The 113,583-nt window shown below is 35.4% G+C and overlaps 24 non-coding genes across 24 annotated transcripts; all 24 read left to right on the top strand.

The window, feature by feature from the left end:
* Positions 1-6,970: 6,970 nt before the first annotated feature.
* TRNAL-CAG (transfer RNA leucine (anticodon CAG)) lies at positions 6,971-7,053 on the top strand. Its single transcript has one exon. It is a non-coding gene; the product is annotated as a tRNA-Leu (tRNA).
* Positions 7,054-13,818: 6,765 nt separating this feature from the next.
* On the top strand, positions 13,819-13,891 carry TRNAF-GAA (transfer RNA phenylalanine (anticodon GAA)). The gene has a single exon. It is a non-coding gene; the product is annotated as a tRNA-Phe (tRNA).
* A 1,919-nt stretch (positions 13,892-15,810) lies between these two features.
* Positions 15,811-15,883, top strand: TRNAF-GAA (transfer RNA phenylalanine (anticodon GAA)). Its single transcript has one exon. It is a non-coding gene; the product is annotated as a tRNA-Phe (tRNA).
* Positions 15,884-29,911: 14,028 nt separating this feature from the next.
* Positions 29,912-29,994, top strand: TRNAL-UAG (transfer RNA leucine (anticodon UAG)). Its single transcript has one exon. It is a non-coding gene; the product is annotated as a tRNA-Leu (tRNA).
* Positions 29,995-31,897: 1,903 nt separating this feature from the next.
* Positions 31,898-31,980, top strand: TRNAL-UAG (transfer RNA leucine (anticodon UAG)). The gene has a single exon. It is a non-coding gene; the product is annotated as a tRNA-Leu (tRNA).
* Positions 31,981-33,882: 1,902 nt separating this feature from the next.
* TRNAL-UAG (transfer RNA leucine (anticodon UAG)) lies at positions 33,883-33,965 on the top strand. Its single transcript has one exon. It is a non-coding gene; the product is annotated as a tRNA-Leu (tRNA).
* A 1,901-nt stretch (positions 33,966-35,866) lies between these two features.
* Positions 35,867-35,949, top strand: TRNAL-UAG (transfer RNA leucine (anticodon UAG)). The gene has a single exon. It is a non-coding gene; the product is annotated as a tRNA-Leu (tRNA).
* Positions 35,950-39,871: 3,922 nt separating this feature from the next.
* On the top strand, positions 39,872-39,954 carry TRNAL-UAG (transfer RNA leucine (anticodon UAG)). The gene has a single exon. It is a non-coding gene; the product is annotated as a tRNA-Leu (tRNA).
* Positions 39,955-40,789: 835 nt separating this feature from the next.
* On the top strand, positions 40,790-40,862 carry TRNAF-GAA (transfer RNA phenylalanine (anticodon GAA)). The gene has a single exon. It is a non-coding gene; the product is annotated as a tRNA-Phe (tRNA).
* A 995-nt stretch (positions 40,863-41,857) lies between these two features.
* Positions 41,858-41,940, top strand: TRNAL-UAG (transfer RNA leucine (anticodon UAG)). Its single transcript has one exon. It is a non-coding gene; the product is annotated as a tRNA-Leu (tRNA).
* Positions 41,941-43,830: 1,890 nt separating this feature from the next.
* TRNAL-UAG (transfer RNA leucine (anticodon UAG)) lies at positions 43,831-43,913 on the top strand. Its single transcript has one exon. It is a non-coding gene; the product is annotated as a tRNA-Leu (tRNA).
* Positions 43,914-45,816: 1,903 nt separating this feature from the next.
* Positions 45,817-45,899, top strand: TRNAL-UAG (transfer RNA leucine (anticodon UAG)). The gene has a single exon. It is a non-coding gene; the product is annotated as a tRNA-Leu (tRNA).
* A 1,901-nt stretch (positions 45,900-47,800) lies between these two features.
* Positions 47,801-47,883, top strand: TRNAL-UAG (transfer RNA leucine (anticodon UAG)). The gene has a single exon. It is a non-coding gene; the product is annotated as a tRNA-Leu (tRNA).
* A 1,901-nt stretch (positions 47,884-49,784) lies between these two features.
* On the top strand, positions 49,785-49,867 carry TRNAL-UAG (transfer RNA leucine (anticodon UAG)). The gene has a single exon. It is a non-coding gene; the product is annotated as a tRNA-Leu (tRNA).
* Positions 49,868-53,802: 3,935 nt separating this feature from the next.
* Positions 53,803-53,885, top strand: TRNAL-UAG (transfer RNA leucine (anticodon UAG)). The gene has a single exon. It is a non-coding gene; the product is annotated as a tRNA-Leu (tRNA).
* An 835-nt stretch (positions 53,886-54,720) lies between these two features.
* TRNAF-GAA (transfer RNA phenylalanine (anticodon GAA)) lies at positions 54,721-54,793 on the top strand. Its single transcript has one exon. It is a non-coding gene; the product is annotated as a tRNA-Phe (tRNA).
* A 993-nt stretch (positions 54,794-55,786) lies between these two features.
* On the top strand, positions 55,787-55,869 carry TRNAL-UAG (transfer RNA leucine (anticodon UAG)). The gene has a single exon. It is a non-coding gene; the product is annotated as a tRNA-Leu (tRNA).
* A 1,902-nt stretch (positions 55,870-57,771) lies between these two features.
* TRNAL-UAG (transfer RNA leucine (anticodon UAG)) lies at positions 57,772-57,854 on the top strand. The gene has a single exon. It is a non-coding gene; the product is annotated as a tRNA-Leu (tRNA).
* A 4,875-nt stretch (positions 57,855-62,729) lies between these two features.
* On the top strand, positions 62,730-62,802 carry TRNAF-GAA (transfer RNA phenylalanine (anticodon GAA)). The gene has a single exon. It is a non-coding gene; the product is annotated as a tRNA-Phe (tRNA).
* Positions 62,803-88,552: 25,750 nt separating this feature from the next.
* On the top strand, positions 88,553-88,625 carry TRNAF-GAA (transfer RNA phenylalanine (anticodon GAA)). Its single transcript has one exon. It is a non-coding gene; the product is annotated as a tRNA-Phe (tRNA).
* A 2,915-nt stretch (positions 88,626-91,540) lies between these two features.
* On the top strand, positions 91,541-91,613 carry TRNAF-GAA (transfer RNA phenylalanine (anticodon GAA)). The gene has a single exon. It is a non-coding gene; the product is annotated as a tRNA-Phe (tRNA).
* A 3,849-nt stretch (positions 91,614-95,462) lies between these two features.
* On the top strand, positions 95,463-95,535 carry TRNAF-GAA (transfer RNA phenylalanine (anticodon GAA)). The gene has a single exon. It is a non-coding gene; the product is annotated as a tRNA-Phe (tRNA).
* A 2,915-nt stretch (positions 95,536-98,450) lies between these two features.
* TRNAF-GAA (transfer RNA phenylalanine (anticodon GAA)) lies at positions 98,451-98,523 on the top strand. Its single transcript has one exon. It is a non-coding gene; the product is annotated as a tRNA-Phe (tRNA).
* A 2,915-nt stretch (positions 98,524-101,438) lies between these two features.
* TRNAF-GAA (transfer RNA phenylalanine (anticodon GAA)) lies at positions 101,439-101,511 on the top strand. Its single transcript has one exon. It is a non-coding gene; the product is annotated as a tRNA-Phe (tRNA).
* The last annotated feature ends 12,072 nt before the right edge of the window (positions 101,512-113,583 follow it).

Raw genomic sequence — 113,583 nt, 5'->3', positions numbered from 1 at the left:
AGATATTAAACAAAGCAAATGGACTGATCATGATCAAAAAGCCTAAAAATCTTAACTATCTACAGAAAACAAAATGTTAAAAATTTGAGAAACGGTAACTTTTTCCTATTGAACACATGAATGTTTTTTAGTAATTTTTCCTCTATTTTGTTTTATTTCAGATTGACTTAGCTGTAAGAGGATTAAAAGGTAACCTGATAGCTGAAACAGACAGCACTTATCAGACACTAGCTGAATGATTATAGTCAGCTTGTTTGACTTTGAAACACTGAGGCATTACTGAGACAAATGTCCTTAAAAAATATGCTGTGGACAAAGTCAAAAAGGCAAAAAACACAAGCTCCACACAGGTCCGTCATCTTTAATTTGAAATATAGGAGGTTTCTACTTTTAGGGTGAGACAAAGCATCTACATATTTGACATTGCTCCAGTGAGTAGAGCCCACTTAAAAATGTATGGGTTGCTTGTCTCTGCAAGCAAAAGCTGGGCACTAAACTGGCATACTTGCAATGCTGGATGGTTCAGAGTGAAAACACCTATAGGCTGACAATAGTAATTGCAGGTGTTGATTAACTCATTGTGCAAAATAATTTCTAAAATGTGGTCACTTTGGGAGGTTTTCTGCTGTTTTGGTACTCTGCAAATTTCATCTGCAAGGTATTCCTGCAAAATCTGCATTGCAAAACCCAAATAGGGCTCTTCCTTTCAAAGCCCTGCTGAGTGGCCAAACAGTAGTTTCTGAAGAAATGTGGTGCATCACCGCATTTGTGAGAAATCTAACATTTCTAATATCCAAACAAAATAAATGGAGGTTTAAAAATTAATGCAGACGAAAAGTACGCATATAAAAAATGTTATTTATTGAATTTTTTGGGGTGGTGTGACAAGTTTTTAATCACAAGGAATGGTAACATTTCTGCTGACTAGCATGGAAGGACTAGCATATTGAAGTTAGGATGGCAGAGCGGTCTAAGGCGCTGCGTTCAGGTCGCAGTCTCCCCTGGAGGCGTGGGTTCAAATCCCACTTCTGACATCAACATTTAATTTCAAGAAACTTTATCTTCATTTATTGATGAGATGAGGTCAAACAAAACTTAGTAATGTGGTTTTGAAAAATTTCCTGTGAGTCTTTGGAGTCAATCTGAATTTGTCCTCTCAAAAAAGAACATCAAACAGATTTTTTGTGCATATGTCTGTTGTTCTTTTGGCACTAGAAAAATCCTTTGGACAGTCAATGAGGAGGGACTAATTTCACCTCTTTGTGTTCTCTGTCCCTATTAGGGTAGGGAATCAACCTTCTACAGTGCTGTCATGAAATATATCTAGAAACGGATTTGCTGGTGAGTCTACTTTCATAGTTTTCACCTCATACATCAATAGACCATAACGATACTTAATTAACAAAAACTTAACAAGTAGGTAATCATAGTTTAAAAAATGTGAAATGCCCATGTCCTTCTGACATGTTTCATCACATTTTGGGACAAATGGTCTCACTTTTAACAATCAATAAAATATTTTCTCTAAATTTTTGTCTCTTCTTTGCTCCAATTGTTTGCATCTCATAAAAAATAAAACTTGATGTAACATTATGCATGCAAATTGTGTTTTATGTGCGACCATGACCTATTCTAGAAGCACAGGGTCAGAATTATACTGGTGCATGGAGACAAACTGAAAATGTAAAAATTCAATGGCAAAATTGCTGTCTTTTTCTACTCATTCACAAATAGTTAATGAATGTTATTAAATATGTACAGCAAAATGGAAGGCGTTTCAAATAGAAATCATGCTTCAAAAAACAGTCAAATGAAAAATTATAATATATCCCTCCAGGTGTGACACTTGACATTTGCAGAGTGTCAAACCCCCCAGAAAATGTATAGATATGGCTGAAATAGCTCAGTTGGGAGAGCGTTAGACTGAAGATCTAAAGGTCCCGGGTTTCGGCAAAATGCTTTTTCTTCACCGTTTACATTTTAAGGAGATATTAAACAAAGCACATGGACTGATCATGATCAAAAGGCCTAAAAATCTTAACTATCTACAGAAAACAAAATGTTAAAAATTTGAGAAACGGTAACTTTCCTTTTGAACACATGAATGTTTTTTAGTAATTTTTCCTCTATTTTGTTTTATTTCAGATTGACTTAGCTGTAAGAGGATTAAAAGGTAACCTGATAGCTGAAACAGACAGCACTTATCAGACACTAGCTGAATGATTATAGTCAGCTTGTTTGACTTTGAAACACTGAGGCATTACTGAGACAAATGTCCTTAAAAAATATGCTGTGGACAAAGTCAAAAAGGCAAAAAACACAAGCTCCACACAGGTCCGTCATCTTAAATTTTAAATATAGGAGGTTTCTACTTTAATGGTGAGACAAAGCATCTACATATTTGACATTGCTCCAGTGAGTAGAGCCCACTTAAAAATGTATGGGTTGCTTGTCTCTGCAAGCAAAAGCTGGGCACTAAACTGGCATACTTGCAATGCTGGATGGTTCAGAGTGAAAACACCTATAGGCTGACAATAGTAATTGCAGGTGTTGATTAACTCATTGTGCAAAATAATTTCTAAAATGTGGTCACTTTGGGAGGTTTTCTGCTGTTTTGGTACTCTGCAAATTTCATCTGCAAGGTATTCCTGCAAAATCTGCATTGCAAAACCCAAATAGGGCTCTTCCTTTCAAAGCCCTGCTGTGTGGCCAAACAGTAGTTTCTGAAGAAATGTGGTGCATCACCGCATTTGTGAGAAATCTAACATTTCTAATATCCAAACAAAATAAATGGAGGTTTAAAAATTAATGCAGACGAAAAGTACGCATATAAAAAATGTTATTTATTGACTTTTTTGGGGTGGTGTGACAAGTTTTTAATCACAAGGAATGGTAACATTTCTGCTGACTAGCATGGAAGGAGTTAAGTTCCAATTGCATATCGAAGTCAGGATGGCCGAGCGGTCTAAGGTGCTGCGTTCAGGTAGCAGTCTCCCCTGGAGACGTGGGTTCAAATCCCACTTCTGACATCAACATTTCATTTCAAGAAACTTTATCTTCATTTATTGATTAGATGAGGTCAAACAAAACTTAGTAATGTGGTTTTGAAAAATTTCCTGAGAGTCTTTGGAGTGAATCTGAATTTGTCCTCTCAAAAAACATCAAACAGATTTTTTTGTGCATATGTCTGTTGTTCTTTTGGCACTAGAAAAATCCTTTGGACAGTCAATGAGGAGGGACTATTTCACCTCTTTGTGCTCTCTGTCCCTATTAGGGTAGGGAATCAACCTTCTACAGTGCTGTCATGAAATATATCTAGAAACGGATTTGCTGGTAAGTCTACCTTCATAGTTTTCACCTCATACATCAATAGACCATAACGATACTTAATAAACAAAAACTTAACAAGTAGGTAATCATAGTTTAAAAAATGTGAAATGCCCATGTCCTTCTGACATGTTTCAGCACATTTTGGGACAAATGGTCTCACTTTTAACATTAACAATCAATAAAATATTTTCTCTAAATTTTTGTCTCTTTTTTGCTCCAATTGTTTGCATCTCATAAAAAATAAAACTTGATGTAACATTATGCATGCAAATTGTGTTTTATGTGCGACCATGACCTATTCTAGAAGCACAGGGTCAGAATTATACTGGTGCATGGAGACAAACTGAAAATGTAAAAATTCAATGGCAAAATTGCTGTCTTTTTCTACTCATTCACAAATAGTTAATGAATGTTATTAAATATGTACAACAAAATGGAAGGCGTTTCAAATAGAAATCATGCTTCAAAAAACAGTCAAATGAAAAATTATAATATATCCCTCCAGGTGTGACACTTGACATTTGCAGAGTGTCAAACCCCCCAAAAAATGTATAGATATGGCTGAAATAGCTCAGTTGGGAGAGCGTTAGACTGAAGATCTAAAGGTCCCGGGTTTCGGCAAAATGCTTTTTCTTCATCGTTTACATTTTAAGGAGATATTAAACAAAGCACATGGACTGATCATGATCAAAAGGCCTAAAAATCTTAACTATCTACAGAAAACAAAATGTTAAAAATTTGAGAAACGGTAACTTTTTCCTTTTGAACACATGAATGTTTTTTAGTAATTTTTCCTCTATTTTGTTTTATTTCAGATTGACTTAGCTGTAAGAGGATTAAAAGGTAACCTGATAGCTGAAACAGACAGCACTTATCAGACACTAGCTGAATGATTATAGTCAGCTTGTTTGACTTTGAAACACTGAGGCATTACTGAGACAAATGTCCTTAAAAAATATGCTGTGGACAAAATCAAAAAGGCAAAAAACACAAGCTCCACACAGGTCTGTCATCTTTAATTTGAAATATAGGAGGTTTCTACTTTAATGGTGAGACAAAGCATCTACATATTTGACATTGCTCCAGTGAGTAGAGCCCACTTAAAAATGTATGGGTTGCTTGTCTCTGCAAGCAAAAGCTGGGCACTAAACTGGCATACTTGCAATGCTGGATGGTTCAGAGTGAAAACACCTATAGGCTGACAATAGTAATTGCAGGTGTTGATTAACTCATTGTGCAAAATAATTTCTAAAATGTGGTCACTTTGGGAGGTTTTCTGCTGTTTTGGTACTCTGCAAATTTCATCTGCAAGGTATTCCTGCAAAATCTGCATTGCAAAACCCAAATAGGGCTCTTCCTTTCAAAGCCCTGCTGTGTGGCCAAACAGTAGTTTCTGAAGAAATGTGGTGCATCACCGCATTTGTGAGAAATCTAACATTTCTAATATCCAAACAAAATAAATGGAGGTTTAAAAATTAATGCAGACGAAAAGTACGCATATAAAAAATGTTATTAATTGACTTTTTTGGGGTGGTGTGTCAAGTTTTTAATCACAAGGAATGGTAACATTTCTGCTGACTAGCATGGAAGGAGTTAAGTTCCAATTGCATATCGAAGTCAGGATGGCCGAGCGGTCTAAGGTGCTGCGTTCAGGTCGCAGTCTCCCCTGAAGACCTGGGTTCAAATCCCACTTCTGACATCAACATTTAATTTCAAGAAACTTTTTTCTTCATTTATTGATTAGATGAGGTCAAACAAAACTTAGTAATGTGGTTTTGAAAAATTTCCTGAGAGTCTTTGGAGTGAATCTGAATTTGTCCTCTCAAAAAAGAACTCTAGGAACATCAAACAGATTTTTTGTGCATATGTCTGTTGTTCTTTTAGCACTAGAAAAATCCTTTGGACAGACAATGAGGAGGGACTATTTCACCTCTTTGTGTTCTCTGTCCCTATTAGGGTAGGGAATCAACCTTCTACAGTGCTGTCATGAAATATATCTAGAAACGGATTTGCTGGTAAGTCTACTTTCATAGTTTTCACCTCATACATCAATAGACCATAACGATACTTAATAAACAAAAACTTAACAAGTAGGTAATCATAGTTTAAAAAATGTGAAATGCCCATGTCATTCTGACATGTTTCAGCACATTTTGGGACAAATGGTCTCACTTTTAACATTAACAATCAATAAAATATTTTCTCTAAATTTTTGTCTCTTTTTTGCTCCAATTGTTTGCATCTCATAAAAAATAAAACTTGATGTAACATTATGCATGCAAATTGTGTTTTATGTGCGACCATGACCTATTCTAGAAGCACAGGGTCAGAATTATACTGGTGCATGCAGACAAACTGAAAATGTAAAAATTCAATGGCAAAATTGCTGTCTTTTTCTACTCATTCACAAATAGTTAATGAATGTTATTAAATATGTACAGCAAAATGGAAGGCGTTTCAAATAGAAATCATGCTTCAAAAAACAGTCAAATGAAAAATTATAATATATCCCTCCAGGTGTGACACTTGACATTTGCAGAGTGTCAAACCCCCCAGAAAATGTATAGATATGGCCGAAATAGCTCAGTTGGGAGAGCGTTAGACTGAATATCTAAAGGTCCCTGGTCCAATCCCGGGTTTTGGCAAAATGCTTTTTCTTCACCGTTTACATTTTAAGGAGATATTAAACAGAGCACATGGACTGATCATGATCAAAAGGCCTAAAAATCTTAACTATCTACAGAAAACAAAATGTTAAAAATTTGAGAAACGGTAACTTTTTCCTTTTGAACACATGAATGTTTTTTAGTAATTTTTCCTCTATTTTGTTTTATTTCAGATTGACTTAGCTGTAAGAGGATTAAAAGGTAACCTGATAGCTGAAACAGACAGCACTTATCAGACACTAGCTGAATGATTATAGTCAGCTTGTTTGACTTTGAAACACTGAGGCATTACTGAGACAAATGTCCTTAAAAAATATGCTGTGGACAAAGTCAAAAAGGCAAAAAACACAAGCTCCACACAGGTCCGTCATCTTTAATTTGAAATATAGGAGGTTTCTACTTTAATGGTGAGACAAAGCATCTACATATTTGACATTGCTCCAGTGAGTAGAGCCCACTTAAAACTGTATGGGTTGCTTGTCTCTGCAAGCAAAAGCTGGGCACTAAACTGGCATACTTGCAATGCTGGATGGTTCAGAGTGAAAACACCTATAGGCTGACAATAGTAATTGCAGGTGTTGATTAACTCATTGTGCAAAATAATTTCTAAAATGTGGTCACTTTGGGAGATTTTCCGCTGTTTTGGTACTCTGCAAATTTCATCTGCAAGGTATTCCTGCAAAATCTGCATTGCAAAACCCAAATAGGGCTCTTCCTTTCAAAGCCCTGCTGTGTGGCCAAACAGTAGTTTCTGAAGAAATGTGGTGCATCACCGCATTTGTGAGAAATCTAACATTTCTAATATCCAAACAAAATAAATGGAGGTTTAAAAATTAATGCAGACGAAAAGTACGCATATAAAAAATGTTATTAATTGACTTTTTTGGGGTGGTGTGACAAGTTTTTAATCACAAGGAATGGTAACATTTCTGCTGACTAGCATGGAAGGAGTTAAGTTCTAATTGCATATCGAAGTCAGGATGGCCGAGTGGTCTAAGGCGCTGCGTTCAGGTCGCAGTCTCCCCTGGAGGCGTGGGTTCAAATCCCACTTCTGACATCAACATTTAATTTCAAGAAACTTTATCTTCATGTTTTGAAAAATTTCCTGAGAGTCTTTGGAGTGAATCTGAATTTGTCCTCTCAAAAAAGAACTCTAGGAACATCAAACAGATTTTTTGTGCATATGTCTGTTGTTCTTTTGGCACTAGAAAAATCCTTTGGACAGTCAATGAGGAGGGACTATTTCACCTCTTTGTGTTCTCTGTCCCTATTAGGGTAGGGAATCAACCTTCTACAGTGCTGTCATGAAATATATCTAGAAACGGATTTGCTGGTAAGTCTACTTTCATAGTTATCACCTCATACATCAATAGACCATAACGATACTTAATAAACAAAAACGTAACAAGTAGGTAATCATAGTTTAAAAAATGTGAAATGCCCATGTCATTCTGACATGTTTCAGCACATTTTGGGACAAATGGTCTCACTTTTAACATTAAAAATCAATAAAATATTTTCTCTAAATTTTTGTCTCTTTTTTGCTCCAATTGTTTGCATCTCATAAAAAATAAAACTTGATGTAACATTATGCATGCAAATTGTGTTTTATGTGCGACCATGACCTATTCTAGAAGCACAGGGTCAGAATTATACTGGTGCATGGAGACAAACTGAAAATGTAAAACTTCAATGGCAAAATTGCTGTCTTTTTCTACTCATTCACAAATAGTTAATGAATGTTATTAAATATGTACAGCAAAATGGAAGGCGTTTCAAATAGAAATCATGCTTCAAAAAACAGTCAAATGAAAAATTATAATATATCCCTCCAGGTGTCACACTTGACATTTGCAGAGTGTCAAACCCCCCAGAAATTGTATAGATATGGCCGAAATAGCTCAGTTGGGAGAGCGTTAGACTGAAGATCTAAAGGTCCCGGGTTTCGGCAAAATGCTTTTTCTTCACCGTTTACAAGTGGTTCAAATCCCACCTCTGACATCAACTTTTAATTTCAAGAAACCTTTTTCTTCATTTATTGATTAGATGAGGTCAAACAAAACTTAGTAATGTGGTTTTGAAAAATTTCCTGAGAGTCTTTGGAGTGAATCTGAATTTGTCCTCTCAAAAAAGAACTGTAGGAACATCAAACAGATTTTTTGTGCATATGTCTGTTGTTCTTTTGGCACTAGAAAAATCCTTTGGACAGTCAATGAGGAGGGACTATTTCACCTCTTTGTGTTCTCTGTCCCTATTAGGGTAGGGAATCAACCTTCTACAGTGCTGTCATGAAATATATCTAGAAACGGATTTGCTGGTAAGTCTACTTTCATAGTTTTCACCTCATACATCAATAGACCATAACGATACTTAATAAACAAAAACGTAACAAGTAGGTAATCATAGTTTAAAAAATGTGAAATGCCCATGTCATTCTGACATGTTTCAGCACATTTTGGGACAAATGGTCTCACTTTTAACATTAAAAATCAATAAAATATTTTCTCTAAATTTTTGTCTCTTTTTTGCTCCAATTGTTTGCATCTCATAAAAAATAAAACTTGATGTAACATTATGCATGCAAATTGTGTTTTATGTGCGACCATGACCTATTCTAGAAGCACAGGGTCAGAATTATACTGGTGCATGGAGACAAACTGAAAATGTAAAAATTCAATGGCAAAATTGCTGTCTTTTTCTACTCATTCACAAATAGTTAATGAATGTTATTAAATATGTACAGCAAAATGGAAGGTGTTTCAAATAGAAATCATGCTTCAAAAAACAGTCAAATGAAAAATTATAATATATCCCTCCAGGTGTGACACTTGACATTTGCAGAGTGTCAAACCCCCCAGAAAATGTATAGATATGGCTGAAATAGCTCAGTTGGGAGAGCGTTAGACTGAAGATCTAAAGGTCCTTGGTCCAATCCCGGGTTTCAGCAAAATGCTTTTTCTTCACCGTTTACAAGTGGTTCAAATCCCACCTCTGACATCAACTTTTAATTTCAAGAAACTTTTTTCTTCATTTATTGATTAGATGAGGTCAAACAAAACTTAGTAATGTGGTTTTGAAAAATTTCCTGAGAGTCTTTGGAGTGAATCTGAATTTGTCCTCTCAAAAAAGAACTGTAGGAACATTAAACAGATTTTTTGTGCATATGTCTGTTGTTCTTTTGGCACTAGAAAAATCCTTTGGACAGTCAATGAGGAGGGACTATTTCACCTCTTTGTGTTCTCTGTCCCTATTAGGGTAGGGAATCAACCTTCTACAGTGCTGTCATGAAATATATCTAGAAACGGATTTGCTGGTAAGTCTACTTTCATAGTTTTCACCTCATACATCAATAGACCATAACGATACTTAATAAACAAAAACGTAACAAGTAGGTAATCATAGTTTAAAAAATGTGAAATGCCCATGTCATTCTGACATGTTTCAGCACATTTTGGGACAAATGGTCTCACTTTTAACATTAAAAATCAATAAAATATTTTCTCTAAATTTTTGTCTCTTTTTTGCTCCAATTGTTTGCATCTCATAAAAAATAAAACTTGATGTAACATTATGCATGCAAATTGTGTTTTATGTGCGACCATGACCTATTCTAGAAGCACAGGGTCAGAATTATACTGGTGCATGGAGACAAACTGAAAATGTAAAAATTCAATGGCAAAATTGCTGTCTTTTTCTACTCATTCACAAAGTTAATGAATGTTATTAAATATGTACAGCAAAATGGAAGGTGTTTCAAATAGAAATCATGCTTCAAAACACAGTCAAATGAAAAATTATAATATATCCCTCCAGGTGTGACACTTGACATTTGCAGAGTGTCAAACCCCCCAGAAAATGTATAGATATGGCTGAAATAGCTCAGTTGGGAGAGCGTTAGACTGAAGATCTAAAGGTCCTTGGTCCAATCCCGGGTTTCGGCAAAATGCTTTTTCTTCACCGTTTACAAGTGGTTCAAATCCCACCTCTGACATCAACTTTTAATTTCAAGAAACTTTTTTCTTCATTTATTGATTAGATGAGGTCAAACAAAACTTAGTAATGTGGTTTTGAAAAATTTCCTGAGAGTCTTTGGAGTGAATCTGAATTTGTCCTCTCAAAAAAGAACTCTAGGAACATCAAACAGATTTTTTGTGCATATGTCTGTTGTTCTTTTGGCACTAGAAAAATCCTTTGGACAGTCAATGAGGAGGGACTATTTCACCTCTTTGTGTTCTCTGTCCCTATTAGGGTAGGGAATCAACCTTCTACAGTGCTGTCATGAAATATATCTAGAAACGGATTTGCTGGTAAGTCTACTTTCATAGTTTTCACCTCATACATCAATAGACCATAACGATACTTAATAAACAAAAACGTAACAAGTAGCTAATCATATTTTAAAAAATGTGAAATGCCCATGTCATTCTGACATGTTTCAGCACATTTTGGGACAAATGGTCTCACTTTTAACATTAACAATCAATAAAATATTTTCTCTAAATTTTTGTCTCTTTTTTGCTCCAATTGTTTGCATCTCATAAAAAATAAAACTTGATGTAACATTATGCATGCAAATTGTGTTTTATGTGCGACCATGACCTATTCTAGAAGCACGGGGTCAGAATTATACTGGTGCATGGAGACAAACTGAAAATGTAAAAATTCAATGGCAAAATTGCTGTCTTTTTCTACTCATTCACAAATAGTTAATGAATGTTATTAAATATGTGCAGCAAAATGGAAGGCGTTTCAAATAGAAATCATGCTTCAAAAAACAGTCAAATGAAAAATTATAATATATCCCTCCAGGTGTGACACTTGACATTTGCAGAGTGTCAAACCCCCCAGAAAATGTATACAAATGGCCGAAATAGCTCAGTTGGGAGAGCGTTAGACTGAATATCTAAAGGTCCCGGGTTTCGGCAAAATGCTTTTACTTCACCGTTTACATTTTAAGGAGATATTAAACAAAGCACATGGACTGATCATGATCAAAAGGCCTAAAAATCTTAACTATCTACAGAAAACAAAATGTTAAAAATTTGAGAAACGGTAACTTTTTCCTTTTGAACACATGAATGTTTTTTAGTAATTTTTCCTCTATTTTGTTTTATTTCAGATTGACTTAGCTGTAAGAGGATTAAAAGGTAACCTGATAGCTGAAACAGACAGCACTTATCAGACACTAGCTGAATGATTATAGTCAGCTTGTTTGACTTTGAAACACTGAGGCATTACTGAGACAAATGTCCTTAAAAAATATGCTGTGGACAAAGTCAAAAAGGCAAAAAACACAAGCTCCACACAGGTCCGTCATCTTTAATTTGAAATATAGGAGGTTTCTACTTTAATGGTGAGACAAAGCATCTACATATTTGACATTGCTCCAGTGAGTAGAGCCCACTTAAAACTGTATGGGTTGCTTGTCTCTGCAAGCAAAAGCTGGGCACTAAACTGGCATACTTGCAATGCTGGATGGTTCAGAGTGAAAACACCTATAGGCTGACAATAGTAATTGCAGGTGTTGATTAACTCATTGTGCAAAATAATTTCTAAAATGTGGTCACTTTGGGAGATTTTCCGCTGTTTTGGTACTCTGCAAATTTCATCTGCAAGGTATTCCTGCAAAATCTGCATTGCAAAACCCAAATAGGGCTCTTCCTTTCAAAGCCCTGCTGTGTGGCCAAACAGTAGTTTCTGAAGAAATGTGGTGCATCACCGCATTTGTGAGAAATCTAACATTTCTAATATCCAAACAAAATAAATGGAGGTTTAAAAATTAATGCAGACGAAAAGTACGCATATAAAAAATGTTATTTATTGACTTTTTTGGGGTGGTGTGACAAGTTAAGTTCCAGTTGCATATCGAAGTCAGGACGGCCGAGAGGTCTAAGGCGCTGCGTTCAGGTCGCAGTCTCCCCTGGAGGCGTGGGTTCAAATCCCACTTCTGACATCAACATTTAATTTCAAGAAACTTTTTTCTTCATTTATTGATTAGATGAGGTCAAACAAAACTTAGTAATGTGGTTTTGAAAAATTTCCTGAGAGTCTTTGGAGTGAATCTGAATTTGTCCTCTCAAAAAAGAACTCTAGGAACATCAAACAGATTTTTTGTGCATATGTCTGTTGTTCTTTTGGCACTAGAAAAATCCTTTGAACAGTCAATGAGGAGGGACTATTTCACCTCTTTGTGTTCTCTGTCCCTATTAGGGTAGGGAATCAACCTTCTACAGTGCTGTCATGAAATATATCTAGAAACGGATTTGCTGGTAAGTCTACTTTCATAGTTTTCACCTCATACATCAATAGACCATAACGATACTTAATAAACAAAAACGTAACAAGTAGGTAATCATAGTTTAAAAAATGTGAAATGCCCATGTCATTCTGACATGTTTCAGCACATTTTGGGACAAATGGTCTCACTTTTAACATTAAAAATCAATAAAATATTTTCTCTAAATTTTTGTCTCTTTTTTGCTCCAATTGTTTGCATCTCATAAAAAATAAAACTTGATGTAACATTATGCATGCAAATTGTGTTTTATGTGCGACCATGACCTATTCTAGAAGCACAGGGTCAGAATTATACTGGTGCATGGAGACAAACTGAAAATGTAAAAATTCAATGGCAAAATTGCTGTCTTTTTCTACTCATTCACAAATAGTTAATGAATGTTATTAAATATGTACAGCAAAATGGAAGGTGTTTCAAATAGAAATCATGCTTCAAAAAACAGTCAAATGAAAAATTATAATATATCCCTCCAGGTGTGACACTTGACATTTGCAGAGTGTCAAACCCCCCAGAAAATGTATAGATATGGCTGAAATAGCTCAGTTGGGAGAGCGTTAGACTGAAGATCTAAAGGTCCTTGGTCCAATCCCGGGTTTCGGCAAAATGCTTTTTCTTCACCGTTTACAAGTGGTTCAAATCCCACCTCTGACATCAACTTTTAATTTCAAGAAACTTTTTTCTTCATTTATTGATTAGATGAGGTCAAACAAAACTTAGTAATGTGGTTTTGAAAAATTTCCTGAGAGTCTTTGGAGTGAATCTGAATTTGTCCTCTCAAAAAAGAACTCTAGGAACATCAAACAGATTTTTTGTGCATATGTCTGTTGTTCTTTTGGCACTAGAAAAATCCTTTGGACAGTCAATGAGGAGGGACTATTTCACCTCTTTGTGTTCTCTGTCCCTATTAGGGTAGGGAATCAACCTTCTACAGTGCTGTCATGAAATATATCTAGAAACGGATTTGCTGGTAAGTCTACTTTCATAGTTTTCACCTCATACATCAATAGACCATAACGATACTTAATAAACAAAAACGTAACAAGTAGGTAATCATAGTTTAAAAAATGTGAAATGCCCATGTCATTCTGACATGTTTCAGCACATTTTGGGACAAATGGTCTCACTTTTAACATTAAAAATCAATAAAATATTTTCTCTAAATTTTTGTCTCTTTTTTGCTCCAATTGTTTGCATCTCATAAAAAATAAAACTTGATGTAACATTATGCATGCAAATTGTGTTTTATGTGCGACCATGACCTATTCTAGAAGCACAGGGTCAGAATTATACTGGTGCATGGAGACAAACTGAAAATGTAAAACTTCAATGGCAAAATTGCTGTCTTTTTCTACTCATTCACAAATAGTTAATGAATGTTATTAAATATGTACAGCAAAATGGAAGGCGTTTCAAATAGAAATCATGCTTCAAAAAACAGTCAAATGAAAAATTATAATATATCCCTCCAGGTGTCACACTTGACATTTGCAGAGTGTCAAACCCCCCAGAAATTGTATAGATATGGCCGAAATAGCTCAGTTGGGAGAGCGTTAGACTGAAGATCTAAAGGTCCCTGGTCCAATCCCGGGTTTCGGCAAAATGCTTTTTCTTCACCGTTTACAAGTGGTTCAAATCCCACCTCTGACATCAACTTTTAATTTCAAGAAACTTTTTTCTTCATTTATTGATTAGATGAGGTCAAACAAAACTTAGTAATGTGGTTTTGAAAAATTTCCTGAGAGTCTTTGGAGTGAATCTGAATTTGTCCTCTCAAAAAAGAACTGTAGGAACATCAAACAGATTTTTTGTGCATATGTCTGTTGTTCTTTTGGCACTAGAAAAATCCTTTGGACAGTCAATGAGGAGGGACTATTTCACCTCTTTGTGTTCTCTGTCCCTATTAGGGTAGGGAATCAACCTTCTACAGTGCTGTCATGAAATATATCTAGAAACGGATTTGCTGGTAAGTCTACTTTCATAGTTTTCACCTCATACATCAATAGACCATAACGATACTTAATAAACAAAAACGTAACAAGTAGGTAATCATAGTTTAAAAAATGTGAAATGCCCATGTCATTCTGACATGTTTCAGCACATTTTGGGACAAATGGTCTCACTTTTAACATTAAAAATCAATAAAATATTTTCTCTAAATTTTTGTCTCTTTTTTGCTCCAATTGTTTGCATCTCATAAAAAATAAAACTTGATGTAACATTATGCATGCAAATTGTGTTTTATGTGCGACCATGACCTATTCTAGAAGCACAGGGTCAGAATTATACTGGTGCATGGAGACAAACTGAAAATGTAAAAATTCAATGGCAAAATTGCTGTCTTTTTCTACTCATTCACAAATAGTTAATGAATGTTATTAAATATGTACAGCAAAATGGAAGGTGTTTCAAATAGAAATCATGCTTCAAAAAACAGTCAAATGAAAAATTATAATATATCCCTCCAGGTGTGACACTTGACATTTGCAGAGTGTCAAACCCCCCAGAAAATGTATAGATATGGCTGAAATAGCTCAGTTGGGAGAGCGTTAGACTGAAGATCTAAAGGTTCTTGGTCCAATCCCGGGTTTCGGCAAAATGCTTTTTCTTCACCGTTTACAAGTGGTTCAAATCCCACCTCTGACATCAACTTTTAATTGCAAGAAACTTTTTTCTTCATTTATTGATTAGATGAGGTCAAACAAAACTTAGTAATGTGGTTTTGAAAAATTTCCTGAGAGTCTTTGGAGTGAATCTGAATTTGTCCTCTCAAAAAAGAACTGTAGGAACATCAAACAGATTTTTTGTGCATATGTCTGTTGTTCTTTTGGCACTAGAAAAATCCTTTGGACAGTCAATGAGGAGGGACTATTTCACCTCTTTGTGTTCTCTGTCCCTATTAGGGTAGGGAATCAACCTTCTACAGTGCTGTCATGAAATATATCTAGAAACGGATTTGCTGGTAAGTCTACTTTCATAGTTTTCACCTCATACATCAATAGACCATAACGATACTTAATAAACAAAAACGTAACAAGTAGCTAATCATATTTTAAAAAATGTGAAATGCCCATGTCATTCTGACATGTTTCAGCACATTTTGGGACAAATGGTCTCACTTTTAACATTAACAATCAATAAAATATTTTCTCTAAATTTTTGTCTCTTTTTTGCTCCAATTGTTTGCATCTCATAAAAAATAAAACTTGATGTAACATTATGCATGCAAATTGTGTTTTATGTGCGACCATGACCTATTCTAGAAGCACGGGGTCAGAATTATACTGGTGCATGGAGACAAACTGAAAATGTAAAAATTCAATGGCAAAATTGCTGTCTTTTTCTACTCATTCACAAATAGTTAATGAATGTTATTAAATATGTGCAGCAAAATGGAAGGCGTTTCAAATAGAAATCATGCTTCAAAAAACAGTCAAATGAAAAATTATAATATATCCCTCCAGATGTGACACTTGACATTTGCAGAGTGTCAAACCCACCAGAAAATGTATAGATATGGCCGAAATAGCTCAGTTGGGAGAGCGTTAGACTGAAGATCTAAAGGTCCCTGGTCCAATCCCGGGTTTCGGCAAAATGCTTTTTCTTCACCGTTTACATTTTAAAGAGATATTAAACAAAGCACATGGACTGATCATGATCAAAAGGCCTAAAAATCTTAACTATCTACAGAAAACAAAATGTTAAAAATTTGAGAAACGGTAACTTTTTCCTTTTGAACACATGAATGTTTTTTAGTAATTTTTCCTCTATTTTGTTTTATTTCAGATTGACTTAGCTGTAAGAGGATTAAAAGGTAACCTGATAGCTGAAACAGTCAGCACTTATCAGACACTAGCTGAATGATTATAGTCAGCTTGTTTGACTTTGAAACACTGAGGCATTACTGAGACAAATGTCCTTAAAAAATATGCTGTGGACAAAGTCAAAAAGGCAAAAAACACAAGCTCCACAAAGGTCCGTCATCTTTAATTTGAAATATAGGAGGTTTGTACTTTAATGGTGAGACAAAGCATCTACATATTTGACATTGCTCCAGTGAGTAGAGCCCACTTAAAAATGTATGGGTTGCTTGTCTCTGCAAGCAAAAGCTGGGCACTAAACTGGCATACTTGCAATGCTGGATGGTTCAGAGTGAAAACACCTATAGGCTGACAATAGTAATTGCAGGTGTTGATTAACTCATTGTGCAAAATAATTTCTAAAATGTGGTCACTTTGGGAGGTTTTCTGCTGTTTTGGTACTCTGCAAATTTCATCTGCAAGGTATTCCTGCAAAATCTGCATTGCAAAACCCAAATAGGGCTCTTCCTTTCAAAGCCCTGCTGTGTGGCCAAACAGTAGTTTCTGAAGAAATGTGGCGCATCACCGCATTTGTGAGAAATCTAACATTTCTAATATCCAAACAAAATAAATGGAGATTTAAAAATTAATGCAGACGAAAAGTACGCATATAAAAAATGTTATTTATTGACTTTTTTGGGGTGGTGTGACAAGTTTTTAATCACAAGAAATGGTAACATTTCTGCTGACTAGCATGGAAGGAGTTAAGTTCCAATTGCATATCGAAGTCAGGATGGCCGAGCGGTCTAAGGCGCTGCGTTCAGGTCGCAGACTCCCACTTCTGACATCAACATTTAATTTCAAGAAACTTTATCTTCATTTATTGATTAGATGAGTCAAACAAAACTTAGTAATGTGGTTTTGAAAAATTTCCTGAGAGTCTTTGGAGTGAATCTGAATTTGTCCTCTCAAAAAAGAACTCTAGGAACATCAAACAGATTTTTTGTGCATATGTCTGTTGTTCTTTTGGCACTAGAAAAATCCTTTGGACAGTCAATGAGGAGGGACTATTTCACCTCTTTGTGTTCTCTGTCCCTATTAGGGTAGGGAATCAACCTTCTACAGTGCTGTCATGAAATATATCTAGAAACGGATTTGCTGGTAAGTCTACTTTCATAGTTTTCACCTCATACATCAATAGACCATAACGATACTTAATAAACAAAAACTTAACAAGTAGGTAATCATAGTTTAAAAAATGTGAAATGCCCATGTCATTCTGACATGTTTCAGCACATTTTGGGACAAATGGTCTCACTTTTAACATTAACAATCAATAAAATATTTTCTCTAAAATTTTGTCTCTTTTTTGCTCCAATTGTTTGCATCTCATAAAAAATAAAATTTGATGTAACATTATGCATGCAAATTGTGTTTTATGTGCGACCATGACCTATTCTAGAAGCACAGGGTCAGAATTATACTGGTGCATGGAGACAAACTGAAAATGTAAAAATTCAATGGCAAAATTGCTGTCTTTTTCTACTCATTCACAAATAGTTAATGAATGTTATTAAATATGTACAGCAAAATGGAAGGCGTTTCAAATAGAAATCATGCTTCAAAAAACAGTCAAATGAAAAATTATAATATATCCCTCCAGGTGTGACACTTGACATTTGCAGAGTGTCAAACCCCCCAGAAAATGTATAGATATGGCTGAAATAGCTCAGTTGGGAGAGCGTTAGACTGAAGATCTAAAGGTCCCGGGTTTCGGCAAAATGCTTTTTCTTCACCGTTTACATTTTAAGGAGATATTAAACAAAGCACATGGACTGATCTTGATCAAAAGGCCTAAAAATCTTAACTATCTACAGAAAACAAAATGTTAAAAATTTGAGAAACGGTAACTTTCCTTTTGAACACATGAATGTTTTTTAGTAATTTTTCCTCTATTTTGTTTTATTTCAGATTGACTTAGCTGTAAGAGGATTAAAAGGTAACCTGATAGCTGAAACAGACAGCACTTATCAGACACTAGCTGAATGATTATAGTCAGCTTGTTTGACTTTGAAACACTGAGGCATTACTGAGACAAATGTCCTTAAAAAATATGCTGTGGACAAAGTCAAAAAGGCAAAAAACACAAGCTCCACACAGGTCCGTCATCTTTAATTTGAAATATAGGAGGTTTCTACTTTAATGGTGAGACAAAGCATCTACATATTTGACATTGCTCCAGTGAGTAGAGCCCACTTAAAAATGTATGGGTTGCTTGCCTCTGCAAGCAAAAGCTGGGCACTAAACTGGCATACTTGCAATGCTGGATGGTTCAGAGTGAAAACACCTATAGGCTGACAATAGTAATTGCAGGTGTTGATTAACTCATTGTGCAAAATAATTTCTAAAATGTGGTCACTTTGGGAGGTTTTCTGCTATTTTGGTACTCTGCAAATTTCATCTGCAAGGTATTCCTGCAAAATCTGCATTGCAAAACCCAAATAGGGCTCTTCCTTTCAAAGCCCTGCTGTGTGGCCAAACAGTAGTTTCTGAAGAAATGTGGTGCATCACCGTATTTGTGAGAAATCTAACATTTCTAATATCCAAACAAAATAAATGGAGGTTTAAAAATTAATGCAGACGAAAAGTACGCATATAAAAAATGTTATTTATTGACTTTTTTGGGGTGGTGTGACAAGTTTGTAATCACAAGGAATGGTAACATTTCTGCTGACTAGCATGGAAGGAGTTAAGTTCCAATTGCATATCAAAGTCAGGATGGCCGAGCGGTCTAAGGCGCAGCGTTCAGGTCGCAGTCTCCCCTGGAGGCGTGGGTTCAAATCCCACTTCTGACATCAACATTTAATTTCAAGAAACTTTATCTTCATTTATTGATTAGATGAGGTCAAACAAAACTTAGTAATGTGGTTTTGAAAAATTTCCTGAGAGTCTTTGGAGTGAATCTGAATTTGTCCTCTCAAAAAAGAACTCTAGGAACATCAAACACATTTTTTGTGCATATGTCTGTTGTTCTTTTGGCACTAGAAAAATCCTTTGGACAGTCAATGAGGAGGGACTATTTCACCTCTTTGTGTTCTCTGTCCCTATTAGGGTAGGGAATCAACCTTCTACAGTGCTGTCATGAAATATATCTAGAAACGGATTTGCTGGTAAGTCTACTTTCATAGTTTTCACCTCATACATCAATAGACCATAACGATACTTAATAAACAAAAACTTAACAAGTAGGTAATCATAGTTTAAAAAATGTGAAATGCCCATGTCATTCTGACATGTTTCAGCACATTTTGGGACAAATGGTCTCACTTTTAACAATCAATAAAATATTTTCTCTAAATTTTTGTCTCTTTTTTGCTCCAATTGTTTGCATCTCATAAAAAATAAAACTTGATGTAACATTATGCATGCAAATTGTGTTTTATGTGCGACCATGACCTATTCTAGAAGCACAGGGTCAGAATTATACTGGTGCATGGAGACAAACTGAAAATGTAAAAATTCAATGGCAAAATTGCTGTCTTTTTCTACTCATTCACAAATAGTTAATGAATGTTATTAAATATGTACAGCAAAATGGAAGGCGTTTCAAATAGAAATCATGCTTCAAAAAACAGTCAAATGAAAAATTATAATATATCCCTCCAGGTGTGACACTTGACATTTGCAGAGTGTCATACCCCCCAGAAAATGTATAGATATGGCCGAAATAGCTCAGTTGGGAGAGCATTAGACTGAAGATCTAAAGGTCCCGGGTTTTGGCAAAATGCTTTTTCTTCACCATTTACATTTTAAGGAGATGTGCATCACCGCATTTGTGAGAAATCTAACATTTCTAATATCCAAACAAAATAAATGGAGGTTTAAAAATTAATGCAGACGAAAAGTACGCATATAAAAAATGTTATTTATTGACTTTTTTGGGGTGGTGTGACAAGTTTTTAATCACAAGGAATGGTAACATTTCTGCTGACTAGCATGGAAGGAGTTAAGTTCCAATTGCATATCGAAGTCAGGATGGCCGAGCGGTCTAAGGCGCTGCGTTCAGGTCGCAGTCTCCCCTGGAGGCATGTAATGTGGTTTTGAAAAATTTCCTGAGAGTCTTTGGAGTGAATCTGAATTTGTCCTCTCAAAAAAGAACTCTAGGAACATCAAACAGATTTTTTGTGCATATGTCTGTTGTTCTTTTGGCACTAGAAAAATCCTTTGGACAGTCAATGAGGAGGGACTATTTCACCTCTTTGTGTTCTCTGTCCCTATTAGGGTAGGGAATCAACCTTCTACAGTGCTGTCATGAAATATATCTAGAAACGGATTTGCTGGTAAGTCTACTTTCATAGTTTTCACCTCATACATCAATAGACCATAACGATACTTAATTAACAAAAACTTAACAAGTAGGTAATCATAGTTTAAAAAATGTGAAATGCCCATGTCATTCTGACATGTTTCAGCACATTTTGGGACAAATGGTCTCACTTTTAACAATCAATAAAATATTTTCTCTAAATTTTTGTCTCTTTTTTGCTCCAATTGTTTGCATCTCATAAAAAATAAAACTTGATGTAACATTATGCATGCAAATTGTGTTTTATGTGCGACCATGACCTATTCTAGAAGCACAGGGTCAGAATTATACTGGTGCATGGAGACAAACTGAAAATGTAAAAATTCAATGGCAAAATTGCTGTCTTTTTCTACTCATTCACAAATAGTCAATGAATGTTATTAAATATGTACAGCAAAATGGAAGGCGTTTCAAATAGAAATCATGCTTCAAAAAACAGTCAAATGAAAAATTATAATATATCCCTCCAGGTGTGACACTTGACATTTGCAGAGTGTCAAACCCCCCAGAAAATGTATAGATATGGCCGAAATAGCTCAGTTGGGAGAGCGTTAGACTGAACATCTAAAGGTCCCTAGTCCAATCCCGGGTTTCGGCAAAATGCTTTTTCTTCACCGTTTACATTTTAAGGAGATATTAAACAAAGCACATGGACTGATCATGATCAAAAGGCCTAAAAATCTTAACTATCTACAGAAAACAAAATGTTAAAAATTTGAGAAACGGTAACTTTTTCCTTTTGAACACATGAATGTTTTTTAGTAATTTTTCCTCTATTTTGTTTTATTTCAGATTGACTTAGCTGTAAGAGGATTAAAAGGTAACCTGATAGCTGAAACAGACAGCACTTATCAGACACTAGCTGAATGATTATAGTCAGCTTGTTTGACTTTGAAACACTGAGGCATTACTGAGACAAATGTCCTTAAAAAATATGCTGTGGACAAAGTCAAAAAGGCAAAAAACACAAGCTCCACACAGGTCCGTCATCTTTAATTTGAAATATAGGAGGTTTCTACTTTAATGGTGAGACAAAGCATCTACATATTTGACATTGCTCCAGTGAGTAGAGCCCACTTAAAAATGTATGGGTTGCTTGTCTCTGCAAGCAAAAGCTGGGCACTAAACTGGCATACTTGCAATGCTGGATGGTTCAGAGTGAAATCACCTATAGGCTGACAATAGTAATTGCAGGTGTTGATTAACTCATTGTGCAAAATAATTTCTAAAATGTGGTCACTTTGGGAGGTTTTCTGCTGTTTTGGTACTCTGCAAATTTCATCTGCAAGGTATTCCTGCAAAATCTGCATTGCAAAACCCAAATAGGGCTCTTCCTTTCAAAGCCCTGCTGTGTGGCCAAACAGTAGTTTCTGAAGAAATGTGGTGCATCACCGCATTTGTGAGAAATCTAACATTTCTAATATCCAAACAAAATAAATGGAGGTTTAAAAATTAATGCAGACGAAAAGTACGCATATAAAAAATGTTATTTATTGACTTTTTTGGGGTGGTGTGACAAGTTTTTAATCACAAGGAATGGTAACATTTCTGCTGACTAGCATGGAAGGAGTTAAGTTCCAATTGCATATCGAAGTCAAGATGGCTGAGTGGTCTAATGCGCTGCGTTTAGGTTGCAGTTTCCCCTGGAGGCGTGTGTTCAAATCCCACTTCTGACATCAACATTTAATTTCAAGAAACTTTATCTTCATGTAATGTGGTTTTGAAAAATTTCCCGAGAGTCTTTGGAGTGAATCTGAATTTGTCCTCTCAAAAAAGAACTCTAGGAACATCAAACAGATTTTTTGTGCATATGTCTGTTGTTCTTTTGGCACTAGAAAAATCCTTTGGACAGTCAATGAGGAGGGACTATTTCACCTCTTTGTGTTCTCTGTCCCTATTAGGGTAGGGAATCAACCTTCTACAGTGCTGTCATGAAATATATCTAGAAACGGATTTTCTGGTAAGTCTACTTTCATAGTTTTCACCTCACACATCAATAGACCATAACGATATTTAATAAACAAAAACTTAACAAGTAGGTAATCATAGTTTAAAAAATGTGAAATGCCCATGTCATTCTGACATGTTTCAGCACATTTTGGGACAAATGGTCTCACTTTTAACAATCAATAAAATATTTTCTCTAAATTTTTGTCTCTTTTTTGCTCCAATTGTTTGCATCTCATAAAAAATAAAACTTGATGTAACATTATGCATGCAAATTGTGTTTTATGTGCGACCATGACCTATTCTAGAAGCACAGGGTCAGAATTATACTGGTGCATGGAGACAAACTGAAAATGTAAAAATTCAATGGCAAAATTGCTGTCTTTTTCTACTCATTCACAAATAGTTAATGAATGTTATTAAATATGTACAGCAAAATGGAAGGCGTTTCAAATAGAAATCATGCTTCAAAAAACAGTCAAATGAAAAATTATAATATATCCCTCCAGGTGTGACACTTGACATTTGCAGAGTGTCAAACCCCCCAGAAAATGTATAGATATGGCCGAAATAGCTCAGTTGGGAGAGCGTTAGACTGAAGATCTAAAGGTCCCTGGTCCAATCCTGGGTTTTGGCAAAATGCTTTTTCTTCACCGTTTACATTTTAAGGAGATATTAAACAAAGCACATGGACTGATCATGATCAAAAGGCCTAAAAATCTTAACTATCTACAGAAAACAAAATGTTAAAAATTTGAGAAACGGTAACTTTTTCCTTTTGAACACATGAATGTTTTTTAGTAATTTTTCCTCTATTTTGTTTTATTTCAGATTGACTTAGCTGTAAGAGGATTAAAAGGTAACCTGATAGCAGAAACAGACAGCACTTATCAGACACTAGCTGAATGATTAGTCAGCTTGTTTGACTTTGAAACACTGAGGCATTACTGAGACAAATGTCCTTAAAAAATATACTGTGGACAAAGTCAAAAAGGCAAAAAACACAAGCTCCACACAGGTCCGTCATCTTTAATTTGAAATATAGGAGGTTTCTACTTTAATGGTGAGACAAAGCATCTACATATTTGACATTGCTCCAGTGAGTAGAGCCCACTTAAAAATGTATGGGTTGCTTGTCTCTGCAAGCAAAAGCTGGGCACTAAACTGGCATACTTGCAATGCTGGATGGTTCAGAGTGAAAACACCTATAGGCTGACAATAGTAATTGCAGGTGTTGATTAACTCATTGTGCAAAATAATTTCTAAAATGTGGTCACTTTGGGAGGTTTTCTGCTGTTTTGGTACTCTGCAAATTTCATCTGCAAGGTATTCCTGCAAAATCTGCATTGCAAAACCCAAATAGGGCTCTTCCTTTCAAAGCCCTGCTGTGTGGCCAAACAGTAGTTTCTGAAGAAATGTGGTGCATCACCGCATTTGTGAGAAATCTAACATTTCTAATATCCAAACAAAATAAATGGAGGTTTAAAAATTAATGCAGACGAAAAGTACGCATATAAAAAATGTTATTTATTGACTTTTTTGGGGTGGTGTGACAAGTTTTTAATCACAAGGAATGGTAACATTTCTGCTGACTAGCATGGAAGGAGTTAAGTTCCAATTACATATCGAAGTCAAGATGGCAGAGTGGTCTAAGGCGCTGCGTTTAGGTTGCAGTTTCCCCTTGAGGCGTGGGTTCAAATCCCACTTCTGACATCAACATTTAATTTCAAGAAATTTTATCTTCATGTAATGTGGTTTTGAAAAATTTCCTGAGAGTCTTTGGAGTGAATCTGAATTTGTCCTCTCAAAAAAGAACTCTAGGAACATCAAACAGATTTTTGTCCATATGTCTGTTGTTCTTTTGGCACTAGAAAAATCCTTTGGACAGTCAATGAGGAGGGACTATTTCACCTCTTTGTGTTCTCTGTCCCTATTAGGGTAGGGAATCAACCTTCTACAGTGCTGTCATGAAATATATCTAGAAACGGATTTGCTGGTAAGTCTACTTTCATAGTTTTCACCTCATACATCAATAGACCATAACGATATTTAATAAACAAAAACTTAACAAGTAGGTAATCATAGTTTAAAAAATGTGAAATGCCCATGTCATTCTGACATGTTTCAGCACATTTTGGGACAAATGGTCTCACTTTTAACAATCAATAAAATATTTTCTCTAAATTTTTGTCTCTTTTTTGCTCCAATTGTTTGCATCTCATAAAAAATAAAACTTGATGTAACATTATGCATGCAAATTGTGTTTTATGTGCGACCATGACCTATTCTAGAAGCACAGGGTCAGAATTATACTGGTGCATGGAGACAAACTGAAAATGTAAAAATTCAATGGCAAAATTGCTGTCTTTTTCTACTCATTCACAAATAGTTAATGAATGTTATTAAATATGTACAGCAAAATGGAAGGCGTTTCAAATAGAAATCATGCTTCAAAAAACAGTCAAATGAAAAATTATAATATATCCCTCCAGGTGTGACACTTGACATTTGCAGAGTGTCAAACCCCCCAGAAAATGTATAGATATGGCCGAAATAGCAAAGTTGGGAGAGCGTTAGACTGAAGATCTAAAGGTCCCGGGTTTCGGCAAAATGCTTTTTCTTCACCGTTTACATTTTAAGGAGATATTAAACAAAGCACATGGACTGATCATGATCAAAAGGCCTAAAAATCTTAACTATCTACAGAAAACAAAATGTTAAAAATTTGAGAAACGGTAACTTTTTCCTTTTGAACACATGAATGTTTTTTAGTAATTTTTCCTCTATTTTGTTTTATTTCAGATTGACTTAGCTGTAAGAGGATTAAAAGGTAACCTGATAGCTGAAACAGACAGCACTTATCAGACACTAGCTGAATGATTATAGTCAGCTTGTTTGACTTTGAAACACTGAGGCATTACTGAGACAAATGTCCTTAAAAAATATGCTGTGGACAAAGTCAAAAAGGCAAAAAACACAAGCTCCACACAGGTCCGTCATCTTTAATTTGAAATATAGGAGGTTTCTACTTTAATGGTGAGACAAAGCATCTACATATTTGACATTGCTCCAGTGAGTAGAGCCCACTTAAAAATGTATGGGTTGCTTGTCTCTGCAAGCAAAAGCTGGGCACTAAACTGGCATACTTGCAATGCTGGATGGTTCAGAGTGAAAACACCTATAGGCTGACAATAGTAATTGCAGGTGTTGATTAACTCATTGTGCAAAATAATTTCTAAAATGTGGTCACTTTGGGAGGTTTTCTGCTGTTTTGGTACTCTGCAAATTTCATCTGCAAGGTATTCCTGCAAAATCTGCATTGCAAAACCCAAATAGGGCTCTTCCTTTCAAAGCCCTGCTGTGTGGCCAAACAGTAGTTTCTGAAGAAATGTGGTGCATCACCGCATTTGTGAGAAATCTAACATTTCTAATATCCAAACAAAATAAATGGAGGTTTAAAAATTAATGCAGACGAAAAGTACGCATATAAAAAATGTTATTTATTGACTTTTTTGGGGTGGTGTGACAAGTTTTTAATCACAAGGAATGGTAACATTTCTGCTGACTAGCATGGAAGGAGTTAAGTTCCAATTGCATATCGAAGTCAGGATGGCCGAGTGGTCTAAGGCGCTGCGTTTAGGTCGCAGTCTCCCCTGGAGGCATGTAATGTGGTTTTGAAAAATTTCCTGAGAGTCTTTGGAGTGAATCTGAATTTGTCCTCTCAAAAAAGAACTCTAGGAACATCAAACAGATTTTTTGTGCATATGTCTGTTGTTCTTTTGGCACTAGAAAAATCCTTTGGACAGTCAATGAGGAGGGACTATTTCACCTCTTTGTGTTCTCTGTCCCTATTAGGGTAGGGAATCAACCTTCTACAGTGCTGTCATGAAATATATCTAGAAACGGATTTGCTGGTAAGTCTACTTTCATAGTTTTCACCTCACACATCAATAGACCATAACGATATTTAATAAACAAAAACTTAACAAGTAGGTAATCATAGTTTAAAAAATGTGAAATGCCCATGTCATTCTGACATGTTTCAGCACATTTTGGGACAAATGGTCTCACTTTTAACAATCAATAAAATATTTTCTCTAAATTTTTGTCTCTTTTTTGCTCCAATTGTTTGCATCTCATAAAAAATAAAACTTGATGTAACATTATGCATGCAAATTGTGTTTTATGTGCGACCATGACCTATTCTAGAAGCACAGGGTCAGAATTATACTGGTGCATGGAGACAAACTGAAAATGTAAAAATTCAATGGCAAAATTGCTGTCTTTTTCTACTCATTCACAAATAGTTAATGAATGTTATTAAATATGTACAGCAAAATGGAAGGCGTTTCAAATAGAAATCATGCTTCAAAAAACAGTCAAATGAAAAATTATAATATATCCCTCCAGGTGTGACACTTGACATTTGCAGAGTGTCAAACCCCCCAGAAAATGTATAGATATGGCCGAAATAGCTCAGTTGGGAGAGCGTTAGACTGAAGATCTAAAGGTCCCTGGTCCAATCCTGGGTTTTGGCAAAATGCTTTTTCTTCACCGTTTACATTTTAAGGAGATATTAAACAAAGCACATGGACTGATCATGATCAAAAGGCCTAAAAATCTTAACTATCTACAGAAAACAAAATGTTAAAAATTTGAGAAACGGTAACTTTTTCCTTTTGAACACATGAATGTTTTTTAGTAATTTTTCCTCTATTTTGTTTTATTTCAGATTGACTTAGCTGTAAGAGGATTAAAAGGTAACCTGATAGCTGAAACAGACAGCACTTATCAGACACTAGCTGAATGATTATAGTCAGCTTGTTTGACTTTGAAACACTGAGGCATTACTGAGACAAATGTCCTTAAAAAATATGCTGTGGACAAAGTCAAAAAGGCAAAAAACACAAGCTCCACACAGGTCCGTCATCTTTAATTTGAAATATAGGAGGTTTCTACTTTAATGGTGAGACAAAGCATCTACATATTTGACATTGCTCCAGTGAGTAGAGCCCACTTAAAAATGTATGGGTTGCTTGTCTCTGCAAGCAAAAGCTGGGCACTAAACTGGCATACTTGCAATGCTGGATGGTTCAGAGTGAAAACACCTATAGGCTGACAATAGTAATTGCAGGTGTTGATTAACTCATTGTGCAAAATAATTTCTAAAATGTGGTCACTTTGGGAGGTTTTCTGCTGTTTTGGTACTCTGCAAATTTCATCTGCAAGGTATTCCTGCAAAATCTGCATTGCAAAACCCAAATAGGGCTCTTCCTTTCAAAACCCTGCTGTGTGGCCAAACAGTAGTTTCTGAAGAAATGTGGTGCATCACCGCATTTGTGAGAAATCTAACATTTCTAATATCCAAACAAAATAAATGGAGGTTTAAAAATTAATGCAGACGAAAAGTACGCATATAAAAAATGTTATTTATTGACTTTTTTGGGGTGGTGTGACAAGTTTTTAATCACAAGGAATGGTAACATTTCTGCTGACTAGCATGGAAGGAGTTAAGTTCCAATTGCATATCGAAGTCAAGATGGCTGAGTGGTCTAATGCGCTGCGTTTAGGTTGCAGTTTCCCCTGGAGGTGTGGGTTCAAATCCCACTTCTGACAGCAACATTTAATTTCAAGAAACTTTATCTTCATGTAATGTGGTTTTGAAAAATTTCCTGAGAGTCTTTGGAGTGAATCTGAATTTGTCCTCTCAAAAAAGAACTCTAGGAACATCAAACAGATTTTTTGTGCATATGTCTGTTGTTCTTTTGGCACTAGAAAAATCCTTTGGACAGTCAATGAGGAGGGACTATTTCACCTCTTTGTGTTCTCTGTCCCTATTAGGGTAGGGAATCAACCTTCTACAGTGCTGTCATGAAATATATCTAGAAACGGATTTGCTGGTAAGTCTACTTTCATAGTTTTCACCTCATACATCAATAGACCATAACGATATTTAATAAACAAAAACTTAACAAGTAGGTAATCATAGTTTAAAAAATGTGAAATGCCCATGTCATTCTGACATGTTTCAGCACATTTTGGGACAAATGGTCTCACTTTTAACAATCAATAAAATATTTTCTCTAAAATTTTGTCTCTTTTTTGCTCCAATTGTTTGCATCTCATAAAAAATAAAACTTGATGTAACATTATGCATGCAAATTGTGTTTTATGTGCGACCATGACCTATTCTAGAAGCACAGGGTCAGAATTATACTGGTGCATGGAGACAAACTGAAAATGTAAAAATTCAATGGCAAAATTGCTGTCTTTTTCTACTCATTCACAAATAGTTAATGAATGTTATTAAATATGTACAGCAAAATGGAAGGCGTTTCAAATAGAAATCATGCTTCAAAAAACAGTCAAATGAAAAATTATAATATATCCCTCCAGGTGTGACACTTGACATTTGCAGAGTGTCAAACCCCCCAGAAAATGTATAGATATGGCCGAAATAGCTCAGTTGGGAGAGCGTTAGACTGAAGATCTAAAGGTCCCGGGTTTCAGCAAAATGCTTTTTCTTCACCGTTTACATTTTAAGGAGATATTAAACAAAGCACATGGACTGATCATGATCAAAAGGCCTAAAAATCTTAACTATCTACAGAAAACAAAATGTTAAAAATTTGAGAAACGGTAACTTTTTCCTTTTGAACACATGAATGTTTTTTAGTAATTTTTCCTCTATTTTGTTTTATTTCAGATTGACTTAGCTGTAAGAGGATTAAAAGGTAACCTGATAGCTGAAACAGACAGCACTTATCAGACACTAGCTGAATGATTATAGTCAGCTTGTTTGACTTTGAAACACTGAGGCATTACTGAGACAAATGTCCTTAAAAAATATGCTGTGGACAAAGTCAAAAAGGCAAAAAACACAAGCTCCACACAGGTCCGTCATCTTTAATTTGAAATATAGGAGGTTTCTACTTTAATGGTGAGACAAAGCATCTACATATTTGACATTGCTCCAGTGAGTAGAGCCCACTTAAAAATGTATGGGTTGCTTGTCTCTGCAAGCAAAAGCTGGGCACTAAACTGGCATACTTGCAATGCTGGATGGTTCAGAGTGAAAACACCTATAGGCTGACAATAGTAATTGCAGGTGTTGATTAACTCATTGTGCAAAATAATTTCTAAAATGTGGTCACTTTGGGAGGTTTTCTGCTGTTTTGGTACTCTGCAAATTTCATCTGCAAGGTATTCCTGCAAAATCTGCATTGCAAAACCCAAATAGGGCTCTTCCTTTCAAAGCCCTGCTGTGTGGCCAAACAGTAGTTTCTGAAGAAATGTGGTGCATCACCGCTTTTGTGAGAAATCTAACATTTCTAATATCCAAACAAAATAAATGGAGGTTTAAAAATTAATGCAGACGAAAAGTACGCATATAAAAAATGTTATTTATTGACTTTTTTGGGGTGGTGTGACAAGTTTTTAATCACAAGGAATGGTAACATTTCTGCTGACTAGCATGGAAGGAGTTAAGTTCCAATTGCATATCGAAGTCAAGATGGCAGAGTGGTCTAAGGCGCTGCGTTTAGGTTGCAGTTTCCCCTGGAGGCGTGGGTTCAAATCCCACTTCTGACATCAACATTTAATTTCAAGAAACTTTATCTTCATGTAATGTGGTTTTGAAAAATTTCCTGAGAGTCTTTGGAGTGAATCTGAATTTGTCCTCTCAAAAAAGAACTCTAGGAACATCAAACAGATTTTTTGTGCATATGTCTGTTGTTCTTTTGGCACTAGAAAAATCCTTTGGACAGTCAATGAGGAGGGACTATTTCACCTCTTTGTGTTCTCTGTCCCTATTAGGGTAGGGAATCAACCTTCTACAGTGCTGTCATGAAATATATCTAGAAACGGATTTGCTGGTAAGTCTACTTTCATAGTTTTCACCTCACACATCAATAGACCATAACGATATTTAATAAACAAAAACTTAACAAGTAGGTAATCATAGTTTAAAAAATGTGAAATGCCCATGTCATTCTGACATGTTTCAGCACATTTTGGGACAAATGGTCTCACTTTTAACAATCAATAAAATATTTTCTCTAAATTTTTGTCTCTTTTTTGCTCCAATTGTTTGCATCTCATAAAAAATAAAACTTGATGTAACATTATGCATGCAAATTGTGTTTTATGTGCGACCATGACCTATTCTAGAAGCACAGGGTCAGAATTATACTGGTGCATGGAGACAAACTGAAAATGTAAAAATTCAATGGCAAAATTGCTGTCTTTTTCTACTCATTCACAAATAGTTAATGAATGTTATTAAATATGTACAGCAAAATGGAAGGCGTTTCAAATAGAAATCATGCTTCAAAAAACAGTCAAATGAAAAATTATAATATATCCCTCCAGGTGTGACACTTGACATTTGCAGAGTGTCAAACCCCCCAGAAAATATATAGATATGGCCGAAATAGCTCAGTTGGGAGAGTGTTAGACTGAAGATCTAAAGGTCCCTAGTCCAATCCCGGGTTTCGGCAAAATGCTTTTTCTTCACCGCTTACATTTTAAGGAGATATTAAACAAAGCACATGGACTGATCATGATCAAAAGGCCTAAAAATCTTAACTATCTACAGAAAACAAAATGTTAAAAATTTGAGAAACGGTAACTTTTTCCTTTTGAACACATGAATGTTTTTTAGTAATTTTTCCTCTATTTTGTTTTATTTCAGATTGACTTAGCTGTAAGAGGATTAAAAGGTAACCTGATAGCTGAAACAGACAGCACTTATCAGACACTAGCTGAATGATTATAGTCAGCTTGTTTGACTTTGAAACACTGAGGCATTACTGAGACAAATGTCCTTAAAAAATATGCTGTGGACAAAGTCAAAAAGGCAAAAAACACAAGCTCCACACAGGTCCGTCATCTTTAATTTGAAATATAGGAGGTTTCTACTTTAATGGTGAGACAAAGCATCTACATATTTGACATTGCTCCAGTGAGTAGAGCCCACTTAAAAATGTATGGGTTGCTTGTCTCTGCAAGCAAAAGCTGGGCACTAAACTGGCATACTTGCAATGCTGGATGGTTCAGAGTGAAAACACCTATAGGCTGACAATAGTAATTGCAGGTGTTGATTAACTCATTGTGCAAAATAATTTCTAAAATGTGGTCACTTTGGGAGGTTTTCTGCTGTTTTGGTACTCTGCAAATTTCATCTGCAAGGTATTCCTGCAAAATCTGCATTGCAAAACCCAAATAGGGCTCTTCCTTTCAAAGCCCTGCTGTGTGGCCAAACAGTAGTTTCTGAAGAAATGTGGTGCATCACCGCATTTGTGAGAAATCTAACATTTCTAATATCCAAACAAAATAAATGGAGGTTTAAAAATTAATGCAGACGAAAAGTACGCATATAAAAAATGTTATTTATTGACTTTTTTGGGGTGGTGTGACAAGTTTTTAATCACAAGGAATGGTAACATTTCTGCTGACTAGCATGGAAGGAGTTAAGTTCCAATTGGATATCGAAGTCAAGATGGCCGAGTGGTCTAAGGCGCTGCGTTTAGGTTGCAGTTTCCCCTGGAGGCGTGGGTTCAAATCCCACTTCTGACATCAACATTTAATTTCAACAAACTTTATCTTCATGTAATGTGGTTTTGAAAAATTTCCTGAGAGTCTTTGGAGTGAATCTGAATTTGTCCTCTCAAAAAAGAACTCTAGGAACATCAAACAGATTTTTTGTGCATATGTCTGTTGTTCTTTTGGCACTAGAAAAATCCTTTGGACAGTCAATGAGGAGGGACTATTTCACCTCTTTGTGTTCTCTGTCCCTATTAGGGTAGGGAATCAACCTTCTACAGTGCTGTCATGAAATATATCTAGAAACGGATTTGCTGGTAAGTCTACTTTCATAGTTTTCACCTCACACATCAATAGACCATAACGATATTTAATAAACAAAAACTTAACAAGTAGGTAATCATAGTTTAAAAAATGTGAAATGCCCATGTCATTCTGACATGTTTCAGCACATTTTGGGACAAATGGTCTCACTTTTAACAATCAATAAAATATTTTCTCTAAATTTTTGTCTCTTTTTTGCTCCAATTGTTTGCATCTCATAAAAAATAAAACTTGATGTAACATTATGCATGCAAATTGTGTTTTATGTGCGACCATGACCTATTCTAGAAGCACAGGGTCAGAATTATACTGGTGCATGGAGACAAACTGAAAATGTAAAAATTCAATGGCAAAATTGCTGTCTTTTTCTACTCATTCACAAATAGTTAATGAATGTTATTAAATATGTACAGCAAAATGGAAGGCGTTTCAAATAGAAATCATGCTTCAAAAAACAGTCAAATGAAAAATTATAATATATCCCTCCAGGTGTGACACTTGACATTTGCAGAGTGTCAAACCCCCCAGAAAATGTATAGATATGGCCGAAATAGCTCAGTTGGGAGAGCGTTAGACTGAAGATCTAAAGGTCCCTAGTCCAATCCCGGGTTTCGGCAAAATGCTTTTTCTTCACCGTTTACATTTTAAGGAGATATTAAACAAAGCACATGGACTGATCATGATCAAAAGGCCTAAAAATCTTAACTATCTACAGAAAACAAAATGTTAAAAATTTGAGAAACGGTAACTTTTTCCTTTTGAACACATGAATGTTTTTTAGTAATTTTTCCTCTATTTTGTTTTATTTCAGATTGACTTAGCTGTAAGAGGATTAAAAGGTAACCTGATAGCTGAAACAGACAGCACTTATCAGACACTAGCTGAATGATTATAGTCAGCTTGTTTGACTTTGAAACACTGAGGCATTACTGAGACAAATGTCCTTAAAAAATATGCTGTGGACAAAGTCAAAAAGGCAAAAAACACAAGCTCCACACAGGTCCGTCATCTTTAATTTGAAATATAGGAGGTTTCTACTTTAATGGTGAGACAAAGCATCTACATATTTGACATTGCTCCAGTGAGTAGAGCCCACTTAAAAATGTATGGGTTGCTTGTCTCTGCAAGCAAAAGCTGGGCACTAAACTGGCATACTTGCAATGCTGGATGGTTCAGAGTGAAAACACCTATAGGCTGACAATAGTAATTGCAGGTGTTGATTAACTCATTGTGCAAAATAATTTCTAAAATGTGGTCACTTTGGGAGGTTTTCTGCTGTTTTGGTACTCTGCAAATTTCATCTGCAAGGTATTCCTGCAAAATCTGCATTGCAAAACCCAAATAGGGCTCTTCCTTTCAAAGCCCTGCTGTGTGGCCAAACAGTAGTTTCTGAAGAAATGTGGTGCATCACCGCATTTGTGAGAAATCTAACATTTCTATATCCAAACAAAATAAATGGAGGTTTAAAAATTAATGCAGACGAAAAGTACGCATATAAAAAATGTTATTTATTGACTTTTTTGGGGTGGTGTGACAAGTTTTTAATCACAAGGAATGGTAACATTTCTGCTGACTAGCATGGAAGGAGTTAAGTTCCAATTGCATATCGAAGTCAAGATGGCCGAGTGGTCTAAGGCGCTGCGTTTAGGTTGCAGTTTCCCCTGGAGGCGTGGGTTCAAATCCCACTTCTGACATCAACATTTAATTTCAAGAAACTTTATCATCATGTAATGTGGTTTTGAAAAATTTCCTGAGAGTCTTTGGAGTGAATCTGAATTTGTCCTCTCAAAAAAGAACTCTAGGAACATCAAACAGATTTTTTGTGCATATGTCTGTTGTTCTTTTGGCACTAGAAAAATCCTTTGGACAGTCAATGAGGAGGGACTATTTCACCTCTTTGTGTTCTCTGTCCCTATTAGGGTAGGGAATCAACCTTCTACAGTGCTGTCATGAAATATATCTAGAAACGGATTTGCTGGTAAGTCTACTTTCATAGTTTTCACCTCATACATCAATAGACCATAACGATATTTAATAAACAAAAACTTAACAAGTAGGTAATCATAGTTTAAAAAATGTGAAATGCCCATGTCATTCTGACATGTTTCAGCACATTTTGGGACAAATGGTCTCACTTTTAACAATCAATAAAATATTTTCTCTAAATTTTTGTCTCTTTTTTGCTCCAATTGTTTGCATCTCATAAAAAATAAAACTTGATGTAACATTATGCATGCAAATTGTGTTTTATGTGCGACCATGACCTATTCTAGAAGCACAGGGTCAGAATTATACTGGTGCATGGAGACAAACTGAAAATGTAAAAATTCAATGGCAAAATTGCTGTCTTTTTCTACTCATTCACAAATAGTTAATGAATGTTATTAAATATGTACAGCAAAATGGAAGGCGTTTCAAATAGAAATCATGCTTCAAAAAACAGTCAAATGAAAAATTATAATATATCCCTCCAGGTGTGACACTTGACATTTGCAGAGTGTCAAACCCCCCAGAAAATGTATAGATATGGCCGAAATAGCTCAGTTGGGAGAGCGTTTGACTGAAGATCTAAAGGTCCCTGGTCCAATCCCGGGTTTCGGCAAAATGCTTTTTCTTCACCGTTTACATTTTAAGGAGATATTAAACAAAGCACATGGACTGATCATGATCAAAAGGCCTAAAAATCTTAACTATCTACAGAAAACAAAATGTTAAAAATTTGAGAAACGGTAACTTTTTCCTTTTGAACACATGAATGTTTTTTAGTAATTTTTCCTCTATTTTGTTTTATTTCAGATTGACTTAGCTGTAAGAGGATTAAAAGGTAACCTGATAGCAGAAACAGACAGCACTTATCAGACACTAGCTGAATGATTAGTCAGCTTGTTTGACTTTGAAACACTGAGGCATTACTGAGACAAATGTCCTTAAAAAATATACTGTGGACAAAGTCAAAAAGGCAAAAAACACAAGCTCCACACAGGTCCGTCATCTTTAATTTGAAATATAGGAGGTTTCTACTTTAATGGTGAGACAAAGCATCTACATATTTGACATTGCTCCAGTGAGTAGAGCCCACTTAAAAATGTATGGGTTGCTTGTCTCTGCAAGCAAAAGCTGGGCACTAAACTGGCATACTTGCAATGCTGGATGGTTCAGAGTGAAAACACCTATAGGCTGACAATAGTAATTGCAGGTGTTGATTAACTCATTGTGCAAAATAATTTCTAAAATGTGGTCACTTTGGGAGGTTTTCTGCTGTTTTGGTACTCTGCAAATTTCATCTGCAAGGTATTCCTGCAAAATCTGCATTGCAAAACCCAAATAGGGCTCTTCCTTTCAAAGCCCTGCTGTGTGGCCAAACAGTAGTTTCTGAAGAAATGTGGTGCATCACCGCATTTGTGAGAAATCTAACATTTCTAATATCCAAACAAAATAAATGGAGGTTTAAAAATTAATGCAGACGAAAAGTACGCATATAAAAAATGTTATTTATTGACTTTTTTGGGGTGGTGTGACAAGTTTTTAATCACAAGGAATGGTAACATTTCTGCTGACTAGCATGGAAGGAGTTAAGTTCCAATTACATATCGAAGTCAAGATGGCAGAGTGGTCTAAGGCGCTGCGTTTAGGTTGCAGTTTCCCCTGGAGGCGTGGGTTCAAATCCCACTTCTGACATCAACATTTAATTTCAAGAAATTTTATCTTCATGTAATGTGGTTTTGAAAAATTTCCTGAGAGTCTTTGGAGTGAATCTGAATTTGTCCTCTCAAAAAAGAACTCTAGGAACATCAAACAGATTTTTGTCCATATGTCTGTTGTTCTTTTGGCACTAGAAAAATCCTTTGGACAGTCAATGAGGAGGGACTATTTCACCTCTTTGTGTTCTCTGTCCCTATTAGGGTAGGGAATCAACCTTCTACAGTGCTGTCATGAAATATATCTAGAAACGGATTTGCTGGTAAGTCTACTTTCATAGTTTTCACCTCATACATCAATAGACCATAACGATATTTAATAAACAAAAACTTAACAAGTAGGTAATCATAGTTTAAAAAATGTGAAATGCCCATGTCATTCTGACATGTTTCAGCACATTTTGGGACAAATGGTCTCACTTTTAACAATCAATAAAATATTTTCTCTAAATTTTTGTCTCTTTTTTGCTCCAATTGTTTGCATCTCATAAAAAATAAAACTTGATGTAACATTATGCATGCAAATTGTGTTTTATGTGCGACCATGACCTATTCTAGAAGCACAGGGTCAGAATTATACTGGTGCATGGAGACAAACTGAAAATGTAAAAATTCAATGGCAAAATTGCTGTCTTTTTCTACTCATTCACAAATAGTTAATGAATGTTATTAAATATGTACAGCAAAATGGAAGGCGTTTCAAATAGAAATCATGCTTCAAAAAACAGTCAAATGAAAAATTATAATATATCCCTCCAGGTGTGACACTTGACATTTGCAGAGTGTCAAACCCCCCAGAAAATGTATAGATATGGCCGAAATAGCAAAGTTGGGAGAGCGTTAGACTGAAGATCTAAAGGTCCCGGGTTTCGGCAAAATGCTTTTTCTTCACCGTTTACATTTTAAGGAGATATTAAACAAAGCACATGGACTGATCATGATCAAAAGGCCTAAAAATCTTAACTATCTACAGAAAACAAAATGTTAAAAATTTGAGAAACGGTAACTTTTTCCTTTTGAACACATGAATGTTTTTTAGTAATTTTTCCTCTATTTTGTTTTATTTCAGATTGACTTAGCTGTAAGAGGATTAAAAGGTAACCTGATAGCTGAAACAGACAGCACTTATCAGACACTAGCTGAATGATTATAGTCAGCTTGTTTGACTTTGAAACACTGAGGCATTACTGAGACAAATGTCCTTAAAAAATATGCTGTGGACAAAGTCAAAAAGGCAAAAAACACAAGCTCCACACAGGTCCGTCATCTTTAATTTGAAATATAGGAGGTTTCTACTTTAATGGTGAGACAAAGCATCTACATATTTGACATTGCTCCAGTGAGTAGAGCCCACTTAAAAATGTATGGGTTGCTTGTCTCTGCAAGCAAAAGCTGGGCACTAAACTGGCATACTTGCAATGCTGGATGGTTCAGAGTGAAAACACCTATAGGCTGACAATAGTAATTGCAGGTGTTGATTAACTCATTGTGCAAAATAATTTCTAAAATGTGGTCACTTTGGGAGGTTTTCTGCTGTTTTGGTACTCTGCAAATTTCATCTGCAAGGTATTCCTGCAAAATCTGCATTGCAAAACCCAAATAGGGCTCTTCCTTTCAAAGCCCTGCTGTGTGGCCAAACAGTAGTTTCTGAAGAAATGTGGTGCATCACCGCATTTGTGAGAAATCTAACATTTCTAATATCCAAACAAAATAAATGGAGGTTTAAAAATTAATGCAGACGAAAAGTACGCATATAAAAAATGTTATTTATTGACTTTTTTGGGGTGGTGTGACAAGTTTTTAATCACAAGGAATGGTAACATTTCTGCTGACTAGCATGGAAGGAGTTAAGTTCCAATTGCATATCGAAGCTGTCTAAGGCGAGCGGTCTAATACCGAGCGTTCTAAGGCGCTGCGTTCAGGTCGCAGTCTCCCCTGGAGGCGTGGGTTCAAATCCCACTTCTGACATCAATATTTAATTTCAAGAAACTTTATCTTCATTTATTGATTAGATGAGGTCAAACAAAACTTAGTAATGTGGTTTAGAAAAATTTCCTGAGAGTCTTTGGAGTGAATCTGAATTTGTCCTCTCAAAAAAGAACTCTAGGAACATCAAACAGATTTTTTGTGCATATGTCTGTTGTTCTTTTGGCACTAGAAAAATCCTTTGGACAGTCAATGAGGAGGGACTATTTCACCTCTTTGTGTTCTCTGTCCCTATTAGGGTAGGGAATCAACCTTCTACAGTGCTGTCATGAAATATATCTAGAAACGGATTTGCTGGTAAGTCTACTTTCATAGTTTTCACCTCACACATCAATAGACCATAACGATATTTAATAAACAAAAACTTAACAAGTAGGTAATCATAGTTTAAAAAATGTGAAATGCCCATGTCATTCTGACATGTTTCAGCACATTTTGGGACAAATGGTCTCACTTTTAACAATCAATAAAATATTTTCTCTAAATTTTTGTCTCTTTTTTGCTCCAATTGTTTGCATCTCATAAAAAATAAAACTTGATGTAACATTATGCATGCAAATTGTGTTTTATGTGCGACCATGACCTATTCTAGAAGCACAGGGTCAGAATTATACTGGTGCATGGAGACAAACTGAAAATGTAAAAATTCAATGGCAAAATTGCTGTCTTTTTCTACTCATTCACAAATAGTTAATGAATGTTATTAAATATGTACAGCAAAATGGAAGGCGTTTCAAATAGAAATCATGCTTCAAAAAACAGTCAAATGAAAAATTATAATATATCCCTCCAGGTGTGACACTTGACATTTGCAGAGTGTCAAACCCCCCAGAAAATGTATAGATATGGCCGAAATAGCTCAGTTGGGAGAGCGTTAGACTGAAGATCTAAAGGTCCCTAGTCCAATCCCGGGTTTCGGCAAAATGCTTTTTCTTCACCGTTTACATTTTAAGGAGATATTAAACAAAGCACATGGACTGATCATGATCAAAAGGCCTAAAAATCTTAACTATCTACAGAAAACAAAATGTTAAAAATTTGAGAAACGGTAACTTTTTCCTTTTGAACACATGAATGTTTTTTAGTAATTTTTCCTCTATTTTGTTTTATTTCAGATTGACTTAGCTGTAAGAGGATTAAAAGGTAACCTGATAGCTGAAACAGACAGCACTTATCAGACACTAGCTGAATGATTATAGTCAGCTTGTTTGACTTTGAAACACTGAGGCATTACTGAGACAAATGTCCTTAAAAAATATGCTGTGGACAAAGTCAAAAAGGCAAAAAACACAAGCTCCACACAGGTCCGTCATCTTTAATTTGAAATATAGGAGGTTTCTACTTTAATGGTGAGACAAAGCATCTACATATTTGACATTGCTCCAGTGAGTAGAGCCCACTTAAAAATGTATGGGTTGCTTGTCTCTGCAAGCAAAAGCTGGGCACTAAACTGGCATACTTGCAATGCTGGATGGTTCAGAGTGAAAACACCTATAGGCTGACAATAGTAATTGCAGGTGTTGATTAACTCATTGTGCAAAATAATTTCTAAAATGTGGTCACTTTGGGAGGTTTTCTGCTGTTTTGGTACTCTGCAAATTTCATCTGCAAGGTATTCCTGCAAAATCTGCATTGCAAAACCCAAATAGGGCTCTTCCTTTCAAAGCCCTGCTGTGTGGCCAAACAGTAGTTTCTGAAGAAATGTGGTGCATCACCGCATTTGTGAGAAATCTAACATTTCTAATATCCAAACAAAATAAATGGAGGTTTAAAAATTAATGCAGACGAAAAGTACGCATATAAAAAATGTTATTTATTGACTTTTTTGGGGTGGTGTGACAAGTTTTTAATCACAAGGAATGGTAACATTTCTGCTGACTAGCATGGAAGGAGTTAAGTTCCAATTGCATATCGAAGTCAAGATGGCCGAGTGGTCTAAGGCGCTGCGTTTAGGTTGCAGTTTCCCCTGGAGGCGTGGGTTCAAATCCCACTTCTGACATCAACATTTAATTTCAAGAAACTTTATCATCATGTAATGTGGTTTTGAAAAATTTCCTTAGAGTCTTTGGAGTGAATCTGAATTTGTCCTCTCAAAAAAGAACTCTAGGAACATCAAACAGATTTTTTGTGCATATGTCTGTTGTTCTTTTGGCACTAGAAAAATCCTTTGGACAGTCAATGAGGAGGGACTATTTCACCTCTTTGTGTTCTCTGTCCCTATTAGGGTAGGGAATCAACCTTCTACAGTGCTGTCATGAAATATATCTAGAAACGGATTTGCTGGTAAGTCTACTTTCATAGTTTTCACCTCATACATCAATAGACCATAACGATATTTAATAAACAAAAACTTAACAAGTAGGTAATCATAGTTTAAAAAATGTGAAATGCCCATGTCATTCTGACATGTTTCAGCACATTTTGGGACAAATGGTCTCACTTTTAACAATCAATAAAATATTTTCTCTAAATTTTTGTCTCTTTTTTGCTCCAATTGTTTGCATCTCATAAAAAATAAAACTTGATGTAACATTATGCATGCAAATTGTGTTTTATGTGCGACCATGACCTATTCTAGAAGCACAGGGTCAGAATTATACTGGTGCATGGAGACAAACTGAAAATGTAAAAATTCAATGGCAAAATTGCTGTCTTTTTCTACTCATTCACAAATAGTTAATGAATGTTATTAAATATGTACAGCAAAATGGAAGGCGTTTCAAATAGAAATCATGCTTCAAAAAACAGTCAAATGAAAAATTATAATATATCCCTCCAGGTGTGACACTTGACATTTGCAGAGTGTCAAACCCCCCAGAAAATGTATAGATATGGCCGAAATAGCTCAGTTGGGAGAGCGTTAGACTGAAGATCTAAAGGTCCCTGGTCCAATCCCGGGTTTCGGCAAAATGCTTTTTCTTCACCGTTTACATTTTAAGGAGATATTAAACAAAGCACATGGACTGATCATGATCAAAAGGCCTAAAAATCTTAACTATCTACAGAAAACAAAATGTTAAAAATTTGAGAAACGGTAACTTTTTCCTTTTGAACACATGAATGTTTTTTAGTAATTTTTCCTCTATTTTGTTTTATTTCAGATTGACTTAGCTGTAAGAGGATTAAAAGGTAACCTGATAGCTGAAACAGACAGCACTTATCAGACACTAGCTGAATGATTATAGTCAGCTTGTTTGACTTTGAAACACTGAGGCATTACTGAGACAAATGTCCTTAAAAAATATGCTGTGGACAAAGTCAAAAAGGCAAAAAACACAAGCTCCACACAGGTCCGTCATCTTTAATTTGAAATATAGGAGGTTTCTACTTTAATGGTGAGACAAAGCATCTACATATTTGACATTGCTCCAGTGAGTAGAGCCCACTTAAAAATGTATGGGTTGCTTGTCTCTGCAAGCAAAAGCTGGGCACTAAACTGGCATACTTGCAATGCTGGATGGTTCAGAGTGAAAACACCTATAGGCTGACAATAGTAATTGCAGGTGTTGATTAACTCATTGTGCAAAATAATTTCTAAAATGTGGTCACTTTGGGAGGTTTTCTGCTGTTTTGGTACTCTGCAAATTTCATCTGCAAGGTATTCCTGCAAAATCTGCATTGCAAAACCCAAATAGGGCTCTTCCTTTCAAAGCCCTGCTGTGTGGCCAAACAGTAGTTTCTGAAGAAATGTGGTGCATCACCGCATTTGTGAGAAATCTAACATTTCTAATATCCAAACAAAATAAATGGAGGTTTAAAAATTAATGCAGACGAAAAGTACGCATATAAAAAATGTTATTTATTGACTTTTTTGGGGTGGTGTGACAAGTTTTTAATCACAAGGAATGGTAACATTTCTGCTGACTAGCATGGAAGGAGTTAAGTTCCAATTACATATCGAAGTCAAGATGGCAGAGTGGTCTAAGGCGCTGCGTTTAGGTTGCAGTTTCCCCTGGAGGCGTGGGTTCAAATCCCACTTCTGACATCAACATTTAATTTCAAGAAATTTTATCTTCATGTAATGTGGTTTTGAAAAATTTCCTGAGAGTCTTTGGAGTGAATCTGAATTTGTCCTCTCAAAAAAGAACTCTAGGAACATCAAACAGATTTTTGTCCATATGTCTGTTGTTCTTTTGGCACTAGAAAAATCCTTTGGACAGTCAATGAGGAGGGACTATTTCACCTCTTTGTGTTCTCTGTCCCTATTAGGGTAGGGAATCAACCTTCTACAGTGCTGTCATGAAATATATCTAGAAACGGATTTGCTGGTAAGTCTACTTTCATAGTTTTCACCTCATACATCAATAGACCATAACGATATTTAATAAACAAAAACTTAACAAGTAGGTAATCATAGTTTAAAAAATGTGAAATGCCCATGTCATTCTGACATGTTTCAGCACATTTTGGGACAAATGGTCTCACTTTTAACAATCAATAAAATATTTTCTCTAAATTTTTGTCTCTTTTTTGCTCCAATTGTTTGCATCTCATAAAAAATAAAACTTGATGTAACATTATGCATGCAAATTGTGTTTTATGTGCGACCATGACCTATTCTAGAAGCACAGGGTCAGAATTATACTGGTGCATGGAGACAAACTGAAAATGTAAAAATTCAATGGCAAAATTGCTGTCTTTTTCTACTCATTCACAAATAGTTAATGAATGTTATTAAATATGTACAGCAAAATGGAAGGCGTTTCAAATAGAAATCATGCTTCAAAAAACAGTCAAATGAAAAATTATAATATATCCCTCCAGGTGTGACACTTGACATTTGCAGAGTGTCAAACCCCCCAGAAAATGTATAGATATGGCCGAAATAGCAAAGTTGGGAGAGCGTTAGACTGAAGATCTAAAGGTCCCGGGTTTCGGCAAAATGCTTTTTCTTCACCGTTTACATTTTAAGGAGATATTAAACAAAGCACATGGACTGATCATGATCAAAAGGCCTAAAAATCTTAACTATCTACAGAAAACAAAATGTTAAAAATTTGAGAAACGGTAACTTTTTCCTTTTGAACACATGAATGTTTTTTAGTAATTTTTCCTCTATTTTGTTTTATTTCAGATTGACTTAGCTGTAAGAGGATTAAAAGGTAACCTGATAGCTGAAACAGACAGCACTTATCAGACACTAGCTGAATGATTATAGTCAGCTTGTTTGACTTTGAAACACTGAGGCATTACTGAGACAAATGTCCTTAAAAAATATGCTGTGGACAAAGTCAAAAAGGCAAAAAACACAAGCTCCACACAGGTCCGTCATCTTTAATTTGAAATATAGGAGGTTTCTACTTTAATGGTGAGACAAAGCATCTACATATTTGACATTGCTCCAGTGAGTAGAGCCCACTTAAAAATGTATGGGTTGCTTGTCTCTGCAAGCAAAAGCTGGGCACTAAACTGGCATACTTGCAATGCTGGATGGTTCAGAGTGAAAACACCTATAGGCTGACAATAGTAATTGCAGGTGTTGATTAACTCATTGTGCAAAATAATTTCTAAAATGTGGTCACTTTGGGAGGTTTTCTGCTGTTTTGGTACTCTGCAAATTTCATCTGCAAGGTATTCCTGCAAAATCTGCATTGCAAAACCCAAATAGGGCTCTTCCTTTCAAAGCCCTGCTGTGTGGCCAAACAGTAGTTTCTGAAGAAATGTGGTGCATCACCGCATTTGTGAGAAATCTAACATTTCTAATATCCAAACAAAATAAATGGAGGTTTAAAAATTAATGCAGACGAAAAGTACGCATATAAAAAATGTTATTTATTGACTTTTTTGGGGTGGTGTGACAAGTTTTTAATCACAAGGAATGGTAACATTTCTGCTGACTAGCATGGAAGGAGTTAAGTTCCAATTGCATATCGAAGTCAAGATGGCCGAGTGGTCTAAGGCGCTGCGTTTAGGTTGCAGTTTCCCCTGGAGGCGTGGGTTCAAATCCCACTTCTGACATCAACATTTAATTTCAAGAAACTTTATCTTCATGTAATGTGGTTTTGAAAAATTTCCTGAGAGTCTTTGGAGTGAATCTGAATTTGTCCTCTCAAAAAAGAACTCTAGGAACATCAAACAGATTTTTTGTGCATATGTCTGTTGTTCTTTTGGCACTAGAAAAATCCTTTGGACAGTCAATGAGGAGGGACTATTTCACCTCTTTGTGTTCTCTGTCCCTATTAGGGTAGGGAATCAACCTTCTACAGTGCTGTCATGAAATATATCTAGAAACGGATTTGCTGGTAAGTCTACTTTCATAGTTTTCACCTCACACATCAATAGACCATAACGATATTTAATAAACAAAAACTTAACAAGTAGGTAATCATAGTTTAAAAAATGTGAAATGCCCATGTCATTCTGACATGTTTCAGCACATTTTGGGACAAATGGTCTCACTTTTAACAATCAATAAAATATTTTCTCTAAATTTTTGTCTCTTTTTTGCTCCAATTGTTTGCATCTCATAAAAAATAAAACTTGATGTAACATTATGCATGCAAATTGTGTTTTATGTGCGACCATGACCTATTCTAGAAGCACAGGGTCAGAATTATACTGGTGCATGGAGACAAACTGAAAATGTAAAAATTCAATGGCAAAATTGCTGTCTTTTTCTACTCATTCACAAATAGTTAATGAATGTTATTAAATATGTACAGCAAAATGGAAGGCGTTTCAAATAGAAATCATGCTTCAAAAAACAGTCAAATGAAAAATTATAATATATCCCTCCAGGTGTGACACTTGACATTTGCAGAGTGTCAAACCCCCCAGAAAATGTATAGATATGGCCGAAATAGCTCAGTTGGGAGAGCGTTAGACTGAAGATCTAAAGGTCCCTAGTCCAATCCCGGGTTTCGGCAAAATGCTTTTTCTTCACCGCTTACATTTTAAGGAGATATTAAACAAAGCACATGGACTGATCATGATCAAAAGGCCTAAAAATCTTAACTATCTACAGAAAACAAAATGTTAAAAATTTGAGAAACGGTAACTTTTTCCTTTTGAACACATGAATGTTTTTTAGTAATTTTTCCTCTATTTTGTTTTATTTCAGATTGACTTAGCTGTAAGAGGATTAAAAGGTAACCTGATAGCTGAAACAGACAGCACTTATCAGACACTAGCTGAATGATTATAGTCAGCTTGTTTGACTTTGAAACACTGAGGCATTACTGAGACAAATGTCCTTAAAAAATATGCTGTGGACAAAGTCAAAAAGGCAAAAAACACAAGCTCCACACAGGTCCGTCATCTTTAATTTGAAATATAGGAGGTTTCTACTTTAATGGTGAGACAAAGCATCTACATATTTGACATTGCTCCAGTGAGTAGAGCCCACTTAAAAATGTATGGGTTGCTTGTCTCTGCAAGCAAAAGCTGGGCACTAAACTGGCATACTTGCAATGCTGGATGGTTCAGAGTGAAAACACCTATAGGCTGACAATAGTAATTGCAGGTGTTGATTAACTCATTGTGCAAAATAATTTCTAAAATGTGGTCACTTTGGGAGGTTTTCTGCTGTTTTGGTACTCTGCAAATTTCATCTGCAAGGTATTCCTGCAAAATCTGCATTGCAAAACCCAAATAGGGCTCTTCCTTTCAAAGCCCTGCTGTGTGGCCAAACAGTAGTTTCTGAAGAAATGTGGTGCATCACCGCATTTGTGAGAAATCTAACATTTCTAATATCCAAACAAAATAAATGGAGGTTTAAAAATTAATGCAGACGAAAAGTACGCATATAAAAAATGTTATTTATTGACTTTTTTGGGGTGGTGTGACAAGTTTTTAATCACAAGGAATGGTAACATTTCTGCTGACTAGCATGGAAGGAGTTAAGTTCCAGTTGCATATCGAAGTCAAGATGGCCGAGTGGTCTAAGGCGCTGCGTTTAGGTTGCAGTTTCCCCTGGAGGCGTGGGTTCAAATCCCACTTCTGACATCAACATTTAATTTCAAGAAACTTTATCTTCATGTAATGTGGTTTTGAAAAATTTCCTGAGAGTCTTTGGAGTGAATCTGAATTTGTCCTCTCAAAAAAGAACTCTAGGAACATCAAACAGATTTTTTGTGCATATGTCTGTTGTTCTTTTGGCACTAGAAAAATCCTTTGGACAGTCAATGAGGAGGGACTATTTCACCTCTTTGTGTTCTCTGTCCCTATTAGGGTAGGGAATCAACCTTCTACAGTGCTGTCATGAAATATATCTAGAAACGGATTTGCTGGTAAGTCTACTTTCATAGTTTTCACCTCACACATCAATAGACCATAACGATATTTAATAAACAAAAACTTAACAAGTAGGTAATCATAGTTTAAAAAATGTGAAATGCCCATGTCATTCTGACATGTTTCAGCACATTTTGGGACAAATGGTCTCACTTTTAACAATCAATAAAATATTTTCTCTAAATTTTTGTCTCTTTTTTGCTCCAATTGTTTGCATCTCATAAAAAATAAAACTTGATGTAACATTATGCATGCAAATTGTGTTTTATGTGCGACCATGACCTATTCTAGAAGCACAGGGTCAGAATTATACTGGTGCATGGAGACAAACTGAAAATGTAAAAATTCAATGGCAAAATTGCTGTCTTTTTCTACTCATTCACAAATAGTTAATGAATGTTATTAAATATGTACAGCAAAATGGAAGGCGTTTCAAATAGAAATCATGCTTCAAAAAACAGTCAAATGAAAAATTATAATATATCCCTCCAGGTGTGACACTTGACATTTGCAGAGTGTCAAACCCCCCAGAAAATGTATAGATATGGCCGAAATATCTCAGTTGGGAGAGCGTTAGACTGAAGATCTAAAGGTCCCTGGTCCAATCCCGGGTTTCGGCAAAATGCTTTTTCTTCACCGTTTACATTTTAAGGAGATATTAAACAAAGCACATGGACTGATCATGATCAAAAGGCCTAAAAATCTTAACTATCTACAGAAAACAAAATGTTAAAAATTTGAGAAACGGTAACTTTTTCCTTTTGAACACATGAATGTTTTTTAGTAATTTTTCCTCTATTTTGTTTTATTTCAGATTGACTTAGCTGTAAGAGGATTAAAAGGTAACCTGATAGCTGAAACAGACAGCACTTATCAGACACTAGCTGAATGATTAGTCAGCTTGTTTGACTTTGAAACACTGAGGCATTACTGAGACAAATGTCCTTAAAAAATATACTGTGGACAAAGTCAAAAAGGCAAAAAACACAAGCTCCACACAGGTCCGTCATCTTTAATTTGAAATATAGGAGGTTTCTACTTTAATGGTGAGACAAAGCATCTACATATTTGACATTGCTCCAGTGAGTAGAGCCCACTTAAAAATGTATGGGTTGCTTGTCTCTGCAAGCAAAAGCTGGGCACTAAACTGGCATACTTGCAATGCTGGATGGTTCAGAGTGAAAACACCTATAGGCTGACAATAGTAATTGCAGGTGTTGATTAACTCATTGTGCAAAATAATTTCTAAAATGTGGTCACTTTGGGAGGTTTTCTGCTGTTTTGGTACTCTGCAAATTTCATCTGCAAGGTATTCCTGCAAAATCTGCATTGCAAAACCCAAATAGGGCTCTTCCTTTCAAAGCCCTGCTGTGTGGCCAAACAGTAGTTTCTGAAGAAATGTGGTGCATCACCGCATTTGTGAGAAATCTAACATTTCTAATATCCAAACAAAATAAATGGAGGTTTAAAAATTAATGCAGACGAAAAGTACGCATATAAAAAATGTTATTTATTGACTTTTTTGGGGTGGTGTGACAAGTTTTTAATCACAAGGAATGGTAACATTTCTGCTGACTAGCATGGAAGGAGTTAAGTTCCAATTGCATATCGAAGTCAAGATGGCAGAGTGGTCTAAGGCGCTGCGTTTAGGTTGCAGTTTCCCCTGGAGGCGTGGGTTCAAATCCCACTTCTGACATCAACATTTAATTTCAAGAAATTTTATCTTCATGTAATGTGGTTTTGAAAAATTTCCTGAGAGTCTTTGGAGTGAATCTGAATTTGTCCTCTCAAAAAAGAACTCTAGGAACATCAAACAGATTTTTGTCCATATGTCTGTTGTTCTTTTGGCACTAGAAAAATCCTTTGGACAGTCAATGAGGAGGGACTATTTCACCTCTTTGTGTTCTCTGTCCCTATTAGGGTAGGGAATCAACCTTCTACAGTGCTGTCATGAAATATATCTAGAAACGGATTTGCTGGTAAGTCTACTTTCATAGTTTTCACCTCATACATCAATAGACCATAACGATATTTAATAAACAAAAACTTAACAAGTAGGTAATCATAGTTTAAAAAATGTGAAATGCCCATGTCATTCTGACATGTTTCAGCACATTTTGGGACAAATGGTCTCACTTTTAACAATCAATAAAATATTTTCTCTAAATTTTTGTCTCTTTTTTGCTCCAATTGTTTGCATCTCATAAAAAATAAAACTTGATGTAACATTATGCATGCAAATTGTGTTTTATGTGCGACCATGACCTATTCTAGAAGCACAGGGTCAGAATTATACTGGTGCATGGAGACAAACTGAAAATGTAAAAATTCAATGGCAAAATTGCTGTCTTTTTCTACTCATTCACAAATAGTTAATGAATGTTATTAAATATGTACAGCAAAATGGAAGGCGTTTCAAATAGAAATCATGCTTCAAAAAACAGTCAAATGAAAAATTATAATATATCCCTCCAGGTGTGACACTTGACATTTGCAGAGTGTCAAACCCCCAGAAAATGTATAGATATGGCCGAAATAGCAAAGTTGGGAGAGCGTTAGACTGAAGATCTAAAGGTCCCTGGTCTAATCCCGGGTTTCGGCAAAATGCTTTTTCTTCACCGTTTACATTTTAAGGAGATATTAAACAAAGCACATGGACTGATCATGATCAAAAGGCCTAAAAATCTTAACTATCTACAGAAAACAAAATGTTAAAAATTTGAGAAACGGTAACTTTTTCCTTTTGAACACATGAATGTTTTTTAGTAATTTTTCCTCTATTTTGTTTTATTTCAGATTGACTTAGCTGTAAGAGGATTAAAAGGTAACCTGATAGCTGAAACAGACAGCACTTATCAGACACTAGCTGAATGATTATAGTCAGCTTGTTTGACTTTGAAACACTGAGGCATTACTGAGACAAATGTCCTTAAAAAATATGCTGTGGACAAAGTCAAAAAGGCAAAAAACACAAGCTCCACACAGGTCCGTCATCTTTAATTTGAAATATAGGAGGTTTCTACTTTAATGGTGAGACAAAGCATCTACATATTTGACATTGCTCCAGTGAGTAGAGCCCACTTAAAAATGTATGGGTTGCTTGTCTCTGCAAGCAAAAGCTGGGCACTAAACTGGCATACTTGCAATGCTGGATGGTTCAGAGTGAAAACACCTATAGGCTGACAATAGTAATTGCAGGTGTTGATTAACTCATTGTGCAAAATAATTTCTAAAATGTGGTCACTTTGGGAGGTTTTCTGCTGTTTTGGTACTCTGCAAATTTCATCTGCAAGGTATTCCTGCAAAATCTGCATTGCAAAACCCAAATAGGGCTCTTCCTTTCAAAGCCCTGCTGTGTGGCCAAACAGTAGTTTCTGAAGAAATGTGGTGCATCACCGCATTTGTGAGAAATCTAACATTTCTAATATCCAAACAAAATAAATGGAGGTTTAAAAATTAATGCAGACGAAAAGTACGCATATAAAAAATGTTATTTATTGACTTTTTTGGGGTGGTGTGACAAGTTTTTAATCACAAGGAATGGTAACATTTCTGCTGACTAGCATGGAAGGAGTTAAGTTCCAATTGCATTTCGAAGTCAGGATGGCCGAGTGGTCTAAGGCGCTGCGTTTAGGTTGCAGTTTCCCCTGGAGGCGTGGGTTCAAATCCCACTTCTGAAATCAACATTTAATTTCAAGAAACTTTATCTTCATGTAATGTGGTTTTGAAAAATTTCCTGAGAGTCTTTGTAGTGAATCTGAATTTGTCCTCTCAAAAAAGAACTCTAGGAACATCAAACAGATTTTTTGTGCATATGTCTGTTGTTCTTTTGGCACTAGAAAAATCCTTTGGACAGTCAATGAGGAGGGACTATTTCACCTCTTTGTGTTCTCTGTCCCTATTAGGGTAGGGAATCAACCTTCTACAGTGCTGTCATGAAATATATCTAGAAACGGATTTGCTGGTAAGTCTACTTTCATAGTTTTCACCTCATACATCAATAGACCATAATGATACTTAATTAACAAAAACTTAACAAGTAGGTAATCATAGTTTAAAAAATGTGAAATGCCCATGTCCTTCTGACATGTTTCAGCACATTTTGGGACAAATGGTCTCACTTTTAACAATCAATAAAATATTTTCTCTAAATTTTTGTCTCTTTTTTGCTCCAATTGTTTGCATCTCATAAAAAATAAAACTTGATGTAACATTATGCATGCAAATTGTGTTTTATGTGCGACCATGACCTATTCTAGAAGCACAGGGTCAGAATTATACTGGTGCATGGAGACAAACTGAAAATGTAAAAATTCAATGGCAAAATTGCTGTCTTTTTCTACTCATTCACAAATAGTTAATGAATGTTATTAAATATGTACAGCAAAATGGAAGGCGTTTCAAATAGAAATCATGCTTCAAAAAACAGTCAAATGAAAAATTATAATATATCCCTCCAGGTATGACACTTGACATTTGCAGAGTGTCAAACCCCCGAGAAAATGTATAGATATGGCAGAAATATCTCAGTTGGGAGAGCGTTAGACTGAAGATCTAAAGGTCCCTGGTCCAATCCCGGGTTTCGGCAAAATGCTTTTTCTTCACCGTTTACATTTTAAGGAGATATTAAACAAAGTACATGGACTGATCATGATCAAAAGGCCTAAAAATCTTAACTATCTACAGAAAACAAAATGTTAAAAATTTGAGAAACGGTAACTTTTTCCTTTTGAACACATGAATGTTTTTTAGTAATTTTTCCTCTATTTTGTTTTATTTCAGATTGACTTAGCTGTAAGAGGATTAAAAGGTAACCTGATAGCTGAAACAGACAGCACTTATCAGACACTAGCTGAATGATTATAGTCAGCTTGTTTGACTTTGAAACACTGAGGCATTACTGAGACAAATGTCCTTAAAAAATATGCTGTGGACAAAGTCAAAAAGGCAAAAAACACAAGTTGAACACAGGTCCGTCATCTTTAATTTGAAATATAGGAGGTTTCTACTTTAATGGTGAGACAAAGTATCTACATATTTGACATTGCTCCAGTGAGTAGAGCCCACTTAAAAATGTATGGGTTGCTTGTCTCTGCAAGCAAAAGCTGGGCACTAAACTGGCATACTTGCAATGCTGGATGGTTCAGAGTGAAAACACCTATAGGCTGACAATAGTAATTGCAGGTGTTGATTAACTCATTGTGCAAAATAATTTCTAAAATGTGGTCACTTTGGGAGGTTTTCTGCTGTTTTGGTACTCTGCAAATTTCATCTGCAAGGTATTCCTGCAAAATCTGCATTGCAAAACCCAAATAGGGCTCTTCCTTTCAAAGCCCTGCTGTGTGGCCAAACAGTAGTTTCTGAAGAAATGTGGTGCATCACCGCATTTGTGAGAAATCTAACATTTCTAATATCCAAACAAAATAAATGGAGGTTTAAAAATTAATGCAGACGAAAAGTACGCATATAAAAAATGTTATTTATTGACTTTTTTGGGGTGGTGTGACAAGTTTTTAATCACAAGGAATGGTAACATTTCTGCTGACTAGCATGGAAGGAGTTAAGTTCCAATTGCATATCGAAGCTGTCTAAGGCGAGCGGTCTAATACCGAGCGTTCTAAGGCGCTGCGTTCAGGTCGCAGTCTCCCCTGGAGGCGTGGGTTCAAATCCCACTTCTGACATCAATATTTAATTTCAAGAAACTTTATCTTCATTTATTGATTAGATGAGGTCAAACAAAACTTAGTAATGTGGTTTAGAAAAATTTCCTGAGAGTCTTTGGAGTGAATCTGAATTTGTCCTCTCAAAAAAGAACTCTAGGAACATCAAACAGATTTTTTGTGCATATGTCTGTTGTTCTTTTGGCACTAGAAAAATCCTTTGGACAGTCAATGAGGAGGGACTATTTCACCTCTTTGTGTTCTCTGTCCCTATTAGGGTAGGGAATCAACCTTCTACAGTGCTGTCATGAAATATATCTAGAAACGGATTTGCTGGTAAGTCTACTTTCATAGTTTTCACCTCACACATCAATAGACCATAACGATATTTAATAAACAAAAACTTAACAAGTAGGTAATCATAGTTTAAAAAATGTGAAATGCCCATGTCATTCTGACATGTTTCAGCACATTTTGGGACAAATGGTCTCACTTTTAACAATCAATAAAATATTTTCTCTAAATTTTTGTCTCTTTTTTGCTCCAATTGTTTGCATCTCATAAAAAATAAAACTTGATGTAACATTATGCATGCAAATTGTGTTTTATGTGCGACCATGACCTATTCTAGAAGCACAGGGTCAGAATTATACTGGTGCATGGAGACAAACTGAAAATGTAAAAATTCAATGGCAAAATTGCTGTCTTTTTCTACTCATTCACAAATAGTTAATGAATGTTATTAAATATGTACAGCAAAATGGAAGGCGTTTCAAATAGAAATCATGCTTCAAAAAACAGTCAAATGAAAAATTATAATATATCCCTCCAGGTGTGACACTTGACATTTGCAGAGTGTCAAACCCCCCAGAAAATGTATAGATATGGCCGAAATAGCTCAGTTGGGAGAGCGTTAGACTGAAGATCTAAAGGTCCCTAGTCCAATCCCGGGTTTCGGCAAAATGCTTTTTCTTCACCGTTTACATTTTAAGGAGATATTAAACAAAGCACATGGACTGATCATGATCAAAAGGCCTAAAAATCTTAACTATCTACAGAAAACAAAATGTTAAAAATTTGAGAAACGGTAACTTTTTCCTTTTGAACACATGAATGTTTTTTAGTAATTTTTCCTCTATTTTGTTTTATTTCAGATTGACTTAGCTGTAAGAGGATTAAAAGGTAACCTGATAGCTGAAACAGACAGCACTTATCAGACACTAGCTGAATGATTATAGTCAGCTTGTTTGACTTTGAAACACTGAGGCATTACTGAGACAAATGTCCTTAAAAAATATGCTGTGGACAAAGTCAAAAAGGCAAAAAACACAAGCTCCACACAGGTCCGTCATCTTTAATTTGAAATATAGGAGGTTTCTACTTTAATGGTGAGACAAAGCATCTACATATTTGACATTGCTCCAGTGAGTAGAGCCCACTTAAAAATGTATGGGTTGCTTGTCTCTGCAAGCAAAAGCTGGGCACTAAACTGGCATACTTGCAATGCTGGATGGTTCAGAGTGAAAACACCTATAGGCTGACAATAGTAATTGCAGGTGTTGATTAACTCATTGTGCAAAATAATTTCTAAAATGTGGTCACTTTGGGAGGTTTTCTGCTGTTTTGGTACTCTGCAAATTTCATCTGCAAGGTATTCCTGCAAAATCTGCATTGCAAAACCCAAATAGGGCTCTTCCTTTCAAAGCCCTGCTGTGTGGCCAAACAGTAGTTTCTGAAAAAATGTGGTGCATCACCGCATTTGTGAGAAATCTAACATTTCTAATATCCAAACAAAATAAATGGAGGTTTAAAAATTAATGCAGACGAAAAGTACGCATATAAAAAATGTTATTTATTGACTTTTTTGGGGTGGTGTGACAAGTTTTTAATCACAAGGAATGGTAACATTTCTGCTGACTAGCATGGAAGGAGTTAAGTTCCAATTGCATATCGAAGTCAAGATGGCCGAGTGGTCTAAGGCGCTGCGTTTAGGTTGCAGTTTCCCCTGGAGGCGTGGGTTCAAATCCCACTTCTGACATCAACATTTAATTTCAAGAAACTTTATCATCATGTAATGTGGTTTTGAAAAATTTCCTGAGAGTCTTTGGAGTGAATCTGAATTTGTCCTCTCAAAAAAGAACTCTAGGAACATCAAACAGATTTTTTGTGCATATGTCTGTTGTTCTTTTGGCACTAGAAAAATCCTTTGGACAGTCAATGAGGAGGGACTATTTCACCTCTTTGTGTTCTCTGTCCCTATTAGGGTAGGGAATCAACCTTCTACAGTGCTGTCATGAAATATATCTAGAAACGGATTTGCTGGTAAGTCTACTTTCATAGTTTTCACCTCATACATCAATAGACCATAACGATATTTAATAAACAAAAACTTAACAAGTAGGTAATCATAGTTTAAAAAATGTGAAATGCCCATGTCATTCTGACATGTTTCAGCACATTTTGGGACAAATGGTCTCACTTTTAACAATCAATAAAATATTTTCTCTAAATTTTTGTCTCTTTTTTGCTCCAATTGTTTGCATCTCATAAAAAATAAAACTTGATGTAACATTATGCATGCAAATTGTGTTTTATGTGCGACCATGACCTATTCTAGAAGCACAGGGTCAGAATTATACTGGTGCATGGAGACAAACTGAAAATGTAAAAATTCAATGGCAAAATTGCTGTCTTTTTCTACTCATTCACAAATAGTTAATGAATGTTATTAAATATGTACAGCAAAATGGAAGGCGTTTCAAATAGAAATCATGCTTCAAAAAACAGTCAAATGAAAAATTATAATATATCCCTCCAGGTGTGACACTTGACATTTGCAGAGTGTCAAACCCCCCAGAAAATGTATAGATATGGCCGAAATAGCTCAGTTGGGAGAGCGTTAGACTGAAGATCTAAAGGTCCCTGGTCCAATCCCGGGTTTCGGCAAAATGCTTTTTCTTCACCGTTTACATTTTAAGGAGATATTAAACAAAGCACATGGACTGATCATGATCAAAAGGCCTAAAAATCTTAACTATCTACAGAAAACAAAATGTTAAAAATTTGAGAAACGGTAACTTTTTCCTTTTGAACACATGAATGTTTTTTAGTAATTTTTCCTCTATTTTGTTTTATTTCAGATTGACTTAGCTGTAAGAGGATTAAAAGGTAACCTGATAGCTGAAACAGACAGCACTTATCAGACACTAGCTGAATGATTAGTCAGCTTGTTTGACTTTGAAACACTGAGGCATTACTGAGACAAATGTCCTTAAAAAATATACTGTGGACAAAGTCAAAAAGGCAAAAAACACAAGCTCCACACAGGTCCGTCATCTTTAATTTGAAATATAGGAGGTTTCTACTTTAATGGTGAGACAAAGCATCTACATATTTGACATTGCTCCAGTGAGTAGAGCCCACTTAAAAATGTATGGGTTGCTTGTCTCTGCAAGCAAAAGCTGGGCACTAAACTGGCATACTTGCAATGCTGGATGGTTCAGAGTGAAAACACCTATAGGCTGACAATAGTAATTGCAGGTGTTGATTAACTCATTGTGCAAAATAATTTCTAAAATGTGGTCACTTTGGGAGGTTTTCTGCTGTTTTGGTACTCTGCAAATTTCATCTGCAAGGTATTCCTGCAAAATCTGCATTGCAAAACCCAAATAGGGCTCTTCCTTTCAAAGCCCTGCTGTGTGGCCAAACAGTAGTTTCTGAAGAAATGTGGTGCATCACCGCATTTGTGAGAAATCTAACATTCCTAATATTCAAAAAAAATAAATGGAGGTTTAAAAATTAATGCAGACGAAAAGTACGCATATAAAAAATGTTATTTATTGACTTTTTTGGGGTGGTGTGACAAGTTTTTAATCACAAGGAATGGTAACATTTCTGCTGACTAGCATGGAAGGAGTTAAGTTCCAATTGCATATCGAAGTCAAGATGGCAGAGTGGTCTAAGGCGCTGCGTTTAGGTTGCAGTTTCCCCTGGAGGCGTGGGTTCAAATCCCACTTCTGACATCAACATTTAATTTCAAGAAATTTTATCTTCATGTAATGTGGTTTTGAAAAATTTCCTGAGAGTCTTTGGAGTGAATCTGAATTTGTCCTCTCAAAAAAGAACTCTAGGAACATCAAACAGATTTTTGTCCATATGTCTGTTGTTCTTTTGGCACTAGAAAAATCCTTTGGACAGTCAATGAGGAGGGACTATTTCACCTCTTTGTGTTCTCTGTCCCTATTAGGGTAGGGAATCAACCTTCTACAGTGCTGTCATGAAATATATCTAGAAACGGATTTGCTGGTAAGTCTACTTTCATAGTTTTCACCTCATACATCAATAGACCATAACGATATTTAATAAACAAAAACTTAACAAGTAGGTAATCATAGTTTAAAAAATGTGAAATGCCCATGTCATTCTGACATGTTTCAGCACATTTTGGGACAAATGGTCTCACTTTTAACAATCAATAAAATATTTTCTCTAAATTTTTGTCTCTTTTTTGCTCCAATTGTTTGCATCTCATAAAAAATAAAACTTGATGTAACATTATGCATGCAAATTGTGTTTTATGTGCGACCATGACCTATTCTAGAAGCACAGGGTCAGAATTATACTGGTGCATGGAGACAAACTGAAAATGTAAAAATTCAATGGCAAAATTGCTGTCTTTTTCTACTCATTCACAAATAGTTAATGAATGTTATTAAATATGTACAGCAAAATGGAAGGCGTTTCAAATAGAAATCATGCTTCAAAAAACAGTCAAATGAAAAATTATAATATATCCCTCCAGGTGTGACACTTGACATTTGCAGAGTGTCAAACCCCCCAGAAAATGTATAGATATGGCCGAAATAGCAAAGTTGGGAGAGCGTTAGACTGAAGATCTAAAGGTCCCTGGTCTAATCCCGGGTTTCGGCAAAATGCTTTTTCTTCACCGTTTACATTTTAAGGAGATATTAAACAAAGCACATGGACTGATCATGATCAAAAGGCCTAAAAATCTTAACTATCTACAGAAAACAAAATGTTAAAAATTTGAGAAACGGTAACTTTTTCCTTTTGAACACATGAATGTTTTTTAGTAATTTTTCCTCTATTTTGTTTTATTTCAGATTGACTTAGCTGTAAGAGGATTAAAAGGTAACCTGATAGCTGAAACAGACAGCACTTATCAGACACTAGCTGAATGATTATAGTCAGCTTGTTTGACTTTGAAACACTGAGGCATTACTGAGACAAATGTCCTTAAAAAATATGCTGTGGACAAAGTCAAAAAGGCAAAAAACACAAGCTCCACACAGGTCCGTCATCTTTAATTTGAAATATAGGAGGTTTCTACTTTAATGGTGAGACAAAGCATCTACATATTTGACATTGCTCCAGTGAGTAGAGCCCACTTAAAAATGTATGGGTTGCTTGTCTCTGCAAGCAAAAGCTGGGCACTAAACTGGCATACTTGCAATGCTGGATGGTTCAGAGTGAAAACACCTATAGGCTGACAATAGTAATTGCAGGTGTTGATTAACTCATTGTGCAAAATAATTTCTAAAATGTGGTCACTTTGGGAGGTTTTCTGCTGTTTTGGTACTCTGCAAATTTCATCTGCAAGGTATTCCTGCAAAATCTGCATTGCAAAACCCAAATAGGGCTCTTCCTTTCAAAGCCCTGCTGTGTGGCCAAACAGTAGTTTCTGAAGAAATGTGGTGCATCACCGCATTTGTGAGAAATCTAACATTTCTAATATCCAAACAAAATAAATGGAGGTTTAAAAATTAATGCAGACGAAAAGTACGCATATAAAAAATGTTATTTATTGACTTTTTTGGGGTGGTGTGACAAGTTTTTAATCACAAGGAATGGTAACATTTCTGCTGACTAGCATGGAAGGAGTTAAGTTCCAATTGCATTTCGAAGTCAGGATGGCCGAGTGGTCTAAGGCGCTGCGTTTAGGTTGCAGTTTCCCCTGGAGGCGTGGGTTCAAATCCCACTTCTGAAATCAACATTTAATTTCAAGAAACTTTATCTTCATGTAATGTGGTTTTGAAAAATTTCCTGAGAGTCTTTGTAGTGAATCTGAATTTGTCCTCTCAAAAAAGAACTCTAGGAACATCAAACAGATTTTTTGTGCATATGTCTGTTGTTCTTTTGGCACTAGAAAAATCCTTTGGACAGTCAATGAGGAGGGACTATTTCACCTCTTTGTGTTCTCTGTCCCTATTAGGGTAGGGAATCAACCTTCTACAGTGCTGTCATGAAATATATCTAGAAACGGATTTGCTGGTAAGTCTACTTTCATAGTTTTCACCTCATACATCAATAGACCATAATGATACTTAATTAACAAAAACTTAACAAGTAGGTAATCATAGTTTAAAAAATGTGAAATGCCCATGTCCTTCTGACATGTTTCAGCACATTTTGGGACAAATGGTCTCACTTTTAACAATCAATAAAATATTTTCTCTAAATTTTTGTCTCTTTTTTGCTCCAATTGTTTGCATCTCATAAAAAATAAAACTTGATGTAACATTATGCATGCAAATTGTGTTTTATGTGCGACCATGACCTATTCTAGAAGCACAGGGTCAGAATTATACTGGTGCATGGAGACAAACTGAAAATGTAAAAATTCAATGGCAAAATTGCTGTCTTTTTCTACTCATTCACAAATAGTTAATGAATGTTATTAAATATGTACAGCAAAATGGAAGGCGTTTCAAATAGAAATCATGCTTCAAAAAACAGTCAAATGAAAAATTATAATATATCCCTCCAGGTATGACACTTGACATTTGCAGAGTGTCAAACCCCCGAGAAAATGTATAGATATGGCAGAAATATCTCAGTTGGGAGAGCGTTAGACTGAAGATCTAAAGGTCCCTGGTCCAATCCCGGGTTTCGGCAAAATGCTTTTTCTTCACCGTTTACATTTTAAGGAGATATTAAACAAAGTACATGGACTGATCATGATCAAAAGGCCTAAAAATCTTAACTATCTACAGAAAACAAAATGTTAAAAATTTGAGAAACGGTAACTTTTTCCTTTTGAACACATGAATGTTTTTTAGTAATTTTTCCTCTATTTTGTTTTATTTCAGATTGACTTAGCTGTAAGAGGATTAAAAGGTAACCTGATAGCTGAAACAGACAGCACTTATCAGACACTAGCTGAATGATTATAGTCAGCTTGTTTGACTTTGAAACACTGAGGCATTACTGAGACAAATGTCCTTAAAAAATATGCTGTGGACAAAGTCAAAAAGGCAAAAAACACAAGTTGAACACAGGTCCGTCATCTTTAATTTGAAATATAGGAGGTTTCTACTTTAATGGTGAGACAAAGTATCTACATATTTGACATTGCTCCAGTGAGTAGAGCCCACTTAAAAATGTATGGGTTGCTTGTCTCTGCAAGCAAAAGCTGGGCACTAAACTGGCATACTTGCAATGCTGGATGGTTCAGAGTGAAAACACCTATAGGCTGACAATAGTAATTGCAGGTGTTGATTAACTCATTGTGCAAAATAATTTCTAAAATGTGGTCACTTTGGGAGGTTTTCTGCTGTTTTGGTACTCTGCAAATTTCATCTGCAAGGTATTCCTGCAAAATCTGCATTGCAAAACCCAAATAGGGCTCTTCCTTTCAAAGCCCTGCTGTGTGGCCAAACAGTAGTTTCTGAAGAAATGTGGTGCATCACCGCATTTGTGAGAAATCTAACATTTCTAATATCCAAATAAAATAAATGGAGGTTTAAAAATTAATGCAGACGAAAAGTACGCATATAAAAAATGTTATTTATTGACTTTTTTGGGGTGGTGTGACAAGTTTTTAATCACAAGGAATGGTAACATTTCTGCTGACTAGCATGGAAGGAGTTAAGTTCCAATTGCATATCGAAGCTGTCTAAGGCGAGCGGTCTAATACCGAGCGTTCTAAGGTGCTGCGTTCAGGTCGCAGTCTCCCCTGGAGGCGTGGGTTCAAATCCCACTTCTGACATCAATATTTAATTTCAAGAAACTTTATCTTCATTTATTGATTAGATGAGGTCAAACAAAACTTAGTAATGTGGTTTTGAAAAATTTCCTGAGAGTCTTTGGAGTGAATCTGAATTTGTCCTCTCAAAAAAGAACTCTAGGAACATCAAACAGATTTTTTGTGCATATGTCTGTTGTTCTTTTGGCACTAGAAAAATCCTTTGGACAGTCAATGAGGAGGGACTATTTCACCTCTTTGTGTTCTCTGTCCCTATTAGGGTAGGGAATCAACCTTCTACAGCGCTGTCATGAAATATATCTAGAAACGGATTTGCTGGTAAGTCTACTTTCATAGTTTTCACCTCATACATCAATAGACCATAACGATACTTAATAAACAAAAACTTAACAAGTAGGTAATCATAGTTTAAAAAATGTGAAATGCCCATGTCATTCTGACATGTTTCAGCACATTTTGGGACAAATGGTCTCACTTTTAACATTAACAATCAATAAAATATTTTCTCTAAATTTTTGTCTCTTTTTTGCTCCAATTGTTTGCATCTCATAAAAAATAAAACTTGATGTAACATTATGCATGCAAATTGTGTTTTATGTGCGACCATGACCTATTCTAGAAGCACAGGGTCAGAATTATACTGGTGCATGGAGACAAACTGAAAATGTAAAAATTCAATGGCAAAATTGCTGTCTTTTTCTACTCATTCACAAATAGTTAATGAATGTTATTAAATATGTACAGCAAAATGGAAGGCGTTTCAAATAGAAATCATGCTTCAAAAAACAGTCAAATGAAAAATTATAATATATCCCTCCAGGTGTGACACTTGACATTTGCAGAGTGTCAAACCCCCCAGAAAATGTATAGATAAGGCCGAACTAGCTCAGTTGGGAGAGCGTTAGACTGAAGATCTAAAGGTCCCTGGTCCAATCCCGGGTTTCGGCAAAATGCTTTTTCTTCACCGTTTACATTTTAAGGAGATATTAAACAAAGCACATGGACTGATCATGATCAAAAGGCCTAAAAATCTTAACTATCTACAGAAAACAAAATGTTAAAAATTTGAGAAACGGTAACTTTTTCCTTTTGAACACATGAATGTTTTTTAGTAATTTTTCCTCTATTTTGTTTTATTTCAGATTGACTTAGCTGTAAGAGGATTAAAAGGTAACCTGATAGCTGAAACAGACAGCACTTATTAGACACTAGCTGAATGATTATAGTCAGCTTGTTTGACTTTGAAACACTGAGGCATTACTGAGACAAATGTCCTTAAAAAATATGCTGTGGACAAAGTCAAAAAGGCAAAAAACACAAGCTCCACACAGGTCCGTCATCTTTAATTTGAAATATAGGAGGTTTCTACTTTAATGGTGAGACAAAGCATCTACATATTTGACATTGCTCCAGTGAGTAGAGCCCACTTAAAAATGTATGGGTTGCTTGTCTCTGCAAGCAAAAGCTGGGCACTAAACTGGCATACTTGCAATGCTGGATGGTTCAGAGTGAAAACACCTATAGGCTGACAATAGTAATTGCAGGTGTTGATTAACTCATTGGGCAAAATAATTTCTAAAATGTGGTCACTTTGGGAGGTTTTCTGCTGTTTTGGTACTCTGCAAATTTCATCTGCAAGGTATTCCTGCAAAATCTGCATTGCAAAACCCAAATAGGGCTCTTCCTTTCAAAGCCCTGCTGTGTGGCCAAACAGTAGTTTCTGAAGAAATGTGGTGCATCACTGCATTTGTGAGAAATATAACATTTCTAATATCCAAACAAAATAAATGGAGGTTTAAAAATTAATGCAGACGAAAAGTACGCATATAAAAAATGTTATTTATTGACTTTTTTGGGGTGGTGTGACAAGTTTTTAATCACAAGGAATGGTAACATTTCTGCTGACTAGCATGGAAGGAGTTAAGTTCCAATTGCATATCCAAGTCAGGATGGCCGAGCGGTCTAAGGCGCTGCGTTCAGGTCGCAGTCTCCCCTGGAGGTGACATCAACATTTAATTTCAAGAAACTTTATCTTCATTTATTGATTAGATGAGGTCAAACAAAACTTAGTAATGTGGTTTTGAAAAATTTCCTGAGAGTCTTTGGAGTGAATCTGAATTTGTCCTCTCAAAAAAGAACTCTAGGAACATCAAACAGATTTTTTGTGCATATGTCTGTTGTTCTTTTGGCACTAGAAAAATCCTTTGGACAGTCAATGAGGAGGGACTATTTCACCTCTTTGTGTTCTCTGTCCCTATTAGGGTAGGGAATCAACCTTCTACAGTGCTGTCATGAAATATATCTAGAAACGGATTTGCTGGTAAGTCTACTTTCATAGTTTTCACCTCATACATCAATAGACCATAACGATACTTAATAAACAAAAATTTAACAAGTAGGTAATCATAGTTTAAAAAATGTGAAATGCCCATGTCATTCTGACATGTTTCAGCACATTTTGGGACAAATGGTCTCACTTTTAACATTAACAATCAATATAATATTTTCTCTAAATTTTTGTCTCTTTTTTGCTCCAATTGTTTGCATCTCATAAAAAATAAAACTTGATGTAACATTATGCATGCAAATTGTGTTTTATGTGCGACCATGACCTATTCTAGAAGCACAGGGTCAGAATTATACTGGTGCATGGAGACAAACTGAAAATGTAAAAATTCAATGGCAAAATTGCTGTCTTTTTCTACTCATTCACAAATAGTTAATGAATGTTATTAAATATGTACAGCAAAATGGAAGGCGTTTCAAATAGAAATCATGCTTCAAAAAACAGTCAAATGAAAAATTATAATATATCCCTCCAGGTGTGACACTTGACATTTGCAGAGTGTCAAACCCCTCAGAAAATGTATAGATATGGCCGAAATAGCTCAGTTGGGAGAGCGTTAGACTGAAGATCTAAAGGTCCCTGGTCCAATCCCGGGTTTTGGCAAAATGCTTTTTCTTCACCGTTTACAAGTGGTTCAAATCCCACCTCTGACATCAACTTTTAATTTCAAGAAACTTTTTTCTTCATTTATTGATTAGATGAGGTCAAACAAAACTTAGTAATGTGGTTTTGAAAAATTTCCTGAGAGTCTTTGGAGTGAATCTGAATTTGTCCTCTCAAAAAAGAACTCTAGGAACATCAAACAGATTTTTTGTGCATATGTCTGTTGTTCTTTTGGCACTAGAAAAATCCTTTGGACAGTCAATGAGGAGGGACTATTTCACCTCTTTGTGTTCTCTGTCCCTATTAGGGTAGGGAATCAACCTTCTACAGTGCTGTCATGAAATATATCTAGAAACGGATTTGCTGGTAAGTCTACTTTCATAGTTTTCACCTCATACATCAATAGACCATAACGATACTTAATAAACAAAAACGTAACAAGTAGCTAATCATAGTTTAAAAAATGTGAAATGCCCATGTCATTCTGACATGTTTCAGCACATTTTGGGACAAATGGTCTCACTTTTAACATTAACAATCAATAAAATATTTTCTCTAAATTTTTGTCTCTTTTTTGCTCCAATTGTTTGCATCTCATAAAAAATAAAACTTGATGTAACATTATGCATGCAAATTGTGTTTTATGTGCGACCATGACCTATTCTAGAAGCAGGGGGTCAGAATTATACTGGTGCATGGAGACAAACTGAAAATGTAAAAATTCAATGGCAAAATTGCTGTCTTTTTCTACTCATTCACAAATAGTTAATGAATGTTATTAAATATGTGCAGCAAAATGGAAGGCATTTCAAATAGAAATCATGCTTCAAAAAACAGTCAAATGAAAAATTATAATATATCCCTCCAGGTGTGACACTTGACATTTGCAGAGTGTCAAACCCACCAGAAAATGTATAGATATGGCCAAAATAGCTCAGTTGGGAGAGCGTTAGACTGAAGATCTAAAGGTCCTTGGTCCAATCCCGCGTTTCGGCAAAATGCTTTTTCTTCACCGTTTACATTTTAAGGAGATATTAAACAAAGCACATGGACTGATCATGATCAAAAGGCCTAAAAATCTTAACTATCTACAGAAAACAAAATGTTAAAAATTTGAGAAACGGTAACTTTTTCCTTTTGAACACATGAATGTTTTTTAGTAATTTTTCCTCTATTTTGTTTTATTTCAGATTGACTTAGCTGTAAGAGGATTAAAAGGTAACCTGATAGCTGAAACAGACAGCACTTATCAGACACTAGCTGAATGATTATAGTCAGCTTGTTTGACTTTGAAACACTGAGGCATTACTGAGACAAATGTCCTTAAAAAAATATGCTGTGGACAAAGTCAAAAAGGCAAAAAACACAAGCTCCACGCAGGACCGTCATCTTTAATTTGAAATATAGGAGGTTTCTACTTTAATGGTGAGACAAAGCATCTACATATTTGACATTGCTCCAGTGAGTAGAGCCCACTTAAAACTGTATGGGTTGCTTGTCTCTGCAAGCAAAAGCTGGGCACTAAACTGGCATACTTGCAATGCTGGATGGTTCAGAGTGAAAACACCTATAGGCTGACAATAGTAATTGCAGGTGTTGATTAACTCATTGTGCAAAATAATTTCTAAAATGTGGTCACTTTGGGAGGTTTTCTGCTGTTTTGGTACTCTGCAAATTTCATCTGCAAGGTATTCCTGCAAAATCTGCATTGCAAAACCCAAATAGGGCTCTTCCTTTCAAAGCCCTGCTGTGTGGCCAAACAGTAGTTTCTGAAGAAATGTGGTGCATCACCGCATTTGTGAGAAATCTAACATTTCTAATATCAAAACAAAATAAATGGAGGTTTAAAAATTAATGCAGACGAAAAGTACGCATATAAAAAATGTTGTTTATTAACTTTTTTAGGGTGGTGTGACAAGTTTTTAATCACAAGAAATGATAACATTTCTGCTGACTACCATGGAAGTAGTTAAGTTCCATTTGCATATCGAAGTCAGGATGGCCGAGCGGTCTTAGGCGCTGCCTTTAAGTCGCAGTCTTCCCTTGAGGTGTGGGCTCAAATCCCACTTCTGACATCAACATTTAATTTCAAGAAACTTTACCTTCATTTATTGATTAGATGAGGTCAAACAAAACTTAGTAATGTGGTTTTGAAAAATTTCCTGAGAGTCTTTGGAGTGAATCTGAATTTGTCCTCTCAAAAAAGAACTCTAGGAACATCAAACAGATTTTTTGTGCATATGTCTGTTGTTCTTTTGGCACTAGAAAAATCCTTTGGACAGTCAATGAGGAGGGACTATTTCACCTCTTTGTGTTCTCTGTCCCTATTAGGGTAGGGAATCAACCTTCTACAGTGCTGTCATGAAATATATCTAGAAACGGATTTGCTGGTAAGTCTACTTTCATAGTTTTCACCTCATACATCAATAGACCATAACGATACTTAATAAACAAAAATTTAACAAGTAGGTAATCATAGTTTAAAAAATGTGAAATGCCCATGTCATTCTGACATGTTTCAGCACATTTTGGGACAAATGGTCTCACTTTTAACATTAACAATCAATATAATATTTTCTCTAAATTTTTGTCTCTTTTTTGCTCCAATTGTTTGCATCTCATAAAAAATAAAACTTGATGTAACATTATGCATGCAAATTGTGTTTTATGTGCGACCATGACCTATTCTAGAAGCACAGGGTCAGAATTATACTGGTGCATGGAGACAAACTGAAAATGTAAAAATTCAATGGCAAAATTGCTGTCTTTTTCTACTCATTCACAAATAGTTAATGAATGTTATTAAATATGTACAGCAAAATGGAAGGCGTTTCAAATAGAAATCATGCTTCAAAAAACAGTCAAATGAAAAATTATAATATATCCCTCCAGGTGTGACACTTGACATTTGCAGAGTGTCAAACCCCCCAGAAAATGTATAGATATGGCCGAAATAGCTCAGTTGGGAGAGCGTTAGACTGAATATCTAAAGGTCCCGGGTTTCGGCAAAATGCTTTTTCTTCACCGTTTACATTTTAAGGAGATATTAAACAAAGCACATGGACTGATCATGATCAAAAGGCCTAAAAATCTTAACTATCTACAGAAAACAAAATGTTAAAAATTTGAGAAACGGTAACTTTTTCCTTTTGAACACATGAATGTTTTTTAGTAATTTTTCCTCTATTTTGTTTTATTTCAGATTGACTTAGCTGTAAGAGGATTAAAAGGTAACCTGATAGCTGAAACAGACAGCACTTATTAGACACTAGCTGAATGATTATAGTCAGCTTGTTTGACTTTGAAACACTGAGGCATTACTGAGACAAATGTCCTTAAAAAATATGCTGTGGACAAAGTCAAAAAGGCAAAAAACACAAGCTCCACACAGGTCCGTCATCTTTAATTTGAAATATAGGAGGTTTCTACTTTAATGGTGAGACAAAGCATCTACATATTTGACATTGCTCCAGTGAGTAGAGCCCACTTAAAAATGTATGGGTTGCTTGTCTCTGCAAGCAAAAGCTGGGCACTAAACTGGCATACTTGCAATGCTGGATGGTTCAGAGTGAAAACACCTATAGGCTGACAATAGTAATTGCAGGTGTTGATTAACTCATTGGGCAAAATAATTTCTAAAATGTGGTCACTTTGGGAGGTTTTCTGCTGTTTTGGTACTCTGCAAATTTCATCTGCAAGGTATTCCTGCAAAATCTGCATTGCAAAACCCAAATAGGGCTCTTCCTTTCAAAGCCCTGCTGTGTGGCCAAACAGTAGTTTCTGAAGAAATGTGGTGCATCACTGCATTTGTGAGAAATATAACATTTCTAATATCCAAACAAAATAAATGGAGGTTTAAAAATTAATGCAGACGAAAAGTACGCATATAAAAAATGTTATTTATTGACTTTTTTGGGGTGGTGTGACAAGTTTTTAATCACAAGGAATGGTAACATTTCTGCTGACTAGCATGGAAGGAGTTAAGTTCCAATTGCATATCCAAGTCAGGATGGCCGAGCGGTCTAAGGCGCTGCATTCAGGTGGAGTTGTGTGTTCAAATCCCACTTCTGACATCAACATTTAATTTCAAGAAACTTTATCTTCATTTATTGATTAGATGAGGTCAAACAAAACTTAGTAATGTGGTTTTGAAAAATTTCCTGAGAGTCTTTGGAGTGAATCTGAATTTGTCCTCTCAAAAAAGAACTCTAGGAACATCAAACAGATTTTTTGTGCATATGTCTGTTGTTCTTTTGGCACTAGAAAAATCCTTTGGACAGTCAATGAGGAGAGACTATTTCACCTCTTTGTGTTCTCTGTCCCTATTAGGGTAGGGAATCAACCTTCTACAGTGCTGTCATGAAATATATCTAGAAACGGATTTGCTGGTAAGTCTACTTTCATAGTTTTCACCTCATACATCAATAGACCATAACGATACTTAATAAACAAAAACTTAACAAGTAGTTAATCATAGTTTAAAAAATGTGAAATGCCCATGTCATTCTGACATGTTTCAGCACATTTTGGGACAAATGGTCTCACTTTTAACATTAACAATCAATAAAATATTTTCTCTAAATTTTTGTCTCTTTTTTGCTCCAATTGTTTGCATCTCATAAAAAATAAAACTTGATGTAACATTATGCATGCAAATTGTGTTTTATGTGGGACCATGACCTATTCTAGAAGCACGGGGTCAGAATTATACTGGTGCATGGAGACAAACTGAAAATGTAAAAATTCAATGGCAAAATTGCTGTCTTTTTCTACTCATTCACAAATAGTTAATGAATGTTATTAAATATGTGCAGCAAAATGGAAGGCGTTTCAAATAGAAATCATGCTTCAAAAAACAGTCAAATGAAAAATTATAATATATCCCTCCAGGTGTGACACTTGACATTTGCAGAGTGTCAAACCCACCAGAAAATGTATAGATATGGCCGAAATAGCTCAGTTGGGAGAGCGTTAGACTGAAGATCTAAAGATCCCGGGTTTCGGCAAAATGCTTTTTCTTCACCGTTTACATTTTAAGGAGATATTAAACAAAGCACATGGACTGATCATGATCAAAAGGCCTAAAAATCTTAACTATCTACAGAAAACAAAATGTTAAAAATTTGAGAAACGGTAACTTTTTCCTTTTGAACACATGAATGTTTTTTAGTAATTTTTCCTCTATTTTGTTTTATTTCAGATTGACTTAGCCGTAAGAGGATTAAAAGGTAACCTGATAGCTGAAACAGTCAGCACTTATCAGACACTAGCTGAATGATTATAGTCAGCTTGTTTGACTTTGAAACACTGAGGCATTACTGAGACAAATGTCCTTAAAAAATATGCTGTGGACAAAGTCAAAAAGGCAAAAAACACAAGCTCCACACAGGTCCGTCATCTTTAATTTGAAATATAGGAGGTTTCTACTTTAATGGTGAGACAAAGCATCTACATATTTGACAATGCTCCAGTGAGTAGAGCCCACTTAAAAATGTATGGGTTGCTTGTCTCTGCAAGCAAAAGCTGGGCACTAAACTGGCATACTTGCAATGCTGGATGGTTCAGAGTGAAAACACCTATAGGCTGACAATAGTAATTGCAGGTGTTGATTAACTTATTGTGCAAAATAATTTCTAAAATGTGGTCACTTTGGGAGGTTTTCTGCTGTTTTGGTACTCTGCAAATTTCATCTGCAAGGTATTCCTGCAAAATCTGCATTGCAAAACCCAAATAGGGCTCTTCCTTTCAAAGCCCTGCTGTGTGGCCAAACAGTAGTTTCTGAAGAAATGTGGTGCATCACCGCATTTGTGAGAAATCTAACATTTCTAATATCCAAACAAAATAAATGGAGGTTTAAAAATTAATGCAGACGAAAAGAACGCATATAAAAAATGTTATTTATTGACTTTTTTGGGGTGGTGTGACAAGTTTTTAATCACAAGAAATGGTAACATTTCTGCTGACTAGCATGGAAGGAGTTAAGTTCCAATTGCATATCGAAGTCAGGATGGCCGAGCGGTCTAAGGCGCTGCGTTCAGGTCGCAGACTCCCACTTCTGACATCAACATTTAATTTCAAGAAACTTTATCTTCATTTATTGATTAGATGAGGTCAAACAAAACTTAGTAATGTGGTTTTGAAAAATTTCCTGAGAGTCTTTGGAGTGAATCTGAATTTGTCCTCTCAAAAAAGAACTCTAGGAACATCAAACAAATTTTTTGTGCATATGTCTGTTGTTCTTTTGGCACTAGAAAAATCCTTTGGACAGTCAATGAGGAGGGACTATTTCACCTCTTTGTGTTCTCTGTCCCTATTAGGGTAGGGAATCAACCTTCTACAGTGCTGTCATGAAATATATCTAGAAACGGATTTGCTGGTAAGTCTACTTTCATAGTTTTCACCTCATACATCAATAGACCATAACGATACTTAATTAACAAAAACATAACAAGTAGGTAATCATAGTTTAAAAAATGTGAAATGCCCATGTCCTTCTGACATGTTTCATCACATTTTGGGACAAATGGTCTCACTTTTAACAATCAATAAAATATTTTCTCTAAATTTTTGTCTCTTTTTTGCTCCAATTGTTTGCATCTCATAAAAAATAAAACTTGATGTAACATTATGCATGCAAATTGTGTTTTATGTGCGACCATGACCTATTCTAGAAGCACAGGGTCAGAATTATACTGGTGCATGGAGACAAACTGAAAATGTAAAAATTCAATGGCAAAATTGCTGTCTTTTTCTACTCATTCACAAATAGTTAATGAATGTTATTAAATATGTACAACAAAATGGAAGGCGTTTCAAATAGAAATCATGCTTCAAAAAACAGTCAAATGAAAAATTATAATATATCCCTCCAGGTGTGACACTTGACATTTGCAGAGTGTCAAACCCCCCAGAAAATGTATAGATATGGCTGAAATAGCTCAGTTGGGAGAGCGTTAGACTGAAGATCTAAAGGTCCCGGGTTTCGGCAAAATGCTTTTTCTTCACCGTTTACATTTTAAGGAGATATTAAACAAAGCACATGGACTGATCATGATCAAAAGGCCTAAAAATCTTAACTATCTACAGAAAACAAAATGTTAAAAATTTGAGAAACGGTAACTTTTTCCTTTTGAACACATGAATGTTTTTTAGTAATTTTTCCTCTATTTTGTTTTATTTCAGATTGACTTAGCTGTAAGAGGATTAAAAGGTAACCTGATAGCTGAAACAGACAGCACTTATCAGACACTAGCTGAATGATTATAGTCAGCTTGTTTGACTTTGAAACACTGAGGCATTACTGAGACAAATGTCCTTAAAAAATATGCTGTGGACAAAGTCAAAAAGGCAAAAAACACAAGCTCCACACAGGTCCGTCATCTTTAATTTGAAATATAGGAGGTTTCTACTTTAATGGTGAGACAAAGCATCTACATATTTGACATTGCTCCAGTGAGTAGAGCCCACTTAAAAATGTATGGGTTGCTTGTCTCTGCAAGCAAAAGCTGGGCACTAAACTGGCATACTTGCAATGCTGGATGGTTCAGAGTGAAAACACCTATAGGCTGACAATAGTAATTGCAGGTGTTGATTAACTCATTGTGCAAAATAATTTCTAAAATGTGGTCACTTTGGGAGGTTTTCTGCTGTTTTGGTACTCTGCAAATTTCATCTGCAAGGTATTCCTGCAAAATCTGCATTGCAAAACCCAAATAGAGCTCTTCCTTTCAAAGCCCTGCTGTGTGGCCAAACAGTAGTTTCTGAAGAAATGTGGTGCATCACTGCATTTGTGAGAAATCTGACATTTCTAATATCCAAACAAAATAAATGGAGGTTTAAAAATTAATGCAGAAAGAAAAGTACGCATATAAAAAATGTTATTTATTGACTTTTTTGGGGTGGTGTGACAAGTTTTTAATCACAAGGAATGGTAACATTTCTGCTGACTAGCATGGAAGGAGTTAAGTTCCAATTGCATATCGAAGTCAGGATGGCCGAGCGGTCTAAGGTGCTGCGTTCAGGTCGCAGTCTCCCCTGAAGATGTGGGTTCAAATCCCACTTCTGACATCAACATTTAATTTCAAGAAACTTTTTTCTTCATTTATTGATTAGATGAGGTCAAACAAAACTTAGTAATGTGGTTTTGAAAAATTTCCTGAGAGTCTTTGGAGTGAATCTGAATTTGTCCTCTCAAAAAAGAACTCTAGGAACATCAAACAGATTTTTTGTGCATATGTCTGTTGTTCTTTTGGCACTAGAAAAATCCTTTGGACAGTCAATGAGGAGGGACTATTTCACCTCTTTGTGTTCTCTGTCCCTATTAGGGTAGGGAATCAACCTTCTACAGTGCTGTCATGAAATATATCTAGAAACGGATTTGCTGGTAAGTCTACTTTCATAGTTTTCACCTCATACATCAATAGACCATAACGATACTTAATAAACAAAAACTTAACAAGTAGGTAATCATAGTTTAAAAAATGTGAAATGCCCATGTCATTCTGACATGTTTCAGCACATTTTGGGACAAATGGTCTCACTTTTAACATTAACAATCAATAAAATATTTTCTCTAAATTTTTGTCTCTATTTTGCTCCAATTGTTTGCATCTCCTAAAAAATAAAACTTGATGTAACATTATGCATGCAAATTGTGTTTTATGTGCGACCATGACCTATTTTAGAAGCACAGGGTCAGAATTATACTGGTGCATGGAGACAAACTGAAAATGTAAAAATTCAATGGCAAAATTGCTGTCTTTTTCTACTCATTCACAAATAGTTAATGAATGTTATTAAATATGTACAGCAAAATGGAAGGCGTTTCAAATAGAAATCATGCTTCAAAAAACAGTCAAATGAAAAATTATAATATATCCCTCCAGGTGTGACACTTGACATTTGCAGAGTGTCAAACCCCCCAGCAAATGTATAGATATGGCCGAAATAGCTCAGTTGGGAGAGCGTTAGACTGAAGATCTAAAGGTCCTTGGTCCAATCCCGGTTTTCGGCAAAATGCTTTTTCTTCACCGTTTACATTTTAAGGAGATATTAAACAAAGCAAATGGACTGATCATGATCAAAAAGCCTAAAAATCTTAACTATCTACAGAAAACAAAATGTTAAAAATTTGAGAAACGGTAACTTTTTCCTATTGAACACATGAATGTTTTTTAGTAATTTTTCCTCTATTTTGTTTTATTTCAGATTGACTTAGCTGTAAGAGGATTAAAAGGTAACCTGATAGCTGAAACAGACAGCACTTATCAGACACTAGCTGAATGATTATAGTCAGCTTGTTTGACTTTGAAACACTGAGGCATTACTGAGACAAATGTCCTTAAAAAATATGCTGTGGACAAAGTCAAAAAGGCAAAAAACACAAGCTCCACACAGGTCCGTCATCTTTAATTTGAAATATAGGAGGTTTCTACTTTTATGGTGAGACAAAGCATCTACATATTTGACATTGCTCCAGTGAGTAGAGCCCACTTAAAAATGTATGGGTTGCTTGTCTCTGCAAGCAAAAGCTGGGCACTAAACTGGCATACTTGCAATGCTGGATGGTTCAGAGTGAAAACACCTATAGGCTGACAATAGTAATTGCAGGTGTTGATTAACTCATTGTGCAAAATAATTTCTAAAATGTGGTCACTTTGGGAGGTTTTCTGCTGTTTTGGTACTCTGCAAATTTCATCTGCAAGGTATTCCTGCAAAATCTGCATTGCAAAACCCAAATAGGGCTCTTCCTTTCAAAGCCCTGCTGAGTGGCCAAACAGTAGTTTCTGAAGAAATGTGGTGCATCACCGCATTTGTGAGAAATCTAACATTTCTAATATCCAAACAAAATAAATGGAGGTTTAAAAATTAATGCAGACGAAAAGTACACATATAAAAAATGTTATTTATTGAATTTTTTGGGGTGGTGTGACAAGTTTTTAATCACAAGGAATGGTAACATTTCTGCTGACTAGCATGGAAGGACTAGCATATTGAAGTTAGGATGGCAGAGCGGTCTAAGGCGCTGCGTTCAGGTCGCAGTCTCCCCTGGAGGCGTGTGTTCAAATCCCACTTCTGACATCAACATTTAATTTCAAGAAACTTTATCTTCATTTATTGATGAGATGAGGTCAAACAAAACTTAGTAATGTGGTTTTGAAAAATTTCCTGGGAGTCTTTGGAGTCAATCTGAATTTGTCCTCTCAAAAAAGAACATCAAACAGATTTTTTGTGCATATGTCTGTTGTTCTTTTGGCACTAGAAAAATCCTTTGGACAGTCAATGAGGAGGGACTAATTTCACCTCTTTGTGTTCTCTGTCCCTATTAGGGTAGGGAATCAACCTTCTACAGTGCTGTCATGAAATATATCTAGAAACGGATTTGCTGGTAAGTCTACTTTCATAGTTTTCACCTCATACATCAATAGACCATAACGATACTTAATTAACAAAAACTTAACAAGTAGGTAATCATAGTTTAAAAAATGTGAAATGCCCATGTCCTTCTGACATGTTTCATCACATTTTGGGACAAATGGTCTCACTTTTAACAATCAATAAAATATTTTCTCTAAATTTTTGTCTCTTCTTTGCTCCAATTGTTTGCATCTCATAAAAAATAAAACTTGATGTAACATTATGCATGCAAATTGTGTTTTATGTGCGACCATGACCTATTCTAGAAGCACAGGGTCAGAATTATACTGGTGCATGGAGACAAACTGAAAATGTAAAAATTCAATGGCAAAATTGCTGTCTTTTTCTACTCATTCACAAATAGTTAATGAATGTTATTAAATATGTACAGCAAAATGGAAGGCGTTTCAAATAGAAATCATGCTTCAAAAAACAGTCAAATGAAAAATTATAATATATCCCTCCAGGTGTGACACTTGACATTTGCAGAGTGTCAAACCCCCCAGAAAATGTATAGATATGGCTGAAATAGCTCAGTTGGGAGAGCGTTAGACTGAAGATCTAAAGGTCCCGGGTTTCGGCAAAATGCTTTTTCTTCACCGTTTACATTTTAAGGAGATATTAAACAAAGCACATGGACTGATCATGATCAAAAGGCCTAAAAATCTTAACTATCTACAGAAAACAAAATGTTAAAAATTTGAGAAACGGTAACTTTCCTTTTGAACACATGAATGTTTTTTAGTAATTTTTCCTCTATTTTGTTTTATTTCAGATTGACTTAGCTGTAAGAGGATTAAAAGGTAACCTGATAGCTGAAACAGACAGCACTTATCAGACACTAGCTGAATGATTATAGTCAGCTTGTTTGACTTTGAAACACTGAGGCATTACTGAGACAAATGTCCTTAAAAAATATGCTGTGGACAAAGTCAAAAAGGCAAAAAACACAAGCTCCACACAGGTCCGTCATCTTAAATTTTAAATATAGGAGGTTTCTACTTTAATGGTGAGACAAAGCATCTACATATTTGACATTGCTCCAGTGAGTAGAGCCCACTTAAAAATGTATGGGTTGCTTGTCTCTGCAAGCAAAAGCTGGGCACTAAACTGGCATACTTGCAATGCTGGATGGTTCAGAGTGAAAACACCTATAGGCTGACAATAGTAATTGCAGGTGTTGATTAACTCATTGTGCAAAATAATTTCTAAAATGTGGTCACTTTGGGAGGTTTTCTGCTGTTTTGGTACTCTGCAAATTTCATCTGCAAGGTATTCCTGCAAAATCTGCATTGCAAAACCCAAATAGGGCTCTTCCTTTCAAAGCCCTGCTGTGTGGCCAAACAGTAGTTTCTGAAGAAATGTGGTGCATCACCGCATTTGTGAGAAATCTAACATTTCTAATATCCAAACAAAATAAATGGAGGTTTAAAAATTAATGCAGACGAAAAGTACGCATATAAAAAATGTTATTTATTGACTTTTTTGGGGTGGTGTGACAAGTTTTTAATCACAAGGAATGGTAACATTTCTGCTGACTAGCATGGAAGGAGTTAAATGCCAATTGCATATCGAAGTCAGGATGGCCGAGCGGTCTAAGGTGCTGCGTTCAGGTAGCAGTCTCCCCTGGAGGCGTGGGTTCAAATCCCACTTCTGACATCAACATTTCATTTCAAGAAACTTTATCTTCATTTATTGATTAGATGAGGTCAAACAAAACTTAGTAATGTGGTTTTGAAAAATTTCCTGAGAGTCTTTGGAGTGAATCTGAATTTGTCCTCTCAAAAAACATCAAACAGATTTTTTTGTGCATATGTCTGTTGTTCTTTTGGCACTAGAAAAATCCTTTGGACAGTCAATGAGGAGGGACTATTTCACCTCTTTGTGCTCTCTGTCCCTATTAGGGTTGGGTATCAACCTTCTACAGTGCTGTCATGAAATATATCTAGAAACGGATTTGCTGGTAAGTCTACTTTCATAGTTTTCACCTCATACATCAATAGACCATAACGATACTTAATAAACAAAAACTTAACAAGTAGGTAATCATAGTTTAAAAAATGTGAAATGCCCATGTCCTTCTGACATGTTTCAGCACATTTTGGGACAAATGGTCTCACTTTTAACATTAACAATCAATAAAATATTTTCTCTAAATTTTTGTCTCTTTTTTGCTCCAATTGTTTGCATCTCATAAAAAATAAAACTTGATGTAACATTATGCATGCAAATTGTGTTTTATGTGCGACCATGACCTATTCTAGAAGCACAGGGTCAGAATTATACTGGTGCATGGAGACAAACTGAAAATGTAAAAATTCAATGGCAAAATTGCTGTCTTTTTCTACTCATTCACAAATAGTTAATGAATGTTATTAAATATGTACAACAAAATGGAAGGCGTTTCAAATAGAAATCATGCTTCAAAAAACAGTCAAATGAAAAATTATAATATATCCCTCCAGGTGTGACACTTGACATTTGCAGAGTGTCAAACCCCCCAAAAAATGTATAGATATGGCTGAAATAGCTCAGTTGGGAGAGCGTTAGACTGAAGATCTAAAGGTCCCGGGTTTCGGCAAAATGCTTTTTCTTCATCGTTTACATTTTAAGGAGATATTAAACAAAGCACATGGACTGATCATGATCAAAAGGCCTAAAAATCTTAACTATCTACAGAAAACAAAATGTTAAAAATTTGAGAAACGGTAACTTTCCTTTTGAACACATGAATGTTTTTTAGTAATTTTTCCTCTATTTTGTTTTATTTCAGATTGACTTAGCTGTAAGAGGATTAAAAGGTAACCTGATAGCTGAAACAGACAGCACTTATCAGACACTAGCTGAATGATTATAGTCAGCTTGTTTGACTTTGAAACACTGAGGCATTACTGAGACAAATGTCCTTAAAAAATATGCTGTGGACAAAGTCAAAAAGGCAAAAAACACAAGCTCCACACAGGTCCGTCATCTTTAATTTGAAATATAGGAGGTTTCTACTTTAATGGTGAGACAAAGCATCTACATATTTGACATTGCTCCAGTGAGTAGAGCCCACTTAAAACTGTGTGGGTTGCTTGTCTCTGCAAGCAAAAGCTGGGCACTAAACTGGCATACTTCCAATGCTGGATGGTTCAGAGTGAAAACACCTATAGGCTGACAATAGTAATTGCAGGTGTTGATTAACTCATTGTGCAAAATAATTTCTAAAATGTGGTCACTTTGGGAGATTTTCCGCTGTTTTGGTACTCTGCAAATTTCATCTGCAAGGTATTCCTGCAAAATCTGCATTGCAAAACCCAAATAGGGCTCTTCCTTTCAAAGCCCTGCTGTGTGGCCAAACAGTAGTTTCTGAAGAAATGTGGTGCATCACCGCATTTGTGAGAAATCTAACATTTCTAATATCCAAACAAAATAAATGGAGGTTTAAAAATTAATGCAGACGAAAAGTACGCATATAAAAAATGTTATTTATTGACTTTTTGGGGTGGTGTGACAAGTTTTTAATCACAAGGAATGGTAACATTTCTGCTGACTAGCATGGAAGGAGTTAAGTTCCAATTGCATATCAAAGTCAGGATGGCTGAGCGGTCTAAGGCGCTGCCTTCAGGTCGCAGTCTTCCTTTCAAATCCCACTTCTGACATCAACATTTAATTTCAAGAAACTTTATCTTCATTTATTGATTAGATGAGGTCAAACAAAACTTAGTAATGTGGTTTTGAAAAATTTCCTGAGAGTCTTTGGAGTGAATCTTAATTTGTCCTCTCAAAAAAGAACTCTAGGAACATCAAACAGATTTTTTGTTCATATGTCTGTTGTTCTTTTGGCACTAGAAAAATCCTTTGGACAGTCAATGAGGAGGGACTATTTCACCTCTTTGTGTTCTCTGTCCCTATTAGGGTAGGGTATCAACCTTCTACAGTGCTGTCATGAAATATATCTAGAAACGGATTTGCTGGTAAGTCTACTTTCATAGTTTTCACCTCATACATCAATAGACCATAACGATACTTAATAAACAAAAATTTAACAAGTAGGTAATCATAGTTTAAAAAATGTGAAATGCCCATGTCATTCTGACATGTTTCAGCACATTTTGGGACAAATGGTCTCACTTTTAACATTAACAATCAATATAATATTTTCTCTAAATTTTTGTCTCTTTTTTGCTCCAATTGTTTGCATCTCATAAAAAATAAAACTTGATGTAACATTATGCATGCAAATTGTGTTTTATGTGCGACCATGACCTATTCTAGAAGCACAGGGTCAGAATTATACTGGTGCATGGAGACAAACTGAAAATGTAAAAATTCAATGGCAAAATTGCTGTCTTTTTCTACTCATTCACAAATAGTTAATGAATGTTATTAAATATGTACAGCAAAATGGAAGGCGTTTCAAATAGAAATCATGCTTCAAAAAACAGTCAAATGAAAAATTATAATATATCCCTCCAGGTGTGACACTTGACATTTGCAGAGTGTCAAACCCCCCAGAAAATGTATACAAATGGCCGAAATAGCTCAGTTGGGAGAGCGTTAGACTGAATATCTAAAGGTCCCGGGTTTCGGCAAAATGCTTTTACTTCACCGTTTACATTTTAAGGAGATATTAAACAAAGCACATGGACTGATCATGATCAAAAGGCCTAAAAATCTTAACTATCTACAGAAAACAAAATGTTAAAAATTTGAGAAACGGTAACTTTTTCCTTTTGAACACATGAATGTTTTTTAGTAATTTTTCCTCTATTTTGTTTTATTTCAGATTGACTTAGCTGTAAGAGGATTAAAAGGTAACCTGATAGCTGAAACAGACAGCACTTATCAGACACTAGCTGAATGATTATAGTCAGCTTGTTTGACTTTGAAACACTGAGGCATTACTGAGACAAATGTCCTTAAAAAATATGCTGTGGACAAAGTCAAAAAGGCAAAAAACACAAGCTCCACACAGGTCCGTCATCTTTAATTTGAAATATAGGAGGTTTCTACTTTAATGGTGAAACAAAGCATCTACATATTTGACATTGCTCCAGTGAGTAGAGCCCACTTAAAACTGTATGGGTTACTTGTCTCTGCAAGCAAAAGCTGGGCACTAAACTGGCATACTTGCAATGCTGGATGGTTCAGAGTAAAAACACCTATAGGCTGACAATAGTAATTGCAGGTGTTGATTAACTCATTGTGCAAAATAATTTCTAAAATGTGGTCACTTTGGGAGGTTTTCTGCTGTTTTGGTACTCTGCAAATTTCATCTGCAAGGTATTCCTGCAAAATCTGCATTGCAAAACCCAAATAGGGCTCTTCCTTTCAAAGCCCTGCTGTGTGGCCAAACAGTAGTTTCTGAAGAAATGTGGTGCATCACCGCATTTGTGAGAAATCTAACATTTCTAATATCCAAACAAAATAAATGGAGGTTTAAAAATTAATGCAGACGAAAAGTACGCATATAAAAAATGTTATTTATTGACTTTTTTGGGGTGGTGTGACAAGTTCTTAATCACAAGGAATGGTAACATTTCTGCTGACTAGCATGGAAGGAGTTAAGTTCCAATTGCATATCGAAGTCAGGATGGCCGAGCGGTCTAAGGCGCTGCGTTCAGGTCGCAGTCTCTCCTGGAGGCGTGGTTTCAAATCCCACTTCTGACATCAACATTTAATTTCAAGAAACTTTATCTTCATCTATTGATTAGATGAGGTCAAACAAAACTTAGTAATGTGGTTTTGAAAAATTTCCTGAGAGTCTTTGGAGTGAATCTGAATTTGTCCTCTCAAAAAAGAACTCTAGGAACATCAAACAGATTTTTTGTGCATATGTCTGTTGTTCTTTAGAAAAATCCTTTGGACAGTCAATGAGGAGGGACTATTTCACCTCTTTGTGTTCTCTGTCCCTATTAGGATAGGGAATCAACCTTCTACAGTGCTGTCATGAAATATATCTAGAAAAGGATTTGCTGGTAAGTCTACTTTCATAGTTTTCACCTCATACATCAATAGACCATAACGATACTTAATAAACAAAAACTTAACAAGTAGGTAATCATAGTTTAAAAAATGTGAAATGCCCATGTCCTTCTGACATGTTTCAGCACATTTTGGGACAAATGGTCTCACTTTTAACATTAACAATCAATAAAATATTTTCTCTAAATTTTTGTCTCTTTTTTGCTCCAATTGTTTGCATCTCATAAAAAATAAAACTTGATGTAACATTATGCATGCAAATTGTGTTTTATGTGCGACCATGACCTATTCTAGAAGCACAGGGTCAGAATTATACTGGTGCATGGAGACAAACTGAAAATGTAAAAATTCAATGGCAAAATTGCTGTCTTTTTCTACTCATTCACAAATAGTTAATGAATGTTATTAAATATGTACAGCAAAATGGAAGGCGTTTCAAATAGAAATCATGCTTCAAAAAACAGTCAAATGAAAAATTATAATATATCCCTCCAGGTGTGACACTTGACATTTGCAGAGTGTCAAACCCCCCAGAAAATGTATAGATATGGCCGAAATAGCTCAGTTGGGAGAGCGTTAGACTGAAGATCTAAAGGTCCCGGGTTTCGGCAAAATGCTTTTTCTTCACCATTTACATTTTAAGGAGATATTAAACAAAGCACATGGACTGATCATGATCAAAAGGCCTAAAAATCTTAACTATCTACAGAAAACAAAATGTTAAAAATTTGAGAAACGGTAACTTTTTCCTTTTGAACACATGAATGTTTTTTAGTAATTTTTCCTCTATTTTGTTTTATTTCAGATTGACTTAGCTGTAAGAGGATTAAAAGGTAACCTGATAGCTGAAACAGACAGCACTTATCAGACACTAGCTGAATGATTATAGTCAGCTTGTTTGACTTTGAAACACTGAGGCATTACTGAGACAAATGTCCTTAAAAAATATGCTGTGGACAAAGTCAAAAAGGCAAAAAACACAAGCTCCACACAGGTCCGTCATCTTTAATTTGAAATATAGGAGGTTTCTACTTTAATGGTGAGACAAAGCATCTACATATTTGACATTGCTCCAGTGAGTAGAGCCCACTTAAAACTGTATGGGTTGCTTGTCTCTGCAAGCAAAAGCTGGGCACTAAACTGGCATACTTGCAATGCTGGATGGTTCAGAGTGAAAACACCTATAGGCTGACAATAGTAATTGCAGGTGTTGATTAACTCATTGTGCAAAATAATTTCTAAAATGTGGTCACTTTGGGAGATTTTCCGCTGTTTTGGTACTCTGCAAATTTCATCTGCAAGGTATTCCTGCAAAATCTGCATTGCAAAACCCAAATAGGGCTCTTCCTTTCAACGCCCTGCTGTGTGGCCAAACAGTAGTTTCTGAAGAAATGTGGTGCATCACCGCATTTGTGAGAAATCTAACATTTCTAATATCCAAACAAAATAAATGGAGGTTTAAAAATTAATGCAGACGAAAAGTACGCATATAAAAAATGTTATTTATTGACTTTTTTGGGGTGGTGTGACAAGTTAAGTTCCAGTTGCATATCGAAGTCAGGACGGCCGAGAGGTCTAAGGCGCTGCGTTCAGGTCGCAGTCTCCCCTGGAGGCGTGGGTTCAAATCCCACTTCTGACATCAACATTTAATTTCAAGAAACTTTATCTTCATGTAATGTTGTTTTGAAAAATTTCCTGAGAGTCTTTGGAGTGAATCTGAATTTGTCCTCTCAAAAAAGAACTCTAGGAACATCAAACAGATTTTTTGTGCATATGTCTGTTGTTCTTTTGGCACTAGAAAAATCCTTTGGACAGTCAATGAGGAGGGACTATTTCACCTCTTTGTGTTCTCTGTCCCTATTAGGGTAGGGAATCAACCTTCTACAGTGCTGTCATGAAATATATCTAGAAACGGATTTGCTGGTAAGTCTACTTTCATAGTTATCACCTCATACATCAATAGACCATAACGATACTTAATAAACAAAAACGTAACAAGTAGGTAATCATAGTTTAAAAAATGTGAAATGCCCATGTCATTCTGACATGTTTCAGCACATTTTGGGACAAATGGTCTCACTTTTAACATTAAAAATCAATAAAATATTTTCTCTAAATTTTTGTCTCTTTTTTGCTCCAATTGTTTGCATCTCATAAAAAATAAAACTTGATGTAACATTATGCATGCAAATTGTGTTTTATGTGCGACCATGACCTATTCTAGAAGCACAGGGTCAGAATTATACTGGTGCATGGAGACAAACTGAAAATGTAAAACTTCAATGGCAAAATTGCTGTCTTTTTCTACTCATTCACAAATAGTTAATGAATGTTATTAAATATGTACAGCAAAATGGAAGGCGTTTCAAATAGAAATCATGCTTCAAAAAACAGTCAAATGAAAAATTATAATATATCCCTCCAGGTGTCACACTTGACATTTGCAGAGTGTCAAACCCCCCAGAAATTGTATAGATATGGCCGAAATAGCTCAGTTGGGAGAGCGTTAGACTGAAGATCTAAAGGTCCCGGGTTTCGGCAAAATGCTTTTTCTTCACCGTTTACAAGTGGTTCAAATCCCACCTCTGACATCAACTTTTAATTTCAAGAAACTTTTTTCTTCATTTATTGATTAGATGAGGTCAAACAAAACTTAGTAATGTGGTTTTGAAAAATTTCCTGAGAGTCTTTGGAGTGAATCTGAATTTGTCCTCTCAAAAAAGAACTGTAGGAACATCAAACAGATTTTTTGTGCATATGTCTGTTGTTCTTTTGGCACTAGAAAAATCCTTTGGACAGTCAATGAGGAGGGACTATTTCACCTCTTTGTGTTCTCTGTCCATATTAGGGTAGGGAATCAACCTTCTACAGTGCTGTCATGAAATATATCTAGAAACGGATTTGCTGGTAAGTCTACTTTCATAGTTTTCACCTCATACATCAATAGACCATAACGATACTTAATAAACAAAAACGTAACAAGTAGGTAATCATAGTTTAAAAAATGTGAAATGCCCATGTCATTCTGACATGTTTCAGCACATTTTGGGACAAATGGTCTCACTTTTAACATTAAAAATCAATAAAATATTTTCTCTAAATTTTTGTCTCTTTTTTGCTCCAATTGTTTGCATCTCATAAAAAATAAAACTTGATGTAACATTATGCATGCAAATTGTGTTTTATGTGCGACCATGACCTATTCTAGAAGCACAGGGTCAGAATTATACTGGTGCATGGAGACAAACTGAAAATGTAAAAATTCAATGGCAAAATTGCTGTCTTTTTCTACTCATTCACAAATAGTTAATGAATGTTATTAAATATGTACAGCAAAATGGAAGGTGTTTCAAATAGAAATCATGCTTCAAAAAACAGTCAAATGAAAAATTATAATATATCCCTCCAGGTGTGACACTTGACATTTGCAGAGTGTCAAACCCCCCAGAAAATGTATAGATATGGCTGAAATAGCTCAGTTGGGAGAGCGTTAGACTGAAGATCTAAAGGTCCTTGGTCCAATCCCGGGTTTCGGCAAAATGCTTTTTCTTCACCGTTTACAAGTGGTTCAAATCCCACCTCTGACATCAACATTTAATTTCAAGAAACTTTATCTTCATGTAATGTTGTTTTGAAAAATTTCCTGAGAGTCTTTGGAGTGAATCTGAATTTGTCCTCTCAAAAAAGAACTCTAGGAACATCAAACAGATTTTTTGTGCATATGTCTGTTGTTCTTTTGGCACTAGAAAAATCCTTTGGACAGTCAATGAGGAGGGACTATTTCACCTCTTTGTGTTCTCTGTCCCTATTAGGGTAGGGAATCAACCTTCTACAGTGCTGTCATGAAATATATCTAGAAACGGATTTGCTGGTAAGTCTACTTTCATAGTTATCACCTCATACATCAATAGACCATAACGATACTTAATAAACAAAAACGTAACAAGTAGGTAATCATAGTTTAAAAAATGTGAAATGCCCATGTCATTCTGACATGTTTCAGCACATTTTGGGACAAATGGTCTCACTTTTAACATTAAAAATCAATAAAATATTTTCTCTAAATTTTTGTCTCTTTTTTGCTCCAATTGTTTGCATCTCATAAAAAATAAAACTTGATGTAACATTATGCATGCAAATTGTGTTTTATGTGCGACCATGACCTATTCTAGAAGCACAGGGTCAGAATTATACTGGTGCATGGAGACAAACTGAAAATGTAAAACTTCAATGGCAAAATTGCTGTCTTTTTCTACTCATTCACAAATAGTTAATGAATGTTATTAAATATGTACAGCAAAATGGAAGGCGTTTCAAATAGAAATCATGCTTCAAAAAACAGTCAAATGAAAAATTATAATATATCCCTCCAGGTGTCACACTTGACATTTGCAGAGTGTCAAACCCCCCAGAAATTGTATAGATATGGCCGAAATAGCTCAGTTGGGAGAGCGTTAGACTGAAGATCTAAAGGTCCCGGGTTTCGGCAAAATGCTTTTTCTTCACCGTTTACAAGTGGTTCAAATCCCACCTCTGACATCAACTTTTAATTTCAAGAAACTTTTTTCTTCATTTATTGATTAGATGAGGTCAAACAAAACTTAGTAATGTGGTTTTGAAAAATTTCCTGAGAGTCTTTGGAGTGAATCTGAATTTGTCCTCTCAAAAAAGAACTGTAGGAACATCAAACAGATTTTTTGTGCATATGTCTGTTGTTCTTTTGGCACTAGAAAAATCCTTTGGACAGTCAATGAGGAGGGACTATTTCACCTCTTTGTGTTCTCTGTCCCTATTAGGGTAGGGAATCAACCTTCTACAGTGCTGTCATGAAATATATCTAGAAACGGATTTGCTGGTAAGTCTACTTTCATAGTTTTCACCTCATACATCAATAGACCATAACGATACTTAATAAACAAAAACGTAACAAGTAGGTAATCATAGTTTAAAAAATGTGAAATGCCCATGTCATTCTGACATGTTTCAGCACATTTTGGGACAAATGGTCTCACTTTTAACATTAAAAATCAATAAAATATTTTCTCTAAATTTTTGTCTCTTTTTTGCTCCAATTGTTTGCATCTCATAAAAAATAAAACTTGATGTAACATTATGCATGCAAATTGTGTTTTATGTGCGACCATGACCTATTCTAGAAGCACAGGGTCAGAATTATACTGGTGCATGGAGACAAACTGAAAATGTAAAAATTCAATGGCAAAATTGCTGTCTTTTTCTACTCATTCACAAATAGTTAATGAATGTTATTAAATATGTACAGCAAAATGGAAGGTGTTTCAAATAGAAATCATGCTTCAAAAAACAGTCAAATGAAAAATTATAATATATCCCTCCAGGTGTGACACTTGACATTTGCAGAGTGTCAAACCCCCCAGAAAATGTATAGATATGGCTGAAATAGCTCAGTTGGGAGAGCGTTAGACTGAAGATCTAAAGGTCCTTGGTCCAATCCCGGGTTTCGGCAAAATGCTTTTTCTTCACCGTTTACAAGTGGTTCAAATCCCACCTCTGACATCAACTTTTAATTTCAAGAAACTTTTTTCTTCATTTATTGATTAGATGAGGTCAAACAAAACTTAGTAATGTGGTTTTGAAAAATTTCCTGAGAGTCTTTGGAGTGAATCTGAATTTGTCCTCTCAAAAAAGAACTGTAGGAACATCAAACAGATTTTTTGTGCATATGTCTGTTGTTCTTTTGGCACTAGAAAAATCCTTTGGACAGTCAATGAGGAGGGACTATTTCACCTCTTTGTGTTCTCTGTCCCTATTAGGGTAGGGAATCAACCTTCTACAGTGCTGTCATGAAATATATCTAGAAACGGATTTGCTGGTAAGTCTACTTTCATAGTTTTCACCTCATACATCAATAGACCATAACGATACTTAATAAACAAAAACGTAACAAGTAGGTAATCATAGTTTAAAAAATGTGAAATGCCCATGTCATTCTGACATGTTTCAGCACATTTTGGGACAAATGGTCTCACTTTTAACATTAAAAATCAATAAAATATTTTCTCTAAATTTTTGTCTCTTTTTTGCTCCAATTGTTTGCATCTCATAAAAAATAAAACTTGATGTAACATTATGCATGCAAATTGTGTTTTATGTGCGACCATGACCTATTCTAGAAGCACAGGGTCAGAATTATACTGGTGCATGGAGACAAACTGAAAATGTAAAAATTCAATGGCAAAATTGCTGTCTTTTTCTACTCATTCACAAATAGTTAATGAATGTTATTAAATATGTACAGCAAAATGGAAGGTGTTTCAAATAGAAATCATGCTTCAAAACACAGTCAAATGAAAAATTATAATATATCCCTCCAGGTGTGACACTTGACATTTGCAGTGTCAAACCCCCCAGAAAATGTATAGATATGGCTGAAATAGCTCAGTTGGGAGAGCGTTAGACTGAAGATCTAAAGGTCCTTGGTCCAATCCCGGGTTTCGGCAAAATGCTTTTTCTTCACCGTTTACAAGTGGTTCAAATCCCACCTCTGACATCAACTTTTAATTTCAAGAAACTTTTTTCTTCATTTATTGATTAGATGAGGTCAAACAAAACTTAGTAATGTGGTTTTGAAAAATTTCCTGAGAGTCTTTGGAGTGAATCTGAATTTGTCCTCTCAAAAAAGAACTCTAGGAACATCAAACAGATTTTTTGTGCATATGTCTGTTGTTCTTTTGGCACTAGAAAAATCCTTTGGACAGTCAATGAGGAGGGACTATTTCACCTCTTTGTGTTCTCTGTCCCTATTAGGGTAGGGAATCAACCTTCTACAGTGCTGTCATGAAATATATCTAGAAACGGATTTGCTGGTAAGTCTACTTTCATAGTTTTCACCTCATACATCAATAGACCATAACGATACTTAATAAACAAAAACGTAACAAGGAGCTAATCATATTTTAAAAAATGTGAAATGCCCATGTCATTCTGACATGTTTCAGCACATTTTGGGACAAATGGTCTCACTTTTAACATTAACAATCAATAAAATATTTTCTCTAAATTTTTGTTTCTTTTTTGCTCCAATTGTTTGCATCTCATAAAAAATAAAACTTGATGTAACATTATGCATGCAAATTGTGTTTTATGTGCGACCATGACCTATTCTAGAAGCACGGGGTCAGAATTATACTGGTGCATGGAGACAAACTGAAAATGTAAAAATTCAATGGCAAAATTGCTGTCTTTTTCTACTCATTCACAAATAGTTAATGAATGTTATTAAATATGTGCAGCAAAATGGAAGGCGTTTCAAATAGAAATCATGCTTCAAAAAACAGTCAAATGAAAAATTATAATATATCCCTCCAGGTGTGACACTTGACATTTGCAGAGTGTCAAACCCCCCAGAAAATGTATACAAATGGCCGAAATAGCTCAGTTGGGAGAGCGTTAGACTGAACATCTAAAGGTCCCGGGTTTCGGCAAAATGCTTTTACTTCACCGTTTACATTTTAAGGAGATATTAAACAAAGCACATGGACTGATCATGATCAAAAGGCCTAAAAATCTTAACTATCTACAGAAAACAAAATGTTAAAAATTTGAGAAACGGTAACTTTTTCCTTTTGAACACATGAATGTTTTTTAGTAATTTTTCCTCTATTTTGTTTTATTTCAGATTGACTTAGCTGTAAGAGGATTAAAAGGTAACCTGATAGCTGAAACAGACAGCACTTATCAGACACTAGCTGAATGATTATAGTCAGCTTGTTTGACTTTGAAACACTGAGGCATTACTGAGACAAATGTCCTTAAAAAATATGCTGTGGACAAAGTCAAAAAGGCAAAAAACACAAGCTCCACACAGGTCCGTCATCTTTAATTTGAAATATAGGAGGTTTCTACTTTAATGGTGAGACAAAGCATCTACATATTTGACATTGCTCCAGTGAGTAGAGCCCACTTAAAACTGTATGGGTTGCTTGTCTCTGCAAGCAAAAGCTGGGCACTAAACTGGCATACTTGCAATGCTGGATGGTTCAGAGTGAAAACACCTATAGGCTGACAATAGTAATTGCAGGTGTTGATTAACACATTGTGCAAAATAATTTCTAAAATGTGGCCACTTTGGGAGATTTTCCGCTGTTTTGGTACTCTGCAAATTTCATCTGCAAGGTATTCCTGCAAAATCTGCATTGCAAAACCCAAATAGGGCTCTTCCTTTCAAAGCCCTGCTGTGTGGCCAAACAGTAGTTTCTGAAGAAATGTGGTGCATCACCGCATTTGTGAGAAATCTAACATTTCTAATATCCAAACAAAATAAATGGAGGTTTAAAAATTAATGCAGACGAAAAGTACGCATATAAAAAATGTTATTTATTGACTTTTTTGGGGTGGTGTGACAAGTTAAGTTCCAGTTGCATATCGAAGTCAGGACGGCCGAGAGGTCTAAGGCGCTGCGTTCAGGTCGCAGTCTCCCCTGGAGGCGTGGGTTCAAATCCCACTTCTGACATCAACATTTAATTTCAAGAAACTTTTTTCTTCATTTATTGATTAGATGAGGTCAAACAAAACTTAGTAATGTGGTTTTGAAAAATTTCCTGAGAGTCTTTGGAGTGAATCTGAATTTGTCCTCTCAAAAAAGAACTCTAGGAACATCAAACAGATTTTTTGTGCATATGTCTGTTGTTCTTTTGGCACTAGAAAAATCCTTTGGACAGTCAATGAGGAGGGACTATTTCACCTCTTTGTGTTCTCTGTCCCTATTAGGGTAGGGAATCAACCTTCTACAGTGCTGTCATGAAATATATCTAGAAACGGATTTGCTGGTAAGTCTACTTTCATAGTTTTCACCTCATACATCAATAGACCATAACGATACTTAATAAACAAAAACGTAACAAGTAGGTAATCATAGTTTAAAAAATGTGAAATGCCCATGTCATTCTGACATGTTTCAGCACATTTTGGGACAAATGGTCTCACTTTTAACATTAAAAATCAATAAAATATTTTCTCTAAATTTTTGTCTCTTTTTTGCTCCAATTGTTTGCATCTCATAAAAAATAAAACTTGATGTAACATTATGCATGTAAATTGTGTTTTATGTGCGACCATGACCTATTCTAGAAGCACAGGGTCAGAATTATACTGGTGCATGGAGACAAACTGAAAATGTAAAACTTCAATGGCAAAATTGCTGTCTTTTTCTACTCATTCACAAATAGTTAATGAATGTTATTAAATATGTACAGCAAAATGGAAGGCGTTTCAAATAGAAATCATGCTTCAAAAAACAGTCAAATGAAAAATTATAATATATCCCTCCAGGTGTCACACTTGACATTTGCAGAGTGTCAAACCCCCCAGAAATTGTATAGATATGGCCGAAATAGCTCAGTTGGGAGAGCGTTAGACTGAAGATCTAAAGGTCCCTGGTCCAATCCCGGGTTTCGGCAAAATGCTTTTTCTTCACCGTTTACAAGTGGTTCAAATCCCACCTCTGACATCAACTTTTAATTTCAAGAAACTTTTTTCTTCATTTATTGATTAGATGAGGTCAAACAAAACTTAGTAATGTGGTTTTGAAAAATTTCCTGAGAGTCTTTGGAGTGAATCTGAATTTGTCCTCTCAAAAAAGAACTGTAGGAACATCAAACAGATTTTTTGTGCATATGTCTGTTGTTCTTTTGGCACTAGAAAAATCCTTTGGACAGTCAATGAGGAGGGACTATTTCACCTCTTTGTGTTCTCTGTCCCTATTAGGGTAGGGAATCAACCTTCTACAGTGCTGTCATGAAATATATCTAGAAACGGATTTGCTGGTAAGTCTACTTTCATAGTTTTCACCTCATACATCAATAGACCATAACGATACTTAATAAACAAAAACGTAACAAGTAGGTAATCATAGTTTAAAAAATGTGAAATGCCCATGTCATTCTGACATGTTTCAGCACATTTTGGGACAAATGGTCTCACTTTTAACATTAAAAATCAATAAAATATTTTCTCTAAATTTTTGTCTCTTTTTTGCTCCAATTGTTTGCATCTCATAAAAAATAAAACTTGATGTAACATTATGCATGCAAATTGTGTTTTATGTGCGACCATGACCTATTCTAGAAGCACAGGGTCAGAATTATACTGGTGCATGGAGACAAACTGAAAATGTAAAAATTCAATGGCAAAATTGCTGTCTTTTTCTACTCATTCACAAATAGTTAATGAATGTTATTAAATATGTACAGCAAAATGGAAGGTGTTTCAAATAGAAATCATGCTTCAAAAAACAGTCAAATGAAAAATTATAATATATCCCTCCAGGTGTGACACTTGACATTTGCAGAGTGTCAAACCCCCCAGAAAATGTATAGATATGGCTGAAATAGCTCAGTTGGGAGAGCGTTAGACTGAAGATCTAAAGGTCCTTGGTCCAATCCCGGGTTTCGGCAAAATGCTTTTTCTTCACCGTTTACAAGTGGTTCAAATCCCACCTCTGACATCAACTTTTAATTTCAAGAAACTTTTTTCTTCATTTATTGATTAGATGAGGTCAAACAAAACTTAGTAATGTGGTTTTGAAAAATTTCCTGAGAGTCTTTGGAGTGAATCTGAATTTGTCCTCTCAAAAAAGAACTGTAGGAACATCAAACAGATTTTTTGTGCATATGTCTGTTGTTCTTTTGGCACTAGAAAAATCCTTTGGACAGTCAATGAGGAGGGACTATTTCACCTCTTTGTGTTCTCTGTCCCTATTAGGGTAGGGAATCAACCTTCTACAGTGCTGTCATGAAATATATCTAGAAACGGATTTGCTGGTAAGTCTACTTTCATAGTTTTCACCTCATACATCAATAGACCATAACGATACTTAATAAACAAAAACGTAACAAGTAGGTAATCATAGTTTAAAAAATGTGAAATGCCCATGTCATTCTGACATGTTTCAGCACATTTTGGGACAAATGGTCTCACTTTTAACATTAAAAATCAATAAAATATTTTCTCTAAATTTTTGTCTCTTTTTTGCTCCAATTGTTTGCATCTCATAAAAAATAAAACTTGATGTAACATTATGCATGCAAATTGTGTTTTATGTGCGACCATGACCTATTCTAGAAGCACAGGGTCAGAATTATACTGGTGCATGGAGACAAACTGAAAATGTAAAAATTCAATGGCAAAATTGCTGTCTTTTTCTACTCATTCACAAATAGTTAATGAATGTTATTAAATATGTACAGCAAAATGGAAGGTGTTTCAAATAGAAATCATGCTTCAAAAAACAGTCAAATGAAAAATTATAATATATCCCTCCAGGTGTGACACTTGACATTTGCAGAGTGTCAAACCCCCCAGAAAATGTATAGATATGGCTGAAATAGCTCAGTTGGGAGAGCGTTAGACTGAAGATCTAAAGGTCCTTGGTCCAATCCCGGGTTTCGGCAAAATGCTTTTTCTTCACCGTTTACAAGTGGTTCAAATCCCACCTCTGACATCAACTTTTAATTTCAAGAAACTTTTTTCTTCATTTATTGATTAGATGAGGTCAAACAAAACTTAGTAATGTGGTTTTGAAAAATTTCCTGAGAGTCTTTGGAGTGAATCTGAATTTGTCCTCTCAAAAAAGAACTCTAGGAACATCAAACAGATTTTTTGTGCATATGTCTGTTGTTCTTTTGGCACTAGAAAAATCCTTTGGACAGTCAATGAGGAGGGACTATTTCACCTCTTTGTGTTCTCTGTCCATATTAGGGTAGGGAATCAACCTTCTACAGTGCTGTCATGAAATATATCTAGAAACGGATTTGCTGGTAAGTCTACTTTCATAGTTTTCACCTCATACATCAATAGACCATAACGATACTTAATAAACAAAAACGTAACAAGTAGGTAATCATAGTTTAAAAAATGTGAAATGCCCATGTCATTCTGACATGTTTCAGCACATTTTGGGACAAATGGTCTCACTTTTAACATTAAAAATCAATAAAATATTTTCTCTAAATTTTTGTCTCTTTTTTGCTCCAATTGTTTGCATCTCATAAAAAATAAAACTTGATGTAACATTATGCATGCAAATTGTGTTTTATGTGCGACCATGACCTATTCTAGAAGCACAGGGTCAGAATTATACTGGTGCATGGAGACAAACTGAAAATGTAAAACTTCAATGGCAAAATTGCTGTCTTTTTCTACTCATTCACAAATAGTTAATGAATGTTATTAAATATGTACAGCAAAATGGAAGGCGTTTCAAATAGAAATCATGCTTCAAAAAACAGTCAAATGAAAAATTATAATATATCCCTCCAGGTGTCACACTTGACATTTGCAGAGTGTCAAACCCCCCAGAAATTGTATAGATATGGCCGAAATAGCTCAGTTGGGAGAGCGTTAGACTGAAGATCTAAAGGTCCCTGGTCCAATCCCGGGTTTCGGCAAAATGCTTTTTCTTCACCGTTTACAAGTGGTTCAAATCCCACCTCTGACATCAACTTTTAATTTCAAGAAACTTTTTTCTTCATTTATTGATTAGATGAGGTCAAACAAAACTTAGTAATGTGGTTTTGAAAAATTTCCTGAGAGTCTTTGGAGTGAATCTGAATTTGTCCTCTCAAAAAAGAACTGTAGGAACATCAAACAGATTTTTTGTGCATATGTCTGTTGTTCTTTTGGCACTAGAAAAATCCTTTGGACAGTCAATGAGGAGGGACTATTTCACCTCTTTGTGTTCTCTGTCCCTATTAGGGTAGGGAATCAACCTTCTACAGTGCTGTCATGAAATATATCTAGAAACGGATTTGCTGGTAAGTCTACTTTCATAGTTTTCACCTCATACATCAATAGACCATAACGATACTTAATAAACAAAAACGTAACAAGTAGGTAATCATAGTTTAAAAAATGTGAAATGCCCATGTCATTCTGACATGTTTCAGCACATTTTGGGACAAATGGTCTCACTTTTAACATTAAAAATCAATAAAATATTTTCTCTAAATTTTTGTCTCTTTTTTGCTCCAATTGTTTGCATCTCATAAAAAATAAAACTTGATGTAACATTATGCATGCAAATTGTGTTTTATGTGCGACCATGACCTATTCTAGAAGCACAGGGTCAGAATTATACTGGTGCATGGAGACAAACTGAAAATGTAAAAATTCAATGGCAAAATTGCTGTCTTTTTCTACTCATTCACAAATAGTTAATGAATGTTATTAAATATGTACAGCAAAATGGAAGGTGTTTCAAATAGAAATCATGCTTCAAAACACAGTCAAATGAAAAATTATAATATATCCCTCCAGGTGTGACACTTGACATTTGCAGAGTGTCAAACCCCCCAGAAAATGTATAGATATGGCTGAAATAGCTCAGTTGGGAGAGCGTTAGACTGAAGATCTAAAGGTCCTTGGTCCAATCCCGGGTTTCGGCAAAATGCTTTTTCTTCACCGTTTACAAGTGGTTCAAATCCCACCTCTGACATGAACTTTTAATTTCAAGAAACTTTTTTCTTCATTTATTGATTAGATGAGGTCAAACAAAACTTAGTAATGTGGTTTTGAAAAATTTCCTGAGAGTCTTTGGAGTGAATCTGAATTTGTCCTCTCAAAAAAGAACTCTAGGAACATCAAACAGATTTTTTGTGCATATGTCTGTTGTTCTTTTGGCACTAGAAAAATCCTTTGGACAGTCAATGAGGAGGGACTATTTCACCTCTTTGTGTTCTCTGTCCCTATTAGGGTAGGGAATCAACCTTCTACAGTGCTGTCATGAAATATATCTAGAAACGGATTTGCTGGTAAGTCTACTTTCATAGTTTTCACCTCATACATCAATAGACCATAACGATACTTAATAAACAAAAACGTAACAAGTAGCTAATCATATTTTAAAAAATGTGAAATGCCCATGTCATTCTGACATGTTTCAGCACATTTTGGGACAAATGGTCTCACTTTTAACATTAACAATCAATAAAATATTTTCTCTAAATTTTTGTCTCTTTTTTGCTCCAATTGTTTGCATCTCATAAAAAATAAAACTTGATGTAACATTATGCATGCAAATTGTGTTTTATGTGCGACCATGACCTATTCTAGAAGCACGGGGTCAGAATTATACTGGTGCATGGAGACAAACTGAAAATGTAAAAATTCAATGGCAAAATTGCTGTCTTTTTCTACTCATTCACAAATAGTTAATGAATGTTATTAAATATGTGCAGCAAAATGGAAGGCGTTTCAAATAGAAATCATGCTTCAAAAAACAGTCAAATGAAAAATTATAATATATCCCTCCAGGTGTGACACTTGACATTTGCAGAGTGTCAAACCCCCCAGAAAATGTATACAAATGGCCGAAATAGCTCAGTTGGGAGAGCGTTAGACTGAATATCTAAAGGTCCCGGGTTTCGGCAAAATGCTTTTACTTCACCGTTTACATTTTAAGGAGATATTAAACAAAGCACATGGACTGATCATGATCAAAAGGCCTAAAAATCTTAACTATCTACAGAAAACAAAATGTTAAAAATTTGAGAAACGGTAACTTTTTCCTTTTGAACACATGAATGTTTTTTAGTAATTTTTCCTCTATTTTGTTTTATTTCAGATTGACTTAGCTGTAAGAGGATTAAAAGGTAACCTGATAGCTGAAACAGACAGCACTTATCAGACACTAGCTGAATGATTATAGTCAGCTTGTTTGACTTTGAAACACTGAGGCATTACTGAGACAAATGTCCTTAAAAAATATGCTGTGGACAAAGTCAAAAAGGCAAAAAACACAAGCTCCACACAGGTCCGTCATCTTTAATTTGAAATATAGGAGGTTTCTACTTTAATGGTGAGACAAAGCATCTACATATTTGACATTGCTCCAGTGAGTAGAGCCCACTTAAAACTGTATGGGTTGCTTGTCTCTGCAAGCAAAAGCTGGGCACTAAACTGGCATACTTGCAATGCTGGATGGTTCAGAGTGAAAACACCTATAGGCTGACAATAGTAATTGCAGGTGTTGATTAACTCATTGTGCAAAATAATTTCTAAAATGTGGTCACTTTGGGAGATTTTCCGCTGTTTTGGTACTCTGCAAATTTCATCTGCAAGGTATTCCTGCAAAATCTGCATTGCAAAACCCAAATAGGGCTCTTCCTTTCAAAGCCCTGCTGTGTGGCCAAACAGTAGTTTCTGAAGAAATGTGGTGCATCACCGCATTTGTGAGAAATCTAACATTTCTAATATCCAAACAAAATAAATGGAGGTTTAAAAATTAATGCAGACGAAAAGTACGCATATAAAAAATGTTATTTATTGACTTTTTTGGGGTGGTGTGACAAGTTAAGTTCCAGTTGCATATCGAAGTCAGGACGGCCGAGAGGTCTAAGGCGCTGCGTTCAGGTCGCAGTCTCCCCTGGAGGCGTGGGTTCAAATCCCACTTCTGACATGAACATTTAATTTCAAGAAACTTTATCTTCATGTAATGTTGTTTTGAAAAATTTCCTGAGAGTCTTTGGAGTGAATCTGAATTTGTCCTCTCAAAAAAGAACTCTAGGAACATCAAACAGATTTTTTGTGCATATGTCTGTTGTTCTTTTGGCACTAGAAAAATCCTTTGGACAGTCAATGAGGAGGGACTATTTCACCTCTTTGTGTTCTCTGTCCCTATTAGGGTAGGGAATCAACCTTCTACAGTGCTGTCATGAAATATATCTAGAAACGGATTTGCTGGTAAGTCTACTTTCATAGTTTTCACCTCATACATCAATAGACCATAACGATACTTAATAAACAAAAACGTAACAAGTAGGTAATCATAGTTTAAAAAATGTGAAATGCCCATGTCATTCTGACATGTTTCAGCACATTTTGGGACAAATGGTCTCACTTTTAACATTAAAAATCAATAAAATATTTTCTCTAAATTTTTGTCTCTTTTTTGCTCCAATTGTTTGCATCTCATAAAAAATAAAACTTGATGTAACATTATGCATGCAAATTGTGTTTTATGTGCGACCATGACCTATTCTAGAAGCACAGGGTCAGAATTATACTGGTGCATGGAGACAAACTGAAAATGTAAAACTTCAATGGCAAAATTGCTGTCTTTTTCTACTCATTCACAAATAGTTAATGAATGTTATTAAATATGTACAGCAAAATGGAAGGCGTTTCAAATAGAAATCATGCTTCAAAAAACAGTCAAATGAAAAATTATAATATATCCCTCCAGGTGTCACACTTGACATTTGCAGAGTGTCAAACCCCCCAGAAATTGTATAGATATGGCCGAAATAGCTCAGTTGGGAGAGCGTTAGACTGAAGATCTAAAGGTCCCTGGTCCAATCCCGGGTTTCGGCAAAATGCTTTTTCTTCACCGTTTACAAGTGGTTCAAATCCCACCTCTGACATCAACTTTTAATTTCAAGAAACTTTTTTCTTCATTTATTGATTAGATGAGGTCAAACAAAACTTAGTAATGTGGTTTTGAAAAATTTCCTGAGAGTCTTTGGAGTGAATCTGAATTTGTCCTCTCAAAAAAGAACTGTAGGAACATCAAACAGATTTTTTGTGCATATGTCTGTTGTTCTTTTGGCACTAGAAAAATCCTTTGGACAGTCAATGAGGAGGGACTATTTCACCTCTTTGTGTTCTCTGTCCCTATTAGGGTAGGGAATCAACCTTCTACAGTGCTGTCATGAAATATATCTAGAAACGGATTTGCTGGTAAGTCTACTTTCATAGTTTTCACCTCATACATCAATAGACCATAACGATACTTAATAAACAAAAACGTAACAAGTAGGTAATCATAGTTTAAAAAATGTGAAATGCCCATGTCATTCTGACATGTTTCAGCACATTTTGGGACAAATGGTCTCACTTTTAACATTAAAAATCAATAAAATATTTTCTCTAAATTTTTGTCTCTTTTTTGCTCCAATTGTTTGCATCTCATAAAAAATAAAACTTGATGTAACATTATGCATGCAAATTGTGTTTTATGTGCGACCATGACCTATTCTAGAAGCACAGGGTCAGAATTATACTGGTGCATGGAGACAAACTGAAAATGTAAAAATTCAATGGCAAAATTGCTGTCTTTTTCTACTCATTCACAAATAGTTAATGAATGTTATTAAATATGTACAGCAAAATGGAAGGTGTTTCAAATAGAAATCATGCTTCAAAAAACAGTCAAATGAAAAATTATAATATATCCCTCCAGGTGTGACACTTGACATTTGCAGAGTGTCAAACCCCCCAGAAAATGTATAGATATGGCTGAAATAGCTCAGTTGGGAGAGCGTTAGACTGAAGATCTAAAGGTCCTTGGTCCAATCCCGGGTTTCGGCAAAATGCTTTTTCTTCACCGTTTACAAGTGGTTCAAATCCCACCTCTGACATCAACTTTTAATTTCAAGAAACTTTTTTCTTCATTTATTGATTAGATGAGGTCAAACAAAACTAAGTAATGTGGTTTTGAAAAATTTCCTGAGAGTCTTTGGAGTGAATCTGAATTTGTCCTCTCAAAAAAGAACTGTAGGAACATCAAACAGATTTTTTGTGCATATGTCTGTTGTTCTTTTGGCACTAGAAAAATCCTTTGGACAGTCAATGAGGAAGGACTATTTCACCTCTTTGTGTTCTCTGTCCCTATTAGGGTAGGGAATCAACCTTCTACAGTGCTGTCATGAAATATATCTAGAAACGGATTTGCTGGTAAGTCTACTTTCATAGTTTTCACCTCATACATCAATAGACCATAACGATACTTAATAAACAAAAACGTAACAAGTAGGTAATCATAGTTTAAAAAATGTGAAATGCCCATGTCATTCTGACATGTTTCAGCACATTTTGGGACAAATGGTCTCACTTTTAACATTAAAAATCAATAAAATATTTTCTCTAAATTTTTGTCTCTTTTTTGCTCCAATTGTTTGCATCTCATAAAAAATAAAACTTGATGTAACATTATGCATGCAAATTGTGTTTTATGTGCGACCATGACCTATTCTAGAAGCACAGGGTCAGAATTATACTGGTGCATGGAGACAAACTGAAAATGTAAAAATTCAATGGCAAAATTGCTGTCTTTTTCTACTCATTCACAAATAGTTAATGAATGTTATTAAATATGTACAGCAAAATGGAAGGTGTTTCAAATAGAAATCATGCTTCAAAAAACAGTCAAATGAAAAATTATAATATATCCCTCCAGGTGTGACACTTGACATTTGCAGAGTGTCAAACCCCCCAGAAAATGTATAGATATGGCTGAAATAGCTCAGTTGGGAGAGCGTTAGACTGAAGATCTAAAGGTCCTTGGTCCAATCCCGGGTTTCGGCAAAATGCTTTTTCTTCACCGTTTACAAGTGGTTCAAATCCCACCTCTGACATCAACTTTTAATTTCAAGAAACTTTTTTCTTCATTTATTGATTAGATGAGGTCAAACAAAACTTAGTAATGTGGTTTTGAAAAATTTCCTGAGAGTCTTTGGAGTGAATCTGAATTTGTCCTCTCAAAAAAGAACTCTAGGAACATCAAACAGATTTTTTGTGCATATGTCTGTTGTTCTTTTGGCACTAGAAAAATCCTTTGGACAGTCAATGAGGAGGGACTATTTCACCTCTTTGTGTTCTCTGTCCATATTAGGGTAGGGAATCAACCTTCTACAGTGCTGTCATGAAATATATCTAGAAACGGATTTGCTGGTAAGTCTACTTTCATAGTTTTCACCTCATACATCAATAGACCATAACGATACTTAATAAACAAAAACGTAACAAGTAGGTAATCATAGTTTAAAAAATGTGAAATGCCCATGTCATTCTGACATGTTTCAGCACATTTTGGGACAAATGGTCTCACTTTTAACATTAAAAATCAATAAAATATTTTCTCTAAATTTTTGTCTCTTTTTTGCTCCAATTGTTTGCATCTCATAAAAAATAAAACTTGATGTAACATTATGCATGCAAATTGTGTTTTATGTGCGACCATGACCTATTCTAGAAGCACAGGGTCAGAATTATACTGGTGCATGGAGACAAACTGAAAATGTAAAACTTCAATGGCAAAATTGCTGTCTTTTTCTACTCATTCACAAATAGTTAATGAATGTTATTAAATATGTACAGCAAAATGGAAGGCGTTTCAAATAGAAATCATGCTTCAAAAAACAGTCAAATGAAAAATTATAATATATCCCTCCAGGTGTCACACTTGACATTTGCAGAGTGTCAAACCCCCCAGAAATTGTATAGATATGGCCGAAATAGCTCAGTTGGGAGAGCGTTAGACTGAAGATCTAAAGGTCCCTGGTCCAATCCCGGGTTTCGGCAAAATGCTTTTTCTTCACCGTTTACAAGTGGTTCAAATCCCACCTCTGACATCAACTTTTAATTGCAAGAAACTTTTTTCTTCATTTATTGATTAGATGAGGTCAAACAAAACTTAGTAATGTGGTTTTGAAAAATTTCCTGAGAGTCTTTGGAGTGAATCTGAATTTGTCCTCTCAAAAAAGAACTGTAGGAACATCAAACAGATTTTTTGTGCATATGTCTGTTGTTCTTTTGGCACTAGAAAAATCCTTTGGACAGTCAATGAGGAGGGACTATTTCACCTCTTTGTGTTCTCTGTCCCTATTAGGGTAGGGAATCAACCTTCTACAGTGCTGTCATGAAATATATCTAGAAACGGATTTGCTGGTAAGTCTACTTTCATAGTTTTCACCTCATACATCAATAGACCATAACGATACTTAATAAACAAAAACGTAACAAGTAGGTAATCATAGTTTAAAAAATGTGAAATGCCCATGTCATTCTGACATGTTTCAGCACATTTTGGGACAAATGGTCTCACTTTTAACATTAAAAATCAATAAAATATTTTCTCTAAATTTTTGTCTCTTTTTTGCTCCAATTGTTTGCATCTCATAAAAAATAAAACTTGATGTAACATTATGCATGCAAATTGTGTTTTATGTGCGACCATGACCTATTCTAGAAGCACAGGGTCAGAATTATACTGGTGCATGGAGACAAACTGAAAATGTAAAAATTCAATGGCAAAATTGCTGTCTTTTTCTACTCATTCACAAATAGTTAATGAATGTTATTAAATATGTACAGCAAAATGGAAGGTGTTTCAAATAGAAATCATGCTTCAAAAAACAGTCAAATGAAAAATTATAATATATCCCTCCAGGTGTGACACTTGACATTTGCAGAGTGTCAAACCCCCCAGAAAATGTATAGATATGGCTGAAATAGCTCAGTTGGGAGAGCGTTAGACTGAAGATCTAAAGGTTCTTGGTCCAATCCCGGGTTTCGGCAAAATGCTTTTTCTTCACCGTTTACAAGTGGTTCAAATCCCACCTCTGACATCAACTTTTAATTGCAAGAAACTTTTTTCTTCATTTATTGATTAGATGAGGTCAAACAAAACTTAGTAATGTGGTTTTGAAAAATTTCCTGAGAGTCTTTGGAGTGAATCTGAATTTGTCCTCTCAAAAAAGAACTGTAGGAACATCAAACAGATTTTTTGTGCATATGTCTGTTGTTCTTTTGGCACTAGAAAAATCCTTTGGACAGTCAATGAGGAGGGACTATTTCACCTCTTTGTGTTCTCTGTCCCTATTAGGGTAGGGAATCAACCTTCTACAGTGCTGTCATGAAATATATCTAGAAACGGATTTGCTGGTAAGTCTACTTTCATAGTTTTCACCTCATACATCAATAGACCATAACGATACTTAATAAACAAAAACGTAACAAGTAGGTAATCATAGTTTAAAAAATGTGAAATGCCCATGTCATTCTGACATGTTTCAGCACATTTTGGGACAAATGGTCTCACTTTTAACATTAAAAATCAATAAAATATTTTCTCTAAATTTTTGTCTCTTTTTTGCTCCAATTGTTTGCATCTCATAAAAAATAAAACTTGATGTAACATTATGCATGCAAATTGTGTTTTATGTGCAACCATGACCTATTCTAGAAGCACAGGGTCAGAATTATACTGGTGCATGGAGACAAACTGAAAATGTAAAAATTCAATGGCAAAATTGCTGTCTTTTTCTACTCATTCACAAATAGTTAATGAATGTTATTAAATATGTACAGCAAAATGGAAGGCGTTTCAAATAGAAATCATGCTTCAAAAAACAGTCAAATGAAAAATTATAATATATCCCTCCAGGTGTGACACTTGACATTTGCAGAGTGTCAAACCCCCCAGAAAATGTATAGATATGGCTGAAATATCTCAGTTGGGAGAGCGTTAGACTGAAGATCTAAAGGTCCTTGGTCCAATCCCGGGTTTCGGCAAAATGCTTTTTCTTCACCGTTTACAAGTGGTTCAAATCCCACCTCTGACATCAACTTTTAATTTCAAGAAACTTTTTTCTTCATTTATTGATTAGATGAGGTCAAACAAAACTTAGTAATGTGGTTTTGAAAAATTTCCTGAGAGTCTTTGGAGTGAATCTGAATTTGTCCTCTCAAAAAAGAACTCTAGGAACATCAAACAGATTTTTTGTGCATATGTCTGTTGTTCTTTTGGCACTAGAAAAATCCTTTGGACAGTCAATGAGGAGGGACTATTTCACCTCTTTGTGTTCTCTGTCCCTATTAGGGTAGGGAATCAACCTTCTACAGTGCTGTCATGAAATATATCTAGAAACGGATTTGCTGGTAAGTCTACTTTCATAGTTTTCACCTCATACATCAATAGACCATAACGATACTTAATAAACAAAAACGTAACAAGTAGCTAATCATATTTTAAAAAATGTGAAATGCCCATGTCATTCTGACATGTTTCAGCACATTTTGGGACAAATGGTCTCACTTTTAACATTAACAATCAATAAAATATTTTCTCTAAATTTTTGTCTCTTTTTTGCTCCAATTGTTTGCATCTCATAAAAAATAAAACTTGATGTAACATTATGCATGCAAATTGTGTTTTATGTGCGACCATGACCTATTCTAGAAGCACGGGGTCAGAATTATACTGGTGCATGGAGACAAACTGAAAATGTAAAAATTCAATGGCAAAATTGCTGTCTTTTTCTACTCATTCACAAATAGTTAATGAATGTTATTAAATATGTGCAGCAAAATGGAAGGCGTTTCAAATAGAAATCATGCTTCAAAAAACAGTCAAATGAAAAATTATAATATATCCCTCCAGATGTGACACTTGACATTTGCAGAGTGTCAAACCCACCAGAAAATGTATAGATATGGCCGAAATAGCTCAGTTGGGAGAGCGTTAGACTGAAGATCTAAAGGTCCCTGGTCCAATCCCGGGTTTCGGCAAAATGCTTTTTCTTCACCGTTTACATTTTAAAGAGATATTAAACAAAGCACATGGACTGATCATGATCAAAAGGCCTAAAAATCTTAACTATCTACAGAAAACAAAATGTTAAAAATTTGAGAAACGGTAACTTTTTCCTTTTGAACACATGAATGTTTTTTAGTAATTTTTCCTCTATTTTGTTTTATTTCAGATTGACTTAGCTGTAAGAGGATTAAAAGGTAACATGATAGCTGAAACAGTCAGCACTTATCAGACACTAGCTGAATGATTATAGTCAGCTTGTTTGACTTTGAAACACTGAGGCATTACTGAGACAAATGTCCTTAAAAAATATGCTGTGGACAAAGTCAAAAAGGCAAAAAACACAAGCTCCACAAAGGTCCGTCATCTTTAATTTGAAATATAGGAGGTTTGTACTTTAATGGTGAGACAAAGCATCTACATATTTGACATTGCTCCAGTGAGTAGAGCCCACTTAAAAATGTATGGGTTGCTTGTCTCTGCAAGCAAAAGCTGGGCACTAAACTGGCATACTTGCAATGCTGGATGGTTCAGAGTGAAAACACCTATAGGCTGACAATAGTAATTGCAGGTGTTGATTAACTCATTGTGCAAAATAATTTCTAAAATGTGGTCACTTTGGGAGGTTTTCTGCTGTTTTGGTACTCTGCAAATTTCATCTGCAAGGTATTCCTGCAAAATCTGCATTGCAAAACCCAAATAGGGCTCTTCCTTTCAAAGCCCTGCTGTGTGGCCAAACAGTAGTTTCTGAAGAAATGTGGCGCATCACCGCATTTGTGAGAAATCTAACATTTCTAATATCCAAACAAAATAAATGGAGATTTAAAAATTAATGCAGACGAAAAGTACGCATATAAAAAATGTTATTTATTGACTTTTTTGGGGTGGTGTGACAAGTTTTTAATCACAAGAAATGGTAACATTTCTGCTGACTAGCATGGAAGGAGTTAAGTTCCAATTGCATATCGAAGTCAGGATGGCCGAGCGGTCTAAGGCGCTGCGTTCAGGTCGCAGACTCCCACTTCTCCCACTTCTGACATCAACATTTAATTTCAAGAAACTTTATCTTCATTTATTGATTAGATGAGTCAAACAAAACTTAGTAATGTGGTTTTGAAAAATTTCCTGAGTCTTTGGAGTGAATCTGAATTTGTCCTCTCAAAAAAGAACTCTAGGAACATCAAACAGATTTTTTGTGCATATGTCTGTTGTTCTTTTGGCACTAGAAAAATCCTTTGGACAGTCAATGAGGAGGGACTATTTCACCTCTTTGTGTTCTCTGTCCCTATTAGGGTAGGGAATCAACCTTCTACAGTGCTGTCATGAAATATATCTAGAAACGGATTTGCTGGTAAGTCTACTTTCATAGTTTTCACCTCATACATCAATAGACCATAACGATACTTAATAAACAAAAACTTAACAAGTAGGTAATCATAGTTTAAAAAATGTGAAATGCCCATGTCATTCTGACATGTTTCAGCACATTTTGGGACAAATGGTCTCACTTTTAACATTAACAATCAATAAAATATTTTCTCTAAAATTTTGTCTCTTTTTTGCTCCAATTGTTTGCATCTCATAAAAAATAAAATTTGATGTAACATTATGCATGCAAATTGTGTTTTATGTGCGACCATGACCTATTCTAGAAGCACAGGGTCAGAATTATACTGGTGCATGGAGACAAACTGAAAATGTAAAAATTCAATGGCAAAATTGCTGTCTTTTTCTACTCATTCACAAATAGTTAATGAATGTTATTAAATATGTACAGCAAAATGGAAGGCGTTTCAAATAGAAATCATGCTTCAAAAAACAGTCAAATGAAAAATTATAATATATCCCTCCAGGTGTGACACTTGACATTTGCAGAGTGTCAAACCCCCCAGAAAATGTATAGATATGGCTGAAATAGCTCAGTTGGGAGAGCGTTAGACTGAAGATCTAAAGGTCCTGGGTTTCGGCAAAATGCTTTTTCTTCACCGTTTACATTTTAAGGAGATATTAAACAAAGCACATGGACTGATCTTGATCAAAAGGCCTAAAAATCTTAACTATCTACAGAAAACAAAATGTTAAAAATTTGAGAAACGGTAACTTTCCTTTTGAACACATGAATGTTTTTTAGTAATTTTTCCTCTATTTTGTTTTATTTCAGATTGACTTAGCTGTAAGAGGATTAAAAGGTAACCTGATAGCTGAAACAGACAGCACTTATCAGACACTAGCTGAATGATTATAGTCAGCTTGTTTGACTTTGAAACACTGAGGCATTACTGAGACAAATGTCCTTAAAAAATATGCTGTGGACAAAGTCAAAAAGGCAAAAAACACAAGCTCCACACAGGTCCGTCATCTTAAATTTGAAATATAGGAGGTTTCTACTTTAATGGTGAGACAAAGCATCTACATATTTGACATTGCTCTAGTGAGTAGAGCCCACTTAAAAATGTATGGGTTGCTTGTCTCTGCAAGCAAAAGCTGGGCACTAAACTGGCATACTTGCAATGCTGGATGGTTCAGAGTGAAAACACCTATAGGCTGACAATAGTAATTGCAGGTGTTGATTAACTCATTGTGCAAAATAATTTCTAAAATGTGGTCACTTTGGGAGGTTTTCTGCTGTTTTTGTACTCTGCAAATTTCATCTGCAAGGTATTCCTGCAAAATCTGCATTGCAAAACCCAAATAGGGCTCTTCCTTTCAAAGCCCTGCTGTGTGGCCAAACAGTAGTTTCTGAAGAAATGTGGTGCATCACCGCATTTGTGAGAAATCTAACATTTCTAATATCCAAACAAAATAAATGGAGGTTTAAAAATTAATACAGACGAAAAGTACGCATATAAAAAATGTTATTTATTGACTTTTTTGGGGTGGTGTGACAAGTTTTTAATCACAAGGAATGGTAACATTTCTGCTGACTAGCATGGAAGGAGTTAAGTTCCAATTGCATATCGAAGTCAGGATGGCAGAGCGGTCTAAGGCGCTGCGTTCAGGTAGCAGTCTCCCCTGGAGGCGTGGGTTCAAATCCCACTTCTGACATCAACATTTAATTTCAAGAAACTTTATCTTCATTTATTGATTAGATGAGGTCAAACAAAACTTAGTAATGTGGTTTTGAAAAATTTCCTGAGAGTCTTTGGAGTGAATCTGAATTTGTCCTCTCAAAAAAGAACTCTAGGAACATCAAACAGATTTTTTGTGCATATGTCTGTTGTTCTTTTGGCACTAGAAAAATCCTTTGGACAGTCAATGAGGAGGGACTATTTCACCTCTTTGTGTTCTCTGTCCCTATTAGGGTAGGGAATCAACCTTCTACAGTGCTGTCATGAAATATATCTAGAAACGGATTTGCTGGTAAGTCTACTTTCATAGTTTTCACCTCATACATCAATAGACCATAACGATACTTAATAAACAAAAACTTAACAAGTAGGTAATCATAGTTTAAAAAATGTGAAATGCCCATGTCATTCTGACATGTTTCAGCACATTTTGGGACAAATGGTCTCACTTTTAACAATCAATAAAATATTTTCTCTAAATTTTTGTCTCTTTTTTGCTCCAATTGTTTGCATCTCATAAAAAATAAAACTTGATGTAACATTATGCATGCAAATTGTGTTTTATGTGCGACCATGACCTATTCTAGAAGCACAGGGTCAGAATTATACTGGTGCATGGAGACAAACTGAAAATGTAAAAATTCAATGGCAAAATTGCTGTCTTTTTCTACTCATTCACAAATAGTTAATGAATGTTATTAAATATGTACAGCAAAATGGAAGGCGTTTCAAATAGAAATCATGCTTCAAAAAACAGTCAAATGAAAAATTATAATATATCCCTCCAGGTGTGACACTTGACATTTGCAGAGTGTCAAACCCCCCAGAAAATGTATAGATATGGCCGAAATAGCTCAGTTGGGAGAGCGTTAGACTGAAGATCTAAAGGTCCCGGGTTTCGGCAAAATGCTTTTTCTTCACCATTTACATTTTAAGGAGATATTAAACAAAGCACATGGACTGATCATGATCAAAAGGCCTAAAAATCTTAACTATCTACAGAAAACAAAATGTTAAAAATTTGAGAAACGGTAACTTTTTCCTTTTGAACACATGAATGTTTTTTAGTAATTTTTCCTCTATTTTGTTTTATTTCAGATTGACTTAGCTGTAAGAGGATTAAAAGGTAACCTGATAGCTGAAACAGACAGCACTTATCAGACACTAGCTGAATGATTATAGTCAGCTTGTTTGACTTTGAAACACTGAGGCATTACTGAGACAAATGTCCTTAAAAAATATGCTGTGGACAAAGTCAAAAAGGCAAAAAACACAAGCTCCACACAGGTCCGTCATCTTTAATTTGAAATATAGGAGGTTTCTACTTTAATGGTGAGACAAAGCATCTACATATTTGACATTGCTCCAGTGAGTAGAGCCCACTTAAAAATGTATGGGTTGCTTGCCTCTGCAAGCAAAAGCTGGGCACTAAACTGGCATACTTGCAATGCTGGATGGTTCAGAGTGAAAACACCTATAGGCTGACAATAGTAATTGCAGGTGTTGATTAACTCATTGTGCAAAATAATTTCTAAAATGTGGTCACTTTGGGAGGTTTTCTGCTGTTTTTGTACTCTGCAAATTTCATCTGCAAGGTATTCCTGCAAAATCTGCATTGCAAAACCCAAATAGGGCTCTTCCTTTCAAAGCCCTGCTGTGTGGCCAAACAGTAGTTTCTGAAGAAATGTGGTGCATCACCGCATTTGTGAGAAATCAAACATTTCTAATATCCAAACAAAATAAATGGAGGTTTAAAAATTAATACAGACGAAAAGTACGCATATAAAAAATGTTATTTATTGACTTTTTTGGGGTGGTGTGACAAGTTTTTAATCACAAGGAATGGTAACATTTCTGCTGACTAGCATGGAAGGAGTTAAGTTCCAATTGCATATCGAAGTCAGGATGGCAGAGCGGTCTAAGGCGCTGCGTTCAGGTAGCAGTCTCCCCTGGAGGCGTGGGTTCAAATCCCACTTCTGACATCAACATTTAATTTCAAGAAACTTTATCTTCATTTATTGATTAGATGAGGTCAAACAAAACTTAGTAATGTGGTTTTGAAAAATTTCCTGAGAGTCTTTGGAGTGAATCTGAATTTGTCCTCTCAAAAAAGAACTCTAGGAACATCAAACAGATTTTTTGTGCATATGTCTGTTGTTCTTTTGGCACTAGAAAAATCCTTTGGACAGTCAATGAGGAGGGACTATTTCACCTCTTTGTGTTCTCTGTCCCTATTAGGGTAGGGAATCAACCTTCTACAGTGCTGTCATGAAATATATCTAGAAACGGATTTGCTGGTAAGTCTACTTTCATAGTTATCACCTCATACATCAATAGACCATAACAATACTTAATAAACAAAAACGTAACAAGTAGGTAATCATAGTTTAAAAAATGTGAAATGCCCATGTCATTCTGACATGTTTCAGCACATTTTGGGACAAATGGTCTCACTTTTAACATTAAAAATCAATAAAATATTTTCTCTAAATTTTTGTCTCTTTTTTGCTCCAATTGTTTGCATCTCATAAAAAATAAAACTTGATGTAACATTATGCATGCAAATTGTGTTTTATGTGCGACCATGACCTATTCTAGAAGCACAGGGTCAGAATTATACTGGTGCATGGAGACAAACTGAAAATGTAAAACTTCAATGGCAAAATTGCTGTCTTTTTCTACTCATTCACAAATAGTTAATGAATGTTATTAAATATGTACAGCAAAATGGAAGGCGTTTCAAATAGAAATCATGCTTCAAAAAACAGTCAAATGAAAAATTATAATATATCCCTCCAGGTGTCACACTTGACATTTGCAGAGTGTCAAAACCCCCAGAAATTGTATAGATATGGCCGAAATAGCTCAGTTGGGAGAGCGTTAGACTGAACATCTAAAGGTCCCTGGTCCAATCCCGGGTTTCGGCAAAATGCTTTTTCTTCACCGTTTACAAGTGGTTCAAATCCCACCTCTGACATCAACTTTTAATTTCAAGAAACTTTTTTCTTCATTTATTGATTAGATGAGGTCAAACAAAACTTAGTAATGTGGTTTTGAAAAATTTCCTGAGAGTCTTTGGAGTGAATCTGAATTTGTCCTCTCAAAAAAGAACTGTAGGAACATCAAACAGATTTTTTGTGCATATGTCTGTTGTTCTTTTGGCACTAGAAAAATCCTTTGGACAGTCAATGAGGAGGGACTATTTCACCTCTTTGTGTTCTCTGTCCCTATTAGGGTAGGGAATCAACCTTCTACAGTGCTGTCATGAAATATATCTAGAAACGGATTTGCTGGTAAGTCTACTTTCATAGTTTTCACCTCATACATCAATAGACCATAACGATACTTAATAAACAAAAACGTAACAAGTAGGTAATCATAGTTTAAAAAATGTGAAATGCCCATGTCATTCTGACATGTTTCAGCACATTTTGGGACAAATGGTCTCACTTTTAACATTAAAAATCAATAAAATATTTTCTCTAAATTTTTGTCTCTTTTTTGCTCCAATTGTTTGCATCTCATAAAAAATAAAACTTGATGTAACATTATGCATGCAAATTGTGTTTTATGTGCGACCATGACCTATTCTAGAAGCACAGGGTCAGAATTATACTGGTGCATGGAGACAAACTGAAAATGTAAAAATTCAATGGCAAAATTGCTGTCTTTTTCTACTCATTCACAAATAGTTAATGAATGTTATTAAATATGTACAGCAAAATGGAAGGTGTTTCAAATAGAAATCATGCTTCAAAAAACAGTCAAATGAAAAATTATAATATATCCCTCCAGGTGTGACACTTGACATTTGCAGAGTGTCAAACCCCCCAGAAAATGTATAGATATGGCTGAAATAGCTCAGTTGGGAGAGCGTTAGACTGAAGATCTAAAGGTCCTTGGTCCAATCCCGGGTTTCGGCAAAATGCTTTTTCTTCACCGTTTACAAGTGGTTCAAATCCCACCTCTGACATCAACTTTTAATTTCAAGAAACTTTTTTCTTCATTTATTGATTAGATGAGGTCAAACAAAACTTAGTAATGTGGTTTTGAAAAATTTCCTGAGAGTCTTTGGAGTGAATCTGAATTTGTCCTCTCAAAAAAGAACTGTAGGAACATCAAACAGATTTTTTGTGCATATGTCTGTTGTTCTTTTGGCACTAGAAAAATCCTTTGGACAGTCAATGAGGAGGGACTATTTCACCTCTTTGTGTTCTCTGTCCCTATTAGGGTAGGGAATCAACCTTCTACAGTGCTGTCATGAAATATATCTAGAAACGGATTTGCTGGTAAGTCTACTTTCATAGTTTTCACCTCATACATCAATAGACCATAACGATACTTAATAAACAAAAATTTAACAAGTAGGTAATCATAGTTTAAAAAATGTGAAATGCCCATGTCCTTCTGACATGTTTCAGCACATTTTGGGACAAATGGTCTCACTTTTAACATTAACAATCAATAAAATATTTTCTCTAAATTTTTGTCTCTTTTTTGCTCCAATTGTTTGCATCTCATAAAAAATAAAACTTGATGTAACATTATGCATGCAAATTGTGTTTTATGTGCGACCATGACCTATTCTAGAAGCACAGGGTCAGAATTATACTGGTGCATGGAGACAAACTGAAAATGTAAAAATTCAATGGCAAAATTGCTGTCTTTTTCTACTCATTCACAAATAGTTAATGAATGTTATTAAATATGTACAACAAAATGGAAGGCGTTTCAAATAGAAATCATGCTTCAAAAAACAGTCAAATGAAAAATTATAATATATCCCTCCAGGTGTGACACTTGACATTTGCAGAGTGTCAAACCCCCCAGAAAATGTATAGATATGGCCGAAATAGCTCAGTTGGGAGAGTGTTAGACTGAAGATCTAAAGGTCCCTGGTCCAATCCCGGGTTTTGGCAAAATGCTTTTTCTTCACCGTTTACATTTTAAGGAGATATTAAACAAAGCACATGGACTGATCATGATCAAAAGGCCTAAAAATCTTAACTATCTACAGAAAACAAAATGTTAAAAATTTGAGAAACGGTAACTTTTTCCTTTTGAACACATGAATGTTTTTTAGTAATTTTTCCTCTATTTTGTTTTATTTCAGATTGACTTAGCTGTAAAAGGATTAAAAGGTAACCTGATAGCTGAAACAGACAGCACTTATCAGACACTAGCTGAATGATTATAGTCAGCTTGTTTGACTTTGAAACACTGAGGCATTACTGAGACAAATGTCCTTAAAAAATATGCTGTGGACAAAGTCAAAAAGGCAAAAAACACAAGCTCCACACAGGTCCGTCATCTTCAATTTGAAATATAGGAGGTTTCTACTTTAATGGTGAGACAAAGCATCTACATATTTGACATTGCTCCAGTGAGTAGAGCCCACTTAAAAATGTATGGGTTGCTTGTCTCTGCAAGCAAAAGCTGGGCACTAAACTGGCATACTTGCAATGCTGGATGGTTCAGAGTGAAAACACCTATAGGCTGACAATAGTAATTGCAGGTGTTGATTAACTCATTGTGCAAAATAATTTCTAAAATGTGGTCACTTTGGGAGGTTTTCCGCTGTTTTGGTACTCTGCAAATTTCATCTGCAAGGTATTCCTGCAAAATCTGCATTGCAAAACCCAAATAGGGCTCTTCCTTTCAAATCCCTGCTGTGTGGCCAAACAGTAGTTTCTGAAGAAATGTGGTGCATCACCGCATTTGTGAGAAATCTAACATTTCTAATATCCAAACAAAATAAATGGAGGTTTAAAAATTAATGCAGACGAAAAGTACGCATATAAAAAATGTTATTTATTGACTTTTTGGGGTGGTGTGACAAGTTTTTAATCACAAGGAATGGTAACATTTCTGCTGACTAGCATGGAAGGAGTTAAGTTCCAATTGCATATCAAAGTCAGGATGGCCGAGCGGTCTAAGGCGCTGCATTCAGGTGGAGTTGTGTGTTCAAATCCCACTTTTGACATCAACATTTAATTTCAAGAAACTTTATCTTCATTTATTGATTAGATGAGGTCAAACAAAACTTAGTAATGTGGTTTTGAAAAATTTCCTGAGAGTCTTTGGAGTGAATCTGAATTTGTCCTCTCAAAAAAGTACTCTAGGAACATCAAACAGATTTTTTGTGCATATGTCTGTTGTTCTTTTGGCACTAGAAAAATCCTTTGGACAGTCAATGAGGAGGGACTATTTCACCTCTTTGTGTTCTCTGTCCCTATTAGGGTAGGGAATCAACCTTCTACAGTACTGTCATGAAATATATCTAGAAACGGATTTGCTGGTAAGTCTACTTTCATAGTTTTCACCTCATACATCAATAGACCATAACGATACTTAATAAACAAAAACTTAACAAGTAGGTAATCATAGTTTAAAAAATGTGAAATGCCCATGTCATTCTGACATGTTTCAGCACATTTTGGGACAAATGGTCTCACTTTTAACATTAACAATCAATAAAATATTTTCTCTAAATTTTTGTCTCTATTTTGCTCCAATTGTTTGCATCTCATAAAAAATAAATCTTGATGTAACATTATGCATGCAAATTGTGTTTTATGTGCGACCATGACCTATTCTAGAAGCACAGGGTTAGAATTATACTGGTGCATGGAGACAAACTGAAAATGTAAAACTTCAATGGCAAAATTGCTGTCTTTTTCTACTCATTCACAAATAGTTAATGAATGTTATTAAATATGTACAGCAAAATGGAAGGCGTTTCAAATAGAAATCATGCTTCAAAAAACAGTCAAATGAAAAATTATAATATATCCCTCCAGGTGTGACACTTGACATTTGCAGAGTGTCAAACCCCCCAGAAAAGGTATAGATATGGCCGAAATAGCTCAGTTGGGAGAGCGTTAGACTGAAGATCCAAAGGTCCCTGTTCCAATCCCGGGTTTCGGCAAAATGCTTTTTCTTCACCGTTTACAAGTGGTTCAAATCCCACCTCTGACATCAACTTTTAATTTCAAGAAACTTTTTTCTTCATTTATTGATTAGATGAGGTCAAACAAAACTTAGTAATGTGGTTTTGAAAAATTTCCTGAGAGTCTTTGGAGTGAATCTGAATTTGTCCTCACAAAAAAGAACTCTAGGAACATCAAACAGATTTTTTGTGCATATGTCTGTTGTTCTTTTGGCACTAGAAAAATCCTTTGGACAGTCAATGAGGAGGGACTATTTCACCTCTTTGTGTTCTCTGTCCCTATTAGGGTAGGGAATCAACCTTCTACAGTGCTGTCATGAAATATATCTAGAAACGGATTTGCTGGTAAGTCTACTTTCATAGTTTTCACCTCATACATCAATAGGCCATAACGATACTTAATAAACAAAAACTTAACAAGTAGGTAATCATAGTTTAAAAAATGTGAAATGCCCATGTCATTCTGACATGTTTCAGCACATTTTGGGACAAATGGTCTCACTTTTAACAATCAATAAAATATTTTCTCTAAATTTTTGTCTCTTTTTTGCTCCAATTGTTTGCATCTCATAAAAAATAAAACTTGATGTAACATTATGCATGCAAATTGTGTTTTATGTGCGACCATGACCTATTCTAGAAGCACAGGGTCAGAATTATACTGGTGCATGGAGACAAACTGAAAATGTAAAAATTCAATGGCAAAATTGCTGTCTTTTTCTACTCATTCACAAATAGTTAATGAATGTTATTAAATATGTACAGCAAAATGGAAGGCGTTTCAAATAGAAATCATGCTTCAAAAAACAGTCAAATGAAAAATTATAATATATCCCTCCAGGTGTGACACTTGACATTTGCAGAGTGTCAAACCCCCCAGAAAATGTATAGATATGGCCGAAATTGCTCAGTTGGGAGAGCGTTAGACTGAAGATCTCAAGGTCGCTGGTCCAATCCCGGGTTTCGGCAAAATGCTTTTTCTTCACCGTTTACATTTTAAGGAGATATTAAACAAAGCACATGGACTGATCATGATCAAAAGGCCTAAAAATCTTAACTGTCTACAGAAAACAAAATGTTAAAAATTTGAGAAATGGTAACTTTTTCCTTTTGAACACATGAATGTTTTTTAGTAATTTTTCCTCTATTTTGTTTTATTTCAGATTGACTTAGCTGTAAGAGGATTAAAAGGTAACCTGATAGCTGAAACAGACAGCACTTATCAGACACTAGCTGAATGATTATAGTCAGCTTGTTTGACTTTAAAACACTGAGGCATTACTGAGACAAATGTCCTTAAAAAATATGCTGTGGACAAAGTCAAAAAGGCAAAAAACACAAGCTCCACACAGGTCCGTCATCTTTAATTTGAAATATAGGAGGTTTCTACTTTAATGGTGAGACAAAGCATCTACATATTTGACATTGCTCCAGTGAGTAGAGTCCACTTAAAAATGTATGGGTTGCTTGCCTCTGCAAGCAAAAGCTGGGCACTAAACTGGCATACTTGCAATGCTGGATGGTTCAGAGTGAAAACACCTATAGGCTGACAATAGTAATTGCAGGTGTTGATTAACTCATTGTGCAAAATAATTTCTAAAATGTGGTCACTTTGGGAGGTTTTCTGCTGTTTTGGTACTCTGCAAATTTCATCTGCAAGGTATTCCTGCAAAATCTGCATTGCAAAACCCAAATAGGGCTCTTCCTTTCAAAGCCCTGCTGTGTGGCCAAACAGTAGTTTCTGAAGAAATGTGGTGCATCACCGTATTTGTGAGAAATCTAACATTTCTAATATCCAAACAAAATAAATGGAGGTTTAAAAATTAATGCAGACGAAAAGTACGCATATAAAAAATGTTATTTATTGACTTTTTTGGGGTGGTGTGACAAGTTTGTAATCACAAGGAATGGTAACATTTCTGCTGACTAGCATGGAAGGAGTTAAGTTCCAATTGCATATCGAAGTCAGGATGGCCGAGCGGTCAAAGGCGCAGCGTTCAGGTCGAATTCTCCCCTGGAGGCGTGGGTTC

Source organism: Dendrobates tinctorius, unplaced genomic scaffold (assembly GCF_039654945.1).
Source record: "Dendrobates tinctorius isolate UK_male_01 unplaced genomic scaffold, ASM3965494v1 ptg000184l, whole genome shotgun sequence".
Classification (NCBI taxonomy): Eukaryota; Metazoa; Chordata; class Amphibia; order Anura; family Dendrobatidae; genus Dendrobates; species Dendrobates tinctorius.
The sequence above is the reverse complement of the archived record's forward strand: the minus strand, read 5'-3'. Positions and strand labels throughout refer to the sequence as shown.